The sequence below is a fragment of the Melozone crissalis genome, unplaced genomic scaffold (assembly GCF_028551555.1).
Source record: "Melozone crissalis strain CALT ecotype California unplaced genomic scaffold, PUWL_Pcris_2 ptg000086l_1, whole genome shotgun sequence".
In the NCBI taxonomy this organism is placed as follows: domain Eukaryota; kingdom Metazoa; phylum Chordata; class Aves; order Passeriformes; family Passerellidae; genus Melozone; species Melozone crissalis.
The window spans coordinates 410,489-534,262 of record NW_026535863.1 but is presented as its reverse complement, the minus strand read 5'-3'; the positions used below and the strand labels follow the sequence as shown (position 1 = coordinate 534,262).

General features: G+C 56.2%; 4 protein-coding genes across 10 annotated transcripts; 2 read left to right on the top strand and 2 right to left on the bottom strand.

Annotated features, from left to right (window-relative positions):
* Nucleotides 1-3,337: 3,337 nt before the first annotated feature.
* On the top strand, nucleotides 3,338-66,559 carry PPFIA4 (PTPRF interacting protein alpha 4). Of its 7 annotated transcripts, none has more exons than XM_054290656.1 (32): nucleotides 3,338-3,356; nucleotides 29,440-29,717; nucleotides 29,785-30,358; nucleotides 38,976-39,077; nucleotides 39,185-39,349; nucleotides 39,868-39,942; nucleotides 41,487-41,582; nucleotides 42,110-42,331; nucleotides 42,750-42,896; nucleotides 42,990-43,128; nucleotides 44,501-44,580; nucleotides 45,370-45,501; nucleotides 47,111-47,173; nucleotides 48,340-48,431; nucleotides 51,710-51,851; nucleotides 52,076-52,281; nucleotides 52,705-52,945; nucleotides 53,138-53,173; nucleotides 53,762-53,895; nucleotides 54,037-54,194; nucleotides 54,812-54,905; nucleotides 55,123-55,204; nucleotides 55,976-56,176; nucleotides 58,656-58,718; nucleotides 59,975-60,001; nucleotides 60,887-61,062; nucleotides 61,785-61,882; nucleotides 62,493-62,668; nucleotides 62,893-62,961; nucleotides 63,539-63,716; nucleotides 64,936-65,023; nucleotides 65,432-66,559. In XM_054290656.1, the coding sequence occupies exons 3-31, from the start codon at nucleotides 30,122-30,124 to the stop codon at nucleotides 64,992-64,994; spliced, it is 3,690 nt and encodes a 1,229-aa protein (XP_054146631.1). In that variant the 5' UTR covers nucleotides 3,338-3,356; nucleotides 29,440-29,717; nucleotides 29,785-30,121; the 3' UTR covers nucleotides 64,995-65,023; nucleotides 65,432-66,559. The 7 variants fall into 7 exon arrangements, with proteins under 7 accessions (XP_054146631.1, XP_054146633.1, XP_054146635.1 ...); XM_054290658.1 differs by having other exon boundaries at nucleotides 29,440-29,739; nucleotides 29,808-30,358; XM_054290660.1 differs by having other exon boundaries at nucleotides 29,440-30,358; nucleotides 66,233-66,559.
* A 725-nt stretch (nucleotides 66,560-67,284) lies between these two features.
* MYOG (myogenin) lies at nucleotides 67,285-71,502 on the bottom strand. Its single transcript, XM_054290803.1, has 3 exons — nucleotides 71,031-71,502; nucleotides 68,239-68,316; nucleotides 67,285-67,406 (listed from the first exon to the last, which is right to left on the bottom strand). Exons 1-3 carry the CDS (start codon nucleotides 71,500-71,502, stop codon nucleotides 67,285-67,287), a joined length of 672 nt encoding a protein of 223 aa, XP_054146778.1.
* Nucleotides 71,503-84,404: 12,902 nt separating this feature from the next.
* LOC128946718 (adenosine receptor A1) lies at nucleotides 84,405-108,660 on the top strand. Its single transcript, XM_054290647.1, has 3 exons — nucleotides 84,405-84,582; nucleotides 85,032-85,414; nucleotides 107,693-108,660. The coding sequence occupies exons 2-3, from the start codon at nucleotides 85,074-85,076 to the stop codon at nucleotides 108,327-108,329; spliced, it is 978 nt and encodes a 325-aa protein (XP_054146622.1). The 5' UTR covers nucleotides 84,405-84,582; nucleotides 85,032-85,073; the 3' UTR covers nucleotides 108,330-108,660.
* A 3,949-nt stretch (nucleotides 108,661-112,609) lies between these two features.
* Nucleotides 112,610-123,008, bottom strand: MYBPH (myosin binding protein H). Its single transcript, XM_054290642.1, has 10 exons — nucleotides 122,678-123,008; nucleotides 122,314-122,448; nucleotides 120,356-120,523; nucleotides 118,015-118,103; nucleotides 116,908-117,103; nucleotides 116,444-116,583; nucleotides 116,141-116,300; nucleotides 115,259-115,395; nucleotides 114,265-114,451; nucleotides 112,610-112,652 (listed from the first exon to the last, which is right to left on the bottom strand). The coding sequence occupies exons 1-10, from the start codon at nucleotides 123,006-123,008 to the stop codon at nucleotides 112,642-112,644; spliced, it is 1,554 nt and encodes a 517-aa protein (XP_054146617.1). The 3' UTR covers nucleotides 112,610-112,641.
* Nucleotides 123,009-123,774: the final 766 nt, after the last annotated feature.

Here is a 123,774-nt window from a genome sequence, read left to right as displayed (position 1 = left end):
GGGTCGCTGAGGTGAAGGGACCCCCGTCCTCCCAGCCACAAAGGCCTTAAAGCACGCAGGCTCCCCAGTACTCCCAGTAATGAGGGCCTCTGAGTAAACGGGTCCCCAGTTCTCCCAGAACATGGATCTCAGAGGGAATTGCCCCCACATCCTCCCTGTAACAACAGCTCCTGAGGTAACTTCATTCTCCAGTCATCCCAGTAAGGAGGGGCTCTGAAATGGTTGCCCTTGCTCATCATTCCAATACGGGCTGGCTTTGAGATGATTGCCCTTCCCAGTCATCCCAGTAAATGGGGGCTCTGAGATGATTGCCCTTCCCAGTCATCCCAGTAAAGGGGGGCTCTGAGATGATTGCCCTTCCCAGTCATCCCAGTAATGAGGGGCTCTGAGGGGATTCCCCCCATCCTCCCAGCAGGGAGGGTCTCTGAGGAAATTGACCCCCCAATAAAAGAGCTCTGCAGTGATTGCAGGCCCCCCCAGGGCTCCCAGTAAGGAGGAACTCTGAGGTGATTGCCCTGATGCACCCCCTGTTGGGAAACAATGGAACTTTTAAATAATAGTTTTAGTTAATAGTTTTTATTAACTTTTAAATAAATGGCTTTAATTAATCATAACCTATAAATTATAAATAGTGTGTTATTCTTAAATTACTCTTTTCCAGCATTTAGCAAAGTTGCCATGAACCACTTCCGTAGGAGCACAGATTGGGAAAAGTACTGAAATTGAAGTTTTGATAAACTAAGTCTGATATGCTTTGATGAACGAAGCCAGGGAGAGCAGAACATATTGGTGAGGTTGGACATCTGGAATGTTGAATTTATGAGATACAGGAGCATTTTGCAGAAACCTGAAGATAAAGAAGAGGCGAACAAGACTCCATCTATGTGTTAACAGTTCCTACTTTCCAAAGTAACTAAAAAGACTAAAAAGATGGACTAATTAACATAAGAAGTGAGAAATCAGTAACCAGTAGAGGATAGAATAGTATTAAATGAAAGAGAATGATAAGAGAATTATGGAATCTAGACCAAACGAAGTTTTGTTTTGTTTGTTTGGGTGTTTTTTTGGTTGGTTGGTTTTTTTCTTCTAAAAATGTATAAACACATGAAAAGGTTTTGTACTTTTGTCTGTGGGGAGGCTGGAACCCTGTTGGCCACACACACCCTGGCCAAGGATAAAGTAATGCCGCTGACACTAAAAAGACAGTGTTGTCGGGGTTTGTCCTGATGATTTCAGAGGATTTGGAGCACTCCCAGGAGACACCCACTGAGCAGTGCCCAAGCACAGCCCACACCACGGGCTCCCAGTGCCACCCACACCTCTGTGGTGGGAGCAGTGATGGGTGCCCACCAGCTGTAAACTGCATTTGCTATTTTTTAGGGCTGAAATCAGTGCTCAGAGCTTGCTGAAGGAGTGGTGCCACCCCATGGGGGAGGAATTGGTTCCAGGGGATCTGCAAAGGGAAATCGTGACTGGCAGCCCAGGGGCTGATGGTGATTTTGGGGCCTGTGTCCCCCTGAGGGCTTGTGCCCTGCTCACAGGGGGATTTGGGCACTGCCAGGAGCTGCCTGGGAGTTCTGCCCAGTGCTGGGGTAAACTGGGCAGCCTGGTGGAATCCTCCTTTGGGGTTTACACAGTGACCAAAGAGCCCAGCCCTGCCCCATTCTCCCTCAATGACTCTGAACACTCCAGAGTGCTGCTTTCCCACTTGTGCCCCTTTCCTACAAAACTTCAGGGGACGATTGGAATGACAGTGAGATGTTTTTACAGCTGTGGTGTCAGCTCTTGGGCCTCTCCAGAGCAGGATAAAGCATGGAATATGGACAAATCCAGGAAATCCACATTCCTTCTGCTTCCCAGCCATGGCCAGGAGCTGGTACGTCTGTAACCTCCCTGCCCGACCCTATTTCTCTCAGCATTTCTTAAATAAACAAAGAGCATTTTATCAGCGAGGAACATATTTGATTGAGAAAACTTCTGATCATCCCAGGCAGGAAAGGCCATTCCTTGACAGAAAGGCTGCTCCTAATCCATCTGTTCTTAAGGCAATGGATACAAATTAATGTGGATGGCAGTCAATAAACCAGATCCTGGTGCTCCTGGCTGCACCCACCTCTTTACTTGAAAACGTTTTCCTTGGATTATCCCATTCATCATTGCTATTTGAGAACTGTATCACAGTATTATTTTTAAAAAGTGAAGCTTGTCTTGGCTTACAAAACTATGGCACGTGGAAAAGAGGTGAAATGTTCTTGGGATTGAAGGCAGTTGTTCCTGAGTCTGGCTGGCAGCAGGTGGATCCGGCACACTCCCTCCTCTGGTGGGTTGGAGGCATTTATGTGAGACCTCCTCAGGGTCCTCCAGCAAAAATCCTGAGGATGAGCTCCTGGAGAGAGGAAGGTGCTGCTCTGTGATGATGCCCAGCTGTTCCCAGTGGGGTCCCAGAAAGGAGCTCCTCGTTGGTAGGGAGGGTGAGGACTGCTGAGGGATCCCAAAGGCTGTGCCAGGGGCTGTGCTTCCAAGGACCCCAAATGAATTGTTTGTGAAGGATGCCCCTGTGCAGGGCAGGATGATGAAGCAAGGTGGGCTTTTGGCTGCTCCCGCTGAAGTTCATGGGCGCCCTCTGCCCCAAATCCCATTGATGATGCCGAAGACATTCTTGAGGGGAGCCCGGGGTGACACATCTCATCCCCCAGGGCTCAGAACTGAGCCTTGCAGGGTGAGGAGGGGGCTGGGGCACTCCGGGGGTCACTGCCTGGCTCCATCGCTGCCCCCCACATGGTGGGGGGACGGGGCATGAAGGGCTTCGGACACGAGAGCGCGGGTCTGCTCCTGCCTCCCTCCCTCCCTGCGGGGCTGGACAAGACCCCTGGGGAGTCCTGCCCCTGCGGGCACTTACACACCCCGAAGAGGTTCCTGTCCCCAGGAGAGTTCTATGCCCATTCCAGGGGGATTGCTGTGCCTCCCCCAGGGAGGAACCTTCCCCACAAGAGTTTCTACTCCCACGGGGGCATTTCTGCTCCACCTCAGAGTCTTCTGTCCTCCCGGGGGAATTCCTGCCCCCAAGGGGGTTTCTGCCCTCCAGGAGAGTTCCCCTGGGGGGATTCCTGTCGCTCCTGAAAGCCTTGTGACGCCCAGAGGAGGGGTCCCTCGCCTTTCCAGGGGTACGCTGTCCCCAGGGAGGTGCCTGTCCCCGGGAGCACCCCCGGCCCCCGACCCCCGGCCCCCTCCCCTGGGGGCGGGGCCGCTCGGGGGCGTGGCCGGGGGCGTGGCCAGGCGGGGACGGTGACGCAGTGGGCGGGGCAGGGCGGGGCGGCAGCGGCGGCAGCGGCGGCTTCCAGCGACTTCGGCGGGCGGTGAGTGCGGGCGGGGCCGCGCTGCCCACGGGGGATGCTCGGCCCCGCGCGGGGCCGCCCGGGGGGAGCTCTGCCCCCCTGAGCCCCGTGGGGCCGCCCGGGGGTGCTCAGCCCCCCCGGTGGGGCCGGACCCGGAGGGCTCTGCCTGTATTGCTTCCCCCGGGGATGCTCTGCTGCCCCCCGAGAGATGCTCGGCCCCCCCGTGGGTACGCTCAGCCCCGGTGGGGCTAGACTCGGCGGGCTGTGCCCTTTTTGCCACCCTCCGGGGATGCTTTGCCCTCCTCCCCCCACCCCCCCTACCGGGGATGCTCCCCATTGCCCCCCGGGCGGGGCCGCAGTAGGGATGCTCAGCCTGCCGTGCCCCGGGGGATGCTCTGCCCCTCCCGGAAGGGGCTGACTCGCTCCGGGGGTGCTTCTTCATCTCCCACCCGTTACCCCTTGGAGGGGGTGTCTGAGTCAGGGTGTGCTCAGCTCCCTCATTTCCCTTGGATTGAGTCTGAGCTGGGGAGTGTCATTCTCACGCCGAGCTGGGTTGGAGGGGGGACTTGCTCTGCCCCGGCTTTACCCGCAAACCGAGCATTTGAGCTAGGGTTGCTCCCCTCAGTGCACGGGCCCCGAACCGAGAGCCGGGGAGATGCGCTGCCCCATCCCCACTGGGTGTGCAGGCAGGAGGGTGAAGGGTCGGCACATCCCCCGAGGCTGCATGCTATGGGGGGCAGGGAGGAGACAGTGATTCCTTAAATCGATAGAGGGGGGTCTTGATTTTCAGTTGCTCTCTGCCTCTGGCAGACCCCCATATGCTCCCAAGCTGTCCCTTTGCATCCCCTTCCCAGATTGTACCTTACACCGAGGGGAAGGCAGGAATGCGGGTGAGCCTCGTCCTCCCATGGCCTTCTCCCAGTCCTCTGATTTCCCAGTGCTGTCTCCTCCTGCCTTCCTCCCTGCTGCCTGCAGCCCTGGAGCATCCACTCAGTGCTGAGCTCTGTGTCAGCCCCACTATCTGCCTGGCTCCGAGCTCAGGGCTGCACTGGCTCGTGGGGATGCTGCCACACACACACTCCTGGAGCTCAGCACCAGGTGAATGCCTTCCAAGCAGGGCCAGCTCAGAATTGGGAAGATGCTCATGGATCTGGTTCAGCCTAAACATTGGCCTGCGTGCTCGGCCCGGCCAGCAGAGCTTGGCCAGCTCCAGCTGTGCCCACACTGCTTCCCAGCCTCTGTTAGCTCTGTTCACAGGGCTGCTGCAAGCTGCCTCCAGACAGCACTGTTTGCTCCTGAATAACCAGCCTTGAAGGGCTTGTTTATCCCCTCAATTGCATCATTAGAGCAGCAATTGGCTTAGGGAACTGGGTTTTGTTAAAGCTGTGCAAACCCTTCTGGGGAGGCCCTGGTTTTGGCCAAGTCAGGATTGGCAAAGTGTTCATTTTAGCTCATTTGCCACCATCTGCTGGATGCTGGAATGAGGTTCTCCTGGTGGGTTTAATACCACCAAGCCACTGTGTGAGCAGGAGCTGGTCCAGAGGCAAGCGTGAGCTAGAGTTTGGGACCTGGATGAATGTGCCTGTGTGGTTTGGGAGTTTCTTGGTTGTGGTGCCGCCCACACAGCAGGATGTGGAAATTTGCGTGTCTTTGTGTCTCTGATGATCAGTCTGAGAGCCTCAGGTACCTGTGCTCTTGGGGCCTTCACGGTGTGCTGCTCCCTGCATGTGCTCCTTGGGGAACAGCACTGATCACCAGGGACTTCCCTGGAGATTTGTCAAGGAGCCATCAGCACAGGTCCCTGCTGCCACATCCCTGGCACCCTGTGGTGCTCAGGTGCCTTCCCAGCTTCAGTGCTTGCTCCTCCTGCAGCTCTTTCCCAGGAGTCAGCCCAGAGGCTGGGACCAGTGTCACCAGCAGGAGGGCAGGGGTGCCTCTGGACTGGCTGGTTCCTGAGACACCAGTGGTGGGACTGATGGACAGATCCAGCTTTCTGGAGTGGCCAGCTTGGCAGGTGTGGGATTAAACATCTCATCCCTGTGCAGCTTTGTGTCTCTGTGGTGAGTGGCTCTTGCTCTGTCCTGGTCCAGCTGAGCTTGGCAGCAGCTCCAGTGCAGATGCAGAGGGACTGGACAGCTGGAGATTTGGGTTCCTGCCTGTCTCAGCTGTCTCAGGAGACACCAGGGCTAAAACCCCCACCGAAACCCTTCTCATCTGCATCTTTGGAGGGACACTTTTGCAAGTCTTGTCCTTTGGGGCAGCTCCCACTGGGGGCTGGGAATGAGGACAGGGATGAGGAGGAGGCTGAGTGAGGCTGAGTTGGTGGGTCCCACTGTGCTGGATGAGGATGTGGAGGTCCTGAATCAGTGCTGGGAAAGAGCCTGACACTGTGCTGGAGCTGGAATTTCACACTGGAGCTGAGAGAGATGTTCTTGGAGCCTCAGAGGGAGCTGAACTCAAATTGGGGCCCAACTACCTCTGGAGGGCTCCACTCTGGGCACGTGGAGAGACGTTGACATGAGTGTCCATCCTCTGCCTGGGGAGTGCCATTTCAGGGTTTCCAGCAAACCAGAAAGATACTGTATTCTTTCTCTAACCTTGAAACCTTAATTCACAATTAATTTCCTCCTAAAGAATGCTTTGGTTAGCCAGAGGTTTCCCAGATGGCTCCCAAAACTGAGCTGTGAGGTCTCTGAGTATTAACTGGAGGAGAAGGTTGTTGGATCCATTGCCCAGCTGCCCTCCCAGAGAGGTGTGAATGACACAATGACAGCACCTTCCTTACAGAGGATTTCTGGGATCTTCCAAGCACCAGGTGTGGGATGACAAACCTGCCCCAGGCTGAGGGCTCTGCCGTGGGCCCTGCAGGTGGGTCCAAGCCTTGGCCAGGCTCCTGGGGGATATGGTTGGGAGTTTTCAGTGCTTCAAGGCCTCCTCTCTGAGCAGACGAAAGGCTTGGAGGTGGGTGCCCGTGTGGGTGTGCTCACACGGGCTGGCATTTAGGAGGGAGGAGGGAAAATATCACATGGAACAACTGCAGTGTTGGGGGACAAGTCAGTACTTGGGCCCATCTGGAGCAGAAGTTGTGGGAAATTATTCCAGGCTCTTTGCTAAAAAAAGTTGTGCAGATATAATTGGATTTTATTTCTGTTTGCTATGTGGTCAAGCAGGTTGAAACCCTTGTGGGGACAGGGTAAAAGCCTTGAGTTCATTTGTAGGGTGAGGATGCCCTGAGGGCAGTTCAGCCTGGAGAGGAGGAGGTTGTGTGGAGACCCCAGATCCCTGTCCATGGTGTGAAGGGGCTGCAAGGGAGCTGGAGAGGGACTCTGCATAAGGAAATGGAGTGACAGGACAAGAGGGTTCACACTGAAAGAAGAGAGGTTTAGATTAGATATTGGGAAAGAATTCCTCCCTGTGAGGGTGGGGAGGCCCTGGCACACCTCCTGGTTCCCCAGAGAAGCTGTGGCTGCCTCTCAATCCCTGGAAGTGTCCATGTCCAGACTGGACAGGGCTTGGTTAGTAGGGGTTAGTAGGAGGTGTCCCTGCCCATGGCAGGGGGTTGGAATGAGCTGAGCTTTAAGGTCCCTTCCAGCCCAAGCCATGCTGTGATTCTGTGGTTTTATGAATGAAGTATCTGCTCATCTCTCTCATTTTTGTGCAAAATTTGCTGCCCCTCGGCCCTGGGCAGCCCTGGCAGTGCAGTGATTCCCATCCCACAGAAGGGTTTGGGAGCTGGATGTTAAACCTTCTCCAAAAGCCACTGGCCAGGAGGGGACTGACCCTGTGTCCTCCACGTTGCCCTTCCTTAGCTGAATCTTCACCCTGATGTTTTAAGCAGCTCGTGGGTCGCTGTCTCCAGCTCTGTAATCCTGCAGGACTGACAAGGCTGGAATTTATCTGAAATGCAGATTATTTTTTTTTCTGCTCCTGGTTTTCAGTTCCTGCCATGCTTCTCTTAGCAAGCACGAGGAGGCGCCGGCTGGGTGCCTGCCTTTAATTGCATCCAAACATGAAAAAAGAAGAAAACAAGTGGCAGATGAGAGCTCGTTTCCCCATCCTCCTGTCCGTGTCCAGGAGAGGGCAGCTCCCGGTGGTTTTTGCTGCATGGAGCCTCTCCCTGCAGCTCCTGCCGTGTGCAGCCCCTGGTGTGGCTGGTCCGGAGGCAGAGCCGTGCTGGGAGCGCGGGCAGCTCCTCCGCGGGGCGCTGAGGCGGTGGCAGCGGGGCCAGAGCTTTAAATAGCGGGCGCAGGGATGGGAGGGAAGGGAGGGAGGGAAGGGAGGGAGGGAGGGAGGGAGGGAGGGAGGGAGGAAGGAAGGAAGGAAGGAAGGAAGGAAGGAAGGAAGGAAGGAAGGAAGGAAGGAAGGAAGGAAGGAAGGAAGGAAGGAAGGAAGGAAGGAAGGAAGGAAGGAAGTGGCGGAAGGAAGGAAGTGGCGGAAGGAAGGAAGGAAGGAAGGAAGGAAGGAAGGAAGGAAGGAAGGAAGGAAGGAAGGAAGGAAGGAAGGAAGGAAGGAAGGAAGTGGCGGAAGGAAGGAAGTGGCGGAAGGAAGGAAGTGGCGGAAGGAAGGAAGGAAGGAAGGAAGGAAGGAAGGAAGGAAGGAAGGAAGGAAGGAAGGAAGGAAGTGGCGGAAGGAAGGAAGTGGCGGAAGGAAGGAAGTGGCGGAAGGAAGTGGCGGAAGGAAGTGGCGGAAGGAAGTGGCGGAAGGAAGTGGCGGAAGGAAGGAAGTGGCGGAAGGAAGGAAGTGGCGGAAGGAAGGAAGGAAGGAAGGAAGGAAGGAAGGAAGGAAGGAAGGAAGGAAGGAAGGAAGGAAGGAAGGAAAGAAGGAAGGAAGGAAGGAAGGAAGCTCCTCCTGCCTAGACTCCACATCCTGCCTTCCAGAGAATTGCTGCCCACACGGCAGGTGCATGCATTTAAACTTCTCATTTCCATCCTTTCCTGGTGGAATTTTCTCTGCAATTCCAAATTCCCTCCTGGCCACATCATGATGTGATGTGCTGGCACAGGGCAAACACTCTACCCAGGGGTCCATAGCCCAGAGGAGGGAGTTGGGCTGAACATGGGATATCTGGAGCCTGGGAGAAGGGGATGTCTGGCCCCAGCCCAACTCTCACCTTTTCAGAGTCTCAACAGTGCAGAGCATCCTCACATGGATTTTCTTCTGCCAAAGCCTGGCCTTTCTGGTTCCAGAGTTGGGAAGGTGTTTATAGGCTCGCTGGGCATTAACACAGGTGTCATAAAGCTGATGGCTCTGGATCATGAGTTAAATAGGCTTGGTGGTAGTGCCCAGAACTGCTCCCCATGCAGGCATTCCCAGTGCCAGGGGCTGCGGGCACAGAGGGGAAAGATGCGCTTGCACAAAATCCATAATCCACTTAATCTGCCCTGTAATTCAGTGTCTGGCAGCTGTAACTAAGTAGATCTGGGCTTCTTTCAAGCAGCAGCCCCAAACTGTTTTCCAGGAAGGAGTCAAAAAATGTCCAGAGGTTATTTTTGGCTGTGGCTGATTTATTCACACACCGATCAGCCAGGAGAGGAGTTATTCTGGTCCCACACTGCCCCACATAACACCAAGTGCCGTGTGTAGGTGTGGTTTCCCTGGGAGACATTGGGGGATGACATTCCTGTTTGTGGATGGAGCTTTCAGGAGACACCGTGGACCGTCTGTGTCCTGTGAGCCCACTCAGGGTCCTCAGATACGGCCAGATCCAGGGGACATGGGCTCTGTCCTGGGGTGGTGGAAGGCTCTGTGCCTCCCAGCTCCTGCTCCATCCTGAGCAGTACCCAGGGTGACACCTGGATTTGGGGAGTGCAGGGAGTTGTGTCAGGGCTCCTTGGGGCATGGTGTTGTTTTGAGGCTCAGGAAGGGCCCTGGTGTCTGGGATGGTTTCTCTGCAGGCTGTAGTGGCTCTGGTGCTCCTGGATTTTTCCCTCCTGTGTTTGCTTTCCCTGGCATGCTGTGAAGCTGAGCTCCTACTCTTGAGAAGGGGTGGTGGGAGTGAAGTGTGAAGGTGGCACAGCCAAATCCTGCTTTTCTCCTGTAGCTGCAGAAGAGAATGTTTCTCTTGGGCATTCTGGTGTGGCCACAGCTGGTTTCTGGCTGTGGATTGGGATCTGCTAGGGTGGGAATCACTGGGATGTAGTGCTGCTGCAGCCTTTGCCATCCTGGCGTGCTGGTGACATGTCTCCCATCTGGCTGAGGATGGAATCACTCTTGGCTGTGTCCCTGTGCAGAGATGCTGGCAGCAGCAGAGGTCCTGTCCCTCCAGGTTGCTGTAGGACTGGAGCATCAGTGAAGGCAATGTCCAGCCTGGATGTACTGCTGGGTGGGCAAAGGAGACCCAATCCCCACATCTCCTGCAGCCAGGGCTGTATCTGCCAGCAGTTTGAGCCAAGGCAGGCTGGGGGGGGTTGAGGAGGCCATGTGGGGGTAGAGGAGCAGAAAACCAAAGCCTCTGAAGGATCCATAGGGTTGTTGACCAACCCAAATTTTCAAGCTTTGCTGCTTGGAAAACCTGGCTGTGTTAGAGAGTGGATGGGTGGAAGTTCTGGAGATTCCCCTGTGCCTGTGGAGAGCTGCTGTCCCTGGTCCTCCCCAGCAACACAGCACCTGGAAGCAGATGTGCCTTTACTGGGACATGGGGTGGAGTCTGGGGTCCTTGCAAGAGCTTCCTCCCAGACCCCTTCCAGGGGCTTGGGCTCTCCATGTGCTCAGTAACATGGCTTTGCTCATTTTAACCCATCAGGTTTTAATTAGAACCAGAAGGCTCATCTCTCCTGACCTGAGCTGTCTTGCCTTTGATCCCAAATCCAGAAAGGGTTTGCTTTGCTGCTGTTATCTGTCTGACATCCAGATGTGCCACCCAGAGAGCAGCTTGTGTTTGATGGAGAGAGAATCTTCTCCCCAGCATCAAAACCTGGGTGATAATCACTTGATTGCAGCCAACACTTTGGGCTGCCATATTAAAAAAAAAGAGCATTTTTTCCTGCTTTTGATCATCTGCTTCTAGTTAGTTTAGTTAGCAGACTTTCACAGTGGCCATTTTTGGAGTTGGCAGCCAGAGCATCCCTGCAAGCAGAAATTACTTTTGTTACATGTGTCCTTCATGTTTACACATTTATAGAGAAATTTTGTCTCCCAAACTGAGGCTGCCATGAGCCCCAGCACTGCTGAGCAGTGCCTGGCTCTCTGGGAGCGCCGGTGTCGCTTTCAAATCACACGTTGTCAATAAATCTCATTCTGAGTGCCCTGCAGCAAATGGCATCAGCCTGCACGGGGAGAGCTCTCCCACACGTCCTCCTGCTGCCTAAAAATACCAGGAGGTATTGAATACCAGGCTTGAATTCTCCAATGCCTTGGCTACTGCACAGCCTCCATTCCTGCCTGAGATCCTGCTCAGGGCTCGGTGCAGGACATCTGCTGCGTCCCAAGGGTCACACTCTGCCCTCCAGATGTGGCCTTGAGGTAATGCAGCAGCTGCATTTACCCCCAGATCAATTTGGGGGGTAAATGAACATTTATTACCTTTACTGTCCGTGCTATGAGGTGTGTTCCTGATTAAGGGTGTGGGGTCTAGGAGGGAAATGATGGCACCTTCCTGGTGGCCACTGAGGGCTCATCTTACTGAGGAAAGGATGAGTTTTGGGGACTTCATGTAGCATCAAGCAAAATACCCTCAAAACCCTCTGTTAACTCTGTGTGTGTGTCCTATGAATCTGTTCCATTCTCTTTGTAAATAAACAATTTACCTTTTCACATCTGGCTTTGAGATGTGGGATACAGAAAAGGTGGCCAACTGGTGGTGTTTTGCTTTGAGAGCCAAGTCTCTGTTCAGTGGGTGAATGCAGAGGGCTTGCTGGTGTTTCCAGTTCACACAGAGCACTGGGCAGACTGGTGTGCAGGCAGCAGGCTCTTGTCTCCAGCAGCTTTCAGCCTCCTGACCCCGCTAGCTTGTGGTGGAGCAGGGAGAGCTCATCACTTGAACTAAGAATGGAGCCAAGGTCTGATCACGTGCTGTGATCTTGGGGGGAAGTGACAAACTGACTTTGTGGCACTGACAGGGATTTGGGATCAGAGCTGGGTGTGATGGATGTGCAAACTGAAGTTCAGCACAGCAGTGATGCTCTAAAGGGATGTGTTTCTTTAGGAGACCTTGGATTGAAGATATTTGGATTTTCCTGTCTCCATCTCCATATGATTGCCCTGTTTGCTGCTGGGAAGTTCCTGAGGGAGCTGGAATCCAGCAGTGTAGGAGCAGGGGCTCAAGGAACACATTCAGAGGGCTGGCTGCTCCCTGGGAGCCCTACACCCTGCTGCAATGTGGGCAGGCCATGGACACAGGCACTGATAGTTCCCCCAGTCTTGCAAAGAAAATAATGTTTATTTTTGAGGCTGGAAAAGTGAGGAAACCAGTCACCAGCCCCAGCAGCTAGCAGACACTGGCTGCTTGATTTCCTCCTTTCTCTACTGCAACTCAAAGGAAATCCAACCACTGGAGATGCCAGGGAGGGGCTGTCACTGCCCTGGGGAAAAATGTAGTGACCCATCAGGATGAGCTGTCAGACCAAGGTGTGCCAGGTCCTCCATCACTCAGTGCCTGGACTGTCTCCTTCCAAGGACTCTTGACTCCTCGTGAACTGCCCTGGGGTGCCTCAAACTGCCAAAATCCTGGTATGGGGAAGGAAGCAGAAGAATCTTCCCATGCTGCTGCTTGCACCTGGAGCTTTCTCTCTTTTCTCCTGGTGCAGGTGGAGAGGAGGGTGACATTGGTCAGCTCCTGTGTGGTCACTCTTGAGCTGGACATTTGTCTGAATGTGTTCTCCCAAAAGTGTGAGAATTTGCAGCATTTATCCCTGAATGATAGAATCATTAAGGTTGGAAAAGACTTCCAAGATCATCAAGTCCAACTTTTGACTTAATACCATTGTGGCCACTAAACCATGATCAGAAGCTGCTTGTGAGCACCCAGTTTAACCAGTCCCTGAGGCCGCTGGGACCTCATGATTTCCTTTTGCCTCTGTCATGAGTGAGGCTTATCACTCTGATGCAGCTGCTGAGTGCACTTGGTGGTTCCCAAAACTGTAAATATGAGAGGACTTCCAGGCCCAGGGCAGGTGCTGATGACACCAGCACCCAGAGCAGGCTGGCAGGGGAGAGCTGGTCCAGACTTGTGGTGGGAAGAGAATGCTGAAGGTGATGGGGGCAACCAGGATGGCTTTACTGCCTCTGTATTTTTCTCTGAAGGTGACAAGTCTGGGTTTGGAAAAGTCCAACCTCTGTGCAGGCACAGCTCCCAACTCCCCGCTGCCCTCGACCTTACTCTGGGAGGAAACGTGTGAGGTTTGACTCTCACTTCTTGCTTCCCAAAAAGTGAATCCTGTCAGATTCGGAGGGCTCTGGGCACACCGTGCTGTGAATGCGGGGCAGAGCAGGGCTGGGCCGGGGTTCTGCGGGGAGGATGGAGCCGTGTCCGCACACGCAGCTCCGGGGAGGCGCTGGAGGCCGGGAGAGGAGGATGCGAGCGGCTCCTGCTCCGCAATTCCCGGCACGGCTGCGGCAATGCCGGAGGGATCGCGGGGTGAGCAGGACGGGCTTTGTGTCCCCCCAGGGGAGCGGGGACAGCGCGGCTCCGGCGGGGATGGAGCTGCCGAGGCTGGAGCGAGAGCGGGCGGTCCCGCAGTGCTGCGTGACGGCGACAGTGACACAGCCCCGACACTGCCCGCCCTCCTTCCCTCCCGGCACGCCGGGGCCGCGCGGGGCCGCGGCCGCCCCGGGGCTCACAGGGACGGGGGTCCCCTCTGGCTGATACCGGCTGTGCGTGCCCGGTCGTGCTGTGGTGTTGTTATTGTACTGCAAGGGTTCTATTGTCATTATATTGCAAAGGTTCCATATTGCTAGAGTTTCGTACCTCCTTGATGATTCTCATAGGCAGCTCCTCTAGGCGCTGACTCTTCCTTCTCACAATAGCCAGCTGACTCCACTTCCCCTCAACCAACCAATCCACACTTTTATAACACTCTTCTTATTATCAGCTGAAGCTGTGGCCTGTTAAAATCAGGCCTGCTCATAATCTTTAATAATTAACCCAGCTGCAACTCTTTATTTACTTATATTCTATCCCCTATACTGTGGCACCGCAGGAGTGTCCCTGTTCCTGTCCTCGGGCAGGCACAGCAGAGGTGACAGGGTGGGATCAGCGCCTCTGGAAGGATGTTTCTAAATCCGGGGGGATTTCACTCTTTGGGACTCGCTCGTCGGGGATGGGGAACATCCCGGGGCTGCTGTCACCCTCCTGACAGGCATGGCCTCTCAGGACCCCAAATTCCTCACAGGTAACCCCAGGCACAGCTCTGGAGGTCAGCCCACCTCCGTAGTCACCAGCGTGGCTTTCACAGCCATTCTCGGGTGGTTGCTCCCCCACTTGTTCTCTGTCTGTTCAGCTTTCCCCATCATATCCCTGCTCTCATCACTCATTATTTCTCGCGAGGTGAAGGCTTTTTAATAACAGCTGACATTTCAGCCATTTTTGAGTCATTTCCTTTTCTCTACTCCAATTTTCTTCATCTTCTTCATAACTAGGAAGCCTTTCTTTGTCCTTGGCCAGAGGGGAGGTGTCTGTTATTGCCTCTGTTATCATATTCCAGGAGGTTTGATCGGGTTAATGAAAATCTCTGGGTTTTTTTATGTGTCACTTCCACTCCCGTCTTCTTTAGCCTGGTTTCTTAAGGAAATTAAACCAAAAGCCTTGTTCCATTGTGGCCTTTACTCTCCCCCTGCTTGCTCTTGAGTGTGTTGGTCTCTGATGGGGTGGAGAGCTCGGAATGTTCAAAGGTTTGTGATGGTTGTTGGAGAGGACAGAGCCAGGGGACAGCCCAGAGGGATGTGGGGCACAAGGCCAGTGGGGCTGGGCTGGGGCTCATTGCCCAGAGAACAGCGCTGTGAATCCAGCCAGGAATATGAGGGACAGCAGGGCTGTATCCCCCAGCCCATGAGCTGGGATGACAGGCCACAGCACTGGGCTCTTTGTGCTGCACAGCAGCTTTTCTGAGCTCAAGAAGGGATTCAGAGGAGGATCCAGCCTCACAAATGCAGGGTTAGCCTGAGATTTGGGAGGCCTAGGCTGTGTTTGCAGGTGCAGACTCACACGTGGCTGTGCTTGAGGGCTTTTCCTGCAGCAGCAGGAGCTGCAGCTGCTGTAAGCTGCTCTGCTGGAGTGTAAACTGCAGTGACAGGGGAGCCAGAGGAGATTTTCTGCTCCTGCCCATGTTACAGCAGGGAGAGGCAGTAGAGCTTTCCTAGTGGCTGCTACAAATCTGCTTCCTTTGGCAGTAATGTGCGTATTGTAGCAGCACTGGTGAGGGAAATCTTGGGGGTCCTGGGAGAAGCACGGTGTGGAGTCAGGAGCTCAGGTGTGTCGGTGGGAAAGGACCAAGGGGCTTGTTGGGGTGTCCTTGGAGCTGTTGCCCTTTGCAGCAAGGGATGGGGCACCTCTTGTGTGTGTCCCCTCCTGTCCCAGCCCAGCCTGGGGACAGGGATCACCCCTTCCAGCTCAGAATATTCTGTAAGTCTGTGCCAGGCTGGGGAGCAGAGTTTGCAGGGAATTCATGCAGCCTGGAGAAGCTCTGCCCACACCTCACTGTGAGGGAGCAGCGTGTCTGCCTGGCAGTTCAGGTAGGGACTCCTGTGCAGGTCAGCCCCTGCCCCTTGGCACCAAATCTGCTCTGGAGCTGCTCTCTGAAGGTTTCCCTCTTCCTTCACTTTGCATTTACCTCTGGTGTTTATTTTGGCAGCCTGTTCTGCTGATTTCTCTTCAGCCAGGCCTGGCTTAGCCCCAGGCCCTTGCCCAGTCCCACTCCTGGAGGAGACTGGATTTGCCATTCCCACCTGCTGGTCCCTGGTCCCAGCTCCCTTGTGGTCCCTCCCAAGGTGAGGAGGCTACTGGGTGACTCCCACCACAAGGGCACTTGCAGTCTGGCAGTGGGCCCTTACCAGGTCCCCACAGGGTCCCTTCTGCTGGGGGGTCCCCAAACGTGTGATCTCAGTCGAGGGGGATGCACAGAGGTGGCTCCAGGCCCCAGCTCATCCCGTGTCCTTTTCACCTTGCTTGTGCTGTGCTGAGCACAAAGGCCTGGTGGGAAGGCAGATCACAAATGATGCAGCTCTTTGGGCATGGTTTGGAGCAAGGTTTCCTGTCCAGCTGTGAGAGACACCTGGATAAACAGAACAGGGCTTGGCAGTGACCCCTGCTTGTACAGGTGCTTCATGGTTCCTCTTTCCAGGAAGCATTTTGGGCTCCCTTTGTTCTCTCCAGCCTCTCTTGTGATGGTGGTGAGCTGGGCTCTGTAATTGAGGAGATCTGAATAATCCACTGAGGAAGCTGCTAATTTGAAGACATGTCTGTAATAATTAAATCATTATCTGGAGGGAAGAGAGAGCAGATACCAAAATGGGGCTAATTAAAATCCAAACCCAGGATGACTTGGGCTCTGGGCCAGAGCAGAGCAGAGTCTGTTGGGGATGTCTTCATGTGTAATTGCTTTTCAGCATCAGTCCCCACCAGAAAATCCATCTGTTTCCCCTCAGGAGACTCAGACTGACCCAGAAACCCTCTTGCCTTGCCCTGTCCCATGTTCCCCTGACCAGATACAGCTGGAGGAGGCCACATGCTTTGCAAAGGGCAGAGGAGATGGTGAGACCCAGTTTGGGAGAGTGTTTGGTTCTTGAGCTTCAGGAACCAGATTCCACCTTGTCTCATGTCAGCCCTCAGAACTGGCTGATGCTCTTCAGAAATCCCTGAGAGCAAGGAGCAAGGTGGGCTTGGATCCATCCCTGCTCTATGGAAGGATATGGACATGCAAAGGTGCCAAAGGGACCCAGTGCCTGGGAGGAAGGTGGCTTTGGCTGTTGGGAGAGATGAATCCTGTTCAGGTTCACTCCTTATCTGGGTTGGGAGCACCCTGGAGAGGCTGTATGGCCTGTAAGGATGCAGAGCACTGCTCGGTGTGAGCCCAGCCCTGGAGCTCCCTGGCAGCTCTCAGCAGGTCCAGGCAGGTGAAGATGGCTCTGCTGAGCTGAAGGATGGTGACCAACACCTATGGTTGTGATGTTGGAGGGGAGAAAGGGCCTTTGGACAGCACCTCATGCCGTGCCATGAGGGTGGGAAACCTGCAGGGTGGGTGTTAATGTACATTCCCAGAGCTTCTGGGAGTGCTTTGCCTGTCAAGCCCAGAGTCCACCACGTTCTTCAGCAGGGCCAAGTACTTTGCAAAAGGCAAGGCACAAAAATCCCACCTCCAGTTACATACCAGTTGGATGCAGGGTAAACTCCATCCTTCTGAGTGCCTGCACTGGGTGCATTCCCAGGGAGCTGCTGCTGTTGTGTCTGCATGGGCTGAAGGTCCTCTCGTGGTGGTGAGGCCTGGAATTGCTGTATTGTGGCAGGGAAGTGATTGTAGCTGTCCAAACCAGAGCTGGTGAAGATAAGGTGAAGATAAATTGGTGCATTTACCCAGAGGAGACAAGGTCAGGGGCTCTGTCTATCAGGTGTTCACATGTGAGCATCACTCAGTGAATGTCCCTGGATCAGCACGACAGGTGAAGGTCACCTCAGGTGGGCTGGTGCCTGCAGGCAGCTCTGAACTTGGGGAGGTGGGAGGAGGGCACAGGAGGCTGGGCAGGGAGCCACTTCTGCTTGGGTGAGCATCCCACCAGTCCTGACACATGCTGGTTTTTCTGCCTGTGCTGCCCTGGGGGGCTGCAGCTCTGCAGCAGCACAGCCTGGCCCTGCTGAGTGCTGGGGCTCAGGGAGGGCCTGACCCCCCAGCCAGTGCTGCTGGAGCTGGGCTCTGCCTGAACCCCCTGAACCCCCCCAGCCTGTGCTGCTGGAGCTGGGCTCTGCCTGAACCCCCTGAACCCCCCATCAGTGCTGCTGGAGCTGGGCTCTGCCTGAACCCCCTGAACCCTCAGCCAGTGCTGCTGGAGCTGGGCTCTGCCTGAACCTCCTGAACCCCCCATCAGTGCTGCTGGAGCTGGGCTCTGCCTGCTGCCACATCTGCAGGAACAGGCAGTGAGGGGTGTGCAAGGTCCAAAGCTGTGCTGTAAAAGAGCCAGAAATTTAAAGCTGTCTTCAGAAATGGTCACTAAGCCCTCTGGAAAGCATTGGCTCAGCTGCTGTTCTTGGGCTGTGTGTGGAGAGAGATTCCCAGCCACACTTGTGTTCTTTTGCCTTGTGAGCTTTGATGTGCTCTTGGCTTTTAACAGAGAGCCCACAGCATCCTCAGCTCAGGCAGCAGATGTTTTCCAAGGCATTGGGATGTTCCCTTTCCTTCATTGCTCCCCCAAGGGACTTTAAGGCCCCCATGTTTTTGAGTGTCCACAGGAGCAAACAGGGGGACCAAGTGGGAAACCACCCCACCCGCAACTCTTCCCACCAGTGGTGCACCAGAGTAATCACCCACATTTCATTCCTTTGAAAGCCTGCTGAGCTGCAGATGTGTCCCTCCTCTCCTGGTGATGTCTCATGGGTTGGCCAAATCCTGCTTTGACCTCCTGAGGTGGTTCAGGGGATTGTTCCTGGGGCTGGGTTGGACAGGGATTGGAGCAACCTGGGATAGTGGAAGGTGTCCCTTGGCAGGGGGTGGAACAGGATGGGTTTAAAGGTCCCTTCCACCCCAAACCAGTCTGGGATCCTGTGAACTCAGTATGCAGGAACCCCCAAAGTACTGGGGGTGGCAGAGGGCTGTTCCCAGGGGCTTTGGGTCAAAGGGTGAAATGGGTTCAGTGTTTTTTGGGTTCCCTTTGGGGGTGATGGGTGGAAGCAGGGGTCAGGCTCGATGATGCCATGGTTGGGGCTCCCCTTTGGGTGAGCTGGGATGGCCATGAGAGCCTGTGGGTGGCACAGGGAGGACAAGGGCAGAGCTCCTGGGGCTCCTGTGCCAGGCAGGGCAGTCCCTGGGGACACCGAGGACACTGCACTAGCTGGGCTCCATGGACATTTGAGAGGGAGCTAGTTAGAAATTGAGTTGAACTAGTGCCTGGTGCTGGATTCTGAGATGATACGTGCCCAGATGAGAGCTCTGCTGCCATGGGGGAGGGCTGCCACCCCTCTGCAAACCACCACACTCCCCACACTTTCTGGATCAATTTGGTGGTGCTTCCCTTTCTGTTTTCTCCAGTCCCCAAAGGAGGAGAGCAGTGGTGGGACATGGTGATTCCTCTGCTCCCTCCCTCAGCTCATTCCATGCCCTCAGGGGCTCTGCTTAGAGCTCTCTGCTGGATCCAACACAGCTCTTCACATTCATGCAAACCTTGATTCATTCTTCCTGATCTTTTCCAGTACTTGGGATTTCTGGAGGGAACTGAACTTTTATATCCCTTATATCTTCCTTGTGGCCTACATCCAGGAGAAATGAGCTCCAGATGGAGTTTTTCCTTGGCAGGCTATTTTTGAGGTGCTTTTTGTGGTTCCTCTGATGCTTAATCAGGGCTGAGCTAATCCTACAATTCTCCTAAAGAGGAACAACTTGAATTTTCCTTCTAAAGCACAGCATCTCCAGGCCCTCCGCCTCGCTGGTGCCATGAGTGGGCACATCCTCCACTGTGTCAGGAGTTGGGATGTGCAGGGCAGAGACTCTCCCAGAAAGTCCTTCTTGCATGAAGCAAGGCTTAAAATGCCAGACAGGAGTAGGATGAGCCCCTCCTGCAGCACTGTGGCTTTGGCTGTGCCAGGTGTGCCAGGTGGGCATTGGCTGGGGCTCATTTGGGAGCTCACTTTGCACCTGAAGGGTGTGGGTTGAAGATGTGACCCTGCTCGATGTGGATTTAGAGCAGACAGGGCTCCAGTGCCTGAGCCTTGCCCCAGCCACCCTGTGATGTCCCTGTGCCCAGCTGTTCCCTGGCTGCTCCTGCCAGGCCCTGTGGCTGTCAGGGCTGTGATGTTAGGAGCTGACAGTGCCCTGGGCCCTCCCTGCACAGGCACTGGGAACAGCACCAGGGCCATTCCAGCCTGGACTGGGGCTGCTTATCTCCATCTCTGCCTGCTCCTTGCTGGGGTTCATCCACCCACTCCAAAGCAGCCACGGTGCCAAAGGAGCCTGGCTTGGCAAGGGAGGGTGTGGTTATCCATGGTGTGAAGGGCTTGGGAGGAGGATTCAGTCAGGTAGGGATTCAACCCCATGGTCGTGCCTTGTCCTATGTGGAGCTGAGCACCCACATGTCCCAGTAGGAGTGGAGATGCTTGTGGTAAATCCTGTGAGGTTTCCTTGCCAAACGTTGCAGAGCTGTCCCAGTGCTGGATCTGCTCATCCTCAAAGCCTGAGTGTCCAGAACTGATGTCCCACTGCTTCTGGGCAAAAGCTCTTCAGGAACTGGCTGTGCTATCAGCAAAGGGATCAAGCAATTGCTAAAGCCCCTTGGCACAGGCAAGGAGCAACAGAAGGGATGAACACAAGGGGGAATCTTCCCCAGTCCCCATCACCTGAGTTACTGAAACCATCCCAGCCGCCTCTGCTTGGGATCATCCAGTGCCCAAGCCATGATGTCACCACTCCTCTGGAGCAGGATGGACTAAAACCTTCTGTGCTTCAGGAGGGTGGAGGAGAGGGGAGCCCTGCCTGGATTGCCTGCCTGGATTGGCATGGGGAGCACAAGGGGAACTTGGGGCACAGTCTGGCTGCTGTTGTCTCTGTGTGCTGGGGTGGTTGGTGGTGAATTGCTGAGCTCTGGAGGCCTCCCCAGGGCCGAGGTCGTGCTCCAGGACCATTGGTGTTCCCTTGCAGGTTGTGGTGCCTGCAAAACCCCAGAGTGTGGTGCAGGGATATGTTCCTGAGCCTGCTGTGGTCCAACCTGAGGCCAGTAGCACTGGACACATCCCTTCTCTCCATTGTGTCTTCCCAAATTTCACTGTAAGCCCCATCTGCCTCTCCCCCGACTCCAAACTCCCTCCCTGGGCTCTTCCTCAACCCCACTCATAATTTAGAGTCTGGTGAGGGATGGTTGGCCAGGGCTTGGAGCATCCTGGCCTTGTGGACAGGGGTAGAACTGGTTGAGCTTTCAGGGTCCTTTCCAAAGTGAACCATTCCATGATTCTGTGGTGGCAGAACGCTGGAGACCTGCTCAAGCAGGGCAGGGAGTGGGATTTCCCTGTGGGCCTCAGGGAGCTCACTGAGCCCCTTTCCCTTTCCACCAGTCACAGATTTGGTGGCTGAATTTTACCCTGGGATTGGGCAGATGTGCAGCTGATGTGCAGGACTGGCTATCCCGGCTGAGACTCCTGGCAGGGAGGGCCTGCTGAGGGTGTGGGAGAGACTCCAGTGGGATGGGTGGGGAGGGGAAACCCTGGATCTTGGGCAGAGCAGGCATGGCAGCTCCTCAGGGGCCCGTGGGGTTTGCCTGGGGTTTCTCTGCAAGCAGAGCCTCCCCTGTGCCCTGGGCTGGCTGTGGGTGCCAGGGCTGGCTGTGGGTGCCGGGCCTGGCTGTGGGTGCCGGGGCTGGCTGTGGGTGCCAGGGCCGGTTGTGGGTGCCAGGGCCAGGTGAGGGGAGAGGCCCCTCCACAGCATTTGTCAGGGCTCCGGCGCACCCTGGCACAGATTTCCCCAGCCCCCCTCGGAGCTGGTGACTCTTCCCTGGCGCTGAATAAATTAGCACCACAAGTGCTCACGGGGTGTGACTAAAGCGGCCGCGCTAGCGAGGGGGAGGCCCCGGCTCCAGCCCGGCAGGCTCCCAGATGAGATAACTCCTCAGCAGAAGTGCCATGGGGGCGGGAGGGATGTACCCGTGGCAAAACCTCTAGTGAAATCATGGAAAATCACCAGCCATGCCTCTGTGTCTCGGCAAGCATTGAAGCTGTGCCCTGCTCGTGGGGAGACTGAGGCACAAGGCCTCACTTTGCCAAAGGTAAGGGGACTTTGCAGTGATGCTCCCTCTGTGACAAGCACAGGATTTTCTCTCAATGGCTGGGGATCACTTCCCTGTCAGAGGAGTCTGCATCCACCTTGGGCTGGAAACCAGCCTGATTGCTGGGGTGGATCCCAGGCTGTGTTCCCTGGCAGAGTCAGGGGCTGCTTCACCTCGAGGTGCTGCTTCTTTAGGGAATGCATTTCCTTCTGCTGCTGTTTAAAGCAACCTTCCTTGAGACAGAAATCAAAGACTTTCAACACCTCAATCCGAGGAAGAACTTCCTCCAGAGAGCCAGAACAGCTGCCTGGGGAGGGTGTGGGGTCTCCCTCCCTGGAGACATTCCAAACTCACCTGCACATGTCTCTGTGGCACCTGCTTGGGGTCTGACCCTGCCTTGAGAGGGTGTTGGATGAGATGATCTTCAGAGGTCCCTTCCAACCAGGGTATTCCAAGGAGGACCACAGGTCTGAAGAGGTGCTGAAGGCCCCAGGATCCCATGGGCTGTGTGGAAGCACAGGGAGTGTTCTGGAGGAGCAGAGACTGTGGTGTTGGAACACGAGCTGGATTTCAGTCTGGCACAGCTGCCTCAGTTGGCATGAGGGGTTCACCCGAACCAGCAAAAACACAAACCAAACCCCAAATCCTGTAATCACACCCCACTCCAGTCACCTGCACCCAGCAGCATCACTGAAAGACAGGGCTGTGACTTCAGCCTAACGGAGCAAAGGGCGGGGGGTTTGGTTGCAAACTTATGGAACAGAAGGATGGATGAGCCATATGACACACAGCAGAGCAACAACTGGAAAAGGAAATGGTTGTAACCGGAATTGTGGCTTTTTTGTGTTGGTTTGGTGGCTGCTGAAACTTCTCCTTGCCCCTATGGATGGCTCTGAGTGCAGACCACATCCTGGAAGAGCAATGTGAGCTTGATCTCATGGATCAGGTGCATCTGTCTCCTCCCTGCCAGAGCACATGTTGTTTTCCAGCCTCTTGTGCATCAAAGGAATTAAGATTTCTCCAGGATTTCCACAGCCCTGTCTTTCAGTGATGCTGCTGGGTGCAGGTGACTGGAGTGGGGTGTGATTACAGGATTTGGGAGTTTGGTTTGTGTTTTTGCTGGTTCGGGTGAACCCCTCATGCCAACTGGGGCAGCTGTGCCAAAGAGTGAAATCCAGCTCGTGTTCCAGCACCACAGTCTCTGCTCCTCCAGAACACTCCCTGTGCTTCCACACAGCCCATGGGATCCTGGGGCCTTCAGCACCTCCTCAGACCTGTGGTCCTCCTTGGGGTACCCTGAGGTCCCTCCTTTCCCTGGGGTCAGGGCAGGACACGTGGCCCACTTTGCAAACAGGGAAACTTGAGTGTGGACCCCCAGCACAACCCCCACAACACATCCCAAGGTGACAGAGTCCTGTGGATTCCTGTGGGTGTCTGTGTGACCGTGTTTGGGTGCCAGCCCTAGGGCTTCAGCTCCCTCCTCCCCTCAGGGCCCGGCGCAGATTTTGGCTCCTCGTCTGACAAGGTTTTGCTGAGGAACAATTGTGTCTCTGCACAATGAGGAGCAGGTGGCTGTCTGAAAATACCCTCTGGAAGTGGTGTGTAATGCCTCCCCTCCCACTGGGAAGTATAAATACCAGTGCAATGCTAGCATTTACTGCTCCCTGCAAAGAAACTGTCAGATCTGGACCTTTTTCCTTGTGGATTCTCCTCTGGTTTAGCAACTTGAGTGAGCAAGGGTTGAGGTGGGAACTGCTTCCTGGGTTTGGAGCAAGTCTTTGGGGCAGAAGTGTGTCCTTTAAGGTAAGATATTGGGAGTAGCTGCCTTTTATTGCTTGCAATGTCCCCTGTCCCCACTCTTTAGGGGCACCCAGGGCTTCCCAACACCTGAGACAGCTCCAAACCCTGGAGACGCTGCCTGAATGTCCTGCTCTGGCACTGCTGCATCTCCAACAAGGTTCAAGTTGGACATTGTCCCACTGGGGGCAAAGGACACACTGCTGCAGGTGTGGGGACTCCAGGAGAGAGGAGAGAGAGAGGAGGCGCCTCTCTCTGTGTGTTTCCTCAGGTCTGCAGCACGTTCCCAGTCCCGATCTCAGCAAATCCATCTCACCTTTTGGAACAGGAATCCAATCCTGTGCTGCTGGAAAAATGGCACCTTATTTCCAGCCAGAATGCCTCATTTCCCTTGTTATCCCTGGTGTCCTGGCCAGGGCAGCCCCTGGCAGCACCAGGGACCATCTGTGCAGTTCCCTGCTGGTGGCAGGGCTGCATTAGGGGATTCAGGAGCTGTTACCATCCGGGCCCCATGGAAAGCTGCATCTTCCTTGTCCCTCTCAGGGGACTGCAGGTCCCAAGGGGCCACAACGTGTCCTGGGAATAAATGAGGGGGCCTGGGAGAAATGCTGGGATGAGGCTGTATCTTTTCCCAACCTCTAATTACCACATCTCTCACTGAGGGTAGGAGAAATGGGCTCTGTGACTTGGTAGGGATGGTGAGGAGGTTCCCACCTGCCATCCCACTGCTCAGAGGGTCACTACTGACCTTCCCTGGGGTTGGCAAGGGTGGGTTGGTGTCTCAACATGTCCTGGCTGCTGCCAAGTGGTGTCTGACTGCAGTGAGGGTGGCCAGGACTTGTGCTGGGATGTGGCTCTGCCTGCAGGGCAGTGTTTGGGATGAGCTTGCTGGGAATGCCAGGATGTGACACTTGCAGCCTGTCCTGGGGTCACAAGTTCCTGAAAGGTAAAACCAGCAGCAAAAGGGCACCAGACTCTGTTCCCTCCTGGATCTGGCAGAGAGGGGTCAGTGTGGGAGGTCACTGTGGGTGCTGGACCCCGAGCTGGGCAGAGGGGAGGCTGTTCCTGTGCCAGGGAGCTGGGAGTGAGGGGTGCTGGTGTGGGCTCTGCCACCCCAACTCTGTGCTTCCAAGGCCAAGCTGGGCTGTTGAGAAGGATTTTCCAGGAGCAGAAAAGATCAGAGTGGCATTTTTATGGGATGATCAGTCTCTGAGAGCTTGTTGCCTCCAAGGAGTGCATTAACCCTCTTTGCCAGCTGCCTGCTGGGTGATGGTCCTGCTGACAGAGCCACCGAGGCTTTTCCTCTTGTCAGGGCTGGGATGGGAGTGGAGCTGTTCAGAGAGGAAACACGAGGCTGTCTCTATCCCCTGTGTGTGGGTAAAGCTGTGGGTGCTTCTCTCTCTTGTTGGGAAGGGAAAGCCAGGGTGCTCCCTGGGACCCAGCATCCCACGGGCAGCCTGACTCACTGCAGAGCTGGGCTGAGCACATCATCAGCTCCAGGGCAAAAACCCCTTCTGCTCCCCATCAGCTGCTCCACATCTGTGAGGAAGTGCCCTCTCTGAGCAGGCAACATGTGACGGTGCTGTTCTCCATCCCCAAAAGTGGGGAAAGCAGCGTTTTGGGGTGGAGGGGGGAGGGATAGTAAAGCAAGCACGTTTTCCCTGGCAAGAAAGCTGCTCCCAGCAAGCCTGTGCCTGGCAGCCCCACGGGACTAAAAATACCCAGCAAGGGCTCGAGCTGTGCAGTGTGTGTTTGCTCAGCTCCCAGCTGTCTCCTTGCAGCCTCTACCCGATGATTATCCCAGCACTTAAGGCCCTCTAAAGCCAGGCAGGAGCATTTAGGGAGTTCTCCCAGAGACCTGTGAAAGGTTGAGATTTACAGGCACTAATTGGGAGCGAGCTCAGGCCCCTCTGACCTCCTGCAGCACAGAGCTGCTCTGGGTGTGCCCTCACTGCTGCTGCAGTCACAGCAGAGTGTGGGGGTGTCTGGGCTGTCACCCACACTGATGTCCCCAAGGTCCTTCAAAGTGACCGTTGGCATGTGCGGGTTTGCCTGGGAGCTGCTGAGCTTTCCTGGGCAGGGACAGAGCCTGGATGTGCCCTCTCAGCTGGGCTGAACGGGAGAGGCACCTGGCAGTGGGTGAGGTGGAGCATGGAGAAAAGCCCAAGGTTTGAGGTGGGACACAAATGAGGGGAGCTGACCCTGGAAAGGAACATTCTGCACATTCCTGCTCGTGTGCACATCCTTGCTGCATGAATGTTGCTGTATCCCTGGCCCTGTGTGCACATCTCTGCACACTCACCTCTGCCTGTGGCTTACTGAGCTCACTCCCTGCTCCACAGGCCTTGAATACAGCAAGGATCAAACCCAGCCTGGTCCTGACTCCTTCTTGTGCCATCCCAAATAAACCCTTTGTATCTGCCCTGACTCTGGGTGTTGGCCCTTCCCAGAGCCTGGGCCACTCCTGGCACTCATGGTGTTGCTGTGAAAGCTGCAGTGGCTGAATCCAGAAATGATCACTCACAGATTCATGGGGTGGGAGAGCTCCTATGGTTGTTAGAGGAATGGATCCATGATGGGGATACTGGAGGCAGCTCAGTATCTGTCCATGGAAGTGGATGGTCCCACTGCAGTGCAGGGAATTTTCCACTCTTGGATTTTGCCATGGTTCCAGCCAGGATGGGCACACCGGGCTGGATTGTGTCCAGAGCCACACTCAGAGGTGGCAGAGCATGCCCCTGGATTTCCCTGCCAGGGACCCTCTGGCAGAAGGATTCTCAGCGTGCCACAGCATCCTGGGAGGCACAGAGAGCCCTGGGCTGGCTGTCCCCACCTGTCTGGGGCTCTCAGGCCAGGCCAGGGGGGCTTTGGCTGCTCTCTGGGGTGGTGGGAGGTCTCACCCTGCTCATGGGGCTGCTCCAGCTGCAGGGGTTTGCCTTACACCTCTGTTGGTGTCCCTGGGGGTCCAGGACGAGTCAGTGCAGACACCCCCAGGGCACAGAGAAGCTCGGGGTCACCAACGTTGCCTTGGCCAGGAGAGTTTTCACTGAGCATCCTCAGGGACAGGGCACAGAGGCTTTTGGGGACCAGGGGAATGGGATGAGTCCACCCTGGAGCAGCTGTCTGAGATCCCTGTGATTCTGTGAGCACCCTCCCCAGGCTCAGGGACTGACTGTGCTCATCTTCCCATCTCCCTGCACAAGCACACAGGAATAACAGGATGTGACTGTGGGCAGGAGCAGGTTTGCAGTGAAACAAAACCCCCCAGAACAACTCGTGCACGAGCTCAACCATGGGGGAAGCAGAAAGAAAATCAGCTCTTGGATGTAAATCTGTGCCTCTTGCTGCACTGTGTGGGTCCAGCCCCATGGGGGGTGGGAGGCTGCCATGGCCCTGCTGGAATTGGCATCTGCAGAGTCTCCTCATGGTAAGGGTGTCTCTCCTTTGCAGCCAGGATAAACTTCCATCCCAGCATCTCTCAGGTCAGATTTATGTCTTGGTCATTCCCTGCAGCATTTCCCTTCCCTGAGGGCTTACAGGGCTCTTCCCTCCGTGCCTTGGTTAATATCTCTTAATTCATCTGCTAATTTCTCCCAGTTCCCCACCAGCAGCTGGCTGGGCCATGCCCATGGGGCTCATTTTGCCATTCAGGTCGTGCTCAGGAGCTGCCAGGCTGTGCCCAGCCTGGGTGTTCCCTCTTCATGCTCATCCCTCAGGCAGAGGCACAGCAGAGGAGGGGCCATGCAAGTCACCTCCTTTAGGCTTTGCACCCAAATTATCAGGGCTTAGGCCTGGGGTAGGACAGGGTTCTGCTCTTCTTGGCCCTAAATCTCCCTGGACTCTGGGAGCTCTTAACCCCAGGAAGGCTGGCAGGGAGCCCCATGCCTGTCGGTACCCCTGGGGCCGTTCATTAGGGGCTGTAGAACTGGAAAGCATTTTCCCTGCTGAATTACAGGGATGAGGCTCATGTCCAACTCAACCCAAGGAGAGCAGGGGCTGGAATGGTCCCTCACTCTGTGCCTTTTGCTCCACCAGCCTTGTTTTTGTGGGATCCTGCTGGGATGGTGTCCTTGGTTTAGGGCAAATTGGGAAGAAAGCCTCCAAAAGCCCCCCCCCCCCCCCGAGAGCAAACCCACACAGCCCCACCCCTCAACTGGTTTGGGAAGGATTCCTCTGAGAGAAGTGGAGAGAACCTGTTTATTTAGTGGGCAAAGCACTCCCCAGCACAAAAAATGAACAACACCCGATGACAAAACTCAGTCACCGCTCTGAAGAGACGACATATTCAGAAAGTCTCTCCCGTTGATGCTCACTCTGTTATCAATCCCTCTGGCACTGGGAAAGGCTGCTGCCCAGAGCAGGCCCCCATGGCCACAAAGTGCAAGCTCTCAGTGCTCCCCAGGGCCCAGTCCAGAGCAGGTTTGAACAGTTCCAAGAAAAGGGAAAGGACAAAAGACAGTCCAGGGAAAACTCTGCCTCAGCCAGCTAAACCAACTGAAAAGCAAAGGAGGGCCCTGCTCTGCTCTGTCAGGGTCCAGACACCACAGTGGAGTTCTGAGTTCCAGCAGCCTCTGGAGGAGTGAATCCAGTCCCTGATAACAAACTCTGTGCTTCTTCTTCTTCTCCCCACCTTGGCTCTCAGAGCCAGTGTTGAAGGCACAGAATAGAATATCCAGCATTAACAGAACACATGACTGGGGATACAAGCATCATAACCTCACCCTGGGACAGATGGGATGTCCTCAGTGCAATTATCCCATGAATCCACAGTTATCCTGGTCATCCACATCCCAACGGCCCCTCAAAGCTTCAGGACACTGTCACATATCCACAACAGGTTTTATCCCACTTGAGGATCCAACCTGTGAAGGGAGGGGAGGACGCCACCTGTGGAACAGCTCTGTCCTCTGTCCCCTGAAGCTGGCTCAGCATCACACAGGAGGCACAGTGAGGGGCTGCTGCTTTTGCCAGAGCCTCTCTATTTTTAGAGAGTTTTTTGTGTCAAACTTCCCCTCAGCTGATGAGCCAATGTCATCCAAAGAGCAGAGTTCTGATTCCCCTGCCCTGGCAGTGTCTGGTGTGACAAAGGCACCTCCTCACAAGTGTCACCTTTCATCAGGGCAGGTCCCTGCTGTGCCCCTGAGCTGTTGGGCACAAGAGCTTTCATCCAGCCCAAAGGGCCAGAACAGGCTGCTCTGGGCCAGGCCTGTGTGCAGGTCCTTTTTATCCATGTGTGTGGGGGAGAGTTTGGAGGGGAAGTGACACAGAATCCCAGGCTGGTTTGGGGTGGGAGGGACCTTCAAGCCCATCCAGTCCCACCCCTGCCTTGGGCAGGGACACTTCCCACCTTCCCAGGTTGCTCCAAGCCCTGTCCAACCTGGCCTTGGACACTGCCAGGGATGGGGCAGCCACAGCTTCAGATGCATCCTCAGACTCAGAATATTCAGGCCTATCCTTGAGCATTTCATCTGCAAAGTTTAACACTGGAGCGGGGCCAGCCCCAGAAGCAGCTCCAGACCAGCACTGCTCACCCTGGGCCTCCCGTGTTGTGTTTTGCTGCTCAGCTTGAGCCCTGTTCGTGATTTGTCCCCTGGCACAGATGGTGACCGGGCTGGGCAGGTCCCCATGGTGGCTGGGGTGGCAGTGTCACACTCACCCTTGCTGCTGGGGACCCTCACCTGGCTGCAGAGGGCTGAAGTTCCCCAACAGGACTGTGAATCCCCACCATGGTTTAGGGAAGGTGGGGCTGTGGGCTCCAGCATCAGCCCTGGGCTGGGTTCTCAGGTCCAGCCATGCTTTAATCCAGCCTATATATTGCCCAAATGCCAGCTCTGCCTCTTCCCTCCAGCCTCTCCTCTGTAGTGCTGGTGCTTGGGGAGGAATTTGGGGATGCTGCTGCCTTCATCCCATGGGAGAGGTTTGACCGAGGGAGGATGTGCTGCAGTTCAGTTGCCACTGAACAGCTGGGCCCAGCACATCTGTCTAGAGGAGGGGGGAACATTAATCCAATCATTCAACTCATTTGTTGCTATGACTTCCTGCCAGGTTTGGGCTAAACTCAGCTGGAGCCTGATTTTCTGCAAATTCCCTGGGGCTGGGGAACAGTGGGGGCACAGGGGCCTTGGGCAGCCAGGAGTTCCACAGAGGGCATGGGATCCTGGCCCAGGATATGTGAATGCCAAGGACAGTTGCAGGATTTGGGTGCCAGGGTTGCTGTTTCCTGCAGCTTGGTACCATCCTGGATTTGGGGTAGTGGGTGCAGGAGGTACAACCTGGCACAGCCCATTCCTGTGGGTGCTGAGCCCACCTGGTGCAGCTCTCCAGGGTTTGATGGGGGGCAGAGGGGGCTGGGCAGGTCTCTGGGCATTCTGGGGCCAGCAGGAGGGATCTGATCTAATCTCTGTCCGCTCTGCCACAGGTCACTGCTGGGTGTGTGAAGAACTGTGATGCTCAACAGAGACACGCTTCCACATCAACAGTGACACCTCCTCCAGCTTTAGGGAAAACAGCCCATCCTCACCAGAGCCCCCCTCAGCATGCCCAGGCAGCCTAGACATTCCCTGGACCCTCCCTGTGCTGGCTTGGGCTCTCCACTGGGACAAATCCTCAGGGATCGTTTTGTCCCCTTCTGAACAGCCCGGACGCTGCAGCCCCTTGGAAAGGCATCAGGGAGGTGGCACACAGGACCCAGCAGAGGTGACACACGGGACCAGGAGAGGTGACACACAGGACCCAGGAGAGGTGACACACAGGACCCAGAGAGGTGGCACACAGGATCTAGCAGAGGTGACACACAGGACCCAGCAGAGGTGACCCACGGAACCCAGCAGAGGTGGCAGCAGGAGCCAGCAGTGACGAGCAGCGAGCGGGGCACTGGTGACTGCGAGGACCCTGTTGGTGCCCAGGACATCCCTGCACCCTGCTGGAGTGATGCCAGCTGCTGCTTAGCCCACAGGAGGAAGGGATGGGGAGTCCCCCTCCTTGAACCCCCCCTGTCCCCTCCCGTGCTGGCTCCCCTGGCCCCCGGGAGCCCGCAGTGATGTGACTGTGCTGAGCACACCCCCAGCCCCGTCGGGAGCCTCCTCCAGCCCAGCCCAGCCATGATGTGTGAGGTGATGCCCACCATCAGCGAGGGGGACCCGCTGGGGCCCCCCCAGGGCTCGGAGGCGGACGCTGACTTCGAGCAGCTGATGGTGAACATGCTGGACGAGAGGGACAAGCTGCTGGACACGCTGCGGGAGACGCGCGAGACGCTGGCGGTCACCCAGAGCCGCCTGCAGGAGACGCTCCGGGAGCGGGACCAGCTCCAGAGGCAGCTGAACTCAGCCCTCCCGCAGGTGAGGACCTGCCCTGGCACCGTCCCTGAGGCTCACCAGGGGGATTGGATGTGGGGTTCAGCTCATGGCCCTGGGGGGGTTGGCTTGGTGATGCTGCCGCGGGTGTTGCACCTCATGTCAGCAGTAAATCCTGTGGGTTCTCTCAGGCCAAGCCACAACCAACTGGGACATCTCCTCTTCTCCTCTGTACCCTTGCTGGTCTTTGAGGAGGGGTAGGAGTGCACTGCCCCTGTCCTCAGGGGAATGGATTTGGAGAGGGGGCAAAGCCTCCCCAAGGACACCCCAGGGTGAGAGCAAGGCAGGGGACAGACAGAGAGCAAGGCTTCCTCTGGGGACAGTCAGTCTGCTGGGGGACAGCACCTGGGGAGCAGATAGCTCATTTTGCGCAGCAGATCTGGCTTTCTGCCTCCGGTCAACTTCTTGGGATGTCAGGAAGTGCTGAGCCCACCGTGGCACTTTAGATGGGGACATTAACCATTCATCAATCACTCTCCTTCCCCACTGTGCAGAGCAGCCCCACTGCTGCCCCTTCCCTTGCCAGGAGGGCTCCTTTCCATCAGCCTCCTTTCCCAGTGGGGCAATGGGACTTCTGTGTCTCAGTCTTGGTCCTGAGAGGGGACACTGGAGGCAGAGCTGGTGCAGGGTGGGGACTGTGACATCTCAGGGAGCAGAGGACAGCGAGGCTGCCAGAGGCCCGTGCTCAGTGAGCAGCCCAGGGCTTGGGGAGTCAGGGCTTGCCTTGGGGCTTCTGCTGGTGCTCTGCTCCTTGTTCCTCCACCTGCAGGACCCTCTCCAGGTACTCCAGAGGCCTGGTCTTGATTTCCACAAAGATACTCAGGCTAGAAGAGCATGAGGTGAATGAATCCAGTGTCACAGGGCTGTGCAGGATGAGTCTGAGCTGCCCACCATCCCTGTGGTGTCTTTTGAAATAGCACAGTGTCCCAGGGCTCAGACTTGGGGTAACAGGGATCTGGGGGGACTGTTGCTCTGCTCCATTGTGGGTATGGTGTGGGAGGAGCCCAACAGCCAAAGGAAGCAGGAGGCTTCAAATGTTTGCATCTGTTCTACCTCTGCAGTGCTTAAACCTGAGATCCTCCTTGCCTGGGTTTTGGAGTTTGGAGCACCTTAGAGAGATGGGAAATGGGTCAAAATTAGAGGCATGAGCTAGGACAGAGATTGGGCTGTTGGCTGGCCAGCTCTCTGCATCCCTGCCTTGTCTGGATGGAGGAAAGCAGCTTGGGAACAGCTGCTCCATACGCAGAGCTCAGCTGGTCCTGGCTCTGCCCAAGATGCTGAGAGCAAAGCACCCAACAGTGCTTGCCAGGAGCTCCTGGGGTCCCTATGGATGAGTCTGCCTTCCTGAAAGAGTTGCTGAGACGTACCCAGCTGTTGGGTGCATCCAGCCTCAGCACCACCGCCCTGTGCCGGGGGCTGGCTCCCTCTGCTCCCCGCTCTGAGAGAGCAAGCCGGGTCACCCTGCCGCTCTGCCCGCCCCAGCAGCATCCCGGATTAAGGGATGCGCGGATTTAGCCTCGGCTCCCGCTCCGGGGCCGGGCCTGGGAGCCTCGGGCGTGCTCGGAGCAATCTGGGTCAGCACTCGGGGCGGCCGGCAGCGCTGTGCCCGCTGCGTGCCCGCCTGGGGCCGCCCTGGCCCCTCGGCCCGGGCTGTGACTGGGGCGGCGCCCATGGGAATCCCTCGGAGCTCCCGCTGCCTCCCGGCCCCTGCGGGCAGGGGGCTCCGGCGCCCCCCGTGCTCTGCCCCGGACATGAGGGCTCGGCATGAACACGGGAAGCAAATCCAGATGCGCTCACCTGCCCAATGGGATTAATGCCAGCATGTGCATGTACCAGGTAAGTGGGACTGGACGCTCGGGTCTCTCCCCAGGGCACTGGGGAGCATCCCATAGGTCTGTCCCATCCTCTTCCTCCTTCTCTGTGAGCTCTTTTAGCTAAGAGTGGTAAAAGTGTCTCAGACCCCATTAGGAATGGGATGCAAGCTGGATTTCTGGGAGGACCCCTTCTTTGAGGGCAGGATTGGGCACCGAGGCTCATCAGTAGTGTCTCCTGGGTGCAGCCAGGCTGGGGATGCACTGCCTGCTGTGGCTGGGATGGGTGGCATCTGGGGACAGGGCACTCTGCACCGTCTCAGGGCATAGTGGCAGCTGGATGCTGCTGTGTCGGCATGGGATCCAAAAGGACAGGCTGGGAATGTGCATCTGGTGCAGATCCAGGCACAGGGCAGGCAGGGAATGTTCCTGTCCAGGGCAAACCCCTTTGCAGGGATGCTCCAGGCGTGCTCCTGCCTGTAGCTCCCATTCCCCCTTCCCTGTGCTGCATGGCTGAACATCTCCACTCCCAATCCATGGGGGCATCCCTCAGCCCCCAAAAGGCAGAACTCCAGGGCGATTTCCTGGGGCGACTAAGCTGCCTTAATGCTTCTTACATGATTTATTTATTCATGTGGCAGTGCTGAATGTGACTTAATCAGGCTGAAAGCTCCAGCTCCAGCCATCCTGTTCTGCAGGGAATTGGTGGCCGAGGACCGAGCCCTGAGCAGGTTCTGGGTGCTCTCAGCAGTCCCCCAAGGCCCTGGCTTTGCTCCCAACTGCCTCCTGCCCAGCCCCAGCTCAGCTTCTCCTGGGGGCAGGGATGTGACACTCAGGGCTCCTGGTGCATCCAGATGTGCTCCCAGTTCAGGGTCCTGTGTGGGATGGAGCTCCTCCCTGTCCTGCCATGGTTTAGGGGTTTGGCAGGAGTCCCTGTCCCCATCTGTGTCAGGGGGAGAACACACTCCCAGATTTCAGCAGGGCTGAGGACTGTGGGCTGCCCATGGCCATGCAGACCTTCTGCAGTTCCTCCTTCCATGGAGCTCTGCTGCACCTTTGCTGCCTCTTGGGCTGCCTGTAAAGCTGAGAGCTGGCCTTTTTGGGGTGAGCCGACCCCCTAAGACTGCCCAAACTACCTGGAGGTCCCCCAGGAGCCAGGGCAGATCCTGACATCAAACAATCACATATAACTTCAAAGTATATCTCGAGTTTACTTGCAAAGACCAGCAGGTAAATGGGAACCTCAGGAGCCCCAGGTGGGGGAAGACACCCACTGGGAAAGACCTTAAAGTATCTCCAGATTTTGGGAAGGATGGAGGGATCTGGCAGCTGTGTTGGAGCTGGTTGTACTCCTACAGAACTAGGATGTTGAGATGTTGGATTCCTGCTTGCCTGGCTGCACAGTGCTCCTCCCTGAGCAATCCCAGGTGGAAATACACATCCTGCTGAAGGGAGGACACTGATTCCCCATGGATGCTCTTGCAGAGCCCTGGTGTTGTATCCAGGAGGTCTGGGAGGTGCTGGTGTCCAGCGCTGGGGGTGGGTGATGGTCGAAGCCCTGGGTTTACCCAGCAGGATTTAATCTGTGTAATCCCATGCTACAACTGCTGGAGTTCTGTTTATCCCCTCATCTCTGATTTGGGGCTTCCTCTTCATTCTGCTCCACTCCTGGGAGAGAAGAAGTGGGGTGGTGGGGCTGCCACACGGGCAGACAATGGATGGGACTGTCCCTCTCATGCCGAGTCAGCAGCGCATCCTTCCCACCCATCCCTGCCGCTCCCTCAGGAGCAATCTCTCCAATTAGGGGCTTTAAAATGCCGTTAATCCTACAGCTGGAGCTGCTTTGTCCCCAGGCTTGGTGCCTTGGAGCAGCAGCCGTGCTCCTGCCATAAACAGGGAATTTTTCTGCCTGTGGTGTGATCCTGCTGCATCCCTGTCTGTGCTGCGGATGGCACAGGGAGAGACATGAGGGGGCCCTGGGCTGAGGACTTTGGCATTCCAGCTTTCCCATGCTACAGGCCTTGGAGCCTTCTCCCCCCAAGCTTCCTAAACCTCTCTGTGCTTTTCCAGCCATCTCCATGCTGCTGGTTCCTGGCCTGCCTCCAGCTCCTCCCTGTGCCTTCCCCCCTGATGCAGCCAAGGAGGAAAACCCCAAACCCCCAACATGCCTGGTGCTGACAAAAGATCCGAGTCCCAGTCCACAGCATCCCACTTCAACAGCTTGTGTGGTGCTGTTGCTGCTCTGAAAACAGCATCTCTATATCCTGCTCCATCCTTCCATCCTGCTCCATCCTTCCATCCTGCTCCATCCCTCCATCCTGCTCCATGCCTCTATCCTGCTCCATCCCTCCATCCTGCTCCATCCTTTCATCCTGCTCCTTCCCTCCATCCTGCTCCATCCTTCCATCCTGCTCCATCCCTCCATCCTGCTCCATGCCTCTATCCTGCTCCATCCCTCCACCCTGCTCCTTCCTTCCATCCTGCTCCATCCCTCCACCCTGCTCCTTCCCTCCATCCTGCTCCATCCCTCCATCCCTCCATCCTGCTCCATCCTGCTCCATCCCTCCACCCTGCTCCTTCCCTCCATCCTGCTCCTTCCCTCCATCCTGCTCCATGCCTCCATCCTGCTCCATCCCTCCATCCTGCTCCATGCCTCCATCCTGCTCCATGCCTCCATCTTGCTCCATCCCTCCATCCTTCTCCCTCTCACCCCAGGACTTGGGGCCAAGCCCCGTCAGTCACTTAGTGGAGGTTTGATTTTAATCCAAACTGGCCCCTTCCTGAAGTGCTGGGCTTGCAGGGCTCCTGGGGACTCCCAGGCTGTGTTTTTCCACCCTTGGACTGGAGATCAGGCACCTCTCCTTCACTTTCTAATCTGTTTATAGGCATCCCTGCTTAGTTGCCGAGCTTATCAGAGCTGGGCAGGCACCTCTGCCTTGCCTGGGAGACTCCTGGCCATGGCCAGGGCAGAGGAAAATCATCTGGATCCTCTTTATCTCCACTTTGCTGGGATGGAGGGCCATGGCACACCTGTGGATGGGGGTGGAGGCTGCACTCCACAGTGCAACACTGCAGCCATGAGCTGGGACAGCTTGTCATGGTCCCCAGCGTGCCTGGTGCCCACCAGTGACCCAGAGCAAGGTGGCAACATTGGCATCTGGCACAGCCAGGGCTGAGGGAGGTGGCTGCAAGCGGGAGCTGCAGTGGTTTATTCCTATTTTTTATTCCCTAGGCATCATACTCAGGCCCTGTGTACTTGGCTGACCTCACTGCTGGCCTGGCTCGCCGCAGGGCTGTTGCTATTTTTGATGTAAATGTTCATTTTTGCAGCTTTCCCTGAGGGGGGACAGTGACCGAGGGCTCTTTGATTTGCCATGGGGTGCTCCAGGCCTGGCACAGGATGTGGGACACAGAGCACAGGATGCAGGCAGCATTCCTGTCGGGATGAAGGGCTGGGAGAGGAGCAGCCCTGGGGGAGGGCTGGTGGCAGCTCCGTGCTGTGCACACCCTGGCTGTGACCTGCTGACCGCCTGTGCTTTGGGCTGCCCACAGCAGGGACTGCCTCTCTCCAGAGGATTTGCTCCCTTTTAATCCCCTCTTTCAGGATGAAATCCTGATTGCAGGAGCATCTGTACAGCCTGGCCACCACAGCGAGGGAATGCAAGGAGAGGAGGCTGGATGCTGCTGATCTCTGTCCCCAGCACTGGTCATCCATCCCTGGGTGCTGCTGATCTCTGTCCCCAGCACTGGCCATCCCTGTCCTCTTGCTGCCTCCAATGCCTTGTCCCACCCATCCCGTGCTGCCCTGCTCTGTTCACTCCCATGGGAAGAGCATCTGTGTCCACAGCCAGTGTCCCCTTCCAGCCACGGGGCAGAAGAGAGGCTTTGGGTCCGCAGGGTCCTGGCCTGCTGCTGGAAAAGCACAGAGCTGATGCATCCCCCACGTTTTCAGCTTGGGCTGCTGGGAGCCATTCCTGGGGCCATCCCGGTGCCAGGATGCTTTTCCCAAGCTCCTGGAGCCCTGCCGCCTGTCTCTCAGCATGTTGAGGGACCAGGAGAGTGGCAGATCCCTGAATCTGTGGCGATGCATAGGCACCTCTCTGGCACATCTCCTGCTGCTTTCGGCTCGCCGGCATTCCCAGCCCAGCTCTAATCCGCAGGGATGCTCGGGAGCTGCTGGCAGCGCTTGCATAACACACGGAACGCGCACGTGTGCCTGCGCCGGGGCTGATGCCCTGAGCCCGCCGGGATCGGGATCGGGATCGGGGTCGGGATCTCATGGGGATTGGAATCGCACTGGGATTGGGATCGGGATCACACCGGGATCAGGATCACACTGGGATCACACTGGGATCACACTGGGATCAGGATCGCACCAGGATCGGGATCGGGATCAGGATCGCACTGGGATTGGGATCAGGATCACACCGGGATTGGGATCAGAATTGCACTGGGATCAGGATTGGGATCGCACCGGGATTGGGATTGGGATTGCACTGGGATTGGGATCAGGATTGCACCGGGATCGGGATCGCACTGGGATCACACTGGGATCAGGATCAGGATCGGGATCGGGGTCGGGATCGCACTGGGATCAGGATCAGGATCGCACCGAGATCAGGATTGGGATCAGGATCGGGATTGGGAACAGGATCGCATTGGGATTGGGATCAGGATTGCACTGGGATCGGGATCACACCAGGATCACACTGGGATCAGGATCGGGATCGGGATCAGGATCGCACTGGGATCAGGATTGGGATCACACTGGGATCACACTGGGGTCAGGATCGGGGTCGGGATCACACTGGGATCAGAATCAGGATCGCACTGGGATTGGGATCACACCGGGATCACACTGGAATCAGGATCGGGATCGGGGTCGGGATCACACTGGGATCAGGATTGGGATCGCACCAGGATCACACTGGTAACAGGATCAGGATCGGGATCACACCGTGGTCCCAGCGCCGGGCAGGGCGCAGCTCCGGGAAGGGCTGGGCTGGCACAGCAGGATCCCACTGGAACTGGGCCTGCCGAGGGTTCCCTGTGCGCTGGGGGCTCTGGGATGGTCCCAGAGCAAGGATGGGATGGGGCATGGCAGAGGTTAGTGACAAGGTTTGGGGTGTTGTGACAGATCTGGGGGAGAACTGGTGGGGAGAAGGGTGATAGGATGATCCCAGGGCTGGAGGGATCCCTGGGGAAGGGATGGGACCAGGATTGGAGCGGTCCCTAAGATGGGATGGGAAGAGGGAAAACTGCAGGGCTGGAGTGGTCCCTGGGGAATGGATGGGGCAGGAAGGGGTCTGGGAAGGAACTGGGGACGTCAGGCCCTGGGGCAATGCCAGGGCAGGGATGTGGAGCAGGGGTGTGGGGTGGCAGCTGCCTAAGGCAGGTGACAGGCAGGAAAGCAGCTGTTTGTGGGATCAGTGATTCTTTCCCCTCACTGCAACCTGCTCAGGTCCCGTCCCACCGTGGGGGTCTCAACCGCACCACTGGCTCCACCATCCCCACCAATCCCAGGCTACAAACCCCAGCAGTGGGACAGGTTTGGGAGGGGAGGGAGAGGGAAAACCTGGCTGGGGCAAGCAGATGTAAAAGCTCAGGATTTCTCAGAGCTTCAGCTGTCACAGGAGGTTTCTCTTGGAGCTGAGCAGAGCATTTGGTTCAGCCTAAGCCTCAATGCTTTGCTTCGGTTTGAAGGGGTTTTATTTGGTAAACCTGAAAATTAAAGTGAAAAAGAATTTCATGCTGTAAAGCAGCTCTCAACCCCCTCTTGAAATTTGGTTTGTTAATGCTCCATCAAATCCTTCTGGCCTCCTTCTGAAATCCTTTGCCTTTTAAAATTCTTTCCAACACTGAACATGGTGTGAATTCATGGCACGTTCCTGCATTTGCATTTCTCACCCTAAGAAATCCCAGCTGCAAAACCTCACTTAGGCCTGGCACCACTGAAGAGACACTGGGAGCAATGGGAGGTGCTCCTGGGCTCACCCAGGTGCCTGGGTTCCATTTCCTATGGGAAAGGGAACCCTCCTGCATCCAAGGGACTTCAAAGTGAATTTGCTTTCCCTCCAACACAGCCACAAGTGTGATTATGGCTTTCATTCTGTCTTGAGGGATGTGCTGGGTGTGCAGCATTCCTTTGGCATTGCTCTGGGCTTGGCTTTTCCTTGCTGGCTGTTACATTCCTGGAGGAAGCAGTGGCAGCAGCAAGAGCTGGTGGCACCTGGCTGTCTCCTGCTGTGCCCCATCCCTCTCAGCTGGGACTCGGGACCTGGGGGTGCCCCATATGCAGCTCACTGAGGCTCCACATGCTAGACTGAGGCAGCAACTTCTTTTTTGCAAGGAAGTTTTGGATGATTCCAGGTCCTGAGGCCATGGCAGAGGCTGGCTGAGGGCCAGGGGACTCATCCTAACTAGTTGTGGCTTTGTAGTGAGTTCTAGCCTGATGGGATGCTCCAAGGTGGGATCTGCATCCAGGGGACAGTGGGAATGGGAATGTGCTGGTGGTCCTGACTGGGATGCTTTCAATGCCATCGACCACCTCTGCAGCTGTAGAACAGCTTCTTGTGCCACCGGACATCAAGTGGAATAAATCTTGAGCTGCTGTGTTCTCCTTGTCCAGAGCATGAGGGAAGCCAGGAATAAATCCCCTCCTGGCCTGGCTGTGCCTCTCCACTGGTTTCTCCCCATTCCCTCAGTGCTGCCCTGGTTGGGTTTGGATGGGAACGCTGTGCTGGAGGTCCAGCAGTGCTGACTCCCCCATGCCCTGTCGCTGCTCTCCGCAGGAGTTTGCGACGCTGACGCGGGAGCTCAGCGCCTGCCGGGAGCAGCTCCTGGAGAGGGAGGAGGAGATCTCAGAGCTGAAAGCTGAGCGCAACAACACCCGGGTAAGCCTGGGGACCCTGCTGGGAGCCCCCCAGCCCTGGCGCTGTGGGAGCCCTGGGGCTGCTGGGCCCCTCCTGGCAGTGACAGCCCCTCTGTCGTCCCCCTGCAGCTCCTGCTGGAGCACCTGGAATGCCTGGTGTCACGGCATGAGCGCTCCCTCAGGATGACCGTGGTCAAGCGGCAGGCCCAATCACCATCTGGGGTGTCCAGTGAGGTTGAGGTGCTCAAGGCACTCAAGTCACTCTTTGAGCATCACAAGGCGCTGGATGAGAAGGTGGGAAAGCTGCTGGGACCTCTCCTGCTCAGCGTTCCTTCTCCCACCCCTCCACTCCCTCCCTGCTACTTTGTGTTGTTAAGGTGACCTGGGGGCACTCAGCAGGAAAGTCTTGGATATTCCAAAGCTGCAGTGAGGAGCTGCTAGGGCTGCCCAGTGTATCCTCTGGGTTTGAGGCTGTTGGGGACAGGGAACTCTCCCAGCTCACTCTGGGGGTGGTGGCATTTGACACCCTGGGTCAGTCTTCATTGTTCCTCCTCATTCATTCACCTCAAGCATCTCCTTCCTCTGGTATGAGACCTCTCCAGGCTGTTCTGGCCATAGAGCTCCAAGAATTGACCCAGCCTGTTTTCTCCAACACAATTTAACCCCCTGTGATGGCCTGGATGATCCTGAACCTGTGGATCCACCTGAGCCTGCCTGTCAGCCTAAAAAACAGGCCTGGGAGCATGCCTAAATCCTGGCCACCCTCATCCTGGATCAATAACAGCCTTTCCCATTGTTTCACTCACCTGCAGGTGAGGGAACGCCTGCGAGCAGCCTTGGAGCGCGTGGCCACGCTGGAGGAGCAGCTCGTGGATGCCCATCGGCAGGTAAGGGGTACCTGGGCACCTGCAGGGCTGGGGATGCTCCCAATTACCTTGGGCAGTTCATGTGGTATTTGCATTTGGTCAGGTTCTTTATAAGGCTTTTGTTCTAAAATTGCTGTTTATTGAAGGTTTGTCTGTGTTTAAGGAAACCTTGGAAAGATTCTGAGAACTGTTTGTCTCACAGGTGACATTTCCCTGTTGTTTGCTGTTTGGAATTCATGTCACTGACAAAAACAGTCTGAATCTGAATCATTCCAGGGGGCTGAGGGTGGGATGTGGGATTTGCCCTGATTTGGCAGAGACCCAAACCACACTGCTTCAAGCACCTCATCTTGCATCCCCCATCTTCTTCCCTGCTGGAGTCCTGGGGTTGGGACTTTGCTGTCCCCAACCACCAGCCATGGTCATCTCAGAGTCCCAGACTCATTTGGGTGGGAAGGAACCTTAAAGTTCATCTCATTCCACCCCCTGCCATGGGCAGGGACACCTTCCACTATCCCAGGTTACCCCAAGCTCTGTCCAACCTGGCCTTGGACACTTCCAGGGATAAAGTGTTCTTGAAGAGACATGAACTCTGTTTCCCTTCCTGGAATTTGTGCCCAGCCACTAGTCCCAAAAGGAAGGAGCCATTCTACAGCCTCTGCTGGCCAAATTTTGCTCCTCATTCCAGTTCCCAGGATAAATCTCATGGTATTTCCCAGGCTCCCAGGCCCCTCTCCTTTCAGGGACCATTCCCCACCCTCCCCTATCAGAGCAGGACACAGTGCCAGTGTTTACCCCCTTCTCCTGCTGCACTGGGTTCAGAATCTGTGTGGCTGTAAACAAGTAAAATGAGCTGGGAGGGAGCCCTGGGCTCACCAGGAAACCTTCCCTCAGTACTGAGCCTTCCCAGCACCTCTGACTTCCTCTCTCTTAGAATAATGGAATCATTAAATCTGGAAAAGCCTCCAACCTTTGACCAAACACTCCCATGCCCACTGAGCAATATTGTGAAGTTTCACATCCACTTGTTTTTCAAACACTTCCAGTGATGGTGACTCCATCACTGCCCTGGGTAGTTGTGCCAGGGCCTGACCACCCTTTCAGGGAAAGGCTTTTTCCTGATGTCCCACCTGACCCTCCCCTGGCATAGCTTGAGGCCCTTCCTTCTTGTCGGGTCCCTTTGTTCCCTGGGAGCAGAGCCTGACTGCCCCCCCCCCCCCGCCCCGGCTGCCCACTCCTGTCAGGAGTTGTGCAGAGCCAGGAGGTCCCCCTGAGCCTCCCTTTCTCCAGGCTGAGCCCCTGTAGCTCTCTCAACCACTCTTGGTGCTCCAGTCCCTTCCCCAGTTCTATTCCCTTCCCTAAACACACTCCAGCCCCTCAGTGTCTTCCTGGACCGGGAGGCCCAGAGGTGCCTCAGGATTCCAGCTGTGACCCCAGCAGTGCCAGCTCAGGGCTGTTCCTCACCCGCTCCCTCTGGAACCCCAGCCACGAGCAGGACTGTGGCAGGGAGCTGGTGCCTCAGCTCCCGCTGTCCCCGGTGCTGATCAGGTCCCTGTTCCCTGCAGGTGGCAGCTCTGCAGCAGGGCTCTGCCCGGGAGCCGGCGGCAGGCGAGCGCGAGGACAGGGAGCCCAAGGAAGCAGCACCCAAACTTCCATGGAAGGTGAGAGCCCAGCAAAGCCCTGCTCTGACCCTGCTCAGGGAGGCTGTCATTTCTCCCACCTCCCTGGTGCTGGCTCCAGGGTGCTGAAAGCTGTTTTCCCTCTCCTCTGGGTGCAGCCCCATGGGAAATGCCCTTCCTGGTGGGTGCAGGCCATTTCTGAGGGGGTGCACTGAATTTGTGCTTGGGTGCTCCAAGGGGTTCTGCTTCCCAGCGATCACAGAATGGTTTGTATGGGAGGAGACCTTAAAGGCCATCTTGTTCCAGCCCCCACCATGGGCAGGGACATCTTCCACCAGATGCTCTGCTCTGGTAAGCCCTCAGCCACCCCTATTCCATCATTCCTGTAAGCATCCCCATCCCTTGCTTGTGGAGGCTGTTGATGGAGGTCTCAGAGCCCCCTATCTCCACTTCCACCCCTTCACTGAGTCCCTGCAGGGCTACATTCCCACTTTGAGTAGCTGCAGGCAATGCCACAGCCTGGGAGCTTTGGAGCATCCCAGTATCCACCTCCCTCTGGTGCCTTGCAGCGTCTCTCCAATGGCTCCGTCCACGCGGACGACGAGGCTGGGCGGGTGGTGGAGCTGCAGGAGCTCCTGGAGAAGCAGAATTTTGAAGTGGTCCAGGCCAAGGAACGGATCTCTGCCTTGGCTGCCAGCGTTGCCGAGCTGGAGGAGGATCTGGGCACTGCCAGGAAGGATCTGATCAAATCTGAGGAGATGAGCAGCAAGTACCAGAGAGACCTCAGAGAGGTGAGTGAGTCCCTGTCCCCTTGCACTGCCCAGCCTAGGGCAGAGACCTCACTCTGTGTCCACTGGGCTGGGAGGGGATTGGAACTCCTGTTATGTGCAGGATGTTCTCCAAAAGAGGCCACTGCCTTTGGGAAATTGTCCCCAAGTCCATCAGCAGGACTTCCCTGAGGTTACAGACAGGCTCTCAGGTGTGCAGCACACCTGGGGCAGTGACCTGTGTCCTCTCTAGAAGGTTTTCCTGTGATTGTTTGAGTCTCCCTTCATCACTGTCCCATTCTGCTGTCCCTCATCCCCATGTCAAGGAGGGTTTTCCCATCCCTTAGACTCGGGGTGTCCCAGGCTCGGAGGAACTAGATGGCCTTGCTATTCCCAAAATGCTGTCACAGAGCAGGATGTGACAACCCCATCGCTTCCCCAGGCCCTGGCACAGAAGGAGGACATGGAGGAGAGGATCACCACGCTGGAGAAGCGGTACCTGGCAGCCCAGCGAGAGGCCACCTCCATCCATGACCTCAACGACAAACTGGAGAATGAGTTGGCCAACAAGGAGTCCTTGCACCGCCAGGTACTGACCCTGAGTGTCCCCTTGCCCAGGGCTGGGGCAGGAGGGGCGCTGGGTGGGCCATGCTGGGGTGGCACACACCCTGCTGTCCCGCAGTGCGAGGAGAAGGCGCGGCACCTGCAGGAGCTGCTGGAGCTGGCCGAGCAGAAGCTGCAGCAGACAATGAGAAAGGCAGAGACGCTGCCCGAGGTGGAAGCAGAGCTGGCCCAGCGCATTGCTGCACTCACCAAGGCAAGTGGCAGGGCTGGGGCCGGGCTGGAGCTGCTGGGGACGGCAGAGACCGGAGGGAACAGGAGGAAAAGGATCGAGGAGGGATGAGAGAGGGAGGGCAGGGATTGGAAAGAAGGGCAGGGGTCGGAGAGGGAGGGCAGTGCTGGGACCAGGGGAGGAGCTGGGTCTGGCTGCCCCCTTGTATTTGTCCAGGTTTAGAGCAAATTTGGGGAAGAATCCCCCAAAGGAGCTCCGGTGGGAAAAGCAGATCCAATCGGCCCCTCCCCCCAGCTGGTCCGGGAGGAAAAAATACCTCCTTGGAGAAAGGTGGAAAAAAACCTCTGTTTATTAAACAATAAAACCAAAACAATATCAAACAATGAGACCCCTTGCCACTCTAAAAGAGATGACAAACTGAGAAAACCCTGTCCTTGGGTTGCAGCTCACTCAGTCTCTGATCAGTCCCTTGGTGCTGGAATTGTTGCAGGCCAGGCCTGGCCCGGTGGGCCACAGCTGCAGCTGCCGGTGCTCTCCTGGGTGTTCAGTCCAGAGCAGTGTCAAGAGGTCCAAAGAAAAGGAAAAAACACAGTCCAGGGAACTTCTTTGCCTCAGCTAGCTAAACTAACTGAAAAGCAAAAGAAGAGCTCTGTCCCGCTGTCTGTCCATCCACAGACAACAACAGTCCAGGAGGAGGAATGTGGAGGAGTGACAGCAGTGTCTGGAGGAAAAAAAACTGCACTTCTCTCCCCCCTTCACTCTCTGCAATATGTCTTAAAGGTGCAAAACTTACTATTCAGCATAAACAGAACAAGATGATTGGGGATAAAAGCATCATACAGCCAACCCAGGACACCCCTGCAGCTGTGGAGCCCCTGGCAGCCTAAGGCATCCCACTCTGCTTCCCAGCTGTGGCCTCTCTGTCCCCTTGTCCCCCACTGCTGCAGGGACAAGGCACTGCCTTTAAAGGACACCTCAATGTGTCCTGCACATGAGAGGTTTGCTCCCTTCGCTCAGCCCCTTTCTCCAAGGCAGGGATGGCCCTGTCCATGTGGATGCCCTTTGGCTGGGGTGAGACCACTCTAAGATGAGGAGAAAGAGGAAGCACCAGGCTGGATTTTGGAGGGGGCAGGCCTGGAGGGAGGAATGGATGCAGCCATCCCTGACCTTCCTGGGTTCTAGAATGGTGTTTAGGCTCTCACAGAGCACCTCCAGTACCTGTCACCATGCCAGCAGGGCCGGTTTGGGCTCACAGGGAGCCCTGGCAGGGATGCAGGCAGAGGGAGAGAGCCCTGCATGCCAGGAAGGACTCAGATGCAGAGATGGACACCAGGATGCAGCAGGGCCCTCTTGGCTTTGGGAGCACCATCCGAGAAGGCTGCTCTGCTTTTCCCAGGCAGAAGAGAGGCACGGGAGCATCGAGGAGCACCTCCGGCAGCTGGAGACTCAGCTGGAGGAGAAGAACCAGGAACTGGCCAGGGTAAGTCCTGATCCTTGGTGCCTGGGTACCTGAGCACACATGGATTGCAGTTTGGGAGCAGCTTGGGACAACAGCCTGGTTAATCCTTTCCCATCTGGGACCACTTAAACTTGAGCCACACAAGAGCTCATGGCACTCTCTGCTGTGATTTCCCATCTCCCAGGCATCCAAGACTTGCTGTTAATATTCCACCCCCACTCCTCTCTCAGCATCACTCCCTGGGGGAAGCTGGAACCCCAAAGGGTGGAAGGGGAGGCTTCAGCAGTTCTTCCCCTGAGCCTGGATCAGCAGAATTAAAAGGGCAGGGAAGCTGAGTTGCTGTGCCCTGGGCTGCACAGTCCATTCTTCAGCTTATGTGCTTCTCAGCTGGGGCTGGGCTGTCCCTGCAGGAGGCTGTGAAGCCCATTTCTCGGGTCACCCAGGTGACATTACAGATGTGGCCCTGGGGAAGCCCCCAGATGTTTTGCCTTAAGACAGATATTTGAAAATTCAGAGGTTCCATGTCCAGTGGGGTCTGGAAGGTGCCCCCAGTGTGGGTATCCCTGGCAGACACACAGGAGAAGCTTTCTTGAGGGCCAGGCAGGCATGGTCTCCTTAATCCTTTTCTCTCCTTTTCATCCCTGGCTGGGAGGTGGCAGAGGCAGCAGGGCCAGCACAGAGGGTCCAACCAGGGTTTGTCCCCAGACACTGGGCCTGGTGGGCCAGCTCTGACACTGCAGCAGGCACAGGAAGGCAGGAGGGCACTGAGCCCCTGTGGATGTGACACAGGTGTCTCTGTGTCTGTCCCAGGCGCGGCAGAGGGAGAAGATGAACGAGGAGCACAACAAGCGGCTCTCGGACACCGTGGATCGGCTGCTGAGTGAGAGCAACGAGCGGCTGCAGCTGCACCTCAAGGAGAGGATGGCAGCCTTGGAGGAGAAGGTACTGCCTGGGGCAGGGCTCCTCTGGGGCTTGAGGGGTCTGCAGTCCCTCTGTGCTTCATCCAGCCATGGCCCAGGGCTGGAAGTGTCTGTGCAGGGCTGGAGAAATGGTAACGTGCAAGACATGGCTGTGCTGGGGCTGGTGGAGCACAGGGAACTGCTCTGGTCACCTCACTCAGGGAGACACCCTCCCCACCACTTCCCACCTCCCACAGCTGCAGGATTTGTCCTGCTCCTTTCCCTCACCTCCCTGTTTCTGCTGGTGCAGCCCTGATGCCACCTGTGCCCAGCTGTCAGAGCAAATCCCAGCTGCATTTTGCAGGAAAAATTGCAGTGTTCATCCTGTCCCAGTGCCCATCCCTCCACGTGCTACTTTAAAACTTCCCTGCCCCCAGCTGCAGACTGATTTCCCTTCTCCAAGCCAGGGCAGTGTCCATGAACATCTCCCACCTGACTCCTGGGGACTGGGTTTCCTGGGAGGAGCTGGCTGGAGCTGTGGCTGCCTCAGTGTGAATGGAATTAACTGGGAGCAGCTGGCTCCAAGCAAGCATCCATCCAGAGTGCCAGTGGGAGGTTAGGCCTTGGTGATTCAGCTCTCTCAGGGTTCCTGCCCTCAGCACACAGGTGCATCCCCCAACTGATGCCCCCAGGGCTGGCTCTGTCCCCCCACCCCATTGCTCTGCTCCTCCTGTCCTCAACCAAATGTGGCTATGCCAGCATGTCCAGTTATTCAGCAGATTTCTCTGGATAAAGAGCAGGACCCAACCTGCAGGGATGAGTCCAAATCCCACCCCAGCAAGCAACAGGGACCAGAGTGGTGACACGTTTTGAAGGGCATTGCCTGCTCCCCAGTCTGGTGCCAGCACTTGCCCACCCTGAGGGTTCATCCACGTCTTTCATGCACAAAAATGATCCTGTTTGGCTACCAGCACTTACCAAAAATGAGCACTGGTTCAGGTAGTTACAAACTCTCCAGGGGAGGTTTAGACAGATATTAGGGGGAAAAAAAAAATCAAGGAAATAATTATAGCATTGGAATAGACTGCCAAGGAGAGTGGTGGAGTCACCATCCCTGGAAGTGTTCCAAAAACATGGATGTGACACTTGGGGTCATGGTTTAGCTATGAACACAGCAGTGCTGAGGGGAATGGTTAGGCTCAATCTTAGAGGGCTTTTCCAATCTTAACAATCCTATGATTCTGTGACTCTATAAGCACATCTCCTTTCCCCCCTACCTACTCCCTAGCTCAGATGTAAGGGACATTTTTCCCTTTGATCTAGCTGCTCGAGGAGTTGTTCTTCTCTCAGACATATTTCCTAATCTTCAAGCCCCGTCCACCAAGTCCCTCATTGCCCTCCATGGCCATGCTCAGCCCCAGAGTGGGGCAGGAGTTGAGCTGTGGCCACCCTGCTTGAGAGGCAGGAGCTTTGCAGAAGAGACCTGTGCACAGGCAGGTGAGGAATAGCCCAGAGAGCCTTTTCCAGGTGTTCACTACACAGGAATTCCACACTGGCCATTCCGGGGAGGCCACGTGGCCATTTCCTAAATGGTCTCTCTTTTTCTTTCCTGTTTTTGTTCCCTTTTATTTTATTTTTGGTTTTCCTTAAAGAATACATTGTTACAAGAGCTGGAAAATACCCAAAAGCAGATAGAGGAACACCAGCATGACAAGGTAAATGCGGCTGCAGGGACCTGACCCAGTGATGGCAGTGCCTCACTCCCAACCCCCAGTTTGGGGCACTTGCTTCTTCTAAAATGCCCCAGTTTGTGGGCAGCAGAGCACCCAGCAGCAGGAGGCCACACACTCACCCATGCAGTGGCTGGATGGAAGCTGCCACCCCTCCCCAGAGAGCCCCGGGTCAGTTCCCTGCCATCCACGTTCTGTCACACTCATCCATCCCTGATTCTCTGTGCAGTGCTGGGGCCAGGCTGGCTTCACCCATGCCTGGAGGAGGGCTCAGGCAGCCACAGCCCCTGGCCCCTGAGGCTTCCCCAGGCTGGGGGTGCTGTGCCCTGTGCCCAGCTTGCAGGGACCCCGCAGTGTTCACACCCTGCTCTCAGATGAGGCACTTCAGCATCATCTGCATGAATGTGCTGAAGCCATCTGTCCTCAGTGGCCTAGCTAGAAAGCTGCAGGGACATGGCTTTTTGGAGCAATGGGAGCTTTTGGGATGTGCTGCATGTCTCATGCATGGTTTGGGGGATCAGGGGGCTGCTTTTCCCCTTGCCTGCAGGGAGCATGTGCTTATTCCTTGTGCTTCCCAGCGATGGGTGCTCAGGTCTGGGCAGGGCAGAGCTCGGGGACTCTCATGACACTGCTGGCACTTTGCCCATCCTGGCTTGGCCTGTTTGTGCCCCAGACTGGATCCTGCTGTGCCTGGGAGATCCCTTCTCCCCTCCCTCCCTGTCCATCTGCAGCCTCCCCTGGCATCTCCCAGCGCTGGATGTGGGCACAGCTTCCCCATGGGGATGGGACTGGGAGCAGGAGGGACAGGGCCAGCAGCAAGTTTGGCTGAGGGGTCCCTCACTGCCAGTCCCTTGCCAAGGGAGCACACACGTGCAGTCTGGAGAAGAAGCAGAGCATCCAAGTGGGAGCTGTTTTCCTTCATCTCCCAAAGCAGCATTCCCTGAGCACCTATGCCTGTCTGTCCTGATCCTCCCTCCCCAGCACCCTCATTCCCTCTGCCTGCATGAGCTCTTTCTTTGCTGATGTGTCTAAGATGCGTTAAACCTGGGGTAGGGAATGTAAACATGGCAATAGCCAAGGATGTGGATGGCCCCAAACCTGGCAGCTCTCCAGAGCAAACCCAAGCCCTGCCTGTCTCATCCCCCAAACAGCGGCGTTTGTCTGACGAGATCGACAAGCTGAGGCTGGAGGTGGATCAGCTCAAGACCAGGAGTGGGACATTTGTGGAGAGTGTGCACACCAGGTAAGTGTCCCCTGGCTTTGGGGGCAGTTTGCTTTGGGGGCCCCAGAGTGGTGCTGGCACTGGGTATTTCTGGTGCTCCAAGCTCCAGTGCTGGGCTGCAGGGTCCTCACGGCAGGGTCAGCTCCAGCTGTGCTGTCCCACCATGGATCTGTCCTGGGGTGGGACATGGACTCTTGAGAATAGCCCAGCCCAACTGAATGGCCCCAAATTTGCTCTTGTTTTTCTGCACAAGTGGCTTAGGACTTCTTTTGCTCTGAAAGCTGGATATTCACCAGAGGACTTTTCCCCTGTGGAGTACAGGGGATAGGTTTGCAAACCCAAAAAATGAAATTTCCTTTCCAGAAGGGAAAGCGAATCTTGTGATTTCAATGGGGACCAATAGGGCAATCTTTGGTGCAGGTCCCTGCCCTTGATGGCATGCCATGCCTTTTGATGGCTTTGACTTTGGGGAAGATTTTTTTCTTTTATTATTATTTTTTTTTTAAGTATCCATGCCATGTCCCTCATATCTTCCCCTCCAGGTTGTGTCTTCCTCCTTGACTTTTCCCCCTGCTTTTGCAACATCTGGGATGGTTAGTTTTGGCCTGTTTTCGTCCTTTGCACTGCACCTGATGTAATCCCGGTCCATTTTCTTGTAGTCAGAAAATTTCCCAATTTTCTTTTTTTTTTCCTTCAATTGCAATTTCTTTGATGGTATCTCCATCAATGTTTGTAAGTCCTTCTTTTCTGTTTTGTCCTTCAAAGGAGATGAATTTTGGCAAGCTTTGGTGCGTGTGAAATGAAATTTCATTTCATTCCTTGCGAACCTGAAAAGAAAGGCTTACAAACGCATTGGACTCCTCCTCCAGATGTGATATTAAAAGGAATCACATCTGGGGCAGAAGGAGGAATCGCTTTGGAGCTGTTGCAGGCAAAGGAGAATGAAGCCCCTCTGTCTCCAATGCAATGGTCCTCCCACACTCTTTCATTTAAAGTCAGCTGGGATATGGGGACATCCCAGCCCAGGGCACCAGGAGCAGAGGTGAGTCCATCAGGTCTCAGCCTCCAGCACTGACCAGGATACCCAGAGCTGCTTCAGGAAAATGGAGGTGGTAAAGGAGGGTGACAGCACAATGGCCCCACCTGGGACACCACACCCTGACCTGAGCACTTTCAGTGTGGGTTCAAGGCAGCAAGGAGTCAGTGGGAGCAACCAGTGAAGAAAATTCCCCTCTTAGCAAAGCTGGAAAAGATGGGGAGGAGCTGATGTAACCAGCCTTGGGCCTGTCAGCAGAAAGGAGAAGAAGGCCTGGAGACCCTGTGTCTGTCGTGGAGAGAAAAAATGGAGAGGGTGAGGATGAGCCTGTGAGGATGAAGGAGAGCTGAGTGCTGGAGCAGAGTCTGGAGCATGTGTGGGTTCTCTTTGCATGGGTCTGTAAGAGCAGGATGAACAATTTGGTGATGTTTTATATTTCTCAGGTGAAAAATCAGCAGAAATCGTGCATTGCAGAATGATCCCCCAGCTGAAATGTCAGCTTTTGTCTGAGGTGTTTTTATCTGGTTTTAGCTGGGCAGCAGCTTGTCATCAGCTCTGAAATCCCCGGAACTTGACTTGTGCCTTTGTCTGACACACCAGGCTCCAGCCATGCTGCTCATGGCGCTGATTTTGTCTCCAGGCCTGTATCTGCCTGACCTCCAGGCCTGACCTGATTCTGTATCCAGGCCTGCAAACCAGGCCCACCATGATGGAAAACCACCATCTGCCTCGGGCTGCTGCTTTTGTCATCTTAAATTCACCTTAAATTGAACAAACCTCGAGTCTCCAGTGGCACTGTATGTGGGGAGTAATCTCCCTGTGCCCAGGAATGTGCCTGGCTCAGCTCCATGGTTGGGTTTTCAGGGCCAAGAGGAGCAACTGGGCAAAGTGGAGACATGGAATGAGCACCATGAGTGGCTCCAAATGCCCTCCTGTCGAGCTGCTGCCTTGCTCTGCCTGGTGTGGGACTCACCAGGGCCTGGCCCATGCACCAGCCCTGGCAAGGAGGAGGAGGGTGAACAAGTCCCAGCTGGTTCTTGCTGGGAGGTCCCAACAATGCTCATGTCCTCACACCTGAAAGATGTTTCAGGTGGAATTTTATTCACTGTAATCACAGAATCATTGAGGTTGGAAGAGTCCTCCAAGGTCATCAAGTCCAACCTTCTTCACCCAAATACCAGCATATCCACTAAATCACATCACAAAGTGCCTCATCTACCATTTTTTGAACACTTCCATGGGTGGGAACTCCACCACTGCCCTGGGCAGCCTATGCTGGGGCCTGACCACCCTTTCCATTAAGAAATTTTTCCCAGTATCCAACCTGAACCTTCCCTTGAGGCCATTTCCCCTCATCCTGTCACTCACTGCTTGGGAGAAGAGACTGACCCTCATCGGGGCATTTCTCATGAAATGTTGGAATAAACATGAAAAGGACAAGAGCTCTCTGGCTCCTGCTGGGTACATGGAGATGGAGAAGACAATGAGCTGTGTTGGGACATTCCAGCTGCTTTGGAGAGGGAGGGGCAGGAGAGGCCTGTTCAGCCCTGGCTCCACAGCAGCCCCAGTGCAGGGGCTTTGGGGCAGAACTGGCTGGATGCCCTGATGGGTGCACAGAGAAGGGGGAGGGAGCAGCAGGGGAGGGCCCAGGGCTGAACTTCTTACAGTCTGGGAAAGTTGGGAGTCTCCAGAGGTCAGAGATCATCAGAGACTGCAGATTCCTCAGAAGGGGCAGCTCCAATCTCTGCTCTCTGTGAGCAGGGACAGGAGCCAGGGAGCAGCTGGAGCTGTGCCAGGGGAGATATCAGGGAAGGTTTCTCCCCCAGAGGGTGCTGGCACTGCCCAGGCTCCCCAGGGAATGGGCACGGCCCCAAGGCTGCCAGAGCTCCAGGAGTGTTTGGGCAGCGCTGCCAGGGATGCCCAGGGTGGGATTGTTGAGGGGTCTGTGCAGGGCCAGGAGCTGGACTTGATTGTTGTAGGTCCCTTCCAGCTCAGGATATTCTGTGATTCAATGATTCTGTGAGGGATTCTGTGAGTACATTTCCAGTTGCCCTGTGGGGAAATGGGGCACCTTTTTCCAGAGCCTGGTTTTGCATCCTTTCATGCCAAGCCGGCAAACATCGCTGGGATGGGCATCCTGCAGTGTTCTCTTCCTCCTGCTCCTTCTCCTCTGTCCCAAGAAGCCGGGGCTGCAAGGGGAGCAGCCTGAGGGTGAGGGTGTCCTGCACAGAGCAATGTCCCCCACAGAACTCTTTCTTCCCAGGTCCCATATGGGCAGTGCCACCGACCTGCGCTTCCCACTGGGAGCTGTGGTCCACGGCCCGGCCGAGCCCTTCGGAGCAGCCCCGGGGCTGCCCCGGGCACAGAAGGGACGATTCAGTGCCCGGAGAGAGGAGCCAGCCAAGGTAAAGCCTGTGCAGCCCAGAGTGAGGGTCTGCTCCCGCCCTGCATCCTGGAATTGGGGTCACATCTGGAGACTTGGGGCAGTTTCCTTCTGGTGCATTGATGGGGGAACATGGAAGGGTTTCTTATTCGGGTTACGTTGAGATAGAACTCCTGCATGGGGATCACAAGTCTGGCTTTTGGAGATGTGGGATTGCTGTGTAGGACTGTGGCCCTTGTTCCCCAGGACTGGGAGCAGGCCCAGGCAGGTGGGGTCCTGGCCACGGGGCCTCATGCCTTCGACAGCGACCCCGACATCTCCGATGTGGACGAGGATGACCGTGAGACGCTGTTCAGCTCCATGGATGTGCTCTCTCCTGGTGGGCACTCAGATGCCCAGACATTGGCCATGATGCTTCAGGAGCAGCTGGATGCCATCAACGAAGAGATCAGGTATGACCGTGGCCAAAACCCAGCACTGCCTTGCGCAGAAATGGCTCCAGGGGGACAACAAATAGCCAGTAGGCTCTGCTGGGCTAAAATTGGCGCCTTGATGTGTCTTCAGCCAGGGAAGTGGCTCCAGGACATCCAGCCACAGGGCTTGGTCCTTCCTGCCAAATCTCCTTGTCTCTCAGCTGCACCAGTGCTGGCTCAGAGGGTCATTACTTCAATCAATCATATTTCATATCCTCCATGGATATTAAAAGGAATCAGGGTGTGTCTCAGCTCAGGTTTTTATGGATCCTGATGGATCTTGTTGCCATTCTGGGAGGCTGGGGGTTGAGCACAGGACCAAGGTGCACTTCCCCATGATAGAGGCCCTGTGTCCCTGGGAAGGCGGGGAGCCAGGAGCCCTGAGTGCTGCTGCTCCCCCAGGATGATCCAGGAGGAGAAGGAGTCCACGGAGCTCCGTGCAGAGGAGCTGGAGACGCGGGTCACGAGCGGCAGCATGGAGGGCCTGAACCTCACCCAGCTGTGCAAGAGGGCCTCCATCCCCACCTCGCTGACAGCCCTGTCCCTGGCCAGCTCGTCCCCCCCGCTCAGTGGCCGCTCCACGCCCAAGCTGAGCTCCCGCAGCGCGGCGCAGGACCTGGACCGCATGGGGATCATGACGTTGGTGAGGAGCCGGGAGGGGCCGTGAGGTGGGAGCCATGCCCGGTGTCCACACGGGCCTGGCGGGGTGTGGGACAATGGGGTGCCCGTGTTTCTGTCTCCAGGCTGGCAGCCTGGCCCCGGGACTGCTCTTGGGGGGGTGCTCCATTAACTGCCCCCCTTTCTGTGTCTCTCTCGCTTTCCCCCTTGCAATCAGCCCAGCGACTTGAGGAAGCACCGGAGGAAACTGCTAGTGAGTGGCTCCCATCCCGTTGGTTTTTGTCCAAGCCCTTTTTCCAGCCTGCTCCTGGCTTTGTCCACACCAGGTCAGGGTGCAGCAGGCGCGGGATGGAGCTGGGGACCCCAGGGATTCAGCAGGAGGATCATGGGGATCCCGAAAGGTGCTTGGACATGTTCCCACTGGCAGCCTGGGGGGTCTGGCAGGACATGGGGAGGTTCAGAAAGCCACTGGGTCCTCAAACATTGTGTCCCCTCTGGCAACAGGGTGTCCTTGGGACATTCCCATCTGTGCTCCTCAGAGCCCTCTGATGAGGGCCAGCAGCTTCTGTCCCCACACCCTGACCTGGACCATGGGGCTGCATCCTCTCACCCCCCATTCCTAGAATCTCAGCCATACTGCCACATCCTCCCCATCTGCTTGGGCATCTGGAACCATTGCCAGAGCTCTCATTCAGGCCATTCCTGGAGCGTGGCAAAGCCCCAGCAGGGCTCTGGTGGCTCTTTTGGCCATGCCTCCATGGAGCAAGAGAGAGGCAGGCAGCAGGGCAAGGATGGAGCTGGGGTCTGGCCTCCCACCCTCACGGCCTCTCCACTTGTTCAGTCCCCCGCAGTTCGGGACGAGAGCCGGGAGGACAAAACCACCATCAAGTGTGAGACATCCCCGCCCTCCTCACCCAGGACACTGCGGCTGGAGAAGCTGGGCCACCCTGCTCTGAGTCAGGAGGATGGCAGGAGGTAAGTGGAGACCCTTGGCATCTCCCTTGGTTTGAGGATACACCTGGGGCACATGTGGGATGGGTGGGCTGGGGTTTGCCATGTGCCCTGCTCAAGAATAACCTAAAGGCTTTGCTCTTCCTCTCTCTCTTCCATCCCCAGCTCACTGGAGGACCAGGCTAGCAATCCCAGCAGCAGCCAGGACTCCTTGCACAAGGGCTCCAAGAGGAAGGGGATCAAATCCTCCATCGGGCGCCTGTTTGGGAAGAAGGAGAAGGGTCGTTTTAACCAGCTGAGCAGAGAAGGGTCCACGGGGCAGGGTCCGTGAACAGCCCTGTCCCTGTCTGTGCCATACCCTCCTCACCCTCTGGCTCTGTCTGCCATTGGGGTGACAGGGAGGGGCAGGGACACCCCTGCTGGTGTGGGGATGCTGGGGCCATGGCAGCTTCAGGGAAGTTGGAGCTTGGTGTTTTCTCTCCTTGGCCTTTCAGGCCTAAGCATGGTGTCACCTTAATGCTCTGTCAGAGCTGGGGTGTGGACAGTGACCTCCTGTCCCTGTATCTCATCTTTGATGTCCCCAGATCTACTTCCCTCCCCATGGATTTTGCAGAGCCTTTACTAGGAGCTGCTTTTCCATTCCCAAATCCTTTACTACTTCATGTTGAGCACTGTAGGACTCACTGATCTTTCTGGGTCCCTTCCAGAAGGGACTGTTCTGTGATTTTGGGATTCTGGGATTTGGAAATAGGAGGGATGGCAGAAGGGGGTCTGCGTGGGCTTCCCAGGGTGCTGGGGGGCCATGGAGGTGAGTTCCAAAGGGACACTGTTACCTTCTGTGCTGTCACTGTGTGTCTCCCTGGCATAGGGATGGTGACAATGCCCACACTGGCCCTGTGGGACATCACACTGACCTGAGGGTGTCTTGCTTGCCCAACAGTGCTGCTGACTGATGTGGAGGGGGGCATCCAGGACCCCCTGGGACTGGGCAAGCTGGGGGCTCAGGCTGAGAAGGATCGGCGCCTACGGAAGAAGTGAGTAAACTTCCCTACCCCAACAAAAATCTGATCTGCTGGGAAATCATGGGACAGGACTAGGAATTGCTGGGAAATCTCATCTTCACCCTCCCTTGGGCTTTGTTACTTCCTTCACAGCTTTGTATTCCTGCTGCTCAGGGCGTGTTCCCTTCAAAGAACTCTCCCTTCCACACAAGTCCCCCATAAATCACTCTTCTGCTTCTGTTCCTGCCAGGCATGAACTCCTGGAGGAGGCTCGGAGGAAAGGATTGCCCTTTGCCCACTGGGATGGCCCTACTGTTGTGTCCTGGCTGGAGGTGCGTGCCCATGGACTGTCCCCATGCTGTCCCCACAGTCTGTGTGTGCCACCATGTCCCACCACGCTCGGTCCATGTGCACAGCTGGGGCCTGCAAATCCTGGGAGAGCAGAGGAGATCCCTGCATCCCTCACAGGGCCTGTGGAATTGCGGTTTGAGTAGAGCTTTGGGTTTGAGCATAAGTTTGAGGAGGAGTGGCTGAGGGAGCAGGGGGCTCAGCCTGGAGAGAAGGAGGCTCAGGGGGGACCTTGTGGCTCTGCACAGCTCCTGACAGGAGAGGACAGCTGGGGGATCGGGCTCTGCTCCCAGGAACAAGGACAGGATGAGAGGGAACAGCCTCAGGCTGTGCCAGGGGAGGTTCAGTTTGGATATTGGGAAAAAGGTCCTCAGTGAAAGGATGGTTGGGCCCTGGCACAACTGCCCAGGGCAATGGTGGGGTTGCCATCCCTGGAAGTGTTCGAAAGATGTGTGGACGTGGCACCTGGGACATGGGTAAGTGGTGAATGTACCAGTGCTGGGGGAACGGTTGGAACTGATCTTAGAGGGCTTTTCCAACCTTAATGATTTTGTGAAAAGCTCTGTGGATGCTCTCTCCGTGTGCTGTGCCCATCAGGCACAGGGATGCTGGGCCTCCCACAGGCCACCTCTGCAAGGTACAACTAAGCCAAGAATCCCCACATGGGCGTTCAGCTTTGAATCTGGGCTCTAGAGAGGGTGGCCACGGGAGCCAGGGTAGCAGTGCCAGGCAGTCACTGCTGTCCCTGTCCCCAGCTCTGGGTGGGGATGCCAGCCTGGTACGTGGCCGCGTGCCGGGCCAACGTTAAGAGCGGGGCCATCATGTCGGCCCTGTCGGACACCGAGATCCAGCGCGAGATCGGCATCAGCAACGCCCTGCACCGCCTCAAGCTGCGCCTGGCCATCCAGGAGATGGTGTCCCTGACCAGCCCCTCGGCGCCGCCCACATCCCGCACGGTGAGTGTTGCCTGCCCTCCCTACCCTCCCTGGGCCGCACAGCGAGATCCCTGCCCTTCACGGGCCGCACAGCGAGATCCCTGCCCTTCATGGGCCGCACAGTGAGATCCCTGCCCTTCTTACCCTCCCTGCCCTCCCTGGGCCGCACAGCGAGATCCCTGCCCTTCACGGGCCGCACAGCGAGATCCCTACCCTCCCTGGGCCGCACAGCGAGATCCCTGCCCTTCACGGGCCGCACAGCGAGATCCCTGCCCTCCCTGGGCCGCACAGCGAGATCCCTGCCCTTCATGGGCCGCACAGTGAGATCCCTGCCCTTCTTACCCTCCCTGCCCTCCCTGGGCCGCACAGCGAGATCCCTGCCCTTCATGGGCCGCACAGCGAGATCCCTGCCCTTCTTACCCTCCCTGCCCTCCCTGGGCCACACAGCGAGATCCCTGCCCTCCATGAGCCGCACAGCGAGATCCCTGCCCTCCCTGCTCACCCTGCCCTCCATGGGCCACACGGTGAGTGCTGCCTGCCCTCCCTGGGCCGCACAGCCTGCTCCCTGCCCTCCCTGCTCACTCACACCTCCATGGGCTGCCCAGCGTGCTCCCTGCCCTCCCTGCTCTCCATGGGCCGCACAGTGAGTGATCCCTGCCCTCCCTGCCCTCCTGGCCTGTTGCTGTTTGTTTGTGGGTCCCTGGGGAGTCCCCAGGCCCCCCTGAGCTGTGTGTGTTCTCTGGTAGCGCACGCAGGCAAGGAGACTCCACAGGGCTTCTGAGGGTGCTGATTAGGTGAGGGTTTGTTGGGGGTCCCACCCTGCGAGCAGCATGGTTCTTGAGGGAGAAGGAGGGAAGAGGGAGGGAGGGGAAAAGGGCCCAGAGAGAGCCTGGTCTGCCTCCCACAGCTTAACAGGGAGATTCAAAGTGGGCACGGAATAAGCCTTGGGCCAATGGAATTACAGATCCATGACACTTCAGGGGAGGATCACAGGCTTGGAATAAACCCAACATTTTCAAGGGGTGAGGCAGGGCAAGCCATTTAACTAAAATTTAACACCACACTTGCCCTCCTTTCCCTTGGGACCACTGTGGCAAACATGGCCATGGAGGGGTGATGTCCCCTCGCGGACTGGTCAAACCACTGGATGCTCATCCCCCAGCACAAATGGGGATTCCTAGCTGGAAGCATGAAGCTCTTTCCAGTTTCAAGGCTCCTGCCACTCACATGGTGTTCTCAGCAGGAGGCCAATCTTGCAAAGAGCAGAACTCAAGGCCTGGCTGCCCTGGAGTAGAACTCCATCCAAAGAGCAGAAATCCAAACATTCCTGCTGTTTAGGGCCAGCTTGGTGGCACAAGCCTCTTTCCCAATCATTTCAACACAAGACTTTTCCATCTCAGAGCAACTGCAGATCCCTGCCTTTGGTAGAATGGAGGGATTTTGTCTTTTGCTGGTCCCCAAAGGCCTTGAGGAGTTAATGATGGCCAAGTAATGCCAAATCACATCTGTAGACTTGCAGCTGGCAGAAGGAAGGCTGCTATGTCCCCCCCAGATGGCTGTGTCTGGGGTCACAACTGATGGGGATAGGCCTGCAGGCTCCCTGAGCATCACACTGAAGTGGAAAGGGAGATGAATGAAGGTCCTTGGTCTGCTCTCTGTGTCTGCATGGACAGCCCAGGGTCCCCTTGGGCATTGGGTGTCACCAGGTTGAGCTGCAAGCCTGTGGGGTGTCCCCAGGACACAGCACATGGTGGTCTGATCCTCCACCAGCCTGAGCCAGGCTTGGTTCCAGCACAGTTGGTCCTGACAGAGGCTGGACATGAGCCCAGGTGTGCTCAGCTGGGCAGAAAGGCCAAGGGCACCTGGGCTGTCCCAGCACTGTGGTGGCAGCAGGCCCAGGGCAGTCCCTGCCCCTGTGCTGGCACTGCTGGGGTCACACCTGGAATCCTGGGGGACTTCTGGGCACTTGATGACAGCAGAGACCTGGAGGGGCTGGAATGAGTCCAGGGAAGGGAACAGAGCTGGGGAAGGGGCTGGAGCACCAGGAGCAGCTGAGAGAGCTGGGAAGGGGCTCAGCCTGGAGAAAAGGAGGCTCAGGGGGGACCTTGTGGCTCTGCACAACTCCTGACAGGAGGGGACAGCTGGGAGGAGTTGGGCTCTGCTCCAGGGAACAGGGACAGGAGGAGAGGGAATGGCCTCAAACTGTGCCAGGGGAGGTTCAGGTTGGATACTGGGGAAAATTTCTCCCCTGCAGGGCTGATCAGGCCCTGGCACAACTGCCCAGGGCAGTGGTGGGGTCACCATCCCTGGAAGTGTTCAAAAATGAGTGGATGTGGCACTTGAGGACATGGTTTAGTGCTGAGCACAGTGGTGGTGCTGGCTTAGGGGTTGGACTTGATGATATTTCAGCCTTAATAATTCCATGATTCCATGGTGGTTGTGAACTGAGGCCATGTTTCTGTGGTGGTTTGCCCTGACCCCTCTGCTCTCTTCCCTGCAGTCCTCTGGCAATGTCTGGGTCACCCACGAGGAGATGGAGAACATGGCAACTTCCACCAAGACGGTGAGGCTGGGCAGCCCCAGGGTGCTGGGGGAAGCCCCTGGGGTGTCAGGGTCCAAACAGCTCCAGGTGTGGTGACCCAGAGGGAAGGGGCTCCCTCACATGTCAGCTCTTGGACAGCACCCTGCAGCTCTTTAGAAGCCCTCTTTCAACCTTTTATGTCCCAGCAGTTTCTAAAAGCCCATCAGATTTTTTCCTTGTGGATATCAGTGGGTTTCTGGAGCAGCCTGGCTGTTTGGGAGTTAAAGACAAAACCCAGGAGTGATCTCAAGACACATGAGATCCCTGAGCCTTTCTGCACCCAAGTCATGGTCTAATCCCCCAGTGACCCCAGCATACCCAAATATTGTCCCCACCATGTGTCCCTGCCAATGCCTGACAGCCTGGGGTTCCTTGCAGGGATGTGTCCAAGCTCCCAAAAGCTCTGGCTCCTTTGGAGAGATGGAGTCACACTCCCTTCCCTGCAGCCTGATCACCCCCTGTCCGTGTCTCAGAGCAGGGCAGCATTTCAGATTTGGGTGGGAATTGTGTGTCCAAGGCCAGGCTGGCACACCCTGGGCAGTGGAAGGTGTCCCTGCCCATGGCAGGAGTGGAATAGGATGAGCCCTTCTAATCCAAACAAGTTTGGGGTTCTCTGAAATAGGCATTTTCTTGAAGCTTTTGTTGAGTAGCAGGGATGTGCCACTGTCCCTTGGCAGGTTTTGTGGGCTCTTTTCTGGGGAAAACCAGCATAAGTTGGCAATGGAGGAAATCACTACAAAATCAGCAAATTGGCTTGGGCAGCCCCTGTGGGTCATGACAGATGTACTGATGCTTAATTCTCTTTCTTCCCTCTGAACTGGGGGACCTAAGAACTCTCTGTGTTTCCCAGGAACGATGAACAAGCCCCAGGGTCAATGCCATCTCCAGCCCAAGTCTCATCCTATCTCCTCTTCTTTCTTCTCCTTCTCCTTCTCCTTCTCCTTCTCCTTCTCCTTCTCCTTCTCCTTCTCCTTCCCCTTCCCCTTCCCATTCCCCTTCTCCTTCTCCATCCTGTATTCTTGGTTACAGAAGGGGTGGGAACCAGGCCCAGCAGGGTCAGGGTGTCCCCATCACTGTGGGGACAAGGCTGAGGTCCCCAAGGCATAAGAGTGAGCCTTGTTCCCGTGTCCCTCTGTGCTGAGGGGTCTCAGTGTGCGTGGTAGGCCCTGTCCCTGCAGGGCCAGCAGGTACTGACTGCACTGTCCTTTCTGTTGTCATGCTGCGTGTGTCACTCTTAGGACACAGAGGAAGGCAGCTGGGCACAGGTGAGGTCCCCGGGTCACTCCTGTCCGTGGGCGGTGCATGGGGTGGTCGGGGGGAGCTGGACATCCCAGGGGATGTGTGGGGCATTGGTGTTCACCAAGGCCTTGGAGGCTTTACCTACACCCTGTGGCTGCTCCTCTGGGCCATCTCTCAGGTACAGGATGTCCTCCTGGGCCCTTCTCTGCTCCAGGCGGTGGCTTTTTCTGGGACCCCTGTGAGATCCAGAGCCTGTGTTAAGAACCCCCACCTGTGTGATCACCCTGCATGCAGGCAGGATTCGAGCTGCACACTTGCTTTTCACGTATTTTGTAGCCCCAAGTCCATACAGATGATTTTTATGAACCAAAAAGGTGGGAGGAAAGAGTCCTGCTTGGATCCATCTCTTCTGGTTTTATCCCTCTCAAATGTTTTACTTTCCTTCTGATGGATTTTAATTCATTTTTGGACCCAAAATCAGCTTGCAGTAGAAGTGAATGGGTGGGTTTTTTTCCCAAAACTGACTTTTTTTTTGTTTGTTTTGAAGTCATAAAATAGAGATTCTTAAACTAGAGATTCGTAAAAATGGGTTGGGAATGTACTGGAACCTGTTTCTCAGTTGTTTTGTCTTTCAATGACTGTGCTTCTTCCAGAGGCAGCTGCTCATAAAGTCCAGTTATCCCTTGCCATTTTTTTTGGCTATGCTTTGCCTCCTGGGGGGACATGAGTAGGTCACAGTCCATGGCCAACAGGGCTGTTCCCTCCAGCTCCCTCAGTGTCACCCAGGGCTGACTCCTCTGGCCTGGCTTTGGCCTCAGGACAGTGACCCTCCTGGGCTCTCACTGATCTGGGATTCTGAAGCTCCACCAAGCCCTGGGTTCTCCCCAGCTTCTCCATGTGCTTCTGTGCAGACCTTGGCCTATGGGGACATGAACCACGAGTGGATTGGGAACGAGTGGCTGCCCAGCCTGGGTCTGCCCCAGTACCGCAGCTACTTCATGGAATGCCTGGTGGACGCGCGCATGCTGGACCACCTCACCAAGAAGGACCTGAGGGTGCACCTGAAGATGGTGGACAGCTTCCACCGGTGAGTCCTGGCCCTCAGAGCTCCCCAGCGTGCCCATGGAGCAGAGGAGAGGGGGATTTGAGGGATTCTCCCCTGTCTTGGGCAGCCCTGGATGGCTCTTCCAGGCTGGACTCACCACCCTGAGCTGGACTCACTCACCCCCAGCTCTTAGGGGCAGAAGTCCTCCTTCACCTCACTGCCTGCTGTAGAATTGCAGGGGACCAGGCCTTCCCCTGGCTGTGAAGCAAACCATGGGCAAAACTTCAGGTTCATCCCACCTGGTGCTCCACTGCTGTCTGCCAGCAGCCCAGTGGGAGAAAGCTTGTGCCATCCAAGCCATGGCTCCAGCACCAGGATCCAACCCTGCCATGGGGTTCCCACTGCCCACCCTGACCCATGGGCCTGCCAGGGTCACCTCCAGCCTCCCTTCAGCCTGGTGCAGCCCCCATGGGCTGGTTCCCCCTTCCCTCTCCAGCAACCACGTGTGAGCATTGTTTGGATCTGCTCTCAGGCAGCTGGAACGGGCTCAAACTGATGGAGTGGGGAATTGCCATGGAAGGGAGGGACATTCCCCATTGTCCAGCTTTGGGTTCTGTCTGTCCTGACCCATCCCTGGCCTGAAGCATCCTTTGGGCATGTGGGAGCACACAGAGAGGGAGGTTCCTAGCCAGGTCCCTCCCAGCCAGGTGTCCTGGAGGGCTGGGTAACCCCTTGTGTCCCTCGTGTCCCCTCGTGTGTTGCAGCACCAGCCTCCAGTACGGCATCATGTGCCTCAAGAGGCTCAACTATGACCGCAAAGAGCTCGAGAGGAGGCGAGAGGAGACCCAGCATGAAATCAAAGGTCAGCACCCCCTGTCCAGCTCCAGAACAGGACAGAAACCTCCCAGGAGATATCCAGGGCCGATCTCTCTTATATCTCTTATTTTTAACCCATTATTTCTGAGCCCCCAGTGCTGTTCTCCTGAGGCACCTTCCTGCTGCTCCAAGTGCCTTTATCAGCTGGCCCCAAGCAGGCATGAGGAGGGAGGAGGGGGAAACAAAGATGCAGCCTGAGCATCCCATGATCTTCTCTGCCCATTTCACTGCTCAGGACATCCCCAGCTTGCTCAGCCTCCCCTTCCTCGTCAGGGAGGTTGTGAGATTCCCTGTGCATCTGGCTGCTGCTTGGATTACATCTCATTATTGATAATGCCCCTAATTACATCAGCAGCCATGGGTTCTTAGGATTAATTTTCACAGTTGTTTTCTGCCTGTTATTTCAGCTTTGAGCTTGGTAAATTGAACTGAGCTGGTTTTGGCACTTGAGCTCCCGGTTTTGCTGCTGGCTTGGGAAGGAGAGTCCCAGGATCATCCTGGAGCAAAGAGAAAGGGCCTCAGGACATCCCCAGAGCTCCTCAGAGCCACGAGTGTGTTGTGAGGTGGCCCTGAGCCGTGCCCTTGCTGTCCTGCAGATGTGTTGGTGTGGACCAATGACCAGGTCATTCACTGGATCCAGTCCATTGGGCTGCGCGAGTACGGGAACAACCTGGTGGAGAGTGGTGTGCACGGGGCCCTGCTGGCCCTCGATGAAAACTTTGACCACAACAGCCTGGCCCTTGTGCTGCAGATCCCCACTCAGAACACCCAGGTAGGAGCAGCATCCTTGGGGGATTTTGGAGAAGAGTGGCCAGTGTGGGACATGGCTGTGGTGTGACCACACCCGTGTCACCAACCCAGCTTTGCCTTTTAAAGCAGAGCTCTCCTATGGCATGGGGGCTCTTTCTGTCACACTCAGGCTTTCCTAGAATGGAAATTTGGGCTGGAAGCACATTCCCCATTGATGGGGGATCATAATTTTTTGGTTAATTGCAGGCTCGACAAGTGCTGGAGAGGGAATTCAACAACCTGCTCGCCTTGGGCACGGACCGGAGGCTGGATGATGTGAGTGCCAAACCTCTCCATGTTCTGTGTGGCTGGGGAAGGACTTGGGGGTGTAGGTGGATGAGTGTGCCCCAGCCCCGTGCTCTGGCAGCCCAGAACCCCCCTGTGCTGGGCTGATCCCCCAGGGGGGAAGCAGGGCAGGGGGGATTCTGCCCCTGGGCCCTGCTGAGGTGAGGCCCCACCTGCAGAGCTGCCCCAGCCCCAGGCTCCAATATCAGAAGGACATGGAGCTGCTGGGGCAAGTCCAGAGGAAGAGCTCTGAGAGCTGGAGCTCCTCTGCCATGAGTCAGCATCCCTTGGAGTCTTTACTGGGACTTTTGTGTTAATGTCTCCAAGGCATCTTTGCAGGCAGGCTGCAAAGCCAATCTGTCCCTTCTCTGCAGGCTGCTGTAGAGAAGAGACAGATGAGCTGGAAAGGATGAAGCCAATGCCATGGGATCCCAGCAAGATGTCCTGTGTCCTTTAATCCCACACTTTTCTAGAGCTGGTCACCAAGGACAGGCCTACCCTTGTTAGCTCACAGGGCCAGGAGGTGCTGCTGGCACTGACCCCGGCCTGTCACCGCTGTTCCCTGCAGGGTGATGACAAAACCTTCCGTCGGACGCCGTCCTGGCGCAAACGCTTCCGCCCGCGGGACGTGCACAGCATCAACCTCCTGAGCGGCTCTGCCGAGACCCTCCCCGCCGGCTTCCGTGTCACCAGCCTCGTGCCACTGCCCCCTCCGGCTGCTCCCGCCAAGAAAATGCCCCCGGAAGGTCGGTCAGCCCTTCTCCAGGGGGCCCTCTCCTACCCCTGCTCAGAATGTTATGGAATGTGGGGAAGGATGTGCCACCAGGAAAGGAAAGGGATGGGGGGAGAAGGAGGAGGAGGAGGAGGAGGAGGAGGAGGAGAAGGAGAAGGAGAAGGAGAAGGAGAAGGAGAAGGAGAAGGAGGAAGAGGAGGAGGAGGAGGAGGAGGAGGAGGAGGAGGAGGAGGGAGAGGGAGAGGGAGAGGGAGAGAGGGAGTGACTTGCTGGTCAACCAAGATGCTCAATCCATATGATCCTGGAGCAGTGGCCTGCTGGCAATGTTTTACTGAAAGGATCACTTCAGACCTATGTGTGAGTTCTTGGTTATGAACTACAAGAGCCAGTTAGGGGCCAGGATTGTGGCATATAGTGGGATATGTCACCCAGGGGCTGCCAGGATGCAGGAGTCCAGTCTGGGCCAGTTTTATCCATTCTGGTTTTGGGAACCACCCCCAAAGGGAGGAATAACTGGCTCCATTTGCCTGAGCTCTCCCAGGGCTGGCAGGACCTGCTGGGATACCCTGCCTGCCCTGCCTGTGGTGCTGCTGTCCTGTTTTATGTCCCAGAATCTGCCCCCAACAGACAACTCCTTTCTTCAAGGTGTCTTGGTCCCTTCCAAAGCCATAGGTAGGCAGAAGCTCCAGCCAGGTCACTACAATTTGTTCCCTGGACCATGCACCCTGGTCCCACTATCCCAAGTGAGCAGCTGCTCCCCACTGGAGCAAAGCTGGCTTCATCAGACTCAGAAATGAGGATGGGAATGAGAATTAAGAAGCTGTGTACTTACCTTCCAACTCCAAACCCCAGATTCAGCTCTTCTCCTGTCTCCAGTGTGGCTCAGAGGTCCCAGCTTTCCATCCAGCAGTTTGGGTCAAGCTTCTGTTTGACCTTTACCACCCCATCCCTGGAAATTTCAGTTCCCCTCTGGCTGAAGACAGTGAAACCTGGGACAGAATCCCACCCAGACAGGGAGCAGGGTGCTCACTGCCCAGGGCAGGATGGCAAGTGGCAATTTCCCAAATGTCCTGGAGCCTCAGGAGCATCAAGAGCCAAACGTGGCTCTTCCTATGACCCTCATCTTCACGTGGCTGCAGTGCACAGTTGCTGCTCAATAAACACAGGATTTGGGGATGTTGGGGGCTAATTGGAGCAGTCACTAATTGCTTTGCTTTTTGGTTCCCTTCCAGTCAGTGCCTCCGGGTCCCCAAGGCTGGAGACCTCCACGGTCCGGACGTACTCGTGTTGAGGGTCAGCGAGATGGGAGCCAAGCCCTGGGTGAGTGCTGGGGACCAAGGGCAGAGCAGGAGCCCCAGCAGCACCCAGGCAGGGAGGGTCTGCCCTCACCAGGGTTTGGCCATGGAGGACCAGGGAGAGCTCAGTGGTGGGGGAGCTGCTGCTGCCCCAGGCTCACAGGGATGATGCAGGAGGGATGTTCAGTGTCCCACCACATGCGGTTTGTCCACTCTTGGACAGACGGCTCCTCTGGTGACCCCAGGTGCCATTCCCACTTGGGTGAGGGAAGGATAGTCAAGCACTTCAGGCAGGCTCCTGCTGTGCCCTGGGCCGTGGTTGCCCTGTGCCAGGAGGATCCAATGCTGATTCCATCTGGGTTTGTTGGCCGGTGGGTGCAGGGGTGGAGCTGAGCCAGCGTCCTCACGGGGCCTTTCCCACTTTGCTCCTCAGCAAATCCCTATGTCTGTACGCCACGTGCTGGCTGCCTTCCAGGACAAGAGCCCAGCCTGTGCCTGTTCCTCGGCCCTGACCCACAGACTGTCACTGCTGTGGACCGACAACTTCTGTCCCTCCTGCTCATGCACCCCCTGCTTCCCCCGGCTCCCGTGGCTCCCACCGTGGCCTGTCCCCCACTTCTCCTGCACTGGCTGGGCCATGGGTGTGCTCCGGATGCTGTCCTGGCATGGTGCAATCTGGGGAGCAGCACAGACACCCCCAAAGTGTCTGCAATGTTTGGAAACCTCTCTCCTGCCTGGTTCATGTTGCCAATCTGCCACGGGCTGCACTCACTCGAGCCCTGGGCATCGGGGATGCTGCTGCCCACAGGACTTGAAGCCAAGGAAGATTCAGGCTCGTGAAAATCCTCCCTCCAGGGTGGCTGGGCAAGGAGCTGCCCTCGGGGGGCCGGGGCAATGCCAGGGCTGGTGCTGGGTGGGATGAAGGGGGCCCAGCGTGAGGCGAGGAGGGCGGTGTCTGCCCAGGGCTGGCTGGGCAAGGTGCTGATTTTGGTGCTGTCAGGTGCCCTGCTGGGGGGGCTGTGCCTGGGCCCGCCCCACATGGCTCATGGGGACGGTGTCCGGCACCCACAGGAGAGGGGACCCTCCTTGGGTGCCCAGGGAGACAACAGGAGCCCCCTCCACCCCCGGGATGTGCCCACCCCTCCCCTCTGGGTGCAGAGGAGATGCTCTCCCCTCCTGCCTCCTGGCAGGGGTCAATCCAGGAGGCTCTTAACTCTTCCCATTTCTTCCATAGGGTAGGATCTCTTTGTCTCCTCATGCCACGTTTGCCTTGTGTGGCCCCTATTTCTGATGTGATATTTATTGATGGCTGGAATGACCTTATACTTATCATGTGCTGTCTGGAAGTGCAATATCTGAGAGACTCTACAGTCACAGCGTCTTTTCGGTGTATCATTTGCCTAATACAGTACTAAATATTTTTTTAATTTGAAGAGTCAGTGAGCCCTTTATATCAATGCCCTATTTCTTTCGTCATATTACTGGTACTGCATGGACTCCAAACCCTGGATCGGGTCAGGAAAGGATGTATGTGTGTTCCAATAAACAGGATTTTAAAACAGTGCTGGCTTTGAGCCTCCTTTGTAGAGCCCAAATTAAAAATATCATTAATCTCTAGCTCCCTCAAGATTTTTGGGGTGCTAGGCTGAACCCCACTTAAACACCAGTGAAATCACTGGTCAGTGTAGGGCTAACTGAAGTGTGGCACATTCACTTCCCAGCTGAGTGAATGTGCTGAGATCCAGCTGGATTTACTGATATGAAAATGTCCAACGTAGATTTGGGGATTGTGGAACTGAGGAGACCTACACAGGGCAGGACAACAGTAAAGGAAGCCCCAAGCTGTCCAAACAAGAATGCCTTTATTTAAAAAAGAATCCAAATAAGTTAGCAAAAATAATAATTAAAAAAACCCTAAATGGCAACTGCACACAGCGTTCAGTAGAAAAGACAGGTGGGCTCTGGGTCAGCACCACCGGACAGCGGTTGGACAGAGACCTTGGTCAAGGAGCATCTGGAAAACTCAGCAAAGCGACCCCAGCACACATTGGCCCTAAACCCGCCCATGCCTGGCTGGACAGAGGAGCAGGGCCTGGCCCTGGGAAGCCCCTCCAGGACCACCCCACCCCTGCCTGTTGTTCTTGCAGCCCGGCAGGAGCGCTCCGAGGAGTGGGGAGGGAGCCGAGGGGTGTCAGCCCTGCAGCCCACAGCAGGAGGGGTGCATGTGAGCTCCATCTCATTCCCACCCCGTCACCATTTCAAGGAGCCGCCGGGGTTTGCACCAGCTCAGTTCTGACCCCGCTCCTCCGGGAACGTCACAGCCACGTCCTCCACAGCAATGCTCTCCACGATGGAGGACAGCGAGTGCAGATTGCGCTCCTCAGCTGCCTCGTCAGCCAGGAGGTGATCTGGGGAGACAGAGGGGTGAGGACACTGCTGGGAATGGGATCTGGGGAGACAGAGGGGTGAGGACACTGCTGGGAATGGGATCTGAGGAGACAGAATGGTGAGGACACTTCTGGGAATGGGGACTGTGTGCTGGAGATGGCTCCTGGTTCTGCTCAAGGGGACATGGATTAGTGGTGAACATGGCTGAGGGTTAGACTTGATGATCTTTTGCATCCATAACAATTTGTTGATTCTTTTCTATGATTCTATGACCCCATGATCCTCCACATGGCCAGAGGGACTTAGGGACCTGCTGCCAGCCCTCATCCTGGGGAAGGATTAGAGAGCAACAGGGAGTGGGACTTTTGGATCCTTTATAGGTTTTAATCTCCACTGGAAAATGAGATTTAAGTTTCTGCCTTCTGGGGAAAATAACAGGTGGATTTGGCAGGGGCGGGGATAATGGCAAGCATGGAAAAAAAGATCAGCAGCTGCCAAGGGGGTGTAGGGGGGGCTGGGGCAGTGCTGGCCAGCCATGCTCAGCTATGTCCAGCCATGCCCAGTGATGCCCAGCCAAGCATGCCAAGCTGAGGGATGGCAATAGATGAAAGCCCCGCTGGGGATGAGGGCACCAGGGCCCCAGGCTGCTGCAGCTCCCAGGGGTTGGTGTTTTGGGGAAATCAGGGCTCAGAGAACCCTGAATTGCTGAGAATTGAGCCAAGGAGGTTCTGTAGGATTTCTGAGCTCAGCATTCTGCAGCAGTGGGATGGGGAGAGAAGGGCAAGGTTCCTTCCCGGTCTCTGCAGAGCCCAGGGAGGCCGTGGGATGCCCCTGGGAGGGAGGAGGCGTTACCTGCAGGGTTGGTGCTGAACTCCAGCTGGCTGCTCCACTCGGGGCTGCAGGAGGAGCTGCCCGACCCGCAGTCGCTGGCTGCCTGCAGGAGCCCAGAGCAAGCTGTGTCACCTCCTCGGGCACGGCAAACCCCACCAGCATCCCCAACAACACCCGGAGCCCATCCCGCAGCGGGGGCAGGTCCCTCCCCACCTGCAGGAGCCAACAGCACACAGGGCCCAAGGACCCATCAGGGCCAGGTGCTTCCTTAACCATAAAGGCTGGAAAAACCTCCTTGTTTTGGGACACCAGCCACAGAGAAATGGGGCTCCCTGCTCACTGCATGTAAAGAGGTGTCTCTTTCCCCACTGATTATGAGAAAGGGCTGGAGATGAACAAATGTCCTTAGGCAAAACACCTTTTTATTGAGAATCACCTAATCAGGCTTGTAAAAAATGATACATGGGCTGGATGCCCTCAGGCCATCCTGAGGGGGGGACTGGGAAAAGCTTTTGGCAGTTTGATTTGTGGATTTGGGGCTGAGTGGTTTTGGAGAAAAGAGCTGACAGCATGAAAAATGAGAGCATTATTCAGCACAGCTCAGAATTTACTTTTTTTGGGTGTGTCTTTGTCTGCGAATGGGTGTCAGCTCAGGTGAAACCCCAAAAGTGATTTATATGAGCAACCCCATAGACCCAACTCTTTGTAGCAGACTAGAATGGCACTTTGGCTCTACAAGCTCTTGGCAACACAGGACAATTAATTAACACTTGGACTTATTTCCCATTAAAGCAGGAAATTCTTCCAGGTATGATCTTTTTTCCCCCAAAATACTGGCTTTTGCATAAATATGTGAACCCCTGGCTGCAGCTGGGAGAAGGAGCAGCTCAGAACAGAAGTGACAAAGGGACAGCTCAGCACAGTTTTGGGCACATTCCCAAATCTAAGTGGATTCTGGGAAGTAGACGCTAGATTCTGGTATCCAAGTGTATTCTGGCATTAAAGTGGATACTGGGAAGTCCCACAAATATTTAGGATGGAGCCTAAATACTTTTTCATTCCTTTATTCGGCATTAAATTGGATTATCTGGATACCTACTGGTTTGGCCCTTAAATCCCTTAGTCTGGAAGGAGATGTGGGATTCCCTCTTCTGGGCCTCTGATAAAGTCCTTCCACATCTGTATCTGTATCTGTATCTGTATCTGTATCTGTATCTGTATCTGTGTCTATCTATATCTGTATCTATACCTATATATATATATCTATCTATCTGTATCTGTATCCATCTGCATCTATATCTATATGGATCTCTCTCTCTATATATATATATATATCTCCATATATCTATGTGTTGTATTTATATCCATATCTACATTACCTATTTTTGTATCTATATCATCCATATCTACATCATCTATATCTCCATAATCTGTGTCTATAGATATACCTGTGTCATTTATATATAAATATCTATAGATAATCTATATAATCTTTATCACTGTCTATATTATCTATATATAATCTATCTCTATAATTTGTATCTTTCTCTATAGCTATAATATCCATATCAATTTAATCTCTAATTTGTCTATATGATCTCTGGATCTGTAGAACCCATATCATCAATGCCTGTACCAATACATAGCCCTACATCTATCTATTCCACCTCTCCCTAGACCTGGAGCTGTAGTCTCAGCTCTCTGTGCATTCACAGATCCAAACCTCAGAGCAGAAGGGAAGCACATAGCCACCCATCCACAGGAATCAGGGAGCAGGTGAAAATACCTCTCAAAAACTTGGTTAAATGGCTAAACTCTTGTGGAGTGACAGGTCCTGGCTCTCTGGGGATGGTGACAGGACACAACTACTGAGTGTCCTCAGCCAGTGCCCAAATGGGCCCCTTTGGTCCTAGAAACCAGAGCTGTCCCTGTGCCATCCCCTCATCCCTTCCTCTGCCTGGGTGTGAACAGAGAGTGTTAATTTTATTTTATATTTTATGCTTTATATTTTTTATATTTCATATTTGTATTTCTATTTTTGCATTTAATATTATTAATTGTTATGTTATATTTTCATTTCGTTCAGTTCTATGTTGTTTCCTTCACTTTCACCATTCCCAGCCCTCCCCAGCCCAGGCCCACGTGTCACTCACACGCACGGCCCCAGTGCAGCCATTCCCAGGGACAGAGGGGCTGTGTCCCCTTTCCCTCAGGGATGTGAGCACATCCACCAGTGTCCCAAGGTGGCAATGCCTGCCCCACCCCAGAGCTGGGGTCCTGTTCCCCCCAGCAGGACCCAGTGCCCCAGAGCTTCTGCTTGGGGTTACCCCCACAGGGCATCACCCCATAGAGCCATGTCCCCAAAGAGAATCACCCCATGGCATCACCCCCATAGACCTTAACCCTGAAATGGCATCAACCCTTTAAAGCATCACCCATGTAGGACGGACACCCCAAAACGACATCACCTCCATAGAACCTCATTCTCATATGGCATCAGCCCCATAGAGTGGCATAACCTTCATAGGGCATTGTCCCCTTAGAGCATCTCTGCCATAGAATGGCACTCCAAAATGACCCTACATCGGGCATCACTCCATAGAGCATCACCCCTAAATAACAGCCCCCTATAGAGCATCATCCCATAGAGCACCACCCCATAGAAAGTCACCTTCACAGGGCATTGTCCCCACAGAGCATCAGTCCCACATGGCCCTTCTCCCATGGAGCGTCCCCCGAGATGGCCTCACGCCCATGGAGCGTCACCCCGCGCTCGTCACCCCACGGGGCACCCCCTCCCCTCCCTCGGGCACTCACGGCGGGCTGGGCCCGGTAGCGCAGCTCCCGCTGGTCCCGCTCCTGCTGGTTGAGGGAGCTGAGCAGGCTCTGCAGCCGCTCGATGTACTGGATGGCGCTGCGCAGGATCTCCACCTTGGGCAGCCGCTGGTTGGGGTTGAGCAGCGTGCTGCGCTTCAGCGCCTCGAACGCCTCGTTCACCTTCTTGAGGCGCCGCTTCTCCCGCAGCGTGGCGGCGCGGCGCCGGTCCATGGACACGGATTTCCTCTTGCACAACTTGCAGGCCCAAGGCAGGCACTGCCCGGGACAGTGCTCGGCCAGCGCCTCCTTGTCCTGCAGAGCCGCCCTGCCCTCGGCGCACAGCGCGGCCTCGGCGCGCTCGGGGAACGCCGCGGGCTCCAAGGCCTGCAAGCGGGAGCCCAGGAAGTTTTCGCCATCGTAAAACCTCTGCTCCGGGAAGAAATACGGGTTGGTCTCGAAGAGCTCCATGGGCGGCTCGGGGACGTGTGCGCGGCTCGGCGGCGGCTGCTCCCTCTCCCCGCGCCAACTGCTTGGTGCCATTTAAACCCCGGCGCTGGCATTAAATCACGGAGATAAATATAGAAAACCCAAAGGAAACCTGAGCCCACCCTAAGCTGCTGCCTCACATCAAAACTTGTCTGTCTGATTCTATGTGCTCTCCCCACGGGGATTACAGTGCCCGGCCCGGCGGGGCTGGGGGCTGGCACGGCTCGGCTGGACCCGAACAAGGGCTTTGTGTGAGCCCCGAGGTGCCAGCTCCCCCCTGGCATTCCTGCCTCATCTGGTGCCTTCAGTTACGGCCGGGCTGGGGCCTCGTGGCCTCGTGGCCGCTCTGCCTGACCAGGGCACCCCCATCCCTCCACACTGCCCCCCTGGATCCCGCGGTATCCCAAATCTGTGCCTTCCCTGCAGTGGGACTCAACACGAGCACAGCATCGTCCCCTTCGCAGCCCTTCCCACCTGCTCTGCCCCATATTCCCCATGGTCCCGTCCTGCCGATCCATGTTACACTGATCCCACTGCTGCTGCAGCCTCGGAAAGCCTTGGAATCCAGCCCCGGGGGGATATCCCAATGGAGGGAGCACCCCGGGCTCCAGTCCTGTCTCTGTGGTCACCCCTCTCCGTGCTCACCAGTCCTGTCCAGCTGCAGTGCCTGCTGCCTGTCCCACAGGAATGGAGCAGGCAGGAGCAGGCAGGGCAGAGCCAAAGCCCAACCTTTCCTCTGCCGTGGGCGCCCAGTCAAGTTCTTTTTCACATTTGTGTCACAAAACCCACATTCGTGGCTAGTCCCATGCACCAAACCCTAAGGACACCTTCTCCCACGTGTCTCCAGGTTCCAGCAGAGCCAGGCTGGGCTCAGCCCTCTCCCAGCTGGCACTGCCTCATCCCACCTGCTCTCCTGTACTGGCCTCTGTACCTGTGGATAACCAAAGCCCCAAATGCCATCCTGATGCACGCCTCTCGCAGAGGGGACACATTGCTCACACATTCCTGATAGGGAAACTGAGGCTCACCCAGCAGCAGCAGCATGAGGGGGATTTTAACTCATCCCCATCCCTTCTCTGCTGACTCCAGTGGCTTGGCTACATCTCTCCAGCTTTGTCTTTAATTCAGAGGGGATTTTTTTCCCCATCTGGAACATCACAAACCATCTCCCATCTCATCCTATTCCTGCTCCAGGCCAGATTCCAGCTGAGGGATTGGTCAGTGGAAAGAATGTCAGCAAAGTGCAGGGCCAACCCTGCTGGGATTCTCCTTCCCCAAATTCCCCCTACTTGGAGAGGCTGTGCTGTGGCACATTCCCTGTGCCCACTATCAGCAGCCTTGCTCACTTGGGATTGATTTCTGTCCTTGTTGGAACCTGTCATGATGCTCTTCTCTCCTTGTGATTTCTTTGTGGCCAGGAGCTTTCCAACATCTCCTCAACCCAATTCCTACTCTCCCGGGGTCCCAGCCCTGTGGATTTGCTGTCCCCATGGTTTTAACATCTATGAAAGTCTGCACTAAGGAAAGCAGGACCTGCACCCTTGAGGTTCACCCTCAGCACAGCCCCTGTGCTTCCCACAGTCAGTCAAACTCCAAAATACTCAAGAAGGAAAGAAATCAGAGCATCAGCTTGGCCCTTGCCTAAAGAAAAAGCACTAAAAGGGTTGGGAAGAGGCAGGATTCATCCCTCAGGTGTGCACAGGTGCCCATGGCAGGAGTGAAGGCTTTAGAAGTGGATAACGTGAGCCTGAGGTCTTCACATCAGCCCCACACCATCACATCAATCACCTTGAGTCACTCATGGGGACCTTTATCAGTGGCACTTGGTGGACATGACCCCAGTGAGCCTCTTGAGCTGCAGCCGCATCCCTGGGTGAGAGGTGTCAGGTATGAATGGGTGTTTTGGAATTGCAGGAGCATGTCTGGAAGATGAGAGACACAGTGGTGACATAATGGGCTCCAGGGCCACGTGGATGACCTGCACAGGAGAGTGGTCAAGCATTTGCCAGTTCATAAACAGGGGCAGCACTGGAGGGGCAGCACCAGCCACGTGTCCCCAGCTGGAGAAGTGGCACAAGGCAGCCCCAACAGGGCCACCAAGGCCACTGTGTGCCCATGGCTGAGCGGGCAGGGGATACAGAAGGCAGCTTAAGGAGATGGGGAGGAAAGGGCACTCAGTGGGGTGGACTGGGAAGAGGGATCCCGCTGGCAGCTGCACTGCTGCAGCACCATTTGGGGGTGTCACCCAGTGATGTGGGAGCAGGGACAATGCTGTGCCCGCCCAGCTGCAGCTCTGCAGCTCCTTCAGCCCCTCCGTGCCGTGGGTGATCCCTCCTGAGCACAGAGGAGGAGCACAGTGGGGTCTGTAGGTCCAGCAGTCTCATCCCGGTGAACATCAAATCACGGATAATGAATCCCATGGGACACGTGGCCGTCATGAAGGCACCCTGTGTTGGGCTACCGGGGGGCTCCCATCACGGCCCCTGCCGGGTTCGGGCGAGCGCGGCTTTTCCCGTCCCGTGGGTGCCCACGGCGGCCGAGGCTGCGCCCGGGTAATTGTGAGCCGAGGGGGGATTAGGGCTGTGCTGCCGGCTGTCAGGTTATGCCGTGATGGATGGTGGCGGCTGGGAGGCAGCACAAAGTGACGCTGTGTGAGCCTGGGCAGAACGTGCTGCGATCCGTCACGGGGTGACCTTTCCCCGGCCGCGGGGCCTCGCGGGGACGGCTCACCCCGACACAGCTGGCGGGGAGGGCAGCCACGGGCCCAGAGCTAAAAATACCCGTCCATTGAGAAAATCCAGAGAGCAGGGCTTGGCCTTGCTCCTCCGGGGCAGCTTCCCAAGCCGGTGGCCAGGCCCACGGAGCGGGGCCACGGAGAGACACCCAGGGGCTGCCTCGGCTGTTTTGCTTTCCCTCAGGTCTGATGGTCTGGATTTGCTGAGTTTTGGGGATACACGTGAGCATGTTGCAGCCTGGGGAGCGTCCCTCGCAGGGCACGGAGCCTTAACCAATGCATGTCCCCGTTCCCTGCTCGGAGCTGCACACAGGGGTTGCCCATCCCTGCCTGGGGCGCGGAGCTGCACCGTGCCCACGCTGGAACAATGATGGTGGGGATGGTGCTGGCCAGCTCCTACTGGAAAGGGCAGGAAAACCTGGGTTTGCAGGCTGGTGAAGAGATTTGGATGCCCCAAGCAGCATCTACAACCCGGGGTACCGGGACCATCCTACTGATGGGGAAAGCCAGGGCTCAGCAGATATCATCCCTCTGGGATTTCAGCACAGGAAGGAGACTCACCAAAATGCGACTTCCAGTAGGACCCACCCTCCGTCCCCCACCGGGCACCCCACCATCCCACATCCCCTCTCTTTTCCAGGCCCATCGACATCCCTTCCTGCTGCCCTGACAAGTCGTAACATATTTGGGAGCAGCTGCAGGCGGCGGGGGATGCTTGGCCCTGTCCCCACGCTCGGCCAGGAATGTGGAGCAGAGCTCTGCTCCGACACCCGGGATTTCCGACGTGTTTGGGACGGCGACAGCTGCTTAGCCTGGATGGGGCTCGGCAGAGCCTCCCCGTTCTGCCCCAGCCCGAGGCTTTGCACATCCATGTCCGCTGCTCCTGGGGATTTGGGGTTAGTTTGGGGTCCTGGGGAGCGATGGGGGATGATGTCCTGCTGTCTGTCCCAGCAGGGATGGCAGCAGTGGTGACAGCACCAGCAGACAATCCCTCCCTCACCTGTAAGTGCCAACTGGTCCAGCTCCAGTTCCCTGGTGGGACAGGGCTGCTCCTGCAGCTCTTGGGTCCCCATGGGGCTCAGCACCCTTGGTGCCCCCTCACTCCCCTGCACTCTAGGGGCCCCAGTTTCCCCATCAAGAAATCAGGGATCATGATGGAGGTCTAAAATCTCTCTGGAGAACAGATTTATTTCTGTTATTAACTGTCTTTGTTGATCCCTCACCTCCCTCCCAGGTCAAACCTACAGAGACGTGCCAGTGGTTGAGTAGCCCCCAACCCACTGGATCCCAGTTTGGGGACAATACTGGTTGCCTCAGCATACCAAGCCACTGGGCCCTGTCTATGAATTTCAGTGGGTGACCTGCTGCAATCACCCTGTGTGCCTGACCCACCAGGATCCACATTTGGGGACAAAACCAGGTACCCTGACCCATGAGTCTGCTGTTCCCAGCCCAGGGACCACACTGGGTGCCCTGACCTCCCTCTTTGTTCACACGGATCAGGGGATGCTCTGCCCCACTGCAGCACTAAACCTCCTGTGTTTCTGCCCCTCCATGGCCTCCCTTGCTCCATGACCCCATGGACTGGACATGACCCTTCTCCCTCACAGGCCCTAGCCCCACATTACAGCTGGAGGAGGGATTCATCCAGCAGGACCCCCACTAGTGAACCCACAGCAGGGCTTCCCTTCTGGACCCCCTGCCACCAGGCCAGGGGCATCCCCAACTGCTCCATCCCCTGCAGAGTGGCACTGGCCAGGCTGTCCCCACATGTGTCACCAAGGGAGGAGCAGGGGGGACTTGGGTTGTCAACAAGGGGTTGTTTTCCCTGGAGTGGGACACTGTGGCAGGAGCAAGCTGCAGGACAGGTGGGGGCTCAGAGGAAGACCCATGAATATGAGGGATTCAGCAGTGACATGTGGCGGCTGTTTGACCCCGAGAGGGGACAGCTGTCCAGGCAGGGGAGGGTGTGAGGCCCGGGGATGGGACCTGGGGACAACAGTGTCCCTTGGCAGGGACAGCCCTGACAACTCCCTGAGGTGCCTGGAACCAGCAGGGAGGGATCTGGGTGACAGCCAGCCAGGTGTCGTGGGTGGGTGACCATCAGCTTGTCCCCGTGGTGGGCATGTTCCCTTCCCTCCATGGCCTGACTGGGGCTGATGCTGCAGGACCAAGGTCTGGTCAGTACAGGAAAAGAGCTCGTGATGCTGATGTCGAGCTTTCATATATCAGTGACTCCTGTATTTTTCTGCTCCCACTCCAAGTGACAGCAAATTTTGGCACAAGGAGGGGTGACACTCAGCCTCCTCTCCTCCCATGAAGGGCACCCCGTGGTGACTCGGAGAGGCAGGGAGGGAGGATTGTGACGATTTTGTGGCTTCAGCGTGGGATTCCCCGGGGAACAAGGGTCAGCAGACTCCCGCCTTGACATGCCAGCAGCAATGCCAGACGCGCCGGTCCCCCGGGAGGGGCCCCCAGCCCTTCCGGAGGGGCCCCACCCTGAAAATTCCCCTGGCAGGGGCAGAGCTTTCCGTGCCCCCCTCCCCGATTTCCCCCCTGTCCGGGGCGCCTCAGCAAACCCCGACCCCCCTCGCATTCCCAGCTGTCGCCTCTCGGGCCCCGCTCCGGGGCTGCGGGAGAATCCCGGGCCGGGGGTGTCCCGCTCCGAGAGCCCATGGAGCCGGGAGGATGAGGAGGGGTGGGGAGGGGTGAGAAGGCCTGATGAGCTTTGGCGTAGGGAACAGAAACGGGGTAGGTGTTTTTAGGGTGCTCCCCGTGCCCTATTTCTGGGACTCAAGCTCCTCCCAGCCCATCTCAGCCACGGTGGAAATGCAACCCCTGGCTGCCTGCTAGGAAAAATGCCTTGAAAGGCAAAGTCGTGGAACTTGAGGCTGTGACCGAGGATAAACCCTCCGTTCCTTGGTCAGGTCGCCCGAGGGTCCCATGAGAGCTGGGAGGCTCAAGGTCTGCGGCTCCGTGCAGGAGGAACGGCAGGAGGAGGGATGGAGGAGGGATAGAGGAGGGATGGAGGAGGGATAGAGGAGGGATGGAGGAGGGATGAAGCAGAGATGAAGCAGGGATGGAGGAGGGATGGAGGAGGGATAGAGGAGGGATGCAGGAGGCATCAGCCACCGCAGCTGGACGGGAGAGGGCACCAACAGCCCGCTTATCCACAGCCGAGTCCGGATTTAGGGACGCGCACCTCAAGCCAGAGCCCAAACGCATCTCAGACCCCTTTGAATTCCCCTTTTTTAGGGGGAACCCGCCCTTCTCCCCCAGGATCCAGGGTAGAGCCCCTGGCGCCTGAGAGGGGGGACCAGGATTTGGAAACCTGGGGTGTTTCTCTTGTATCCAGATCCAGTTCTCCAGCAGGATAGATCCCAGCTATTTATCTCCGACCCCCCATGGGAGAAAATCTCGAGGTTTGTTTTTTCCCGCGGCGTAATGACCCCAACAGGTGCTTTTCCTGCCTGACGGCCGAAAATAGCTCCCAGGGCTTGGCTTCCTGCGGTTCCTGCTCCAGTCCCAGTTCCCTCATTCCTCCTTTGGGCCAAAATATCCTAATCCAGGAGGGGGAGGTTCCAGGAAAGTGGAGGGACTCCCTGGAAACACTTTCCTTTTGCTCATTTGTGGAAGAAATTGTCCTGGAGAAGGAATTTTTTGCCTCAGCTGAAGCAGACACATTTGCCCCCCAAATCTGTTTTGGGGAGCAGCTGGCTTTCATCCCATAGGGAGGGACAGGAGTGTGCTTTGAGGGGTTCCCTTCTTTGTTTATTCTGCAGCAGAAATGTAAAATAATATAAATAATATGAATAATTAACAATCAGACAGTTATTTTATTTTATTTTATTTTATTTTATTTTATTTTATTTTATTTTATTTTATTTTATTTTTCTATTTATTCTCTTTCCTCTCTGTCCCTCACAGGATGCTCTTTCCCAGTGCCTGTGTCCCATCTGGTCCCTTTGGCTCCATGGATTTAATTGCCTTTGGGAAGTGCAGTGGCTGGGGTAGGGAGGAGCGCCTCAGCCACCAGGGCTCACGTTGGTCTCTGCCCTTTCAAAAGCTGAAAAGGCAGAGACCAACGTGGTCTCCCTTTATTTAGGGATGTGAAACTGGGAGCTCCGGTTGCCCTGGGGATGGGGAGGTCCTTTGTCCCCAGGAGGCGACCCTGGGCTTCTTTCCCAGTTTCCCAGTTTCCAGTGCCTGGGTGCCTTTTAATCCCAGGGGATCCCCAGAGGTGCAGCATCCCAGCTCCCAGCCCCTGGAATGTTCTGGGAAGGGTGAGCCGGTGTGGGTGTCATGGGCACACATCGGGAGGCTCCGTCCCTGCTCCATCCCCGCTGCCCAGCCCGCATGGAGGAGATGGACACGGATGGCAAACACTGCTCCAGGCAAGGCTTTTCGTGGGAAGGGCTGCTTCTGTGGCGAGGAGAGGAAATTTGGGGTTGCTGCCCTCACAACGCCTGTCTGGGTCTGTGCCTTCAGCCTGGTGCTTCTCCCAGCCTTTCCCAGCCAGGGATACGCAGTGCCTGCATCCCCCGGTCCACCCTCTGCTCCCCCAGAGCTCGGAGACAGTTGGGGGATGTCAGCCCCCCCAAACTGCCCGGCTGGCACGCTCGGCCTGGGCAGTGCTGATGGAGCCCCCTCTCCCTCCCCTGAGCCCCGGAGCCGAGCTGGGCACCGCTGTGGCGGCAGGTCCGGGCTGGGAATGGGTGAGGTGGGTGGGGCTGGATGGGGCTGGGAATGGGTGAGGTGCGTGGGGCTGGGTGGGGCTGGGTGGAGCTGGGTGGGGCTGGGTGAGGTGGGTGGGGCTGGGTGGAGCTGGGTGGGGCTGGTGAGGCTGGGTGAGGTGGGTGAGGTGGGTGAGGTGGGTGGGGCTGGGTGGGGCTGGGTGGGGCTGGTGAGGTGGGTGGGGCTGGGTGGGGCTGGTGAGGCTGGGTGAGGTGGGTGGAGCTGGGTGGGGCTGGTGAGGCTGGGTGAGATGGGTGAGGTGGGTGGGGCTGGGTGGGGCTGGGTGGGGCTGGTGAGGTGGGTGGGGCTGGGTGGGGCTGGGTGGGGCTGGTGAGGCTGGGTGAGGTGGGTGGGGCGGGGTGGGGCGGGGTGGGGACGGGTGGGGCTGGGTGACCCCCCCGGCCCTGCCCGGACCCCCGAGCCTGGCCGGGAGCAGGAGGAGGCAGCAGAACCCCCCCCACCCGAGGGAGCCGAGGCACCCCGAGCTCCTGGCAGGGCCTCGTGGCCCCGCGTTCCCGAGGGGGCTCCCAGCTGTGGGAACGGCTCCCCGCCGCTCCCGGCCGCTGCGGGGGCACTGGGAATGTCCCATGTCCTGCAGGAGCCGCTCCCCGGGGAGCGCTCGGGCCGCCCCGGCCGTGTTTGTGCGCTCCAGGGCCGCGGGGGAAACGATTGCAGATGGAAGAGGAGAAGTGGAACAAGGCAGGAGGCGGTTCCCTTGTGCTGATAAGAAATTTTCCACATCTTCTATAGGAATCTGCAGGTTTAGGCATGTGTGAAGGGTTTGAACAGCTTTTCCTACAACACGGAGGACCTACTTAGTGAATCGCTGTCCTGAATTAATTTCTGGATACAAAAGAATTTGCCTTAAATTGGTTGGAAAGCAATAATTTGGGCAGCAGCAGGGTGCAGGGCTCAGAGGCTGCAGGGGCTGGGTGGAAGAAGAGCTTTCCTCTTGGGGAGTGGTGAGATGGTTTCAGTCTGTGAGAGCCTGAGTGGGGGGAAAGCTCCCTTTCCAAACCCGAGAGCTGTAAGTGACAGCTGGAAGCTAAAAGCAGGGAATTTAAAAATAGAAATATGGGACAAAATGCTGAAGTGAGAGATATGGGCTTGGGGAGCAGCAGCCATGGTTTCTTTTTTGCTACCTCTCTCTCCTCACTCAGAGCCACCGATCCAGCCCAGCCCGGTCCTCCTTGGACATTCCCACATTCCCGTCTGAGCTGGGCTGGATTGGTGTGGGAATGTCACTGCTTCATCCCAGTTTTTTCCTTCACCCCAAATCCTCATTTTCCACCACCCCTATGATGTCCCCAGGTGTCCCCAGGTCATCACAGGCCCAGACCTGGGGGTGGCCCTGAGCTTTTCCAGCCACAACACCTACTCAGTTCTTCATCCTCTCTCCAGTATTTCCCCAAAGATCAATCAGAAAATTATTTTACCATCTCTGAGATCCATCAAGGGAAGTGGTTCCCCTCATTCAGCCCTTGTAGCAACTCACATTTTTCCTTTTACATTTTTGTTCTTCACAGCCTTTTTTTCCCCTTTCTTGAGCAGTCACTGTTTCATGCCAGTCTTTGCCCCAGAAGGATCTGTCATCACTGCTGGCTGTTCCAGAGCCCTCACAGCACCGGGCTCCCCCTACGTCCCCACGGCACCTTCCACAGGCTTGCAACAGAGGCCAAACAGCGCTGGGTTTGGTCCAGGGGTGGCCCTGGAGAGGGGGCAAAGGATTTGAACCGTCCTCAGAACTGCTTGGCAGGATTGGAAAGGTTTAACCCCCTCCTGCCCTGCAGAGACAGCTGGAAGCGGTGGCAGGAACAGCTCCTGGCCGTCAGCCTGGCTCAGTAACACCCCCGGGGCTCCCTGGGGAGTAAAATAACTCCAGTGTGGTGAGGAGGAGGCAGCAGTGCCGAGGCAAAGGGCCCAGATTGGGCTGTGGGGCGGACCTTGGGACAGACCTCTGCCCTACCCCACTGCCCTGCCAGGGACTGGCTGCCAGAGCTCCCTGGCTGGGATCAGTTTTCTCTTCCACCCAGTGATGTCTCAGCAGCTCCTCCCTGACAGGCAGCACAAAAGCCTGGCAATGCCCTGTTGTGCCAAGGCACAGTGACCCAGCTGCCTGTGGGCAGCATCTGGCTGGACTCTGGCAGGGATCCGAGTGGGGCCCGACCCATTTGGCTGCTGTGGGAATCTGCAGCAGTGCGGATGTGGCATCTCCCCAGGCCAGAGGGAACTGGGGCACATCCTTGTGCCAGCACGGGGCTGACAGATCACAGGCACCTCTCAGGATTCATTTTGTCCCTCGGTGTGCTGGTAGCACTGCCAGCCCTCTTCCCAACCTGCTCTGAGTGACAGGAGTGGGATGTGCTCCATGGGAATGGGCAGTTCACAGGAAAACAGCTTTTCCTTCATTCACTCTCTGGGATTTGCCCATTTATCTTTTGGGATATTTTCTGTGCTGTGTCATTGCTGCTGAGCATCTCCTGCCAAGTCCAGATAGGGATGCACCACCCTAGAGAAGTCTGGGGCTCCTTGCTCCCCAGATGGGTTCCCAGGGCTGTGTATCCCATAAATGGGAGAGAAACTGAGCACAAATTGAGACCAGCTGTGTCCTGAGTGAGGTCCCCAGGGCTCTGTGTCACTGGCACACACAGAGTGGTGGCCCCAACAGTATAGGGTGACCATCACTCCAAAACATCTCAACACAGTGGAGGCCTCTTTGGAAAAGCTCCAGGGCTTCCCTTTGTTTGCTGCTTCTCTCTTTGCCTTGTGCCATCCTGTGTGGACCCACAAGACCATGGCACTCAGGGGGTCACTCGTCCTAATTAACGTCTCTCAGAGCCATCAGCTCTTCAAGCACACATCCCTGTGCTGCTGGCACCAGCCACACTCCTAATCAACTTTCCTAGTTAAGAAGCCCCTTTCCATGACCAGAAGTGCTGTGGGATGGTCACCATGATGGAAAAGGTGGAGAAATCCTCAACTTCTCCTGCCCTCACCACCCAGAATGGCACCATGGAGCTGTTCTTCATTCAGCTAAACTAAGGCAGGAGAGGGAAGCTCACACTCCAGAGAAAAGCTGAAGAAAGATGGGTAGAAATGAGCTCCCCAAGCCCTGACTTGTTTACCTGGAAAAGCATTTCTTGGCTGCTGCCAAACCCTGGGGGTTCAGTCAGGGTTGGGTCTCATCAACCAGCCCCAACACGCCACAGCCCCGGGTGCATCGCGCTGGCATCGAGCCAGACACCAACCCTCCCCTCCTGCCACAGCCACGGGCTGCTCCTGTCCCCAGCTCACAGCAGCTGCTGCAGGAAGCCACACCATGGCCCTTGTTTGTCCCACTTCATCCCATCTCTCCCTGTGTGCCAAAGGTATTTATCCATGGCAGCATCATCCAGCACTGGGATCTTCACAACCCACTGCAGCTCTCAGGACATTTTTCTCCTTAAAACCCCCAGAAAGAGTCTGGAAGACCTGAATAACTTTCCCAGTGTTTGATGCTCACCGGAATTTTTTTTTTGTCATGGGTTTTTCAGGAATCCCTGACACTCTCTGGACACATCCCTAGCTTGGTGTCAGGAGAATGAGCTGATGATCCCTCTCTGTCAGGAATGGGCTCTGTATCCATTTGGTCATCCCAGCCCTGCAGCCTTTGCCCATGCCCTGGGCTGGTGAGAGAGCTCAGGCCCCCTCGGGCAGGTTCACAGCCAGCAGATCATTCTTGGCAAAATATGGGGGGTTTTAGGGGTGCTGCTAAAATTGTGCATTCAGGGGAACGAATCCAGGGAGGGAGAACAAACTGCAAATCCACAAAGGAAAAGGAGTGGTTTTAATCTCTGTTTGGGCAATTTGCATACAATTAGGCTGGGCCCTGCCTGCGTTTGCTTCCGCATTGCACTCCCGTGAGGAACCTGCTGCCTTTCCTGCCCTGCTCCCAGCCAGAGGTTGATTGCAAGGACACTCCTCCTGGGAAGGTAGTGGGCGAGGGGCTTTGGGCTCTCTGGGAATGCCCTTTCCACTCTCAAAGCCCATCCTGAGCACCCCCGTGCCACCCCCTACCTCTGGATTTATGCTCAGCCATAGGGGGCATCACTTTCCCCTGCAGTGGAGGAGGTGTGAGGAGATGCTGCAGGATGCCAATGCTCCATAAATAGTGCTGTGTTTACAGGAGCCCACGAGCCTCGGTTTATTTTTCTCTCTGCACAACAAACACATCATTCAGACCAATCTGAGCTCACCTCGCCCTGCTGTTGGCACAGCCCAGTCCCCAGAGGTGGCACAATGCCACAGTCCCCAGGCAGCCCTGGGAGGCTGGGACCCCCAGCTCTTTGCTGGCCACTTGCCCAAGGGGGAGAGCAGCCATGGGACAGCAGCTGATGGAAAATCAGCCCTGGATTGGGATGGCCCCACAGCTGATCCCATCCCTGCTGCGGGGTGGGCAGACTCTGGTGAAGAGAGGGATGAGGGGTAGCCACAAGGGGCAGATCCAAGGGTTGGGACATCTCTCACGAGGCAGAGCACAGCAGGGGACAACTCCAGCCCGAGTCTCACTAGAGGAGGGAGAAAGGGCTGGGAGAGGTGCAGGTGGAGGTCGGGAGAGTCCCCTTGTCCCACGCCTGAGGTCCTCTTCCTTGCAGCATTTGGATAAACCAGCCGCACTCCTGGAAAATGATTTATGTACGATGAGCTTTGCAGCTGCCTGGTGCACATCCGCAAGGTCCCTGGCGGGATTGGGGGGTTCAACTCCATCACTGAGATCGACCCCCAGACCCATTTTCTCTGTTCTGCCTGGCCCGGAGAGGGGAACTGGGGGGTGACCATATTCCAGCAGCATTTCGGGGCCACCGTTCCTCCAGACGCCGTGTGTGGACAGAGCCTTGCCCTGCCCCGGGCACGCAGCCCCTCCGCAGCCCCGCGGCGCAGTTCGGAGGGTAAAGAGCGCTCTCGGGGTCCCATCCCCGCCCACCCCAGCCGTGATTTTGGGTGAGGCAGTGCCAGCCACAGCCCAGGTGAGCACCAGAGCTCCTTGGGGCCGTTTGGGTCTGACCTGGGGCCCCGACGCCGTCCCGGGGCACAGTCCCGAACAGCGCTGCCGTGCCGGGGACGGGCCGGGTCCTCGCCCACCCCAGCTCAGGCTCTGCCTCCCCTCCCCGTCCCGATCCTCTGCTCACACCCGACCTCAAAATCCGGTTTTGGCGTCAAATCCGGAGCCCGACTGGTGGCGGCAGCGTTGGGGCTGGGGCTGGCTCGGCTGCTCCCCCCGCTGCAGCCTCTCCCTGCTCCGCCCGGTCCCGCCGCCCCCGCCCGGCCCCCGCCCGGTCCTGCTCGGTGCCGCGGCGAGCCCCGAATCGGGTCAGTCGCTCTTTAAAGGCTGGAAGGCGGCACCATGTGATGCCTCGGCTCCGGCGGGGAGGCGGCAGCGCCTGCGGGAGCCGAGCGGTGTCGGGCACCGGGGACCGAGCGCAGCCCCGGCCAGCTCGGCCCCCGGCGGCCGCACGGTCCCCCCGGCATGAGCCCCGCCTTGCCCTGCGGGGGGACAGCGCCGGCTCTCCGCGGGTGAGAGCACCCCGAAACAAGCCCTGGATTTGCAGGACAAGGTGAGAGGGGTCGGCTGCCGGGACTCGGGACTCCGGTGGCTGCAGGAAGCGGCGCAGAGCAGGGAGGGGATCCGGGGGGGAGCAGAGGGAGCCCCGAAAGGCTCCGACAGCGGCCCCGGGGCGGCCCCAGGGGCGGGGGGCTCTGCCGCTCTCCCGGGACTGACCGGCGGCTCCCGGTGCCGCTTCACCGCCGGGAGCGGTGGCGCTGCGGGATGGAGGTGGGTGCGGGATGGAGAGGGGTGCGGGATGTGTGGGACGGAAAGGGGTGCGGTATGGAGAGGGGTGCGGGATGGAGGTGGGTGCAGGATGAGCTCGGGGGGGGCGGCGGGGCCCGGAGCCCCGGGGGACGGCACAGACAGGAGTTTTTCCCACCCCCTCGCACAGGCTCCATCCCGCTCGCAGCTCTGGCAGCGATGCCACTCTCTCACCGTCTCCCTGTGCGTTTGCAGGTGGCCGAGGACCCCCACGGGAGCGGGGCGGACCGGAGCATCATGGCACACCCCATCTCAGCCTTCCAGGCTGCCTACATCTCCATCGAAGTGCTCATCGCTTTGGTGTCCGTGCCGGGCAATATCCTGGTCATCTGGGCTGTGAAGATGAACCAGGCGCTGCGGGATGCCACCTTCTGCTTCATCGTCTCGCTGGCGGTGGCCGACGTGGCCGTGGGGGCTCTGGTCATCCCCCTGGCCATCATCATCGACATCGGACTCCAGACGGAGTTTTACACCTGCCTCATGGTGGCCTGTCCCGTCCTCATCCTCACTGAGAGCTCCATCCTGGCGCTTCTGGCCATTGCCGTGGATCGGTACCTGCGGGTGAAGATCCCTGTCAGGTAGGAAAAGGCATCGGAACCAGCTCTGCTGTGGAGGTTAAAAGGGATTGAGGAAACTCCAAAATCTTGGAGAAACACTTGGAGAAAGGACTTTCCTCCACGCTGCCATCCCAGACACGTCTGGCTGCAGCAGCAACCGGGGCAGGCTGGGCAGGGGGGTGTGTGGGGGGTATCCTGGAGCCTCCAGCAGCTTCTTTTGGGGGCTCAGAGGGTGCTGGGTGTGCAGGCAGAGATCACACTGTGGCAGCTAGCTGGCAGTGAGGGACAGCCACGGGATGCCCATGGCCAGGACAAGGTGTGACCCCACACATGGGGCAGCCCCAGCAGGTACTCTGGGAGGAAAGCAGGTGACAGCTTTGCCTTTCACCCCAGCTTTTCCCTTGCCATGGGGAGCACGGGGGTGGCTTGCTGTGGGACACAGCTTCGACAGTTTGAGGAACCAGAGGTGACAGCCTGGCACGTTTCATGGGGCAGCCTCACCCAGGAGAGACCCTGGCTATGGGGTGCCCCACAAATAACTCTTTCCCCGTTTTGCCCCTTCTGTGTGTGTTGCCATTCCAAGCCCAGAGCCAGTGCCTCCTGACAAAGGAGGGGAACACTTTATTTGAGCACTTTATTCAAACTCTGCCGCTCCAGGAGGAGATAGTTAACCCTTTATGCCCCACTCCCTCCCCATGCTAGGGCCATGCTGGTTTGAGGAAGCATTTCTGGGGTGCCACGGTGGGACCGGTGGCTGTGAGCGGGGCTAGAAGGGGATAGGACACCCGAGCTCGGAGGTCCTGAGCAGAGTCAGGCTCAGCCCCTCACTGTGAGTCCCCCTCACTCGGTGGGGATGCCTTTGCCAGCCTCATCTGCCCTGCAAGGCTCTGGATGTGGGAGCATTGCTGGAAAACAGCCCAGGCCAGCTGAGCACTCATGTTCCCCCATTACCCCTCAGCAGTTGAGGCAGTTGGCTGAAGGGGTCCCAGACCCTCCATCAGCACAAACACCCCACAAAGGCACCCCTTGTGTTGGTGCTGCCCAGAGCCCAGCAGGTTTAGGACCCTTCCTGGGGCAGAGAGACAGGGACAGGAGGCACCCCAGGTGTTGGGGATCCCCTGGCCGCTCTAGAGTGCTCGGTATTCCCAGATCCATGGGGTCAGGCCAGAGATGTGCTCCTTTGGGCTTTTGCTGCAGCCACCACCAGCAGAGGTGGAGAGGAGAAGGAGTGTAAGACAGGGGAGGGGGCCCAGGATAAATGCACAATCCCAGCCCACCCCTCCCTGCCACACACGATTTTCACAGACTGTTCCTGACTTCCTCCCTAGGTGTGATTTTCCCAGTCACTGTCTCCCAGCCCGCCGGTGGCACCAGAGTGATTCCCACCCTGTCACTGCTCTTGGAGCTTTTTTGGGCTTCGCACATCCCCTGCCCGTGGGGAAGGCTCTGCTCTGCGAGTTCTGCGGCTCCACAGGAGCAGCACAGCCTGTCAGGCATTTTCCTAACAAACCAGTCCATTTTTAACTCCTTGTCTGCCTCTGAGCATCAGATGGGCCTTTCAGGGGAGATTCCTGCCCTGATCCCAGGAGCTTTCCTGGGAGCAATATTAATATTAATATTATGCTGTAAACAGTTTGGATGGGTTTTTCTTATGAAATTTCCACCCTGAATTTTGTGATCCCATTGTGTGCCCAAGCACTCAGCAGCAAGAGATTTTCCTCTGTCTTTTCAGAGCCTATTTTAATATTGAAAAGCTTTGTAACCTCATCAACTTAATAGATGCACTCAAGTATCTCAGAGGTCTTTTCCAGCCTTAAAGATCCTACAACTTCATGAATTCCTGGCAGTTGGTACATGTGGAGATTTTAGGAGATGTAGTGCCCTGAATGGAGCACACAGCACAGGAAACACCACTAAGGAATATTTTCTGAATCTGAAATACCTCAAGTTTCTCCCAGTCTGTTGGAGGATGCTAAGGATGACAGGGATGGCATTTCTGCAGTGCTCATGGCTCTTGTGGTGTCATTCCTGACTGTGACACTGAAGCCAGCAATGGCAAAGTGAGAGCCCAGAGCACCTGGCAGGACTCAGGGCCCTGGGGAAACACGTGTGGCCCCTGTGCTGGGAGAGCTCTGGGAGAGCTCCAAGCATCCCTGGAGGGCTGCAGGCAATGATGGCAGCCAGAGCTGAGCAGAGATTTGCAGGCAGGGGTGGGGAATATCTGCCTCAGGCTCATCCCTAGGGCAGCCCCTCCAGCCCAGGCATGGACAGTGTGCTCACTGCAGCCCATTCCTGTGCCAGGATTCCTCAGACAAGCCTGGCACAGGCTGGATCCTCACCAGTGTGACCTGCACGAGGCTGAGGGGGTCTTAGGGGCATCCCCAACGTTCCAGCCTTGCCCCCCACTCACAGGCAGCCCTGGTGCTGCCGAGGCTCAGGGAGAGGGAAATGCATTTCACAGAAGCACAGAATCCCTGGAAGGTTTGTTTGTGAAGGGACCTTACCCTGCCAGGGGCTGGGACACCTTCTACTACCCCAGGGTGCTGCAAGCCCCTTCCAGCCTGGCCTTGGGCTCTTTCAGGGGTGGGGCAGCCACAGCTGCTCTGGGCACCCTGTGCCTTCCCCACAGGGAAGAATAGCAGGGAATGGGAACATGGCAGCTGGTTCCACTCCAGGCTCCCCATGAACACCCTGGCCCTTGGGCTGCGAGTCTGGGGACTTGGTGTCCCCAGGGGTGGACATCTCCTGGAAGAAATGGTGCCCTGAGACATTTGGGGTGTCTCTACATGGCAGTGGGAGATGCCAAAGCAGCATCCAAAGCTGCATTGCTCCAGTGGCCACTTCCCATGGACACAGAGGCACAGAGGGATGTGGGCCACCCCTGCAAGGCAGATTGTATCAGATGGAAAGGGGTCTTGCTTGGATTTGAGTTGGCACCTTCTGTTTTTCCTTCTTCACCCAGCATGGGCAAGGGACTGGGATATCCCACCAAACCCTCTCCATTTGCTCCTGGGGGTGATCCCTCCTGGCTGCTGGGCCCTGAGGGATGCTGCCTCCCCCCTGCCTTGACTTTGGAGGGATGCAGGAGCATCACATGGGCTGAGCAGGCTAGAGCAGAGGGTCCCCCACTTCCCAGCCCCCACAGGAACAGCTGGAAACCACCTAAAATAGATTTGCTGGTGGAAAACTCCCCCTCCCCTCTCACATCCTTCCTCCCTGCCCGGCACCAGGCAGGACCCCCAGCCTGTGATCCCCCCGTCCGGGCTCAGCAGGGTCCCTGAGCCCAGCCCAAACTTCCCTCTCACAGCCGTGCCTTGGAGAATGAAAGGAGTTCAAAGGGAAGGGAAGCAGCAGCTGGGGGTGTCTGGCAGGAACCGGCCCCTCGGCATCCCGAGGCAGGCAGGATGCTGGAGGAGACGGGGCTGGGGGGGTGTTTGGGGGGCTGGTGCTGAAGGGATGTTTGGGGACAACAGTGCTGAAGGGATGTTTGGGGGGATGCAGCTCCTTCAGCACCAGCCTCTGCTGCCCTGGGGGCCTTGTCTCTGCTCTGTGTTTTGGGCCTTTTGGAAAGGGCCATAGCAAAAGGAGCTGCTGTCCTTGCAATGTGCCAAACCAGCCCTTGGCTGGGGATGCTGAATGTGTGGATGCAGCCCAAGCCTATCTTGGAATGTCCCTGGGGGTCCTCACCTCATGACCTCACCCTAAACACTTTGAAACGTGCCAGGAAGGGAAAACCTGCAGGAATCTGATGTTTGCAGGAGCCCTCGTGTTGGAGTCTCTCTGTCCACAGCCAGGACCTCCCTGCTCAGCACTGGGGTCTCCTCCCAGCCCTGCCCTTCCCAGCCTGCAGCATCCCAAGGGACATCCCACCAGGGAGAGCTGCCTTTGGTGCTGCTGAAGGTTTGGAATGCACCCCTGGGAGGCTGCAGAGCCATGGAAGTTAGATCAGAATGGTTGGAACTCTCTAGGAAATGGGGGCCAGGAGGCTGGAGCATAGCAGGGGAAGAGCCCAGGGTAAAATCAGTGTCAGGGGTGGCTCTGTGGACATTGTCTGGTGGTTCAAGAGTGCCTGTCTGGAAGGAGATTAAACTCTTCAGGGATGGCAGGAACATCCCTCAGCCCTGGAGTGCAGTGCCTGCAAAGCAGGAAGTGAGGGACATGTGCAGGGGACTTGTGAGCTCCTGGATGGACATGAAGGGGGAAACTTCCCCCTGGACTCCCTGTTTTCCAGGCTCCTGCCTGAGCTCAGGCTCTTTCTGGGATTGTAGCGCTCTTTCCCCTTCTCTCCAGTCCTGCCAAGGGCCACAGGCATGGGGCCAACTGGGACTAGGTCATGGTAAGCCTGGGAAGTCTTTTTGCCCTCAGCCAGCTGGGTGCTGGAGCAGGACACATCTGAGGGGCTTTTCTCCATTCCAGGTTGCCCAGAGAAGATGTGGGGTGGCTGCACCACCCCTGGCAGTGTCCAAGGCCACGTTGGACGGGGCTTAGAGCAACCAGGGATAGTGAAAGGTGTCCCTGCCCATGAGTGGAATGAGATGGGCTTTAAGGTCTCCTCCAACCAAATCATTCCATGATTCCTCCACCAAGGGTTCATGGAGGGGAGTGATGGGCACCCGCTGCCATGGGATGGGTGAGGAGGAGAACATTGGAATGCAAATTCCCAGCTCCCAAAACATCAAAGGGCCCATGGGACATCTTTCCAGCACTCTCAACACTTAGTGCCAGGAAACCTTCCTGTCCAGCCAGGCCAGTGAACAAGCCAAACCACAGCTCTTCCAAGGCCTGTTTTACATTCAGAGGAATTTCAAAGCATCCAGGTGACTCAGAGCTCTCACCCTGGAGCTCATCTATTTTCTTTCACCCTTCACTAGTCAGTGAAAAGATGCCATCCATCCATACAGGCCCAGCCCCCAAGAAAGCACATTTCATTTCCAAGGAGAATACTTCCATTTTCCCTAACCTGGAGGAATTTTGGGGACTGGTAGGTCTTTGCAGCCACCTCTTTTGTTTCCTCTCTTGCTGCCCTCCTCCAGGTATATTTTTAGCAAGTGAGAGTGATATGTAGATACCTTCATTCCATGGAACAGGCAGCTCTGAACAAGGATGGAGATTAAAATGCAAGAATTACAGTCCAGGGAGGTTTCTGCAGACTGGAGACTGTTTCCAAGCCACAGTTTCCAGCACACTGCACCAGCTCAGCATGTGGGTGCTATATCAGAGCCAGCATTTCCCACCGAGCTCTGCTCCAGCCAGATCCGGCTGCAGGGACGAGCTGTGCCAGGACAGCACCAGGAGATCAATTCCAGCATCACCAAAATCCCAGAGCCCTTGAGATGGGCAGGGATTTACCAGCAGGTTATGTTGGTTTGAGATCCTGGTAAAGACCTGTAAATACCCAGGTGAGCTGGTTTTCAGCCCTACTCTCTGCTGCACAGAATGATTTTCAGCCATGAACAGGCTAAGTCAGGGATCAAAGCCGTGAGGGCTCTTCCCTCAGTGAGGGGATGCCTGGATTAGGCTCACTGGGAGCTCACACAGCTGCTGCAGCAGCGCCACGAGATCTTGGCTGGCAGACGCAAAATCAGGTCACTCCCAAAAGCTCCAGACACTGCCGTGAGTCTGCAGGGAGGCAAGTGGGGCTGTCTGCAGCATTCCCAGCTCCTGGAATGGCAGGAAAAATCCTGGGGCTTGGGGGTGTCAGCTGGGGATGCAGTGAGGGGCTGAGTGTGGGATGCTCCATGGCCAGGAGAGCAGAGGGAAGGGGAGGAGTGCCCTGAATCCTGTGCAGGGATGCTCAGAGCCTGATATTCGGAGTTATTCACAAAGTTTCTGAATTAAAAGGGCAAGGGGAAGTGAATGGCCTCAAGAGACCCTGTGTGGTCTCCCTGAGCAGCAGGACCCTGTCCCCTTCTGGTCCTTGTGTCTCCCAGGAGGGCGAGGTGTGGTCCCTGTGCCGGGTAATCGCTCTGACCCCAATAGCAGTGTCACATCTGTCCCTTCACAGAGCTCACATCTGCCAGGGCTGTGCTGCAGGGCCATGAATCAAAACCTGCTCCTTCCTGGTGCTGCACCCCAAACCCCTGCTCTGGGAATGTTTTTATTGGGTTTTTTACCGATTTCTATTGATTTTCAGTGTAAGGAATTGACCCTTGGCAATGTCTCACCAGTAAATCTGAGGGCGTCTTCCCACCAAGCGCACATCTGCAGATGGGGAAACTGAGGCACTGAGCTGCACCATGGCTGGCTCAGAGTGGTCTCACGGATGAGGGATGGAGACTGGAACAGGGAAGCTGTGGAAGCTGAGATTTCTGGGACAGTGTGGCCTCTCTGTTCCCGCACTGGAGTGCTGCCATGGCTGTGCCCAGGGCTCTGGAGCCAGGATCCAGTCCCAGCCTTGCTGATCACTGCAGGGGTAACCCCATGAAATTAAATTGGTTCTCTTTCACAGCCCAGGGAGCACTACAAGGGTTTGTAGCCTTTTGTGGTAATAAAACAGACTGAATGTGTCTTCAATGGGCCAGGTTGGCTCAACCCTAGGACAGAACAAGGAGCAATGTGGTCAAACTGAAAAACCAGAAATTTAGGTTCAATACTGGAAAGGAATTCTTCCCTGTCAGGGTGGGCAGGCCCTGGCACAGGGTGCCCAGAGCAGCTGTGGCTGCCCCATTCCTGGAAGTGTCCAAGGCCAGGTTGGATGTGGCTTGGAGCACCCTGGGCTAGTGGCAGGTGTCCCTGCCCAAGGCAGGCATGGGGCTGGACGAGCTTTAAGGTCTCTTCCCACCCAAACCACTCTGGGATTCTGTGGCTCCCCATGAACTCATCCTACAGGGAGCAGACACCAGACCAGGTGGGGATGTGTGGATGGAACCCAGCAAGGCTCTGGTGCCTCCATGGCCATGGTTCAGGTGTGATTCATGGTTCATCAATCCAAGAGGATCTACTCTGCCAATCCAGTGGGACACAGCCAGACTGTGTTCCCTCATCCCGTGGCAGCAGAGAGGGTCCATGAGCAGAAAGTGAGGAGCACCCACAGCCAGGACCACCCAGGCAAGGTGGGACAGGCCCTCACTGGAGCTGAGAGATGCTCCTGTGTCCGGTGCACAGGCCTGTGGATGAGCTGCAGGGCCCAGAACTGCCTGGAACACCCAGCCATGCTGTCACACTTCCAGGAGATGGGTGACATCTGACATTTCCCTTTCCTGGAGGGGCTGGGCTGTGTCCCCGGGCACTGGGCTGGCGGAGGTGGCAGTGCTGTCCCTCGGGGCTGCGTGTCTGAGGGCCCAGTGCAGGTGCTGGCACACAGACAAGGCACACACCCGCCAAGGAGGCTCTGCCACAGCCAGAGCTGCTGACTCAGCTGCCCTGGGCCTGCGGGCTGGGTGTGGGGCTGAGTCAGGCCCAGCTCACGGGGCTCTGTGCTGAGCTGCCTCAGGCAATTAGGAACCCTTTGATGGGCTCCCGGGTCCTCCCCCACCCCTGTAGGAAGGTGACTCCATCCAGAGGAGGGGCCATTATCGTCTGACCTTCACCAGGCCAGTCTCACCTCTGGTGTCACCTTCGCTCCATGTCAGTCAAAGCAGCTGACAGGGCAGGAATGAATGACTCACAGGGGGTGCAGAGAAGCTCAGACACACTCTGGGATGCAGGCTGGGGGTGCAGACGGGCTCAGATGCTCCTCTTTACCTGAAGCCTTTCCCACTAAGCGGCTCCGGGCTGGTCTCTGTGCCCTTGTCCAGCCCTTGGCACAGGCATGTGGCCTCTGTCTTGTTCTTGTTGGACATCTCCCATGCGGTCACCAACAGCCAAAGCACTCTCAGCTCCTCTTACACCCCAGGTCAGTCACACGAGGGTTTTTTAGTCCATTTGTGGTGTCAGAATAAGCCTAACTGTGTTGTAAAAGGGCCAGACTGGCTCTGTTGACCAGGAAGGGGATTTTGGCCATGAGCACAGGTGTGAGACATCTGGGACAAAGCCCACCAGCCTCCAGTTCCAAACTCGGATCTGGAGGGACCCCTGTGAGGCCAGACCCAGTGAAATCTCCTGTCTGGCACACCTCAGAGCAGCTCGTACCCAACACCAGCCACTGCTGGCTGTGGGGATCTGCCTGAGGGGACCTGCCTGGGGGGTCTGGCATGTGCAGGCCCATGGGTGTCCAAGGCAGAACAGGCAGGGCTGGACAGAGGATCAGGGATGGGCACAATGGAGATCCTGCATCCCAATGACTGTGCTTGAAATCAGCCTGACAGCAGGAATGGCTCATGCAAGGGGTCACAGTGCTGCACTGGCAGATCTGTGTCCTGGGGTGGAGGCAGGGGGGAGAAAAAGGTCATAGCAACACAAAGAAGGATGGGAAAATGAGGAAAATGTGTGGGAGGTACCACAGTGAAAGAATCTGGGAGGTGAGTTTCATTGTGACACACACCAGAGTCATTTCAGACTGGACAGGAACTGATGGGCTGGAAGAAAATCTCTGTCTGGAAGAACAGGGAAAAGCCCTGAAGGATCTTGCCCACAGGGGTGTGAGGAGAGCCCAGACACAGCTTGGGGAGGGTTGTGGTCTCTGCAAACAGCAGGACATGGAGCATGGAGGGGATCACAGGAGCAAGAGATTTCTGGGAGGGATGGGGACAGCTTGAGAGGCTCATCCCCTTTGGGACAACTGTAGTGCTCACCCGAGAAAATGACAGCCAGCACAGCTGAGCTGACAGGAACAGCATTAGATTGTCCTGGAGACAAATGAATGATTTTTCACAGTGATCCTGCCAAAGCAGCAGGGATGGACACAGCAGCAGAGACCACCTCTGGGGCTGCCAGGGGGCTGGAGGAGTGTCCCAAGGGGCTGGTCCTTGTCATGGGCGTGGAATAGGAAAGGTGCTGTCCCAGAGGCTGCCTGGGCTCTAGCAGGGAGTTCTGCTCTGGAAGTGCAGCCACCCAGCTGCTGGGGCTGACTCCTGCATGGGCTGCCCAGTGGCAAGAAAGAACAATTGGTGCTCTCTCAGGCAGCCACAAAAAGCCCACAGAGGCAGCAGGGTGGCTTGCAGCATAGCAATGAGCTGAGCACACAGGCACCCCCACTGCCCCTCTGGCATGGAGATGCTGCTCCCAAGAGTGGCTGGATGGGCAGGGCAGGGAAAGGGGAGACAGCACTGGTGATGCCACCAGTGAGAGAGGATGAAATAACCCTGAAAGACTGAGATCCTCCTCCTCACAGAGTCCTGTGGGCTCAGGGCTGGTGGGCAATGGGGACAGATAGGGGAGGAAGGGCTGCATTTGGTGGTGTAGGGAGGAGCAGAGCAGGATCAGACACTGGGAAGATTTGGAGCATCTGGCTTTGCCCTTCTCTGCACTGTGGGACCCAACACCTCCCCTGTGCACCCTCACCCTCCCTCTCAGTGCATTTCCCATTGTTCCCTCATCCCTTCCTTGCTTGGGCTTTGCCCCCCAGAACTGAGCAGGCAACTATGACCAGCAGCTGTCCCAGTCTTGGGTGGTTTGGTTGGGTTTTTGTCAGGTACCAAAGCCTCTGATCACAAAAAAGAGCTGGAGGAGGACAGGAGATTTCTTCCCCAGCCTCTTTCCTGTGTGTCCCTCACCAGCCTCCCTCTGTGCTGTCCCTGGTCCTCTTGCACACAGATCCCAGGTACCAGCCAAGCCCAGCAGGACTGTGGGGACACAGAAGTGACATCCTCCTATCCCACCCCCTGCCTGGGGTGGCAATATCACTTCTCCATCATTCCTCCAAGGAAGGCACAGAAGGCTGGGACTTTGCTGCCATGACAGTTTATCTACCTTCTCCAGGCCATTTCTCTCCCTGCAGCCAGAGATGGGGATGATTTTCTTTGGCCTCCTTAAAGGAAGGGAAGTGCCAGCTCCTGGCACCAGGGATGTTTTCTCATTCAGATTGGTCCATCTTGGCAGATCACAGCTCCCCTCTGCGACTCAGTCTCCCCATCTGTTCACAGAGGGAGTGATGCTCTCTCTGACAGCAGCGAGGGGCCAATGCTGAGAAATGCTATCTCAGACATGCCAGAATTAGCACAGTCCTACAGATAAAATTATTCCTCTTTTTTTTTCTGCTCTGATAACAAGACTCAGTGCCTTTACCCGTGGAATACACAAATGAAACACTCATCTCTGTCAGTGTGAAGGCTCCATTCTCCACTGAGTGCTCCCGACTGGGAGAGCCAAGGGTCCAGATGGACCTGGCAAAGCCTGAGCAGAGCCAGCATGGGAGCAGCTCAGATGGGTCTAATCTCAGGGAGCTCATTCCCCACATTCAGCACTGCTGGGACACAGGCTCCTTATGGGCTCAATGAGCTTTGTCTGCTCTGAGGAGCTGAAAGTGCTCCAATAGCAGAAAACCTGGAATCCCAGAATCCAGGAGATGCTGCAGTCAAATTTTCTTGGGTTGAGGATGGACACTGACACCCCTTTTCTCCAGGGGACCATGGAATCCTAGAATGGTTTGGATTGGAAGGGTCCTTAAAGATCATTTCCCCCTCTGCGTGACCCATACATGAGGGGGTCTTGTGGGGATCTTCCACATTGCAGCCCTGCTCCCCACCCACAGGCAGCCCTGGCTCTGCTGAGGCTCAGGGAGAGGGAAATGCATTTCCCAGAGTGCCAGAACCCCCAGACAGGTTTGGGTGGGAAGGGACCTCAAAGCTCACCCAGTCCCACCCTGTGCTGTGACACCTTCCACTATCCCAGGTTGCTCCAAGTCCCATCCAAGCTCTGTCTTGGACACTTCCAGGCATGGGGCAGCCACAGCTTCTCTGGGCAACCTGTGCCAGGGCCTGCCCACCCTCACAGGGAACAATTCTTTCCCAGTATCCCGTCTATCCCTGCCCTCTGGCTGTGAGAAGCCATTCTGCCTTGTCCTGTCCCTCCATCCCTTGTCCCAAGTCCATCTTCAGTTCTCTTAGGGCCCCTTTAGGCATTGGAAGGGGCTCTAAATTCTCCCCAGAGCTTTTTCCTCTCCAGGTGAGCACCCCCAGCCATCCCAGTCCCTCCAGAGCAGAGGACTCCAGTCCTTGGGGCACATCCATGACCTCCACCCTGCCTGACCCATGTGTCCCTCATCTCCATGAGCCAGCCGGGCTGCCTTGGCAGCCTCTGGCTGTGTCTGCCCATTGTTCCTTGCTGGAATTAAGACCAGAGTCATTAGGAACATGCAGAGGCTGTAATTTAGGCCCAGCTGAGATATTTTACTGCAATACCTGATCTTGGGTCTCAGATCTCTCCACCATCCTGATGGAAATACTGAGCTGCTTCCTCCCAGGGAACAAGGCCCCTCGGTTTTCTTCCAAGCGAATAAACAATCTTTTAATCTAAATGAGAAAACAGAGTGCAAATAAACTTCAGATTTGCTTTGCATTTGCACTTTTTATTTGTTTTCCTGTTTTCTTTGAGGTGAGGGAACATTTAATTGTGGTGTTAACTGGAGTCTTCACTTCCAAATTGGTATTTCATTTGACTGACTGAGATATGGATTTGCTGTTCAGACTCATTCCAGGATAAACAACTCAATGGCTTTACACTCATGTCCTCTGCTTGTTACTTCTTCCATCTTTATGGTGTGTGGAGGGGGTAATTACACAGGTTTTACTTAAACTTTATGGGGAGTTGGGTTTGAACAGAGGTTGGAAGCCAAATTGGTACCTCCAAAATTATTTCCCCCTGTTGAACTACATATAACCAACTCATTAAAAAAACCTTAAATGAATCCAGCTGCTTTTGCATTTGAAATTGATCTTTTAATCAGGGGAAATATGCATTGGACAGAAGGTGCTGGACTGGTTGTTTTGGGTTACTGTGTCCTCTGAGGTTTAGAAACAGTAGATCTCATCAGCACTGCTAATTCTGCTCTAGGCATTGGGTGGAGAAAACAACCTCCCTCGCTTTGGGAACCTCCAGCCAATTTTTCAGTCTTGAATGTCCTAATCTTTGAACTGGGTTAAGTGCAAGAAAGGAAATGTTCCCTTTGCAGTGACAAATTCTGCTATGAGGATCCTGATCCAGTGACAAGTTGCAGCATTAGGAAATCAGGAATTTAGTTGTTGACTGCAAAATCAGGAGTCAGGTTAGCAAGAGAAGTGTAAAACTCAAGAAATTAAAAGGCAGCCAATACCAATCTCTTGTTCCAACTGTAATTTAGGATATCTCTTTTTTTCTGATGAGTCCTTCTGCACGGGAGAGATAAAGACCCACCTAAGCCTTGCTCTGAGGCTTTCGTGGTGCCTTTCTTAATCGAGATTCTATCTCCAGTTTCCTGCCTCCCATTTATCTGGGGAGCAGATCTCAATGTCCTGTTGAATGCAAATACAACCACAACCGCGGCTCTCAAGACCCCCTCATTTCCCTTCTCCTTGGGGTCCCTGATCTGCTCCTGCCTTTTCATGGCTTTTGATGCTTTCCAGCCCTCCTGGCTGGCCCCTCCCTGGAGACCCAGCTCCCTTTGTGTGGCAGTGGTGGTGACAGGCAGGGAAGGGTGGTGGCACCGGGCACTTCCCCAGCGGGCACCTCCCTCTCAGCACAGCCTTTCCCCTCTGCAGCTCAGTGGTTTGTGGATGGACTCTGACCCACAGAGCCTTTGGGAGCCCAGGCATATCAGGTACTTTATATCTGCTGTCCCATTTCCATTTCCCAGAGCCACATTGGTTGCATTTGGCATTTAAAGTGGGTTTTAGAGCTACTTTCTTTCTTCGTCTTCCCCTCTTCCCCCTCCCTTCTAAATTTTGAGGGCTAACTTTCAGAGGCCTCGTTTCAAAGAGGTTCTTTTGCATAAAGAATCAAAATATGCAATGCATAGAAAAATCAAGTGCAATACAAGCAATAATTAAAAACCCACTGCTTTTATCCAGCCAAGCCCTGGATTTGCACTGAAGATTGGCAAAAACTGCCTTTTATCCCTTCTCCTTTGTGCTCAGGGAATGCCTCACCCTCACTTATCCAATCACACAGAGACTCTGCTGAGCTGGGTCTGGACAATCAGCTCCTGGCTGGTTGCTGGGGCAGGGGCAGGGCTGTTGTGTGGCAGCCCTGGAGGTGGCCAAATGCACAGGGAGATGGCCCAGCACAGCAGGGGAAGACGGCCTGAGACTCCTGGCCAAGCTGATATCCTGCCACAGCCCTGGGTGAGAAACAGCTCCAGCACTGTCACAGAATCATGGAATGGTTTAGGTGGGAAGGGACCCAAAAGCTCATCCTGCTCCATGGGCAGGGACACTTTCCCCAGACCAGGATGCTCCAAGCCCTGTCCAGCCTGGCCAGAGAGAGATCACATGGGGATGAGTGGCTGCACCTGACATTGTCTTCTGCTGGAGGTGGGGCTGCTCCCACAGCACAGGGGGCTCATCCCTGTGATGATGCAGTGGTGTGGGAGCCACCCTCCAAGGCAATGCTCACACAACAAATCCCTATTTTTGACAACAAAACTGTTTAGACGCTAAAATGTCCAGGAAATATATTGCATGGGGGCAGCACTAGAGACAAGCCCATGGTGCTCATCACACTGTCCTGCAGCTTTCACAACCTCACCCCATTTCTGGGGGACCAAACTGTCCTTCTCTGTGTGTCCTCATTCCTAAATTCCTGGGTCTATAAAAGAATCTCAGCTTCTGCTTCTTCTTCTTCTTCTTTTTTTTTTTTAAGCACCATTTCTCACACTTTGCTTTGCTCAAAATCTTGTTGCCTGAAAGCAGCAGCCAAAAGACAAGAACATCACATTTTTTCAGAGAACATCACCAGTTCTGAGATTCTGCAGGTCGTTTCATGATTTTGTAGCCATTGCCAAGAGTGTTAAATCACTTCCCTCCCTTCCCTCCCTATCTCACTCGGGGTCCTGAAGGAGGAAGCCAGAATTCAGGGGTTCTGGAGGGCCCTGACCACACATGGTAGAGCTGGGAGGGAGCCCCAGAGCTGCCTGGGTGCAAAACTCTGGCTCAGTGGGACTCGTGCCCCACTGACCAGGGCGCACCCTCACACTGTCACACGGCAGCAGGAGGGTGATACATCCAGAGCAGGGCCATCCCTTATCACCCTTGGTGCTGCCCATGGCACCACGGGTCTCACAGCTCCTGTTTTGGGCATGAAGGGTCTGCCTGGGGCTGGAGGGTGGTGCTCACTCATAGACACAAACTAAATTGTCATTTCCCTTGGGCATTGGATGGCCTGGGCATTCCAGCTCCCTGCTTAACCTCCATAAAACACATTTGGGATGAGGGGCTGAGCATGGGGTGAGTGGTCCTTGCTGAGAATCTGCTTATGCAGTGACAGAGTCTACATCAGGCTGCAGCCTCAGGCTGAAAACCAAGCTCAGTTTGGAAACAATATTAGTTTTCTGAGCAGAAAGGATTGATACTGGCTGCTGGGATGAGGGGTGCTGCTGGAGGATGTAGGAAAACCTCTCAGAGCAGAGGGGGTGACCAGCCCTTCTTCACCTTCCTTGGACAGCAACTGCATCTCCTCCACACCAGGGCAGAACCTGAAGGAAGGATGCTTCAGTGTGAGCTCTCTGTGCTTTCCATCCTCCCTCCCAGAGATCTCCAGCCCTCCCGTGCTCCCCCTTCCCCTGCAGCCCCTGGTCATGGTGAGAGCCCAGAGGATACCCCAGGGGAGCTGTGGGTGCTGCTCTGCTCTAAATGGAATGCTGTGGTTGCTCACCCCACACCTCTGAGCTGAGCACGGCTGGGCAAGGGATCTGAGAGCAGCTCTGCAGTTCCTGGAAGCCTGAGCTTTGTTCCCAAGGCTGTGACTCATTGCCAGAGCCGGGGCAGTGCAGCAGCACAGACACCCAGGGGAGGCTGGATCCAGTCCTGGAGGGGCTCTGGGGGCCCAGCCAGCCTGCTGGGATGTTGTGGCTGCCCCCAGGGACCAGGGGCGTGACAGGATAAATCTCCTTGGCTCTGCAGGAAAAGATGTGGTCCTGTCACTGGAACCTGAAATAGGGCAGGTTTAGCTCAGAACCAGCTGGGCCCTGTGCGGTGTGTGGCGATACGGGGGAGCAGGGGAACCTCCTGAGGCTCTGGGTGATGCCCACACAGGAGGTGCCAAGCTCAGGCTGGGCTGATCTCTGGGTGTGCTGTGCTTTGAGGTTTGGTCCTACTGAGACTGGCGGCATTGGGGGAGTGGCAGAGTTGGGGGGATGTGGCTCTGTGCTGATACAGGATGGAGCTGGGGCCCACCTTTTCCCACACCCCAGCCACCATCTGGGTGGGCATCCCCGATGGACCCTCATGTTGGTACTGCCAGTCTGGGCTGAAAATAACCTGGCATCATTCCCACTTCCTACCATTTCAGCACATAAAGCTCTTTTCTACCTCATCTACTCAGCTTCTTGTGGGGATGTTTGTGTTCCTGGGGCTGCTTTTGGATGTGCCCACATCCCTCTGCAGTCCTCAAGGATTCCAGGGTGCTTCCAAGGTCCTGAGAGCTGTGTCAGGGCAGGCTGAGCCCACATCAAGGCTGAGCCCACACCAAGGCAGCAGCATTTCCCCAGTCCTTGTTTGGAGCCCAGGACATCTACAACTGTTCCAGGTCTCTCCGCAACCTTCTCTGATGAAGCTCAAAGCATGAAATCCCCTTTTTGTGTTGTTCTCTTGCCATTTGCTGGAACTGTGACAAGTTCCAGCTTCTTCCACCACTGAATGAAGCCCTCACCAAAGCCCTGGGGGCTCCATGTTTCCGTGTGTGGGGACCAATCAATTTTGGCAGCATGAATTTGTTCCCCTCACCCACATCCATTAGAGAATTACTGGCTATTAGAGGTGATTGCAAACATCCAGAGGTCTTGCCAGACGCTTTGCCCAGCTGGAGTTGTTTGTGCTTTGCAGGAACTCGTTGCAGAATGATTCCTACACAGAATCATCTTTTAGGGATGGTAAAACCAAACCCTGAACACAGATGGACCAGGATGGTCAGCAGTGGGATGCACACATCCACCCTCTCCCACGCCTTTTTCCTGGTGGCTTTGAGGGAGGTTTGCCTTAAGAAGCCTCCTGGTGTGGAACCATCTCCTCATGCTGCAGTGGAGGAGACCCAAAGTGTTTTGGGAGCAGAGATCCTCAAAGAAGACACTTCTCATGTCCAGGTGTTCTCTGGGGAAGCAGGAGTGGCTGCAGCTCCAGGTCACCACGTGTGGGCTGAGCTGCCAGGCTAGGAAGGTGTCAGCTGCTCCCAGAGCTGGGCCAAGCAGAAAAGACACCATACAGTGCAAAAATCCTTCCCTGTCTCTCAGTGGGGTGGTCCTAGCTAGGCTTGGGTGCCCTGCAGGACCAAGTAACAGCCAGGAGTGCTCCAGTGACAGCCACGACCTCTGGAATCACAGCTCAGAGCACACAGGGACAGAGGTGTGGGTGGGAGGACCCAGCAACCGTGGGGAACATCCATCCCTGGACTCCTTCTCAGCTTTGGGCCTCCTGTGCCCCCCTCTCCTTGTAGCACATGGCCCAGGGAGCACCAGGCACCCTGGGCTGTGCCAGTGCCAGTCCCAGACTGGGGCAGCTGGTGGAAATGGGAGCAGGGCAGCCCTGACCTGGGCTCAGTGGTTGCCAGAGAGGTTCCAGGTACAGGTTTGGGATGCAGTCCCACCCATGTGAGTGCTGGGTAAAAGGTTCCTGTTGCCATTGCCCTCCAAAAGTGACACCTGTAGGAAAGTGGTCATTGTCCTCATCCAACTGTCCCTCAGCCCAAGCACACAGACATGGGTGAGGCAGCAGGGAGAGATTTTCCTCCTCAGCTCCTTTTAAATCAGGTCCCCAGGGCAGAGTCTGAGGCCAGGATTCCATGTCCTGACCCCCTGGCCATGCCCTCCCACCGTGTTTCCCACTCCCTCTTGTCCCAGGGAGCTGCTGGCACTTCTCAGATTTCTCCCACAGCTCAAATCTCTTGCAGAGCAACCAGCCAGCTGGGAAGGGACACACACAGGGTGCTCCAGGTCCCTTTGGAACCCTGGGAAGGGGCTCTGTGGTAGGATGAAGATGTCAGGCTGGAAATGCTGTGCTGATAGAGACTGCTGGGCTACTTTAGTACAGGACAGGAGCCCCAGCACCAACAAGCACCAATGTCCTTGCTGCATGTGCTCTTCTGGCTTGCCTGAAAGACCAGACCATATTTTTTATGCCTTTACTTGCCACCTGGGTTTTGACAAGAAATCAGTCTGGGATTGGGGGATCAGGACAGTCCCCCATGTATCCTAAGGCAGTGCTGACAGGACCTGCCTCTCCATTCCAAGCGTTTGTGGGAGCAAGCTGTAATGTCCATCCAAATACCAGCTTTGACTGATATTGGTTGACCTCCATCCCTTCCAAGGCCTCCATTCACATGGTGAGACACCCACCTGTGGCCACAAACCCACATTTGCTACCATTCTGTGGTTCTATGAAGAAGGAACCAACCTTTTACTTCCAGGATCATAATGACAAAGGCTCTACAGAGTTCTTTCTGCAGCACTTCCCACTTTGTGTGAGTACCCAGGGACCCCTTGTCCCAGCCCTGAGCTGTGGCTGACCTCACCCTTGCAGAGCCCAGACACCACTTTGCATTTCTCAGGCTCTCGTTCCGGAGCAATGCTTCGAAAATGCAAAAGCAAAGCTTTGAACACCAACAATCTGAGTTTTCCCACCCAGCAGCCTCCAAGACACTGAAAGATCTGAAGGGAAGATACAGCCAGGAGAAAGAAGTAGGAATCCAAATCCTCTGAGATCAAAGCACTTTTGTCTAGAGACCTTCAATTAGATCAGGACATGGTCTGGCTGCTTTTACTTGCTGTGTTCATCGGGCAGATGAGCTTCATGTCAGCTTGGCCTCCTTTCTCCCTGCCACGTTGGCTCCAGATTCTTTTCATTAGTAATGGTCTGTCTTCATTAGTGAATTAATTTCCCAGGAATTGCACTGCAATAAACTCTCCAGAGCAAAGACCAGCAAAGCCGCATCTTGGCACTGGCTGGACAACAGCAAGTGTTTTGTGGACAGAAAAACTAATCACAGAACTGCTAAAAACCTTCACATTTTATTCAAACCAGGCCTAGAGCCTTTGAAACTTTTTCAAACAAAACAAGAGATGTTTGGTGAGTTTTGGGTTTGGATTGACGTCTGGGTTGGGATCTTGGAAATGAGCCCTCATCTCTCTCTTGGGGAAAGACCCCAAGGCAAAGGTGAAATCCATGACAGCAAAGAATGCTCTGTTCTCCAGGTGGATGCTCTGCTCTGCAGGTGCTTTCAGACATGCCCTAATATCTGAAATGGTCACAGGGCCTTTGCCTACCCAGGGCTGGGCACCTCCAGAGCAGGGCCTGGGCTGGGCTGGGCTCCTGGGCTGCAGCAGAGAGGATTGCAGAGGCCTGGAAACATCAAGATGTGGCAGAAGAAGTTGAATTTAGTCTGGGAATGAGGACCAAAGAGAAAGGAGGGTGGATGGTGTTTTCAGAATGATGGCTAGGGGGTCATTACAAAGGTCTGGAGGGGCAGGAGAAGAGGGAAAGGCTTCCCACTGCTGGAAGGCAGGGTTAAATGGGATATTGGGAAGGAATTGTTCCCTCTGAGGCTGGTGAGGCCCTGGCACAGGTTGCCCAGAGAAGCTGTGGCTGCTCCATGGCTGGAAGTGTCCAAGGCCAGGCTGGACATTGGGGCTTGGAGCAGCTTGGGATAATGGAAGGTGTCCCTGCCCATGGCAGGGGTGGAAGGAGATGGGATTTAAATCCCTTCCCTACCAAACCATTCTAGGATTCTATGATCTTCATGAGAAAAAGGGTTTCAGTGTCTGCTCCATCCTCAGCCTCTCCTGGAGACAGCCTCCTGCCCTGGAGAGCTGCTCCCTGTCTCCCTGCCAGCACTGTGCAGCCCCTGGGGACAATTTGTCAGCCTCTGCCTCCACACATCACCTATTCCCTTCCCCTGGGGAGCAAACAGCTCTATCAATAATTGCCTTTTTGCCTCTTGGCATTATCTTCCAAACCCTCAAAGGCAATTTTGTTCCACACCACAGTTCCTGCCCATCCCATCTCATGATGAGTCTGGATGGTCATGGGTCCTTTCTCCTCGATGTTGCATACAAGAGGGTTTGGGTCAATGCCCATCCCTGTGGGGAAGGGATGGTGCAAAAACCACCACTCAGGGAGGGCAAGGGGAACAGCTACCAATTATAGTCAGGCTCAAATCCCCAGGGGAAAAGGAAACCAACCCAAAGCGGATGAAGATGGGGGTGATGATTACCATGGATGTTTTAGTCACAGCTGTTAATAAAAATAACAGCAGTAATAAAATTGCAATGATGCTGGTAATTGCTCTGGTGCTGATGAGAATAATAAGATTATTTATTAACTATGAGCCATTATCAGCATTTTCAGGGCTTCTGCCTCCCATACCATCCCAAACTCCACCCTATCATGTTAATGCAAAATGAGACAAATGAGAAAATACTTTCGTTATGGCATAACCAAGAATAACGCTGGGAACAGTAAGGTCTGTCCCTGTACCTCTGCTAACTGTCTTCCCACCATGTGGCAGGGGTTGAGAATTAGGTAGGATCTTCCTACCTAAATTCTCAACCCCTGCCACATGGTGGGAAGACATTTTCACCCTTTACAGAATCACAGAATCAATTAGGTTGGAAAAGGCCTCTGAGACGATCAATTGCAACCTGTTACCTATCCCCACTTTGTCATCCAACCCAGAGCACTGAGGACCACATCCAGGCATTCCTTGGACACCTCCAAGGAAAATAAAGTGTAAAAGGAATTGAAATTGGACTTGTGGCCTTTGGAGCAGCTGAGCCCCATGAGAGCTCCATGAGAGCTCCCGTGGATAGATGGGTCGGGTGAGCTGGAGGGAAGAGGAACCTGGAGCAATTTTACAGTTTTTTGTCATTCTCCATGTGGGGCTGATGGAGACAGGGGACACAGGTTCCTGGAAGCACATTTCCTGCAGCTGCCTCTGCCCTTGGCTTGTTGCTTGAAGAAGAAAATGTGGCTGTTTTCTCTGGGTTTTGGTTCACCCACTTTTCTGTGACCATGTCACACTCAGGCTAGAGGAGGATGTCTCGGTTTCCCCTGGCTGCTTCTGCAGGTGCACCCTCAGACCTTGTGGGACAAAGGGAAGGCAGGAGCAGGGACAGCCAGGTCCTGCTCCCAGGCAGTGTCAGAGCAGTCACTGCAGCACGGGGTGAAGATGGATATGGACCATGGCAGAGAGATGGACGTGCAGGAGGGAGGGATGGATGTGGACCATGGAGAGAGAGGGGTGTGCAGTGAGGACAGATTGACCCCGTGTCTGGGTGGTGGCTGCCAGCCCTGGGATCATGTTTGGGGACCGTGGTGACACTGCTGCTGCTCAGCAGCTTTGTCTGTTGGGCAATGGCTGCCACACAGCTCTGCAGGTCAGAGCACCCAGAGTGGGAGCATGTCCAGTAGAAGACCCCAGAAACCCCCAGGAGTGAGAAATGGGGCACAGCTTGCAGGGGTTGCAAAGAGGGAAGGAGCTGGGGCAGGGGTGCTGCTGCTGTTCCTGGTGTCACTCCCCAAGCTGTTCAAGCCTGGCCAGGTGGCAGTGGGGTGTCAGAGCTGGAGGGCACATCAGCCCCCCACCAAGGACCTGCAACCAGACATGGGCTCCAGGGCTCAGCACACAGCCCCACATGGGGTGCAGGGTCAGCACACAGCCCCACATGGGGTGCAGGGCTCAGCACACAGCCCCACATGGGGTGCAGGGCCCAGCACACAGCCCCACATGGGGTGCAGGGTCAGCACACAGCCCCACATGGGGTGCAGGGCCCAGCACACAGCCCCACATGGGGTGCAGGGTCAGCACACAGCCCCACATGGGGTGCAGGGTCAGCACACAGCCCCATGGGAGTCTCTGGCATCCCTCTGCCACCCCCTGCTCCCTTGGACCCTCCTCACCATTCCCTGCACTTGACCCCCAGTGCTGGTTCTTTCCCACCACCCCTTGCCCTCCCTGTTCTCCCTGCCCTGAGCCTTTCTCAGGGTCTCCTGGCCTCTCTCCTCCCCACAAGGAATAAATCACCCTCCCAAGCCAGCCTTGGCTCAGCGGAAATAGCTGCCCACACTGTCACCTCTCTCCCACGGGACCTGGCTGCCACCAGGATGTTGTGAAGCTTTTCCCAGAGCACAGGAGGTTCCTTCAGGAAAGCTGTTGGGGACCAATGGCTCTGGACCCTCTGGACTCACAGGGACTGAAGTCCTCTCTAGCCTGTGCCACTCCAAGCACCCACCTTGATGCCTTGCCCATGAGAGGGGTCTTAAGAAGGGAGAGTGGGTTTGGGTCCTTGGCTATATAAAAAAAGCCCAAAATGAACAATTTCCATCACAGGTAAAGACTGCAGACCTGCAGTTGGGAGCTCTGAGCAGCAGGATTGGGAAACCGGGTTTGCCAGCCACCTCCACATGGTCCCCATGGTTGGGTTAACCCCAGCAGCACCGAGAGACCCAGCAAACAGTCAGGAAAACATTCTTTATTCAATCCCCTTTGGTGGAAAGCAATAGCTCTTGGGCCGAGAATCTTCTCAGCCTCCAAAGAAAAGCTTTCTGGAGAGCCAGGGGAAAAATCAATCCAGCAGACTGTACTTCCCGCTTGCAGAGCTCTGGAGAGATGAGCCCAGCCCTGGTGGCTCCCCAGGGGCATCAGGGAGGGAGCAGAGCCCAGCCAGAACACAGCTCTCCTCTGCCTCCTCCTCCTGCCCCTGGCATCAGCCCATCCAGAAAGAGGGTTTCGTCAATCCGAGCACATTAGGAGAGGAACAGGCTGTGCCCAAAGCTTCCCCAGGGCTCCATTAGCACCCGCAGATCCTTCCTCCACCCCAGCACATCCCAGGGGATGCTTTTGCTGGCCATTTCCTCCTCAGGCACAGGGCAATTGCCTGGGACAGTGAGCTGGTGGGGTTGGTGTGTGGCAGGAGGAGAGGGCGACCTCCTGCTCTGGGTGCAGGTGCTTGGATGGAGCTGGGCTCCAGAGCATATGAACTCCCTCCAAACCATGAGGGTTGGACACTCAGGCCCATTCCAGGTGCTAATGCATTCCCTGGCCTGACATCATCCCCCAGAGCTCATGGATTGTGCCTGGGGTCTCTGCCATCCCAGGACACAGGCAGGGAAACCAATCTGTGAACACAATTTTCAGAACAGGCTGTTCGCCACTGCCAGGGGAGGGAAGGAGGAACCTCCTCCTACCTCAGCACGGGCACTGCCATCCCACCACTGCCACTCCACCGGGAGCTACACAGCCCCCAAGCAGAGCATCCCAGCCATGTCTAACTCCTTCCTGTGGCTGTTGTCTCTCCCACAGGTACAAGAGCATGGTGACACCACGGCGGGCAGCTGTGGCCATCGCCTGCTGTTGGATAGTCTCTTTTCTGGTGGGACTTACCCCCATGTTTGGGTGGAACAACCTCAACAAGATGCGAAGGACTCAGGAGCTGAACAGCAGCCACACGGAGTTTGTCATCACGTGCCAGTTTGAGACAGTCATCAGCATGGAGTACATGGTGTACTTCAACTTCTTCGTCTGGGTCCTGCCTCCCCTGCTGCTGATGCTGCTCATCTACCTGGAGGTCTTCAACCTCATCCGCAAGCAGCTCAACAAGAAGGTGTCCTCCAGCTCCAACGACCCCCAGAAGTACTACGGCAAGGAGCTGAAGATTGCCAAGTCCTTGGCGCTGGTGCTGTTCCTGTTTGCGCTCAGCTGGCTGCCTCTGCACGTCCTCAACTGCATCACCCTGTTCTGCCCCTCCTGCCAGACCCCGCACATCCTCACCTACATCGCCATCTTCCTCACCCACGGCAACTCAGCCATGAACCCCATCGTCTACGCCTTCCGCATCAAGAAGTTCCGGACAGCCTTCCTGCAGATCTGGAACCAGTACTTCTGCTGCAAAACCAACAAAAACGCCACCAGCACCACCACAGCCGAGACAGGCAACTAGGAACTGGGAGAGGACAGGGAGAGGCGTCTGTGCCCATCCAGTCCCACCTGGACGCTGTTCCTGCTGTCTCAGGAAAGGGTAGCGAGGACCCGATGGGTTCTGAGTTCAGCAGCCCCCTGCAGTCCCTACAGCCACCCCAGGGGGTTATTTATTCACAAGCATTGTACTGTTTGGATATTGTAGCCTGCACTGTTCCTTTCTGGTTTAGGATTTTTTCTCCCTGATTGTTTTTGTTTTTCATTTTTTAAGCATTGCCAAGTATTTAAGGAGAAATTGTACAGACAAATGCGCAATTTATCTTCATGCAAATAAAGTCCAGTAATCCAAACCACCCAGGAGGTGCCCTGCCATTGATGGAGACCCTCAGCTCCATGGTGTTGGTGGTGCTGGTGGCACCTCACACTCTGGCCCCATGTCCATGGAGCCATGGGGGATCCTGGGCACTGGGACAAAGGGGTGCCCTGTGGGAGTGAAGGTGCTGAGAACCAGGAGAATCCAGGGCACTGGGATTTCAGAAGAAATTAAATTTGAAAGCCCTTTCTTTCCCCTCTGCTACCAGGAAGAGGTGAGCTGGGCTGAGACATAGGAAGAGATAAGAAAAGTCTTCCCATGGCATTGCCAGCACCCATAGGGTAGTGAACCCACTGCCCCACAGAGCAAAGGGTCAGTCTCCAGCTCTCAGTACTACTAGAGAGGTAGGCAGAGGAGGGTGTTGGTGAAACACTTAAGCATAATCCCAGAGAACTCTGCAGAAACTGCTTTTGCTTCCCCGATGGCTCCCGTGGGTTCCAGCAGCATCCACCATCCCTGCAAGCTGTACCCAAGGCAGTGTGTCCTCTCCACTTGTCTTCTCTCTCCCTTTACTATTTTTTGAGTTTTGAGTCATTTTCCCTCCTTTCTCCTGGCTGTTTTCTGCGAAAAGCAGTAGCAAATCTTTCCCAGGCTGTTCATCTCACACCTCCCATATTGTTCCCTCCCACCCTTTCTGTGCAGCCAAACTCTTTTGACTCAAACATTGTGGGTTAATGCAGACACCTCCACAGCCCAGGAGGCAGGGGGAACATGGACCCCTCTGGGAGCAAGTGGGGGACAGCTACAGGCCACCATGTGGGTGCTGATGCTGCCACAGGGCACTTTGCCACCACTGAAGTTCAGCTGTGGATAGATCTGAGGAGGGGTTGGCTCAATGGACTGTCCCTCATCCAGCTCTGGTCCTTCTGGAAATGCCAGTCCCTCCTCCAGGGCTGAAGCAGTGGTGGAAAAATTTGAGTAGATTTGGATTCTTTTCTTATCAGCGTCCCTTGTTCACCAGGCTCCCACTGGAAGCAGATCCTGTGGCCCTGCCCTGCCCCAGCAGGGTCGTGCTCCTCAGAGGGGACGTCAGCAGTGAGCAAAGGGACTGCAGCCAGTTCCCACAGAGACTGGGGGTGCAGAGGGGAGAAGGACCTTGGGTGGGTGAGATTTATGTGTGACTTTTAGCAATGTTGGGAGTGAGCAGCACAGGGATTGGGGCAGCCAGGAGTCCCTTCTCCCACTGCTGCAGCCAGCTCTATTTAGCTCAGAGGGATGAGGAGGGCAGCAAGGAAGAGAGGAGATGAAAGGCTCAGCCACCCACGTTTTGTGGGGGCCTTGATGTATTTCCAGGCTCCTCGCTCAGACAGCACTGGGAACAACCAGAGCAGAGCAGAAAAACAATGGCAAGGACAGGAGAAAATCCTCCCCTTAGTCCTCATCACAGTAGAGGGGTCCTGAACACCCTCCCAACCTTCCCATGGTGTAGATGGTGCTGTGCTGCTGCTGAGCCCTTGGGAACAGCAATTCCTCACAGACTTCAGCCCACACCCTGCTCCCAGGCATCACCAGGTGCCCTGGGGCCAGCACTGAGCCTCTCACACGAAGGTGAGGCTTTGGCTCACCCCAAATCTGCCCAGTGCAGGGACTCCTGTGCTCCCACTCTGCCGTGTCCTGTGCCTGCTCTGGCTAGAGCCAGCATCTCCTGGAGAGGGCACAGGGAAGAGCCTCAGGTCTCACAGAGCACCAGTATCAGTGGTACCTGAGGATGCTGCAAGCCCAGGTTGGTGAGGACAAGAGAAGACCCCAGGCCAAGGCCGTGCAGCACCTTGCCTTCAGATCAGTGCTGCTGTTTGCCCAGCTCTCACTCCCACTTGCATCTTATTTCTGCTGCTTTTCTGGAACTGACCCTTTGGCCTGATCCTTGCTAAGGTAACCAGGAACCTGGCAACTGGGATGCTCATAAATTAAAAGGCATATGAATGATTGCTTCATTAAAAATAGCATGAAGTGTATTTTTCCACTCTGTGCTCTCCAGACCTGTCCCTGAGGGGGAGCCCTCACTAAAAGTGGATGTTGTCACCCACCTCCATCCCCTGTGGGGTCACAAACACAGTCTGTGCTCTGTAGGTCTGAAATAAGGGCCTGGAAAGGGCACAGCCTGCAGCATGACAGAGTCCTGGAGATCAGCTCACAGCCTGCTTCCAGACCCTGTCCCTGACAGAATCCCACTGGCAAGGCCAGTGCCCAGGTACAGGGACAGCCCCAGCAGTGCCTGGGCTGGGTATGAGCATGCTGGGGTAAACAAGCTCTGCCCTTGCCAGCTGGGACTGCAGCCTCTGCTCTGGGGCATTGCCACCAGCACCAACCACCTCGAAAATCCATCCTGAGCAGCAGTGGGATAAAATTAATCCGACAATGCCCTCTGATGGTGGAAACAAACAACCCTGGTGTGAGCGGTGCATCTGGCATTACTGAGCCTCATGGGACCAGTAACACTCCCTGGGCTTCATCTTGGGCTATAGGTGCCTGGGGACAGATGGGGACAAAGCAGAGGGGCTGCAGCAGGAGAGATGCAGAGAGGGGCTTGGTTAACCACAGGCACTGCCCAGCTTTGCTCTCCACGGCACCAAGGGTGGGATGGGCTCCGATCTGTGGGTGCCAGGCTGGATTTGCATCTACACTGGCAATTCCAGGGCCAGCCAGGACGTGAGCCTGGCCCCATGACAGAGCTGCCACGCAGCTGGGAGAGCTCCTACCCTCATGCCCAGGCTGAGGGGGGAGGCAGTGCTGGTGGAGAGATCACCCCATGCCTCTGGCCCCAGGTAACCTTGTGTTCCATGGGTCCCTCTGGGCTCTGGTGACACCCACAGTGTCTCCCTGGTGTTTCATGGGTGCCTCTGGGCTCTGGTGACACCCACAGTGTCTCCCTGGTGTTCCATGGGTGCCTCTGGGCTCTCGTGACACCCACAGTGTCTCCCTTGTGTTCCATGGGTCCCTCTGGGCTCTGGTGACACCCAGTGTGTGCCCCAAGCTGGCCCAGAGCTCAAGTGATAACTCACCCTGCACATGAGGCACCAGCTCACAGGGGTGAGTCCCCTCCTCTGGGTAAAACACCAACATGTCCTGTCACCCTGGCGAGGTGACAGCTCCCGGCTGGATCATTGCCTCACTGGTGTGGATAAAAAAAACTGTGCTTCAATAAAGAAGCATTAAGATGCTGCAACATTGATGTGGCATTTCTTTTTCCCCAGCCAGAATCATTCCCCTGCTCCAGAAGGAAATCTTTCTGCATTCTCTTTCTCTTTGTTGGGCTCCTTCTGGTTCAGTAATCTCTCTATATGCTGGTCCTTCCTTTCCAAGCTCAAAACCCATCTCCTCTACCCTTGGTTGGTTGGGATCCTACATGACTCCCCAACAGCAGCCCTGGCAGCTCTCCACATCTCCCCACCCATGCCAACCCCACAATGAGCAGGACAGAGGCATTTGGTGGCTTTTATTAGGAGCAAAGCCCCTCAGCTGGGTTTGTTTTACTGTCACAGCTAATGGCAGGTTCAGAGAGGGCCATGCCATGGCAGGCTGAGGTGCAGCCCCCAGAGCACTGCCAGGGAGGGGCAGTGCAGCAGGCAGCAGAGACCATGGCCAGGGGCACAGCACCAGCCCCACCACACCTGGCACCTGCAGGATCCACCTGGGAAAAGGAACGAGATCCGAGTCCTGCAAGGGCACCAAGAGAGCCCTGGTCAGGGATGGGTGGGAAACATGTCCCTGCCACAGCTCTAATGCAAGACAAACCCAGCCACATTTACAGCCCTCCCTCCACCTCACCGAAGGACAGATTCATCACCCCACCCATGCATCTCCAGCCATGGGACAAGGAAGAGCTGAGCTGGGACTCCATCATCAGGGCTAGTCCAGGACACTCACCCCACTCCAGCCCCCTGAAGGGATCCACCTCCCCTCCATCCTGGTGCCCCAACCCAGACCTACCTTGCTCTTTGTCTTGTCCTCCAATCTGTCCTCACTTGGGCACTGTAGGAGAGCACAGGAGACAAAACCCCTTGAACTCCCCTTGTCTTACTCCCCTTTTGACTCCCAAAAGTGCTGTGTGCTCACCTCAATGAGCACCAGCACATCTCAACCCTGCACACCCCATCCCTGCACACACCTGCTCCAAGCAATCCCACACCCCACCCTCACTGCCTGCTCCTGCCAGTGTCCCCGAGGTCCCAGCCTGGGTCACTCCCAGGTGTTTGTGTCCCCAGCAGAGTGCCCAGCTCCTCCTCCTTGGCTAGCTGGACTGATCCCCCAGTGGGGCAGCAGGGGAAGGGGGATTCTGCCCCTGTGCCCCACTCAGGTGAGGCCCCACCTGCAGAGCTGCCCCAGCCCTGGGGCCCAGCACAGGAAGGAGCTGGAGCTGCTGGAGAGAGCCCAGAGGAGGCCACGGAGCTGCTCCAGGCCTGGAGCCCCTCTGGGAGAGCTGAGGGTGCTCATCTGGAGAAGGGAAGGCTCTGGGGAGACCTCAGAGCCCCTTCCAGGGCCTAAAGGGGCTCCAAGGGAGCTGGAGAGGGACTGGGGACAAGGCATGGAGGGACAGGACAAGGGGGAATGGCTCCCCACTGCCAGAGGGCAGGGTGGGATGGGATATTGGGAAGGAATTGCTCCCTGTCAGGGTAGGGAGGCCCTTGTCCAAGTTACCCAGAGAAGCTGTGGCTGCCCCTGGATCCCTGGAAACGTTCAGGGCCAGGCTGGACAGGGCTTGGAGCAATCTGGGATGGTGGAAGGTGCCCTGCCCACGGCAGGGGGTGGGACTGGGTGAGCTTTAGGTCCCTTCCCAGCCAGAGCATTGCTCTGTTGAGGGTCCCTGCCCAGCTGCACTCAGGATGTGCCTGTGGGGCCACGGGCCCGGGGCCAACTGGGTCAGTGCTCCTGGAGGGTGCAGAGCAGCTCCCACAGAGCTGAGCACTGACCCTGTGCACACACCCTGTGCCAGACCAACAGCTCTGCAGCTTCCACAGGGCCTGGGGTGCTGGGGCTGCCAGACTGGAGCTCTGCCTGTGTTGGAAGTGGGGCAGAGCGTGTCTGGGGGTAAGAGTGTGCTTGAAAGCCACAGGAGAGGAAATATAAGTGTGTAAGGACACCTGGCCAGCACAGGAACACACAGAGGGTGTGTGGGCAGTGATCCTCCTATGGGCCAAACAGGGGAGAAACATGGGGCAGGTCTGCTCTGGATGCACTGCTGAGGCAGGGAAATGTGAGTGGGAAATGTGGGCAGGATGCCAAGACATAAATCAGAGCAGCCCAGATGCAGGGGAGGAGGTTCACACACACCCCCCTCACCACTCTTGGGACAAGAGCAGGGGCAGCCAGTGCTGGGCTTGGCCTCCAGCAGGTCCTCTGGCTCTGCCATTTCTGATTTCCTCCCCATCTTTTTCCCCACGAATAAGGAAAGGTGATTTCAAGATGCTTCAAGACCAGAAACCCAAGCAGCCCAAAGGTGCAGCTCCCCAGGGCTGCCCAAAGTCCTTAGACTCCCTCACAACCAGGATCAACCCAAAACAGGGACAAACCACAGCCCTGGGAAAGTGAGACCTGGAAAAGGCAGGCCAGGGCTCCTGCTCCTCCTTCCCTAAGGAACTCTCACCTTTCACATCCAGTCTGCAGTCTACTGAGGCTTCCCCCAGGGGGTTCACAGCCTTGCAGGTGTAGACACCCCCATCGAAAGGGCCAGGCTTGCGGATCTCCAGGGAGCACACGCCCTGATCAATCAGTGCTATGTATTTGGGATCTTCCCGGATCTCCATCTGATTTTTCAACCAGATGATTTTGGGCTGAAAGTTTAAAGCAGGGAGAGAAATGAGAAATCTAATGTTACAGACATATTTTCATAAAAATCTTTTCTTTAAGATTTTTCTCTTTTCTGAGAAGCTGTGGCTTCAGCAACAAAATGTAAACAATGGTTATCTGCTGCTGTGGAATGCAACAGGTGGATCCGTGATTTGTCTCCTGTGGATGTTTGGATTTACTGACCACTCACGGCAGAGCTGGGTCTCACTCTCTGCTGAGACACAGACCTTTGTTATTCATTCTTTGCTATTCTTAGCTTAGTTAGCCTTCTGAGAACTTTAGTCTCTTCTATTCTTTTTAGTATAGTTATAATGTAATATATATATCATAAAATAATAAATCAAGCCTTCTGAACATGAGGTCAACATTCTCGCCTCTCTCTTCATCCTGCAACCCTTGTGACCACTGTCACAATCTAATTGTCCCCAAAATACAGCCACCTCTCTCTGCCTTTGCCTTGGCCCTGCCTGAAGCTTGTGGCCACGGTGGGATTCACAGTCAGAAGTATTTTGAAGATCCAAATCTCCCACTTGTGAGCCCTAACCACTGCTCCACCCTTCCTCCCCCAGCACAGAGGAAACAGGGCATGGCTTGATTTAAGACCAGTCTCCCATCTCCTTGCAGAAACACCCCAGTTTGACTCAGAGGGCAACTTCAGCTCCTTAACCTCACCCAACCCTAATCCAACAGCACCAACCATCCCCCAGGTGGTCTCCCACCTCCAGCCACCTTGCAAAAACCCCCCAAGTGTCCCCAGGAGAGGTTACAGTGTCCCTGGAGGAGGCACCGACCTGGGGGAAGCCCCGCACGGAGCAGAAGAGGTGGGTGCTGTAGCCCCGCGTGGTCGTTCGGTCTGTCAGGGGCTGCGTGAACTTTGGGGGCTCCATCATGTCCCGCTGGGGGATCTTCTCTGGCTGGTAAGTGGTTTCTAAGGAAGGAATTAATTCTAGCTGAGACCTCAGGCTCCCAGGCTGACCAACACAGGAATTCAGCACAAGGTGCCCAAACCCATTTCTGTTCCCTCTTGTAGGAAGCAAGATGTCAGCTGGCCTGACCCAAGGACCTGGCCCTCAGCTCAGAGCAACCCTGTTTCCTCATCCAATCATGAGATGGCAGTGCCCAGGCCCTGCAAGGGACAGGGGGAATGCCAATCCCACTGTGACACATCCTGTGTGCAGCAGTGAGACCCAGGCCGGGCACACTCTGAATCTCCCACTCCATCCCCAAATCTCAACCACAGAAATAAGAGTTGGAAGGAAGCTCTGCAGATGGCAGAGACCCTAGGTCACTCTGTGCTACCAGGGAGCAGGATGGAAACAGATGGAAGGAGAGCAGGGCTGGTTGGAGATTTGGCCCTGAGCTGTGGACAAAAAGCCAGGGCTGCTCTGACTCTTCCCAGCTCCTGTTTCCATCTCAGCCCAGGGATGTCCATGCCTTGGTTCTTCCAGGGGGCTGAGCATGGCATAAGCTCTCCCCAGAGGAGAAATGAGGTGCAGAGAGGGGACAGGGTACCTCTGGACCTTGGGGGTGCTCAGCCTCACCCCTGCTGGTCTTGTCCTGGGGACCAGCCCAGCAACATCAACACAACTCCAAGGAAGTCCCACGGGCCCATTGGTCAGGACCCCTCTTGGACAGCCCCCTCCCCAGTCCCTCAGCCAGGGATATGTCCCCACTTGTCTTCTCGATGTGGGCCACTCCAGAGGCCACCGCAGCGCTGTCGCTGAGCCCGCAGATGTTCTCGGAGAACACTCGGAAGGAGTAGGTGTTGCCAATGATGAGGTCGGAGATGGTGCAGCTGGTGCGGGTGCAGCGCTCCAGCACCGTGAACCATTTCTGGGAGGAAAAAAGGAGGGAAAAAGAGAGCAGTGAGGAAAGACGGGCTGTGACAAGGATGGAGAAGGTGTGGGGTGGGGCAGGGAGTGCCACAGTCCCTCTCCCATCAGGGCATCACCACCAACAGGAGTGCCCAGGCTTACCCCACTCTTCTTGTCTGACTTCTGCACCCTGTAGCCCTTGATCTCAGCATTCCCATTGTCTGCAGGGGGGGTCCACTCCAGGGCCACATTAAAGCCCCACACATCCACCAGCTTCAGGTTCTGGGGAGGGCCGGGTGGCTCTGCAAACACAAACACCCTCAGGGTGACATCCCAGTTTGCTCTCCCCACATTCTGTACCTTGGCCATCCCTTGACCTTGCTTTTAATCTCTTCTCACCTTGGTGCAGCACACAAGGGATGAGAAGCTGAGGGGCAAGGCTGGCAGAAACTCTGCATTTCCACCCAGAGAAGTTCACATGCATGATCCTGTTGAGGATCCCACTGGAACAGGGACTCCAGAGTCCTCTGCCTTGTTGCCATCGCATCACATCCCACCCAGAACAAGACCTACCCAACCAAGGAGGAGCTCCAGAGTGATCCTGCAGGGTGCCACCCTCAGCTTACCAACCACCTGGATGTCCAGGGTAGCCTTGTCCTCGGCGCCGTTGATGCGCACGGTGAGCTCGTACTTGCCCGAGTCGGCGCGCTGGGCCTGGCGGATATAGAAGATGGTGTCCTGGCCCGTGGTGCGGATGTTGATGCGGCTGCTGTCCAGGGGCTGCCCTCCCTTGCTCCAGCTCACCTCGGGCTGCGGCTTTCCCTGCAGACACAGGCGGGTCAGCAGCCCCTCGGGCATGGATCCTGCTGGGAAGGACGGGCGGCAGAGCCACCGCGCTGTGTCCGGGCAGCAGCAGCCCGAGGGCCACCTCTCCCATCCAGCAGGAAAGAAGCTGCAGCTGATTCCTGTCAGACTCACTAAGGGGGAGCCATCAGGCTCCAGGGATGAGGTGGAAACATGCTGGCTCCCCAAGGTCCTCATGTAGCCAGCCCAGCTGTACTTGCCAGGGCACAGCTGTGCTGAGCCCAGGCTCCAGCTTAGCACCAGGGCTTGAACTCAGCGTGCAGGGAAAATTCATATCTGGAGCATGGTCAGCACTGAGTTCAAATTGTCTGTGAGACATGGCACGGACAAGCCCCTCAGTTCAGGGGCCTCTCACTCCCTCTGCTTGCCCAAAATGTTTCAGAGCCAGTTGCCATGGTGGCGGTGCTCTGATGATGTCCCAGACATGATGAGAGAGATAGCTGAGGAGACGACCTCCAACCTAACCCACCGGTGTCAGCATTGCTCCACCTGGGCCTGCCCTCCTCCAAAGGCAGCTGGTCTTCTCCAGGGACCCCAGTGCTGTGCTATGGGGTCCCAAGGCATGTGGCCAGATCCTGGCCAGGAGCACGAGCTGAACTGGACTTATTGGCTGAGATAGCAGCAACAGCCAGTCCATGTCAAAATGTGTTTGGGGCTGTCCCACTGCAGCATCATCAACAAAGACGTAGCAGGGGAAAAATGGAATCTGGGCAGGAAGAGGAGAGAGATTCCCAGCCCATCACCCACCCTTGGCCCATAAGACACAATGACCAGGCCAAGCCAGAACACAGTTGGACCCATAAGCTAACCTGCAGGAGCTAATCTGGAGTGAAATGCCCAGCAGATTAAAGCCCAAATCTCCCCGGTACCTGAAAGGGGATCATGATGTTCACAGCATCCCCCACACGCCTGACGTAAGTCTCCCGCAGGTGCCGAGGCATGCGGATCTTCGGGAGCTCTGGGGACAGAATTCCCATTGTGAGACCAGGAATTCCCATTCCTCAGCTGGCTGGCCCTCTCCACACACACCCCTGCTTGGCCACCAAGAAAATCCACCCCAACACGGCCACCTTCTCCCTCTTCTCTCCTGGACAGCTCTGCTCCCCTGCAGGCTGTGCTGGCCTGTCCCATTCCTGTACCCCAGAGTGACAGCCATCCCTGGGATCCCCAGTCACCAACCCAAGGGCAGCATTCTGATGGACCATTCTCCCCTCTTCATGATTCCTGGCCATGGACACAGCCTGGCCTCAACCAGAAGAGCCACAGCACAACCTATATTGCAACAAGGCAGGGAACAGCATCTCCCAGTTGGGAAATATTTCTCCCCCTGACTTTCCAGAGGCATACAGCCCAACCTTCAGCAAGGACAAGGCTCAACCTCCATCTTCCCTGTGCAGTCCAGGCATTTGAAACACCAAGGAGGTGCCTGGTGATACCAGAGTTGTGAAAGGCAAACATCTCCAGGGAAACATAACAAAGACAAGAAAAATGCCCATTGGAGAATGCTCATGGAGCGTGTCCCCTTCCCAGGGTGGAGCAGGAGCTGAACAACTCAGCTGGCTCAGTGATAGCCAGGGATGCCTCTGGAGCCCCTCAGAAGGAGCTGGGAGTCTCTGCCTGGGTTAAATGTGCACGAGCTACACCCTGGGGAGGGGGCCCAGGCAGAATAAACCAGGCCTGAGCCAAACAGCTGTGAGGGCTGGGGAGCAGGGACAGGCCCTCGCTGACAGCTGAGACCGTCCCTGCTCTGCTCTGCTGCCATTCCTGCAGGGATCCATCCCCCTGCTGCCACTTGGGCTCATCAGTCTCAGCCAGGGAGGGAAACCCGACCTCGGGCAGGAATGTTAATTCATGGATGTTTTCCCCAGATCCCCAGTGCTTCTCTCAGAGGGACAGGGCTGGCCAAGGTCAGTGGCCACAGTGACAAAATGCCATGCTGGGAAGGCCTTTTTTCCTGCCCTTGTTCCTGGGAAAATGTGACTCCCATGCTGATCCTTCATCTGGTTTCTCCTTGTCTCTCTCCACCTCCCAAGCCCACTCATCCCACCTGTTGTTAAGCTCCGTGCTGTCCCATTGCTGCTATTTAAAATCCCCTGGGGTGCTATAAATGAACTGGTGAGATGCTCAAAATGCAGGCTGAGAGAAAATGTGAGGGTCAGGAGACAACAGATGGGGAAGGTTTGGGAAGGTTAGGTTAGGTTAGGGAAAGGAAGGGAAGGGAAGGGAAGGGAAGGGAAGGGAAGGGAAGGGAAGGGAAGGGAAGGGAAGGGAAGGGAAGGGAAGGGAAGGGAAGGACCCAGTAGATCAAGTTGTGTGGGAGTCTCTCAGCTTTTTGGGTTTTACACCTGTACACGTGCCTGGAACAAAGCTCAGGCAGCAGGTACAGGGTGTGGAAAGCATGAGCTGTACATTGACCATCTCATGCCAGTCCCTCACACCCCAGTTTTCCCAGTCCTATGAGGTCTGGTGGGATGGTTTTGAGATCAGAGGGGAGCAGGCACAGCCACCACCCTGAAGCCAAATTCACCTCCTCCAAGCACACTGAGAAATTGGACTCTGCAGGACCCTTTCCATGGGTTGATAGTCTTCTCCAAGCCTTTTCTTATGAAAAGCTGGTGGTTCCAGGAATAACTTTTCTTAGTATTTCTATTTTTAAGCAGCTGAAAAATCTGATGTGCTGAATAACAAGAAAACTTGAGCATTAATAATTCCTTCTAGAGGGAAAATTATTCTGTATTTGCTATTTGCTGAGTGCAAACAGGCCCTGCCCTCCTGCATCAGCCTCTGCACATTGGCAGCACCCCGAGAGGAATGTGAGTCTTGCTAAGCATGGGAGCAACTCATTCATTAGCGAGTTCAGCATGATTAAAGTTCCCATGCTCCAGACAACCAGCTCTTGGCTTCCCTGAGCTAAATAAACAAAGCTGTCCAATGTGTGCCGTGGCAAATTCGGGATGTGACACTGCCAAGGGGAGGAGACATGCTCAGGGGAGGTGGATTCTGAGCTCTTGCCATTAAATGGGAAAATGTGGCTCTGCCTTTTGAGTCCTTCACCCCCAAAATTTAAACATCAGCAAGATTGGAGAGGTCAGCAGTCACTGAGAATAACATCTGTCAAAGGCTGGATGGGACCCCTGAGAGGCTGCTCATGCTCAGAAGGGCTGGGCAGAGCTTTGGCACAGAAATGGTGCCCTCAGGGGCAGTACTCACGGAGGATCTCCCTGATGAGCACGGGCTGCTCCAGCGTGGCCGGGGCGCTGCTCCCGCTGGCGCTGACGGCCACCACCCGCACATGGATCTTGTCCCCAGAGCTGAGCTCTGGCACTGTGCAGCGGGTGGAGAGAAAAGGCTCCTGGTTCACAGCTTTCCAGTCTGAACCTGCAACAGAGCCAGCACAGCGCTTTGGATGTGCCGTGGATGGACAGACACACCCTGAGCAACAGGATCGAGGCCCAGAAGGTGAGACCCAGGGGCAAAGAATCCTTTCCTTGGAAATGGGGAAGGATTTGGGGCACCAGCAGAAAAAGGAGCTTTGGCAGGCAGGTTGGCCACCCCTGCCAAGGAGTGTGGGGTATGAAGTGCTGGCAGGAGCTCAGCACTGGAGCACGAGGACATTTGCACGCAAGAAAAGCATCGGGCCAGCAAACACGTCCCTGCTGACCAGGTGCATTTCTGAAATGAAAGATCCTTGGAGCTCCCTGCTAGCCACTCTGCTCCTCTCACTGCCCCAGGACAACACTGGGGCTCACCATGGCCTCCACAAACCCCTCCACACCGAGCAAGGTCTGCTCAGGACCTGCCCCTGGCCAGATGGACCTCTCCAAGTGTTCTTCCCGCTTGTAAGGGACGTCTCAAACTCAACACAGAGTCCAGCCCCAGCTAACCTGGCTTTGCCTCTCAAGATGTTTCTCACTTGGAAAATAAACTGCCCCAGTATCCCAGGGAGTGGGTGTCCCAGGTGGGCAATGAGAGTGACCCACAAATGCCAGGGTGTGCCAAGCCCCCATGTACACCTTCAGAACAGGAAAGTTTTCTTGTCAATGCCACTGGAGCAGCCAAATCCCATCAGATCCTCTTTCCCTTCACCACTGGCATTGCCCAAATCAGCCCTCACTCAAATCTCACCATATTTTAGCCAACCGGAGTCTTGTACCCACCCAAACACAGCAGTCCCGTGGCCCCTGGGTGATGACAGAGGGACTGGAGTTCTCCTGTCCTGCAGCAGACCCAAAGCAAGCCAGGAGAGCATCCAGACTGAGCCCTTAGGGGGCTGTCAGACAGATCCCTCCAGGAATGTCTGCATCTTTCCTTGTCCCATGCAAGGACCTCCTCACGCATCCCACCCAGTCGTGGTAACCTCTCCACCTGCAGCCCAACAGTGGGAGCCTCCCACAGCCAAGAATGTGTCCACCATGTGTGCCACAAGCTAAACAGCTGAGGATCAAGTTCCCTGAGGGCCATGGGTCACCTGGGCCTCCCAAACCACTCCAGCCCAGCCTCCCCTTGTGGATCCTCCCATCCACACAGACCCTTCACTCTCACCCCAAAGCCCAGCAGGGCTTCAAGAGAGTGCCCAAAACACAAATCTTATCCACTCACCTTGTTCCACCTCCCAGCAGTACAACTGGAGAACCGTGGACAATTGCTGGACAACTGCTGCCACCTCCCAGCCCACCTCCATCCACCACAGCCACTTTCCTTCCAGACATTATCAAGTCTGCTGATACATGCCCAGGACCCTTCCCTTCTTCATCCTCCCATTTTATCCCCATTCTTTCCATGCTTCATTTTTGGGCAAACATGGGAGGGTTGAACTTTTTCCTCCTGTTTTCTTGAAATGCCATCCCAGCCCCAGGTCTCTGCAGCTCTGGAGTTCATCAGAGACCATTCCCAGAGGGTGTGCTGGTCTCTGCTCCACCCTAGAGCTGGACACAGCAGTGACTCTAAACCTGCTCCAAGCCCCTGCTAAAGCCATCACTTGTCTGACAGGCAATAGGATTCCCTGTTCCTTCATGGAAAAGAAATAACCATTCAAAATTGATCCATTTGGGCAAAGAAAGGGAATTGTTGCTGGGGGAAATACTCTGCTGGGATCCACCCAGCTCCATCCCATCCCACAACCGTGCACCACCTCTCCATGCTCATGAGGCGGGAAGGACCAAACCTACTTCCATCTTTGCAGATCTCCACCACATATCCATCCAGGCCTGCCCGGCCCGTCTGCTCCGGGGCTTTCCAGGTCAGCGTGAATGAGTTTTCACTCACTTCTTCCACAGCCAAGGACAAGGGGCAGCTGGGTGGCTCTGTAATAAACCCACAGTGGTGATGGCAGGGCTCGAGTACGGGGCTCTTGGAGGGCAATCACTCAGCCACCACTCAGCCACCAGGTCTGTCTTCAGTCCACCTAATCCCCAGCCCTCTCCCTCTGCAAAAATATCCTTGATGACTTCATCCCCCCATCTCTTCTCCACGGCACATGCCCCCTCCCAGCCTTGCTTATGTACCCTCCCCACTCCACTGTTCCCCACTCACCTTCCTTTGGTTTCTCTATTTTAGGTTCAGGGGCTGGGGGTTCAGCTGGGGGAGCTGGGGAACCTTCTGCAGGCGCTGGAGCCGCTCCTGCTCCAGCCTCTGTGGGGACGGGAGCAGATTCGTCTGTGGGAGCTGGGGGCTGCTCGGGGGGATGCTCGGGGGCTGGGGGCTCTGCAGCAGCTGCTGCTGGGGCTTCTTGCTTTGCGGCTGCTTCTTCCTTTGGAGGCGCTTCTTCCTTGGGGGCTGCTCCCTCCTTGGGGGGTGGCGCTGCCTTTTTCTTGGCCGCAGCCGGTGCCGGTTTTTTGGCTGCCGGTGCAGTTTTGCCGGTCATGGCTGCAGAGCGTAGGGGCTGGCCAAGGGGATGCTCTGGGGTCTCTGCTCTGAGGTGTCTGCTCTGTTTCGGGGTTCCTGCTCCAGATGAAAGTTCTCTCCTCCGGATCTGGTGTCTGGACTCTGAGGTTGGGGTCCCGGCTCAGGACCAGGTGTCTCCGCTCTGGGCCAATGGTCTCTGCTCCGGCTGTGCTGGGAGGGGAACCAGGTCACTGAGCCAGAGCAGGGGCTGCGTGACTTTTATAGGCTTTGGCTGGCACTTGTCACCTCCCTGCAAACCAATCTGCCTGCGCAGGCGGGGCTGCCAGGAATAGCCACCCGGGACCTGCACATTCAGCAGCCCCAGCTGCCCCCTTCTATGGGATGGCAGCACAAGGGCCCGGCCCCCCCAGCGGCCCCCTTGGGCTCACTGGGACTGGGCAGACCAGGGCCAGGTCACCTTTCTTTAGGGACATGGCTCCTGTCCCCAGCATCAGCACCCCTCTGGCTAAGGGCTTCCCCTACCCCTGCCACCTCCTCAGTCACCGACTGCCTCCCAGGCCCCACAGCCTCTCCCTGGACCCCCTCATCCCCCTTGCCTTCCTCAGCCCCTGCATTAACATCAGAAGCACCCCCAAGCCCTCCCTGTTAATCCTGCATTCCCCCCTCAGATCCTCACAGTCCCTGTAGCCCCAGACCCCTCTGGTTCCCCTGCCCTTCTTCAGCCTCATCCATCCCAAATCCCACTGCCCTGAAAGAGGTTGGAAGACAACCTTTGAGTCACCTGG

Bases quoted from the DNA above. Each gene is read 5' to 3' on its own strand.
- MYBPH (XM_054290642.1), bottom strand. From the start codon at position 123,008: ATGACCGGCAAAACTGCACCGGCAGCCAAAAAACCGGCACCGGCTGCG. The intron at 116,584-116,907 runs GTAAGCTGAGGG...TTGTGTTTGCAG, and splicing joins CCTGGACATCCAGGTGGTTG to AGCCACCCGGCCCTCCCCAG. The intron at 116,301-116,443 runs GTAAGCCTGGGC...TTTTCCTCCCAG, and splicing joins AGTCAGACAAGAAGAGTGGG to AAATGGTTCACGGTGCTGGA.
- PPFIA4 (XM_054290656.1), top strand. From the start codon at position 30,122: ATGATGTGTGAGGTGATGCCCACCATCAGCGAGGGGGACCCGCTGGGG. The intron at 39,943-41,486 runs GTAAGGGGTACC...TGTTCCCTGCAG, and splicing joins TCGTGGATGCCCATCGGCAG to GTGGCAGCTCTGCAGCAGGG. The intron at 54,906-55,122 runs GTGAGTAAACTT...TGTTCCTGCCAG, and splicing joins GATCGGCGCCTACGGAAGAA to GCATGAACTCCTGGAGGAGG.
- MYOG (XM_054290803.1), bottom strand. From the start codon at position 71,502: ATGGAGCTCTTCGAGACCAACCCGTATTTCTTCCCGGAGCAGAGGTTT. The intron at 68,317-71,030 runs GTGCCCGAGGGA...TCCTGCAGGCAG, and splicing joins CCGGGCCCAGCCCGCCGTGA to CCAGCGACTGCGGGTCGGGC. The intron at 67,407-68,238 runs GTAACGCCTCCT...CTGTCTCCCCAG, and splicing joins GTTCAGCACCAACCCTGCAG to ATCACCTCCTGGCTGACGAG.
- LOC128946718 (XM_054290647.1), top strand. From the start codon at position 85,074: ATGGCACACCCCATCTCAGCCTTCCAGGCTGCCTACATCTCCATCGAA. The intron at 85,415-107,692 runs GTAGGAAAAGGC...TCTCTCCCACAG, and splicing joins CGGGTGAAGATCCCTGTCAG to GTACAAGAGCATGGTGACAC.